The sequence below is a fragment of the Schistocerca nitens genome, chromosome 3, assembly GCF_023898315.1.
Source record: "Schistocerca nitens isolate TAMUIC-IGC-003100 chromosome 3, iqSchNite1.1, whole genome shotgun sequence".
NCBI lineage: Eukaryota > Metazoa > Arthropoda > Insecta > Orthoptera > Acrididae > Schistocerca > Schistocerca nitens.
The window spans coordinates 117,190,118-117,334,296 of NC_064616.1; positions in this window are offsets into that span (position 1 = coordinate 117,190,118).

Sequence of the window (144,179 nt, forward strand, 5' to 3'; positions counted from 1 at the left end):
GCGATACGCCACTAGTTGTGTATCTTAAGAGAGACATCGTTACTTTTGCCAGGGGTTTCTAGAAGTTGCTGATTTGATTCTGCTGGTGACGAGGCATTGGCTACCTCAAGAGAGTCATAGAGATTCCTGCCAGTTCTTCACCCAAATACTCATTTTATAGATACTCTTTCCAGTCTGCCTGATAGCTACGCCACTAGTTGTGTATCTTAAGAGTCATTGTAACTTTTGCCAGGGGTTTCTTGAAGTTGCTGATGTGATTATGCTGGTGACGAGGCATTGGCTACCCTATGAGTGTCATAGTGATTCCTGCTAGTTGCTCACCCAAATACACATATTTTTGATACTTTGGCCAGTCTGCCTCAAGTGACACCCCACTAGCTGTGTATCTTATGAGAAGCTTCGTTACCTTTGCAAGCGGTTTCTTGAAGTTGGTGATGGGATTATGTTGGTGACGAGGCATTGGCTATCTTAAGAAAGTCATAGTGCTTCCTGCCAGTTGCTCACCCAAATACACATTTTGAGATACTGTGGCCAGTCTGCCTGAAGCGATACGCCACTAGTTGTGTATCTTAAGAGAAACATCGTTACTCTTACCAGCGGTTTCTTGACTTTGAAGCTGTGATTATACTGGTGACGAGATATTGGCAACCCTAAGAGAGTCACAGTGTTTCCTGCCAGTTGCTCACCCAAATACACATTTTTTAGATACTGTTTCCAGTGTGCCTGAAGCGATACGCCACTAGTTGTGTATCTTAAGAGAAACATCGTTACTTTTGCCAGGGGTTTCTAGAAGTTGCTGATTTGATTCTGCTGGTGACGAGGCATTGGCTACCTCAAGAGAGTCATAGAGATTCCTGCCAGTTCTTCACGCAAATACACATTTTTTAGATACTCTTTCCAGTCTGCCTGATAGCTACGCCACTAGTTGTGTATCTTAAGAGTCATTGTAACTTTTGCCAGGGGTTTCTTGAAGTTGCTGATGTGATTATGCTGGTGACGAGGCATTGGCTACCCTATGAGTGTCATAGTGATTCCTGCTAGTTGCTCACGCAAATACACATTTTTTTGATACTTTGGCCAGTCTGCCTCAAGTGACACCCCACTAGCTGTGTATCTTATGATAAGCTTCGTTACCTTTGCAAGCGGTTTCTTGAAGTTGGTGATGGGATTATGTTAGTGACGAGGCATTGGCTACCTTAAGAGAGTCATAGTGCTTCCTGCCAGTTGCTCACCCAAATACACATTTTGAGATACTGTGGCCAGTCTGCCTGAAGCGATACGCCACTAGTTGTGTATCTTAAGAGAAACATCGTTACTCTTACCAGCGGATTCTTGACTTTGAAGCTGTGATTATACTGGTGACGAGATATTGGCTACCCTAAGAGAGTCACAGTGTTTCCTGCCAGTTGCTCACCCAAATACACATTTTTTAGATACTGTTTCCAGTGTGCCTGAAGCGATACGCCACTAGTTGTGTATCTTAAGAGAAACATCGTTACTTTTGCCAGGGGTTTCTAGAAGTTGCTGCTTTGATTCTGCTGGTGACGAGGCATTGGCTACCTCAAGAGACTCATAGAGATTCCTGCCAGCTCTTCACCCAAATACACATTTTTTAGATACTCTTTCCAGTCTGCCTGATAGCTACGCCACTAGTTGTGTATCTTAAGAGTCATTGTAACTTTTGCCAGGGGTTTCTTGAAGTTGCTGGTGTGATTATGCTGGTGACGAGGCATTGGCTACCCTATGAGTGTCATAGCGATTCCTGCTAGTTGCTCACCCAAATACACATTTTTTTGATACTTTCGCCAGTCTGCCTCAAGTGACACCCCACTAGCTGTGTATCTTATGAGAAGCTTCGTTACCTTTGCAAGCGGTTTCTTGAAGTTGGTGATGGGATTATGTTGGTGACGAGACATTGGCTACCTTAAGAGAGTCATAGTGCTTCCTGCCAGTTGCTCACCCAAATACACATTTTGAGATACTGTGGCCAGTCTGCCTGAAGCGATACGCCACTAGTTGTGTATCTTAAGAGAAACATCGTTACTCTTACCAGCGGTTTCTTGACTTTGAAGCTGTGATTATACCGGTGACGAGATATAGGCTACCCTAAGAGAGTCACAGTGTTTCGTGCCAGTTGCTCACCCAAATACACATTTTTTAGATACTGTTTCCAGTGTGCCTGAAGCGATACGCCACTAGTTGTGTATCTTAAGAGAAACATCGTTACTTTTGCCAGGGGTTTCTAGAAGTTGCTGATTTGATTCTGCTGGTGACGAGGCATTGGCTACCTCAAGAGAGTCATAGAGATTCCTGCCAGTTCTTCACCCAAATACTCATTTTATAGATACTCTTTCCAGTCTGCCTGATAGCTACGCCACTAGTTGTGTATCTTAAGAGTCATTGTAACTTTTGCCAGGGGTTTCTTGAAGTTGCTGATGTGATTATGCTGGTGACGAGGCATTGGCTACCCTATGAGTGTCATAGTGATTCCTGCTAGTTGCTCACCCAAATACACATATTTTTGATACTTTGGCCAGTCTGCCTCAAGTGACACCCCACTAGCTGTGTATCTTATGAGAAGCTTCGTTACCTTTGCAAGCGGTTTCTTGAAGTTGGTGATGGGATTATGTTGGTGACGAGGCATTGGCTACCTTAAGAGAGTCATAGTGCTTCCTGCCAGTTTCTCACCCAAATACACATTTTGAGATACTGTGGCCAGTCTGCCTGAAGCGATACGCCACTAGTTGTGTATCTTAAGAGAAACATCGTTACTCTTGCCAGCGGTTTCTTGACTTTGAAGCTGTGATTATACTGGTGACGAGATATTGGCTACCCTAAGAGAGTCACAGTGTTTCGTGCCAGTTGCTCACCCAAATACACATTTTTTAGATACTGTTTCCAGTGTGCCTGAAGCGATACGCCACTAGTTGTGTATCTTAAGAGAAACATCGTTACTTTTGCCAGGGGTTTCTAGAAGTTGCTGATTTGATTCTGCTGGTGACGAGGCATTGGCTACCTCAAGAGAGTCATAGAGATTCCTGCCAGTTCTTCACCCAAATACACATTTTTTAGATACTCTTTCCAGTCTGCCTGATAGCTACGCCACTAGTTGTGTATCTTAAGAGTCATTGTAACTTTTGCCAGGGGTTTCTTGAAGTTGCTGATGTGATTATGCTGGTGACGAGGCATTGGCTACCCTATGAGTGTCATAGAGATTCCTGCTAGTTGCTCACCCAAATACACATTTTTTTGATACTTTGGCCAGTCTGCCTCAAGTGACACCCCACTAGCTGTGTATCTTATGATAAGCTTCGTTACCTTTGCAAGCGGTTTCTTGAAGTTGGTGATGGGATTATATTGGTGACGAGGCATTGGCTACGTTAAGATAGTCATAGTGCTTCCTGCCAGTTGCTCACCCAAATACACATTTTGAGATACTGTGGCCAGTCTGCCTGAAGCGATACGCCACTAGTTGTGTATCTTAAGAGAAACATCGTTACTCTTGCCAGCGGTTTCTTGACTTTGAAGCTGTGATTATACTGGTGACGAGATATTGGCTACCCTAAGAGAGTCACAGTGTTTCCTGCCAGTTGCTCACCCAAATACACATTTTTTAGATACTGTTTCCAGTGTGCCTGAAGCGATACGCCACTAGTTGTGTATCTTAAGAGAAACATCGTTACTTTTGCCAGGGGTTTCTAGAAATTGCTGATTTGATTCTGCTGGTGACGAGGCATTGGCTACCTCAAGATAGTCATAGAGATTCCTGCCAGTTCTTCACCCAAATACACATTTTTTAGATACTCTTTCCAGTCTGCCTGATAGCTACGCCACTAGTTGTGTATCTTAAGAGTCATTGTAACTTTTGCCAGGGGTTTCTTGAAGTTGCTGATGTGATTATGCTGGTGACGAGGCATTGGCTACCCTATGAGTGTCATAGTGATTCCTGCTAGTTGCTCACCCAAATACACATTTTTTTGATACTTTGGCCAGTCTGCCTCAAGTGACACCCCACTAGCTGTGTATCTTATGAGAAGCTTCGTTACCTTTGCAAGCGGTTTCTTGAAATTGGTGATGGGATTATGTTGGTGACGAGGCATTGGCTACCTTAAGAGAGTCATAGTGCTTCCTGCCAGTTGCTCACGAAAATACACATTTTGAGATACTGTGGCCAGTCTGCCTGAAGCGATACGCCACTAGTTGTGTATCTTAAGAGAAACATATTTACTCTTACCAGCGGTTTCTTGACTTTGAAGCTGTGATTATACTGGTGACGAGATATTGGCTACCCTAAGAGAGTCACAGTGTTTCGTGCCAGTTGCTCACCCAAATACACATTTTTTAGATACTGTTTCCAGTGTGCCTGAAGCGATACGCCACTAGTTGTGTATCTTAAGAGAAACATCGTTACTTTTGCCAGGGGTTTCTAGAAGTTGCTGATTTGATTCTGCTGGTGACGAGGCATTGGCTACCTCAAGAGAGTCATAGAGATTCCTGCCAGTTCTTCACCCAAATACACATTTTTTAGATACTCTTTCCAGTCTGCCTGATAGCTACGCCACTAGTTGTGTATCTTAAGAGTCATTGTAACTTTTGCCAGGGGTTTCTTGAAGTTGCTGATGTGATTATGCTGGTGACGAGGCATTGGCTACCCTATGAGTGTCATAGTGATTCCTGCTAGTTGCTCACGCAAATACACATTTTTTTGATACTTTGGCCAGTCTGCCTCAAGTGACACCCCACTAGCTGTGTATCTTATGATAAGCTTCGTTACCTTTGCAAGCGGTTTCTTGAAGTTGGTGATGGGATTATGTTGGTGACGAGGCATTGGCTACCTTAAGAGAGTCATAGTGCTTCCTGCCAGTTGCTCACCCAAATACACATTTTGAGATACTGTGGCCAGTCTGCCTGAAGCGATACGCCACTAGTTGTGTATCTTAAGAGAAACATCGTTACTCTTACCAGCGGTTTCTTGACTTTGAAGCTGTGATTATACTGGTGACGAGATATAGGCTACCCTAAGAGAGTCACAGTGTTTCCTGCCAGTTGCTCACCCAAATACACATTTTTTAGATACTGTTTCCAGTGTGCCTGAAGCGATACGCCACTAGTTGTGTATCTTAAGAGAAACATCGTTACTTTTGCCAGGGGTTTCTAGAAGTTGCTGATTTGATTCTGCTGGTGACGAGGCATTGGCTACCTCAAGAGAGTCATAGAGATTCCTGCCAGTTCTTCACCCAAATACACATTTTTTAGATACTCTTTCCAGTCTGCCTGATAGCTACGCCACTAGTTGTGTATCTTAAGAGTCATTGTAACTTTTGCCAGGGGTTTCTTGAAGTTGCTGATGTGATTATGCTGGTGACGAGGCATTGGCTACCCTATGAGTGTCATAGTGATTCCAGCTAGTTGCTCACCCAAATACACATTTTTTTGATACTTTGGCCAGTCTGCCTCAAGTGACACCCCACTAGCTGTGTATCTTATGATAAGCTTCGTTACCTTTGCAAGCGGTTTCTTGAAGTTGGTGATGGGATTATGTTGGTGACGAGGCATTGGCTACCTTAAGAGAGTCATAGTGCTTCCTGCCAGTTGCTCACCCAAATACACATTTTGAGATACTGTGGCCAGTCTGCCTGAAGCGATACGCCACTAGTTGTGTATCTTAAGAGAAACATCGTTACTCTTGCCAGCGGTTTCTTGACTTTGAAGCTGTGATTATACTGGTGACGAGATATTGGCTACCCTAAGAGAGTCACAGTGTTTCCTGCCAGTTGCTCACTCAAATACACATTTTTTAGATACTGTTTCCAGTGTGCCTGAAGCGATACGCCACTAGTTGTGTATCTTAAGAGAAACATCGTTACTTTTGCCAGGGGTTTCTAGAAATTGCTGATTTGATTCTGCTGGTGACGAGGCATTGGCTACCTCAAGATAGTCATAGAGATTCCTGCCAGTTCTTCACCCAAATACACATTTTTTAGATACTCTTTCCAGTCTGCCTGATAGCTACGCCACTAGTTGTGTATCTTAAGAGTCATTGTAACTTTTGCCAGGGGTTTCTTGAAGTTGCTGATGTGATTATGCTGGTGATGAGGCATTGGCTACCCTATGAGTGTCATAGTGATTCCTGCTAGTTGCTCACCCAAATACACATATTTTTGATACTTTGGCCAGTCTGCCTCAAGTGACACCCCACTAGCTGTGTATCTTATGAGAAGCTTCGTTACCTTTGCAAGCGGTTTCTTGAAGTTGGTGATGGGATTATGTTGGTGACGAGGCATTGGCTACCTTAAGAGAGTCATAGTGCTTCCTGCCAGTTGCTCACCCAAATACACATTTTGAGATACTGTGGCGTCTGCCTGAAGCGATACGCCACTAGTTGTGTATCTTAAGAGAAACATCGTTACTCTTGCCAGCGGTTTCTTGACTTTGAAGCTGTGATTATACTGGTGACGAGATATTGGCTACCCTAAGAGAGTCACAGTGTTTCGTGCCAGTTGCTCACCCAAATACACATTTTTTAGATACTGTTTCCAGTGTGCCTGAAGCGATACGCCACTAGTTGTGTATCTTAAGAGAAACATCGTTACTTTTGCCAGGGGTTTCTAGAAGTTGCTGATTTGATTCTGCTGGTGACGAGGCATTGGCTACCTCAAGAGAGTCATAGAGATTCCTGCCTGTTCTTCACCCAAATACACATTTTTTAGATACTCTTTCCAGTCTGCCTGATAGCTACGCCACTAGTTGTGTATCTTAAGAGTCATTGTAACTTTTGCCAGGGGTTTCTTGAAGTTGCTGATGTGATTATGCTGGTGACGAGGCATTGGCTACCCTATGAGTGTCATAGTGATTCCTGCTAGTTGCTCACCCAAATACACATTTTTTTGATACTTTGGCCAGTCTGCCTCAAGTGACACCCCACTAGCTGTGTATCTTATGAGAAGCTTCGTTACCTTTGCAAGCGGTTTCTTGAAATTGGTGATGGGATTATGTTGGTGACGAGGCATTGGCTACCTTAAGAGAGTCATAGTGCTTCCTGCCAGTTGCTCACGAAAATACACATTTTGAGATACTGTGGCCAGTCTGCCTGAAGCGATACGCCACTAGTTGTGTATCTTAAGAGAAACATATTTACTCTTACCAGCGGTTTCTTGACTTTGAAGCTGTGATTATACTGGTGACGAGATATTGGCTACCCTAAGAGAGTCACAGTGTTTCCTGCCAGTTGCTCACCCAAATACACATTTTTTAGATACTGTTTCCAGTGTGCCTGAAGCGATACGCCACTAGTTGTGTATCTTAAGAGAAACATCGTTACTTTTGCCAGGGGTTTCTAGAAGTTGCTGATTTGATTCTGCTGGTGACGAGGCATTGGCTACCTCAAGAGAGTCATAGAGATTCCTGCCAGTTCTTCACCCAAATACACATTTTTTAGATACTCTTTCCAGTCTGCCTGATAGCTACGCCACTAGTTGTGTATCTTAAGAGTCATTGTAACTTTTGCCAGGGGTTTCTTGAAGTTGCTGATGTGATTATGCTGGTGACGAGGCATTGGCTACCCTATGAGTGTCATAGTGATTCCTGCTAGTTGCTCACGCAAATACACATTTTTTTGATACTTTGGCCAGTCTGCCTCAAGTGACACCCCACTAGCTGTGTATCTTATGAGAAGCTTCGTTACCTTTGCAAGCGGTTTCTTGAAGTTGGTGATGGGATTATGTTGGTGACGAGGCATTGGCTACCTTAAGAGAGTCATAGTGCTTCCTGCCAGTTGCTCACCCAAATACACATTTTGAGATACTGTGGCCAGTCTGCCTGAAGCGATACGCCACTAGTTGTGTATCTTAAGAGAAACATCGTTACTATTACCAGCGGTTTCTTGACTTTGAAGCTGTGATTATACTGGTGACGAGATATTGGCTACCCTAAGAGAGTCACAGTGTTTCGTGCCAGTTGCTCACCCAAATACACATTTTTTAGATACTGTTTCCAGTGTGCCTGAAGCGATACGCCACTAGTTGTGTATCTTAAGAGAAACATCGTTACTTTTGCCAGGGGTTTCTAGAAGTTGCTGATTTGATTCTGCTGGTGACGAGGCATTGGCTACCTCAAGAGAGTCATAGAGATTCCTGCCAGTTCTTCACCCAAATACACATTTTTTAGATACTCTTTCCAGTCTGCCTGATAGCTACGCCACTAGTTGTGTATCTTAAGAGACATTGTAACTTTTGCCAGGGGTTTCTTGAAGTTGCTGGTGTGATTATGCTGGTGACGAGGCATTGGCTACCCTATGAGTGTCATAGTGATTCCTGCTAGTTGCTCACCCAAATACACATTTTTTTGATACTTTCGCCAGTCTGCCTCAAGTGACACCCCACTAGCTGTGTATCTTATGAGAAGCTTCGTTACCTTTGCAAGCGGTTTCTTGAAGTTGGTGATGGGATTATGTTGGTGACGAGACATTGGCTACCTTAAGAGAGTCATAGTGCTTCCTGCCAGTTGCTCACCCAAATACACATTTTGAGATACTGTGGCCAGTCTGCCTGAAGCGATACGCCACTAGTTGTGTATCTTAAGAGAAACATCGTTACTCTTACCAGCGGTTTCTTGACTTTGAAGCTGTGATTATACCGGTGACGAGATATAGGCTACCCTAAGAGAGTCACAGTGTTTCGTGCCTGTTGCTCACCCAAATACACATTTTTTAGATACTGTTTCCAGTGTCCTGAAGCGATACGCCACTAGTTGTGTATCTTAAGAGAAACATCGTTACTTTTGCCAGGGGTTTCTAGAAGTTGCTGATTTGATTCTGCTGGTGACGAGGCATTGGCTACCTCAAGAGAGTCATAGAGATTCCTGCCAGTTCTTCACCCAAATACTAATTTTATAGATACTCTTTCCAGTCTGCCTGATAGCTACGCCACTAGTTGTGTATCTTAAGAGTCATTGTAACTTTTGCCAGGGGTTTCTTGAAGTTGCTGGTGTGATTATGCTGGTGACGAGGCATTGGCTACCCTATAAGTGTCATAGTGATTCCAGCTAGTTGCTCACCCAAATACACATTTTTTTGATACTTTGGCCAGTCTGCCTCAAGTGACACCCCACTAGCTGTGTATCTTATGATAAGCTTCGTTACCTTTGCAAGCGGTTTCTTGAAGTTGGTGATGGGATTATGTTGGTGACGAGGCATTGGCTACCTTAAGAGAGTCATAGTGCTTCCTGCCAGTTGCTCACCCAAATACACATTTTGAGATACTGTGGCCAGTCTGCCTGAAGCGATACGCCACTAGTTGTGTATCTTAAGAGAAACATCGTTACTTTTGCCAGGGGTTTCTAGAAATTGCTGATTTGATTCTGCTGGTGACCAGGCATTGGCTACCTCAAGATAGTCATAGAGATTCCTGCCAGTTCTTCACCCAAATACACATTTTTTAGATACTCTTTCCAGTCTGCCTGATAGCTACGCCACTAGTTGTGTATCTTAAGAGTCATTGTAACTTTTGCCAGGGGTTTCTTGAAGTTGCTGATGTGATTATGCTGGTGATGAGGCATTGGCTACCCTATGAGTGTCATAGTGATTCCTGCTAGTTGCTCACCCAAATACACATATTTTTGATACTTTGGCCAGTCTGCCTGAAGTGACACCCCACTAGCTGTGTATCTTATGAGAAGCTTCGTTACCTTTGCAAGCGGTTTCTTGAAGTTGGTGATGGGATTATGTTGGTGACGAGGCATTGGCTACCTTAAGAGAGTCATAGTGCTTCCTGCCAGTTGCTCACCCAAATACACATTTTGAGATACTGTGGCGTCTGCCTGAAGCGATACGCCACTAGTTGTGTATCTTAAGAGAAACATCGTTACTCTTGCCAGCGGTTTCTTGACTTTGAAGCTGTGATTATACTGGTGACGAGATATTGGCTACCCTAAGAGAGTCACAGTGTTTCGTGCCAGTTGCTCACCCAAATACACATTTTTTAGATACTGTTTCCAGTGTGCCTGAAGCGATACGCCACTAGTTGTGTATCTTAAGAGAAACATCGTTACTTTTGCCAGGGGTTTGTAGAAGTTGCTGATTTGATTCTGCTGGTGACGAGGCATTGGCTACCTCAAGAGAGTCATAGAGATTCCTGCCTGTTCTTCACCCAAATACACATTTTTTAGATACTCTTTCCAGTCTGCCTGATAGCTACGCCACTAGTTGTGTATCTTAAGAGTCATTGTAACTTTTGCCAGGGGTTTCTTGAAGTTGCTGATGTGATTATGCTGGTGACGAGGCATTGGCTACCCTATGAGTGTCATAGTGATTCCTGCTAGTTGCTCACCCAAATACACATTTTTTTGATACTTTGGCCAGTCTGCCTCAAGTGACACCCCACTAGCTGTGTATCTTATGAGAAGCTTCGTTACCTTTGCAAGCGGTTTCTTGAAATTGGTGATGGGATTATGTTGGTGACGAGGCATTGGCTACCTTAAGAGAGTCATAGTGCTTCCTGCCAGTTGCTCACGAAAATACACATTTTGAGATACTGTGGCCAGTCTGCCTGAAGCGATACGCCACTAGTTGTGTATCTTAAGAGAAACATATTTACTCTTACCAGCGGTTTCTTGACTTTGAAGCTGTGATTATACTGGTGACGAGATATTGGCTACCCTAAGAGAGTCACAGTGTTTCGTGCCAGTTGCTCACCCAAATACACATTTTTTAGATACTGTTTCCAGTGTGCCTGAAGCGATACGCCACTAGTTGTGTATCTTAAGAGAAACATCGTTACTTTTGCCAGGGGTTCTAGAAGTTGCTGATTTGATTCTGCTGGTGACGAGGCATTGGCTACCTCAAGAGAGTCATAGAGATTCCTGCCAGTTCTTCACCCAAATACACATTTTTTAGACACTCTTTCCAGTCTGCCTGATAGCTACGCCACTAGTTGTGTATCTTAAGAGTCATTGTAACTTTTGCCAGGGGTTTCTTGAAGTTGCTGATGTGATTATGCTGGTGACGAGGCATTGGCTACCCTATGAGTGTCATAGTGATTCCTGCTAGTTGCTCACGCAAATACACATTTTTTTGATACTTTGGCCAGTCTGCCTCAAGTGACACCCCACTAGCTGTGTATCTTATGAGAAGCTTCGTTACCTTTGCAAGCGGTTTCTTGAAGTTGGTGATGGGATTATGTTGGTGACGAGGCATTGGCTACCTTAAGAGAGTCATAGTGCTTCCTGCCAGTTGCTCACCCAAATACACATTTTGAGATACTGTGGCCAGTCTGCCTGAAGCGATACGCCACTAGTTGTGTATCTTAAGAGAAACATCGTTACTCTTACCAGCGGTTTCTTGACTTTGAAGCTGTGATTATACTGGTGACGAGATATTGGCTACCCTAAGAGAGTCACAGTGTTTCGTGCCAGTTGCTCACCCAAATACACATTTTTTAGATACTGTTTCCAGTGTGCCTGAAGCGATACGCCACTAGTTGTGTATCTTAAGAGAAACATCGTTACTTTTGCCAGGGGTTTCTAGAAGTTGCTGATTTGATTCTGCTGGTGACGAGGCATTGGCTACCTCAAGAGAGTCATAGAGATTCCTGCCAGTTCTTCACCCAAATACACATTTTTTAGATACTCTTTCCAGTCTGCCTGATAGCTACGCCACTAGTTGTGTATCTTAAGAGTCATTGTAACTTTTGCCAGGGGTTTCTTGAAGTTGCTGGTGTGATTATGCTGGTGACGAGGCATTGGCTACCCTATGAGTGTCATAGTGATTCCTGCTAGTTGCTCACCCAAATACACATTTTTTTGATACTTTGGCCAGTCTGCCTCAAGTGACACCCCACTAGCTGTGTATCTTATGAGAAGCTTCGTTACCTTTGCAAGCGGTTTCTTGAAGTTGGTGATGGGATTATGTTGGTGACGAGACATTGGCTACCTTAAGCGAGTCATAGTGCTTCCTGCCAGTTGCTCACCCAAATACACATTTTGAGATACTGTGGCCAGTCTGCCTGAAGCGATACGCCACTAGTTGTGTATCTTAAGAGAAACATCGTTACTCTTACCAGCGGTTTCTTGACTTTGAAGCTGTGATTATACCGGTGACGAGATATAGGCTACCCTAAGAGAGTCACAGTGTTTCGTGCCAGTTGCTCACCCAAATACACATTTTTTAGATACTGTTTCCAGTGTCCTGAAGCGATACGCCACTAGTTGTGTATCTTAAGAGAAACATCGTTACTTTTGCCAGGGGTTTCTAGAAGTTGCTGATTTGATTCTGCTGGTGACGAGGCATTGGCTACCTCAAGAGAGTCATAGAGATTCCTGCCAGTTCTTCACCCAAATACTAATTTTATAGATACTCTTTCCAGTCTGCCTGATAGCTACGCCACTAGTTGTGTATCTTAAGAGTCATTGTAACTTTTGCCAGGGGTTTCTTGAAGTTGCTGATGTGATTATGCTGGTGACGAGGCATTGGCTACCCTATGAGTGTCATAGTGATTCCTGCTAGTTGCTCACCCAAATACACATATTTTTGATACTTTGGCCAGTCTGCCTCAAGTGACACCCCACTAGCTGTGTATCTTATGAGAAGCTTCGTTACCTTTGCAAGCGGTTTCTTGAAGTTGGTGATGGGATTATGTTGGTGACGAGGCATTGGCTACCTCAAGAGAGTCATAGAGATTCCTGCCAGTTCTTCACCCAAATACTAATTTTATAGATACTCTTTCCAGTCTGCCTGATAGCTACGCCACTAGTTGTGTATCTTAAGAGTCATTGTAACTTTTGCCAGGGGTTTCTTGAAGTTGCTGGTGTGATTATGCTGGTGACGAGGCATTGGCTACCCTATAAGTGTCATAGTGATTCCAGCTAGTTGCTCACCCAAATACACATTTTTTTGATACTTTGGCCAGTCTGCCTCAAGTGACACCCCACTAGCTGTGTATCTTATGATAAGCTTCGTTACCTTTGCAAGCGGTTTCTTGAAGTTGGTGATGGGATTATGTTGGTGACGAGGCATTGGCTACCTTAAGAGAGTCATAGTGCTTCCTGCCAGTTGCTCACCCAAATACACATTTTGAGATACTGTGGCCAGTCTGCCTGAAGCGATACGCCACTAGTTGTGTATCTTAAGAGAAACATCGTTACTTTTGCCAGGGGTTTCTAGAAATTGCTGATTTGATTCTGCTGGTGACCAGGCATTGGCTACCTCAAGATAGTCATAGAGATTCCTGCCAGTTCTTCACCCAAATACACATTTTTTAGATACTCTTTCCAGTCTGCCTGATAGCTACGCCACTAGTTGTGTATCTTAAGAGTCATTGTAACTTTTGCCAGGGGTTTCTTGAAGTTGCTGATGTGATTATGCTGGTGATGAGGCATTGGCTACCCTATGAGTGTCATAGTGATTCCTGCTAGTTGCTCACCCAAATACACATATTTTTGATACTTTGGCCAGTCTGCCTCAAGTGACACCCCACTAGCTGTGTATCTTATGAGAAGCTTCGTTACCTTTGCAAGCGGTTTCTTGAAGTTGGTGATGGGATTATGTTGGTGACGAGGCATTGGCTACCTTAAGAGAGTCATAGTGCTTCCTGCCAGTTGCTCACCCAAATACACATTTTGAGATACTGTGGCGTCTGCCTGAAGCGATACGCCACTAGTTGTGTATCTTAAGAGAAACATCGTTACTCTTGCCAGCGGTTTCTTGACTTTGAAGCTGTGATTATACTGGTGACGAGATATTGGCTACCCTAAGAGAGTCACAGTGTTTCGTGCCAGTTGCTCACCCAAATACACATTTTTTAGATACTGTTTCCAGTGTGCCTGAAGCGATACGCCACTAGTTGTGTATCTTAAGAGAAACATAGTTACATTTGCCAGGGGTTTCTAGAAGTTGCTGATTTGATTCTGCTGGTGACGAGGCATTGGCTACCTCAAGAGAGTCATAGAGATTCCTGCCTGTTCTTCACCCAAATACACATTTTTTAGATACTCTTTCCAGTCTGCCTGATAGCTACGCCACTAGTTGTGTATCTTAAGAGTCATTGTAACTTTTGCCAGGGGTTTCTTGAAGTTGCTGATGTGATTATGCTGGTGACGAGGCATTGGCTACCCTATGAGTGTCATAGTGATTCCTGCTAGTTGCTCACCCAAATACACATTTTTTTGATACTTTGGCCAGTCTGCCTCAAGTGACACCCCACTAGCTGTGTATCTTATGAGAAGCTTCGTTACCTTTGCAAGCGGTTTCTTGAAATTGGTGATGGGATTATGTTGGTGACGAGGCATTGGCTACCTTAAGAGAGTCATAGTGCTTCCTGCCAGTTGCTCACGAAAATACACATTTTGAGATACTGTGGCCAGTCTGCCTGAAGCGATACGCCACTAGTTGTGTATCTTAAGAGAAACATATTTACTCTTACCAGCGGTTTCTTGACTTTGAAGCTGTGATTATACTGGTGACGAGATATTGGCTACCCTAAGAGAGTCACAGTGTTTCGTGCCAGTTGCTCACCCAAATACACATTTTTTAGATACTGTTTCCAGTGTGCCTGAAGCGATACGCCACTAGTTGTGTATCTTAAGAGAAACATCGTTACTTTTGCCAGGGGTTTCTAGAAGTTGCTGATTTGATTCTGCTGGTGACGAGGCATTGGCTACCTCAAGAGAGTCATAGAGATTCCTGCCAGTTCTTCACCCAAATACACATTTTTTAGATACTCTTTCCAGTCTGCCTGATAGCTACGCCACTAGTTGTGTATCTTAAGAGTCATTGTAACTTTTGCCAGGGGTTTCTTGAAGTTGCTGATGTGATTATGCTGGTGACGAGTCATTGGCTACCCTATGAGTGTCATAGTGATTCCTGCTAGTTGCTCACGCAAATACACATTTTTTTGATACTTTGGCCAGTCTGCCTCAAGTGACACCCCACTAGCTGTGTATCTTATGAGAAGCTTCGTTACCTTTGCAAGCGGTTTCTTGAAGTTGGTGATGGGATTATGTTGGTGACGAGGCATTGGCTACCTTAAGAGAGTCATAGTGCTTCCTGCCAGTTGCTCACCCAAATACACATTTTGAGATACTGTGGCCAGTCTGCCTGAAGCGATACGCCACTAGTTGTGTATCTTAAGAGAAACATCGTTACTCTTACCAGCGGTTTCTTGACTTTGAAGCTGTGATTATACTGGTGACGAGATATTGGCTACCCTAAGAGAGTCACAGTGTTTCGTGCCAGTTGCTCACCCAAATACACATTTTTTAGATACTGTTTCCAGTGTGCCTGAAGCGATACGCCACTAGTTGTGTATCTTAAGAGAAACATCGTTACTTTTGCCAGGGGTTTCTAGAAGTTGCTGATTTGATTCTGCTGGTGACGAGGCATTGGCTACCTCAAGAGAGTCATAGAGATTCCTGCCAGTTCTTCACCCAAATACACATTTTTTAGATACTCTTTCCAGTCTGCCTGATAGCTACGCCACTAGTTGTGTATCTTAAGAGTCATTGTAACTTTTGCCAGGGGTTTCTTGAAGTTGCTGGTGTGATTATGCTGGTGACGAGGCATTGGCTACCCTATGAGTGTCATAGTGATTCCTGCTAGTTGCTCACCCAAATACACATTTTTTTGATACTTTGGCCAGTCTGCCTCAAGTGACACCCCACTAGCTGTGTATCTTATGAGAAGCTTCGTTACCTTTGCAAGCGGTTTCTTGAAGTTGGTGATGGGATTATGTTGGTGACGAGACATTGGCTACCTTAAGAGAGTCATAGTGCTTCCTGCCAGTTGCTCACCCAAATACACATTTTGAGATACTGTGGCCAGTCTGCCTGAAGCGATACGCCACTAGTTGTGTATCTTAAGAGAAACATCGTTACTCTTACCAGCGGTTTCTTGACTTTGAAGCTGTGATTATACCGGTGACGAGATATAGGCTACCCTAAGAGAGTCACAGTGTTTCGTGCCAGTTGCTCACCCAAATACACATTTTTTAGATACTGTTTCCAGTGTCCTGAAGCGATACGCCACTAGTTGTGTATCTTAAGAGAAACATCGTTACTTTTGCCAGGGGTTTCTAGAAGTTGCTGATTTGATTCTGCTGGTGACGAGGCATTGGCTACCTCAAGAGAGTCATAGAGATTCCTGCCAGTTCTTCACCCAAATACTAATTTTATAGATACTCTTTCCAGTCTGCCTGATAGCTACGCCACTAGTTGTGTATCTTAAGAGTCATTGTAACTTTTGCCAGGGGTTTCTTGAAGTTGCTGATGTGATTATGCTGGTGACGAGGCATTGGCTACCCTATGAGTGTCATAGTGATTCCTGCTAGTTGCTCACCCAAATACACATATTTTTGATACTTTGGCCAGTCTGCCTCAAGTGACACCCCACTAGCTGTGTATCTTATGAGAAGCTTCGTTACCTTTGCAAGCGGTTTCTTGAAGTTGGTGATGGGATTATGTTGGTGACGAGGCATTGGCTACCTTAAGAGAGTCATAGTGCTTCCTGCCAGTTTCTCACCCAAATACACATTTTGAGATACTGTGGCCAGTCTGCCTGAAGCGATACGCCACTAGTTGTGTATCTTAAGAGAAACATCGTTACTCTTGCCAGCGGTTTCTTGACTTTGAAGCTGTGATTATACTGGTGACGAGATATTGGCTACCCTAAGAGAGTCACAGTGTTTCGTGCCAGTTGCTCACCCAAATACACATTTTTTAGATACTGTTTCCAGTGTGCCTGAAGCGATACGCCACTAGTTGTGTATCTTAAGAGAAACATCGTTACTTTTGCCAGGGGTTTCTAGAAGTTGCTGATTTGATTCTGCTGGTGACGAGGCATTGGCTACCTCAAGAGAGTCATAGAGATTCCTGCCAGTTCTTCACCCAAATACACATTTTTTAGATACTCTTTCCAGTCTGCCTGATAGCTACGCCACTAGTTGTGTATCTTAAGAGTCATTGTAACTTTTGCCAGGGGTTTCTTGAAGTTGCTGATGTGATTATGCTGGTGACGAGGCATTGGCTACCCTATGAGTGTCATAGTGATTCCTGCTAGTTGCTCACGCAAATACACATTTTTTTGATACTTTGGCCAGTCTGCCTCAAGTGACACCCCACTAGCTGTGTATCTTATGATAAGCTTCGTTACCTTTGCAAGCGGTTTCTTGAAGTTGGTGATGGGATTATGTTGGTGACGAGGCATTGGCTACCTTAAGAGAGTCATAGTGCTTCCTGCCAGTTTCTCACCCAAATACACATTTTGAGATACTGTGGCCAGTCTGCCTGAAGCGATACGCCACTAGTTGTGTATCTTAAGAGAAACATCGTTACTCTTGCCAGCGGTTTCTTGACTTTGAAGCTGTGATTATACTGGTGACGAGATATTGGCTACCCTAAGAGAGTCACAGTGTTTCGTGCCAGTTGCTCACCCAAATACACATTTTTTAGATACTGTTTCCAGTGTGCCTGAAGCGATACGCCACTAGTTGTGTATCTTAAGAGAAACATCGTTACTTTTGCCAGGGGTTTCTAGAAGTTGCTGATTTGATTCTGCTGGTGACGAGGCATTGGCTACCTCAAGAGAGTCATAGAGATTCCTGCCAGTTCTTCACCCAAATACACATTTTTTAGATACTCTTTCCAGTCTGCCTGATAGCTACGCCACTAGTTGTGTATCTTAAGAGTCATTGTAACTTTTGCCAGGGGTTTCTTGAAGTTGCTGATGTGATTATGCTGGTGACGAGGCATTGGCTACCCTATGAGTGTCATAGAGATTCCTGCTAGTTGCTCACCCAAATACACATTTTTTTGATACTTTGGCCAGTCTGCCTCAAGTGACACCCCACTAGCTGTGTATCTTATGATAAGCTTCGTTACCTTTGCAAGCGGTTTCTTGAAGTTGGTGATGGGATTATGTTGGTGACGAGGCATTGGCTACCTTAAGAGAGTCATAGTGCTTCCTGCCAGTTTCTCACCCAAATACACATTTTGAGATACTGTGGCCAGTCTGCCTGAAGCGATACGCCACTAGTTGTGTATCTTAAGAGAAATATCGTTACTCTTGCCAGCGGTTTCTTGACTTTGAAGCTGTGATTATACTGGTGACGAGATATTGGCTACCCTAAGAGAGTCACAGTGTTTCGTGCCAGTTGCTCACCCAAATACACATTTTTAGATACTGTTTCCAGTGTGCCTGAAGCGATACGCCACTAGTTGTGTATCTTAAGAGAAACATCGTTACTTTTGCCAGGGGTTTCTAGAAGTTGCTGATTTGATTCTGCTGGTGACGAGGCATTGGCTACCTCAAGAGAGTCATAGAGATTCCTGCCAGTTCTTCACCCAAATACACATTTTTTAGATACTCTTTCCAGTCTGCCTGATAGCTACGCCACTAGTTGTGTATCTTAAGAGTCATTGTAACTTTTGCCAGGGGTTTCTTGAAGTTGCTGATGTGATTATGCTGGTGACGAGGCATTGGCTACCCTATGAGTGTCATAGAGATTCCTGCTAGTTGCTCACCCAAATACACATTTTTTTGATACTTTGGCCAGTCTGCCTCAAGTGACACCCCACTAGCTGTGTATCTTATGATAAGCTTCGTTACCTTTGCAAGCGGTTTCTTGAAGTTGGTGATGGGATTATGTTGGTGACGAGGCATTGGCTACCTTAAGAGAGTCATAGTGCTTCCTGCCAGTTGCTCACCCAAATACACATTTTGAGATACTGTGGCCAGTCTGCCTGAAGCGATACGCCACTAGTTGTGTATCTTAAGAGAAACATCGTTACTCTTGCCAGCGGTTTCTTGACTTTGAAGCTGTGATTATACTGGTGACGAGATATTGGCTACCCTAAGAGAGTCACAGTGTTTCCTGCCAGTTGCTCACCCAAATACACATTTTTTAGATACTGTTTCCAGTGTGCCTGAAGCGATACGCCACTAGTTGTGTATCTTAAGAGAAACATCGTTACTTTTGCCAGGGGTTTCTAGAAATTGCTGATTTGATTCTGCTGGTGACGAGGCATTGGCTACCTCAACATAGTCATAGAGATTCCTGCCAGTTCTTCACCCAAATACACATTTTTTAGATACTCTTTCCAGTCTGCCTGATAGCTACGCCACTAGTTGTGTATCTTAAGAGTCATTGTAACTTTTGCCAGGGGTTTCTTGAAGTTGCTGATGTGATTATGCTGGTGACGAGGCATTGGCTACCCTATGAGTGTCATAGTGATTCCTGCTAGTTGCTCACCCAAATACACATATTTTTGATACTTTGGCCAGTCTGCCTCAAGTGACACCCCACTAGCTGTGTATCTTATGAGAAGCTTCGTTACCTTTGCAAGCGGTTTCTTGAAGTTGGTGATGGGATTATGTTGGTGACGAGGCATTGGCTACCTTAAGAGAGTCATAGTGCTTCCTGCCAGTTGCTCACCCAAATACACATTTTGAGATACTGTGGCGTCTGCCTGAAGCGATACGCCACTAGTTGTGTATCTTAAGAGAAACATCGTTACTCTTGCCAGCGGTTTCTTGACTTTGAAGCTGTGATTATACTGGTGACGAGATATTGGCTACCCTAAGAGAGTCACAGTGTTTCGTGCCAGTTGCTCACCCAAATACACATTTTTTAGATACTGTTTCCAGTGTGCCTGAAGCGATACGCCACTAGTTGTGTATCTTAAGAGAAACATCGTTACTTTTGCCAGGGGTTTCTAGAAGTTGCTGATTTGATTCTGCTGGTGACGAGGCATTGGCTACCTCAAGAGAGTCATAGAGATTCCTGCCTGTTCTTCACCCAAATACACATTTTTTAGATACTCTTTCCAGTCTGCCTGATAGCTACGCCACTAGTTGTGTATCTTAAGAGTCATTGTAACTTTTGCCAGGGGTTTCTTGAAGTTGCTGATGTGATTATGCTGGTGACGAGGCATTGGCTACCCTATGAGTGTCATAGTGATTCCTGCTAGTTGCTCACCCAAATACACATTTTTTTGATACTTTGGCCAGTCTGCCTCAAGTGACACCCCACTAGCTGTGTATCTTATGAGAAGCTTCGTTACCTTTGCAAGCGGTTTCTTGAAATTGGTGATGGGATTATGTTGGTGACGAGGCATTGGCTACCTTAAGAGAGTCATAGTGCTTCCTGCCAGTTGCTCACGAAAATACACATTTTGAGATACTGTGGCCAGTCTGCCTGAAGCGATACGCCACTAGTTGTGTATCTTAAGAGAAACATATTTACTCTTACCAGCGGTTTCTTGACTTTGAAGCTGTGATTATACTGGTGACGAGATATTGGCTACCCTAAGAGAGTCACAGTGTTTCGTGCCAGTTGCTCACCCAAATACACATTTTTTAGATACTGTTTCCAGTGTGCCTGAAGCGATACGCCACTAGTTGTGTATCTTAAGAGAAACATCGTTACTTTTGCCAGGGGTTTCTAGAAGTTGCTGATTTGATTCTGCTGGTGACGAGGCATTGGCTACCTCAAGAGAGTCATAGAGATTCCTGCCAGTTCTTCACCCAAATACACATTTTTTAGATACTCTTTCCAGTCTGCCTGATAGCTACGCCACTAGTTGTGTATCTTAAGAGTCATTGTAACTTTTGCCAGGGGTTTCTTGAAGTTGCTGATGTGATTATGCTGGTGACGAGGCATTGGCTACCCTATGAGTGTCATAGTGATTCCTGCTAGTTTTTCACGCAAATACACATTTTTTTGATACTTTGGCCAGTCTGCCTCAAGTGACACCCCACTAGCTGTGTATCTTATGATAAGCTTCGTTACCTTTGCAAGCGGTTTCTTGAAGTTGGTGATGGGATTATGTTGGTGACGAGGCATTGGCTACCTTAAGAGAGTCATAGTGCTTCCTGCCAGTTTCTCACCCAAATACACATTTTGAGATACTGTGGCCAGTCTGCCTGAAGCGATACGCCACTAGTTGTGTATCTTAAGAGAAATATCGTTACTCTTGCCAGCGGTTTCTTGACTTTGAAGCTGTGATTATACTGGTGACGAGATATTGGCTACCCTAAGAGAGTCACAGTGTTTCGTGCCAGTTGCTCACCCAAATACACATTTTTTAGATACTGTTTCCAGTGTGCCTGAAGCGATACGCCACTAGTTGTGTATCTTAAGAGAAACATCGTTACTTTTGCCAGGGGTTTCTAGAAGTTGCTGATTTGATTCTGCTGGTGACGAGGCATTGGCTACCTCAAGAGAGTCATAGAGATTCCTGCCAGTTCTTCACCCAAATACACATTTTTTAGATACTCTTTCCAGTCTGCCTGATAGCTACGCCACTAGTTGTGTATCTTAAGAGTCATTGTAACTTTTGCCAGGGGTTTCTTGAAGTTGCTGATGTGATTATGCTGGTGACGAGGCATTGGCTACCCTATGAGTGTCATAGAGATTCCTGTTAGTTGCTCACCCAAATACACATTTTTTTGATACTTTGGCCAGTCTGCCTCAAGTGACACCCCACTAGCTGTGTATCTTATGATAAGCTTCGTTACCTTTGCAAGCGGTTTCTTGAAGTTGGTGATGGGATTATGTTGGTGACGAGGCATTGGCTACCTTAAGAGAGTCATAGTGCTTCCTGCCAGTTGCTCACCCAAATACACATTTTGAGATACTGTGGCCAGTCTGCCTGAAGCGATACGCCACTAGTTGTGTATCTTAAGAGAAACATCGTTACTCTTGCCAGCGGTTTCTTGACTTTGAAGCTGTGATTATACTGGTGACGAGATATTGGCTACCCTAAGAGAGTCACAGTGTTTCCTGCCAGTTGCTCACCCAAATACACATTTTTTAGATACTGTTTCCAGTGTGCCTGAAGCGATACGCCACTAGTTGTGTATCTTAAGAGAAACATCGTTACTTTTGCCAGGGGTTTCTAGAAATTGCTGATTTGATTCTGCTGGTGACGAGGCATTGGCTACCTCAATATAGTCATAGAGATTCCTGCCAGTTCTTCACCCAAATACACATTTTTTAGATACTCTTTCCAGTCTGCCTGATAGCTACGCCACTAGTTGTGTATCTTAAGAGTCATTGTAACTTTTGCCAGGGGTTTCTTGAAGTTGCTGATGTGATTATGCTGGTGACGAGGCATTGGCTACCCTATGAGTGTCATAGTGATTCCTGCTAGTTGCTCACCCAAATACACATATTTTTGATACTTTGGCCAGTCTGCCTCAAGTGACACCCCACTAGCTGTGTATCTTATGAGAAGCTTCGTTACCTTTGCAAGCGGTTTCTTGAAGTTGGTGATGGGATTATGTTGGTGACGAGGCATTGGCTACCTTAAGAGAGTCATAGTGCTTCCTGCCAGTTGCTCACCCAAATACACATTTTGAGATACTGTGGCGTCTGCCTGAAGCGATACGCCACTAGTTGTGTATCTTAAGAGAAACATCGTTACTCTTGCCAGCGGTTTCTTGACTTTGAAGCTGTGATTATACTGGTGACGAGATATTGGCTACCCTAAGAGAGTCACAGTGTTTCGTGCCAGTTGCTCACCCAAATACACATTTTTTAGATACTGTTTCCAGTGTGCCTGAAGCGATACGCCACTAGTTGTGTATCTTAAGAGAAACATCGTCACTTTTGCCAGGGGTTTCTAGAAGTTGCTGATTTGATTCTGCTGGTGACGAGGCATTGGCTACCTCAAGAGAGTCATAGAGATTCCTGCCTGTTCTTCACCCAAATACACATTTTTTAGATACTCTTTCCAGTCTGCCTGATAGCTACGCCACTAGTTGTGTATCTTAAGAGTCATTGTAACTTTTGCCAGGGGTTTCTTGAAGTTGCTGATGTGATTATGCTGGTGACGAGGCATTGGCTACCCTATGAGTGTCATAGTGATTCCTGCTAGTTGCTCACCCAAATACACATTTTTTTGATACTTTGGCCAGTCTGCCTCAAGTGACACCCCACTAGCTGTGTATCTTATGAGAAGCTTCGTTACCTTTGCAAGCGGTTTCTTGAAATTGGTGATGGGATTATGTTGGTGACGAGGCATTGGCTACCTTAAGAGAGTCATAGTGCTTCCTGCCAGTTGCTCACGAAAATACACATTTTGAGATACTGTGGCCAGTCTGCCTGAAGCGATACGCCACTAGTTGTGTATCTTAAGAGAAACATATTTACTCTTACCAGCGGTTTCTTGACTTTGAAGCTGTGATTATACTGGTGACGAGATATTGGCTACCCTAAGAGAGTCACAGTGTTTCGTGCCAGTTGCTCACCCAAATACACATTTTTTAGATACTGTTTCCAGTGTGCCTGAAGCGATACGCCACTAGTTGTGTATCTTAAGAGAAACATCGTTGCTTTTGCCAGGGGTTTCTAGAAGTTGCTGATTTGATTCTGCTGGTGACGAGGCATTGGCTACCTCAAGAGAGTCATAGAGATTCCTGCCAGTTCTTCACCCAAATACACATTTTTTAGATACTCTTTCCAGTCTGCCTGATAGCTACGCCACTAGTTGTGTATCTTAAGAGTCATTGTAACTTTTGCCAGGGGTTTCTTGAAGTTGCTGATGTGATTATGCTGGTGACGAGGCATTGGCTACCCTATGAGTGTCATAGTGATTCCTGCTAGTTGCTCGTCCAAATACACATTTTTTTGATACTTTGGCCAGTCTGCCTCAAGTGACACCCCACTAGCTGTGTATCTTATGATAAGCTTCGTTACCTTTGCAAGCGGTTTCTTGAAGTTGGTGATGGGATTATGTTGGTGACGAGGCATTGGCTACCTTAAGAGAGTCATAGTGCTTCCTGCCAGTTGCTCACCCAAATACACATTTTGAGATACTGTGGCCAGTCTGCCTGAAGCGATACGCCACTAGTTGTGTATCTTAAGAAAAACATCGTTACTCTTACCAGCGGTTTCTTGACTTTGAAGCTGTGATTATACTGGTGACGAGATATAGGCTACCCTAAGAGAGTCACAGTGTTTCCTGCCAGTTGCTCACCCAAATACACATTTTTTAGATACTGTTTCCAGTGTGCCTGAAGCGATACGCCACTAGTTGTGTATCTTAAGAGAAACATCGTTACTTTTGCCAGGGGTTTCTAGAAGTTGCTGATTTGATTCTGCTGGTGACGAGGCATTGGCTACCTCAAGAGAGTAATAGAGATTCCTGCCAGTTCTTCACCCAAATACTCATTTTATAGATACTCTTTCCAGTCTGCGTGATAGCTACGCCACTAGTTGTGTATCTTAAGAGTCATTGTAACTTTTGCCAGGGGTTTCTTGAAGTTGCTGATGTGATTATGCTGGTGACGAGGCATTGGCTACCCTATGAGTGTCATAGTGATTCCTGCTAGTTGCTCACCCAAATACACATATTTTTGATACTTTGGCCAGTCTGCCTCAAGTGACACCCCACTAGCTGTGTATCTTATGAGAAGCTTCGTTACCTTTGCAAGCGGTTTCTTGAAGTTGGTGATGGGATTATGTTGGTGACGAGGCATTGGCTACCTTAAGAGAGTCATAGTGCTTCCTGCCAGTTTCTCACCCAAATACACATTTTGAGATACTGTGGCCAGTCTGCCTGAAGCGATACGCCACTAGTTGTGTATCTTAAGAGAAACATCGTTACTCTTGCCAGCGGTTTCTTGACTTTGAAGCTGTGATTATACTGGTGACGAGATATTGGCTACCCTAAGAGAGTCACAGTGTTTCGTGCCAGTTGCTCACCCAAATACACATTTTTTAGATACTGTTTCCAGTGTGCCTGAAGCGATACGCCACTAGTTGTGTATCTTAAGAGAAACATCGTTACTTTTGCCAGGGGTTTCTAGAAGTTGCTGATTTGATTCTGCTGGTGACGAGGCATTGGCTACCTCAAGAGAGTCATAGAGATTCCTGCCAGTTCTTCACCCAAATACACATTTTTTAGATACTCTTTCCAGTCTGCCTGATAGCTACGCCACTAGTTGTGTATCTTAAGAGTCATTGTAACTTTTGCCAGGGGTTTCTTGAAGTTGCTGGTGTGATTATTTGGTGACGAGGCATTGGCTACCCTATGAGTGTCATAGTGATTCCAGCTAGTTGCTCACCCAAATACACATTTTTTTGATACTTTGGCCAGTCTGCCTCAAGTGACACCCCACTAGCTGTGTATCTTATGATAAGCTTCGTTACCTTTGCAAGCGGTTTCTTGAAGTTGGTGATGGGATTATGTTGGTGACGAGGCATTGGCAACCTTAAGAGAGTCATAGTGCTTCCTGCCAGTTGCTCACCCAAATACACATTTTGAGATACTGTGGCCAGTCTGCCTGAAGCGATACGCCACTAGTTGTGTATCTTAAGAGAAACATCGTTACTCTTGCCAGCGGTTTCTTGACTTTGAAGCTGTGATTATACTGGTGACGAGATATTGGCTACCCTAAGAGAGTCACAGTGTTTCCTGCCAGTTGCTCACCCAAATACACATTTTTTAGATACTGTTTCCAGTGTGCCTGAAGCGATACGCCACTAGTTGTGTATCTTAAGAGAAACATCGTTACTTTTGCCAGGGGTTTCTAGAAATTGCTGATTTGATTCTGCTGGTGACGAGGCATTGGCTACCTCAAGAGAGTCATAGAGATTCCTGCCAGTTCTTCACCCAAATACACATTTTTTAGATACTCTTTCCAGTCTGCCTGATAGCTACGCCACTAGTTGTGTATCTTAAGAGTCATTGTAACTTTTGCCAGGGGTTTCTTGAAGTTGCTGATGTGATTATGCTGGTGATGAGGCATTGGCTACCCTATGAGTGTCATAGTGATTCCTGCTAGTTGCTCACCCAAATACACATATTTTTGATACTTTGGCCAGTCTGCCTCAAGTGACACCCCACTAGCTGTGTATCTTATGAGAAGCTTCGTTACCTTTGCAAGCGGTTTCTTGAAGTTGGTGATGGGATTATGTTGGTGACGAGGCATTGGCTACCTTAAGAGAGTCATAGTGCTTCCTGCCAGTTGCTCACCCAAATACACATTTTGAGATACTGTGGCGTCTGCCTGAAGCGATACGCCACTAGTTGTGTATCTTAAGAGAAACATCGTTACTCTTGCCAGCGGTTTCTTGACTTTGAAGCTGTGATTATACTGGTGACGAGATATTGGCTACCCTAAGAGAGTCACAGTGTTTCGTGCCAGTTGCTCACCCAAATACACATTTTTTAGATACTGTTTCCAGTGTGCCTGAAGCGATACGCCACTAGTTGTGTATCTTAAGAGAAACATCGTTACTTTTGCCAGGGGTTTCTAGAAGTTGCTGATTTGATTCTGCTGGTGACGAGGCATTGGCTACCTCAAGAGAGTCATAGAGATTCCTGCCTGTTCTTCACCCAAATACACATTTTTTAGATACTCTTTCCAGTCTGCCTGATAGCTACGCCACTAGTTGTGTATCTTAAGAGTCATTGTAACTTTTGCCAGGGGTTTCTTGAAGTTGCTGATGTGATTATGCTGGTGACGAGGCATTGGCTACCCTATGAGTGTCATAGTGATTCCTGCTAGTTGCTCACCCAAATACACATTTTTTTGATACTTTGGCCAGTCTGCCTCAAGTGACACCCCACTAGCTGTGTATCTTATGAGAAGCTTCGTTACCTTTGCAAGCGGTTTCTTGAAATTGGTGATGGGATTATGTTGGTGACGAGGCATTGGCTACCTTAAGAGAGTCATAGTGCTTCCTGCCAGTTGCTCACCCAAATACACATTTTGAGATACTGTGGCCAGTCTGCCTGAAGCGATACGCCACTAGTTGTGTATCTTAAGAGAAACATATTTACTCTTACCAGCGGTTTCTTGACTTTGAAGCTGTGATTATACTGGTGACGAGATATTGGCTACCCTAAGAGAGTCACAGTGTTTCGTGCCAGTTGCTCACCCAAATATACATTTTTTAGATACTGTTTCCAGTGTGCCTGAAGCGATACGCCACTAGTTGTGTATCTTAAGAGAAACATCGTTACTTTTGCCAGGGGTTTCTAGAAGTTGCTGATTTGATTCTGCTGGTGACGAGGCATTGGCTACCTCAAGAGAGTCATAGAGATTCCTGCCAGTTCTTCACCCAAATACACATTTTTTAGATACTCTTTCCAGTCTGCCTGATAGCTACGCCACTAGTTGTGTATCTTAAGAGTTATTGTAACTTTTGCCAGGGGTTTCTTGAAGTTGCTGATGTGATTATGCTGGTGACGAGGCATTGGCTACCCTATGAGTGTCATAGTGATTCCTGCTAGTTGCTCACGCAAATACACATTTTTTTGATACTTTGGCCAGTCTGCCTCAAGTGACACCCCACTAGCTGTGTATCTTATGAGAAGCTTCGTTACCTTTGCAAGCGGTTTCTTGAAGTTGGTGATGGGATTATGTTGGTGACGAGGCATTGGCTACCTTAAGAGAGTCATAGTGCTTCCTGCCAGTTGCTCACCCAAATACACATTTTGAGATACTGTGGCCAGTCTGCCTGAAGCGATACGCCACTAGTTGTGTATCTTAAGAGAAACATCGTTACTCTTACCAGCGGTTTCTTGACTTTGAAGCTGTGATTATACTGGTGACGAGATATTGGCTACCCTAAGAGAGTCACAGTGTTTCGTGCCAGTTGCTCACCCAAATACACATTTTTTAGATACTGTTTCCAGTGTGCCTGAAGCGATACGCCACTAGTTGTGTATCTTAAGAGAAACATCGTTACTTTTGCCAGGGGTTTCTAGAAGTTGCTGATTTGATTCTGCTGGTGACGAGGCATTGGCTACCTCAAGAGAGTCATAGAGATTCCTGCCAGTTCTTCACCCAAATACACATTTTTTAGATACTCTTTCCAGTCTGCCTGATAGCTACGCCACTAGTTGTGTATCTTAAGAGTCATTGTAACTTTTGCCAGGGGTTTCTTGAAGTTGCTGGTGTGATTATGCTGGTGACGAGGCATTGGCTACCCTATGAGTGTCATAGTGATTCCTGCTAGTTGCTCACCCAAATACACATTTTTTTGATACTTTCGCCAGTCTGCCTCAAGTGACACCCCACTAGCTGTGTATCTTATGAGAAGCTTCGTTACCTTTGCAAGCGGTTTCTTGAAGTTGGTGATGGGATTATGTTGGTGACGAGACATTGGCTACCTTAAGAGAGTCATAGTGCTTCCTGCCAGTTGCTCACCCAAATGCACATTTTGAGATACTGTGGCCAGTCTGCCTGAAGCGATACGCCACTAGTTGTGTATCTTAAGAGAAACATCGTTACTCTTACCAGCGGTTTCTTGACTTTGAAGCTGTGATTATACCGGTGACGAGATATAGGCTACCCTAAGAGAGTCACAGTGTTTCGTGCCAGTTGCTCACCCAAATACACATTTTTTAGATACTGTTTCCAGTGTGCCTGAAGCGATACGCCACTAGTTGTGTATCTTAAGAGAAACATCGTTACTTTTGCCAGGGGTTTCTAGAAGTTGCTGATTTGATTCTGCTGGTGACGAGGCATTGGCTACCTCAAGAGAGTCATAGAGATTCCTGCCAGTTCTTCACCCAAATACTCATTTTATAGATACTCTTTCCAGTCTGCCTGATAGCTACGCCACTAGTTGTGTATCTTAAGAGTCATTGTAACTTTTGCCAGGGGTTTCTTGAAGTTGCTGATGTGATTATGCTGGTGACGAGGCATTGGCTACCCTATGAGTGTCATAGTGATTCCTGCTAGTTGCTCACCCAAATACACATATTTTTGATACTTTGGCCAGTCTGCCTCAAGTGACACCCCACTAGCTGTGTATCTTATGAGAAGCTTCGTTACCTTTGCAAGCGGTTTCTTGAAGTTGGTGATGGGATTATGTTGGTGACGAGGCATTGGCTACCTTAAGAGAGTCATAGTGCTTCCTGCCAGTTTCTCACCCAAATACACATTTTGAGATACTGTGGCCAGTCTGCCTGTAGCGATACGCCACTAGTTGTGTATCTTAAGAGAAACATCGTTACTCTTGCCAGCGGTTTCTTGACTTTGAAGCTGTGATTATACTGGTGACGAGATATTGGCTACCCTAAGAGAGTCACAGTGTTTCGTGCCAGTTGCTCACCCAAATACACATTTTTTAGATACTCTTTCCAGTGTGCCTGAAGCGATACGCCACTAGTTGTGTATCTTAAGAGAAACATCGTTACTTTTGCCAGGGGTTTCTAGAAGTTGCTGATTTGATTCTGCTGGTGACGAGGCATTGGCTACCTCAAGAGAGTCATAGAGATTCCTGCCAGTTCTTCACCCAAATACACATTTTTTAGATACTCTTTCCAGTCTGCCTGATAGCTACGCCACTAGTTGTGTATCTTAAGAGTCATTGTAACTTTTGCCAGGGGTTTCTTGAAGTTGCTGATGTGATTATGCTGGTGACGAGGCATTGGCTACCCTATGAGTGTCATAGTGATTCCTGCTAGTTGCTCACCCAAATACACATTTTTTTGATACTTTGGCCAGTCTGCCTCAAGTGACACCCCACTAGCTGTGTATCTTATGATAAGCTTCGTTACCTTTGCAAGCGGTTTCTTGAAGTTGGTGATGGGATTATGTTGGTGACGAGGCATTGGCTACCTTAAGAGAGTCATAGTGCTTCCTGCCAGTTGCTCACCCAAATACACATTTTGAGATACTGTGGCCAGTCTGCCTGAAGCGATACGCCACTAGTTGTGTATCTTAAGAGAAACATCGTTACTCTTGCCAGCGGTTTCTTGACTTTGAAGCTGTGATTATACTGGTGACGAGATATTGGCTACCCTAAGAGAGTCACAGTGTTTCCTGCTAGTTGCTCACCCAAATACACATTTTTTAGATACTGTTTCCAGTGTGCCTGAAGCGATACGCCACTAACTGTGTATCTTAAGAGAAACATCGTTACTTTTGCCAGGGGTTTCTAGAAATTGCTGATTTGATTCTGCTGGTGACGAGGCATTGGCTACCTCAAGATAGTCATAGAGATTCCTGCCAGTTCTTCACCCAAATACACATTTTTTAGATACTCTTTCCAGTCTGCCTGATAGCTACGCCACTAGTTGTGTATCTTAAGAGTCATTGTAACTTTTGCCAGGGGTTTCTTGAAGTTGCTGATGTGATTATGCTGGTGACGAGGCATTGGCTACCCTATGAGTGTCATAGTGATTCCTGCTAGTTGCTCACCCAAATACACATATTTTTGATACTTTGGCCAGTCTGCCTCAAGTGACACCCCACTAGCTGTGTATCTTATGAGAAGCTTCGTTACCTTTGCAAGCGGTTTCTTGAAGTTGGTGATGGGATTATGTTGGTGACGAGGCATTGGCTACCTTAAGAGAGTCATAGTGCTTCCTGCCAGTTGCTCACCCAAATACACATTTTGAGATACTGTGGCCAGTCTGCCTGAAGTGATACGCCACTAGTTGTGTATCTTAAGAGAAACATCGTTACTCTTACCAGCGGTTTCTTGACTTTGAAGCTGTGATTATACTGGTGACGAGATATTGGCTACCCTAAGAGAGTCACAGTGTTTCCTGCCAGTTGCTCACCCAAATACACATTTTTTAGATACTGTTTCCAGTGTGCCTGAAGCGATACGCCACTAGTTGTGTATCTTAAGAGAAACATCGTTACTTTTGCCAGGGGTTTCTAGAAGTTGCTGATTTGATTCTGCTGGTGACGAGGCATTGGCTACCTCAAGAGAGTCATAGAGATTCCTGCCAGTTCTTTACCCAAATACACATTTTTTAGATACTCTTTCCAGTCTGCCTGATAGCTACGCCACTAGTTGTGTATCTTAAGAGTCATTGTAACTTTTGCCAGGGGTTTCTTGAGGTTGCTGGTGTGATTATGCTGGTGACGAGGCATTGGCTACCCTATGAGTGTCATAGTGATTCCAGCTAGTTGCTCACCCAAATACACATTTTTTTGATACTTTGGCCAGTCTGCCTCAAGTGACACCCCACTAGCTGTGTATCTTATGAGAAGCTTCGTTACCTTTGCAAGCGGTTTCTTGACGTTGGTGATGGGATTATGTTGGTGACGAGGCATTGGCTACCTTAAGAGAGTCATAGTGCTTCCTGCCAGTTGCTCACCCAAATACACATTTTGAGATACTGTGGCCAGTCTGCCTGAAGTGATACGCCACTAGTTGTGTATCTTAAGAGAAACATCGTTACTCTTACCAGCGGTTTCTTGACTTTGAAGCTGTGATTATACTGGTGACGAGATATTGGCTACGCTAAGAGAGTCACAGTGTTTCCTGCCAGTTGCTCACCCAAATACACATTTTTTAGATACTGTTTCCAGTGTGCCTGAAGCGATACGCCACTAGTTGTGTATCTTAAGAGAAACATCGTTACTTTTGCCACGGGTTTCTAGAAGTTGCTGATTTGATTCTGCTGGTGACGAGGCATTGGCTACCTCAAGAGAGTCATAGAGATTCCTGCCAGTTCTTTACCCAAATACACATTTTTTAGATACTCTTTCCAGTCTGCCTGATAGCTACGCCACTAGTTGTGTATCTTAAGAGTCATTGTAACTTTTGCCAGGGGTTTCTTGAAGTTGCTGGTGTGATTATGCTGGTGACGAGGCATTGGCTACCCTATGAGTGTCATAGTGATTCCAGCTAGTTGCTCACCCAAATACACATTTTTTGATACTTTGGCCAGTCTGCCTCAAGTGACACCCCACTAGCTGTGTATCTTATGAGAAGCTTCGTTACCTTTGCAAGCGGTTTCTTGACTTTGAAGCTGTGATTATACTGGTGACGAGATATTGGCTACCCTAAGAGAGTCACAGTGTTTCGTGCCAGTTGCTCACCCAAATACACATTTTTTAGATACCGTTTGCAGTGTGCCTGAAGCGATACGCCACTAGTTGTGTATCTTAAGAGAAACATCGTTACTTTTGCCAGGGGTTTCTAGAAGTTGCTGATTTGATTCTGCTGGTGACGAGGCATTGGCTACCTCAAGAGAGTCATAGAGATTCCTGCCAGTTCTTCACCCAAATACACATTTTTTAGATACTCTTTCCAGTCTGCCTGATAGCTACGCCACTAGTTGTGTATCTTAAGAGTCATTGTAACTTTTGCCAGGGGTTTCTTGAAGTTGCTGATGTGATTATGCTGGTGACGAGGCATTGGCTACCCTATGAGTGTCATAGTGATTCCTGCTAGTTGCTCACCCAAATACACATTTTTTTGATACTTTGGCCAGTCTGCCTCAAGTGACACCCCACTAGCTGTGTATCTTATGAGAAGCTTCGTTACCTTTGCAAGCGGTTTCTTGAAGTTGGTGATGGGATTACGTTGGTGACGAGGCATTGGCTACCTTAAGAGAGTCATAGTGCTTCCTGCCAGTTGCTCACCCAAATACACATTTTGAGATACTTTGGCCAGTCTGCCTGAAGCGATACGCCACTAGTTGTGTATCTTAAGAGAAACATCGTTACTTTTGCCAGGGGTTTCTAGAAGTTGCTGATTTGATTCTGCTGGTGACGAGGCATTGGCTACCTCAAGAGAGTCATAGAGATTCCTGCCAGTTCATCACCCAAATACACATTTTTTAGATACTCTTTCCAGTCTGCCTGATAGCTACGCCACTAGTTGTGTATCTTAAGAGTCATTGTAACTTTTGCCAGGGGTTTCTTGAAGTTGCTGATGTGATTATGCTGGTGACGAGGCATTGGCTACCCTATGAGTGTCATAGTGATTCCTGCTAGTTGCTCACCCAAATACACATATTTTTGATACTTTGGCCAGTCTGCCTCAAGTGACACCCCACTAGCTGTGTATCTTATGAGAAGCTTCGTTACCTTTGCAAGCGGTTTCTTGAAGTTGGTGATGGGATTATGTTGGTGACGAGGCATTGACTACCTTAAGAGAGTCATAGTGCTTCCTGCCAGTTGCTCTACCAAATACACATTTTGAGATACTGTGGCCAGTCTGCCTGAAGCGATACGCCACTAGTTGTGTATCTTAAGAGAAACATCGTTACTCTTGCCAGCGGTTTCTTGACTTTGAAGCTGTGATTATACTGGTGACGAGATATTGGCTACCCTAAGAGAGTCACAGTGTTTCGTGCCAGTTGCTCACCCAAATACACATTTTTTAGATACTGTTTCCAGTGTGCCTGAAGCGATACGCCACTAGTTGTGTATCTTAAGAGAAACATCGTTACTTTTGCCAGGGGTTTCTAGAAGTTGCTGATTTGATTCTGCTGGTGACGAGGCATTGGCTACCTCAAGAGAGTCATAGAGATTCCTGCCAGTTCTTCACCCAAATACACATTTTTTAGATACTCTTTCCAGTCTGCCTGATAGCTACGCCACTAGTTGTGTATCTTAAGAGTCATTGTAACTTTTGCCAGGGGTTTCTTGAAGTTGCTGATGTGATTATGCTGGTGACGAGGCATTGGCTACCCTATGAGTGTCATAGTGATTCCTGCTAGTTGCTCACCCAAATACACATTCTTTTGATACTTTGGCCAGTCTGCCTCAAGTGACACCCCACTAGCTGTGTATCTTATGAGAAGCTTCGTTACCTTTGCAAGCGGTTTCTTGAAGTTGGTGATGGGATTATGTTGGTGACGAGGCATTGGCTACCTTAAGAGAGTCATAGTGCTTCCTGCCAGTTGCTCACCCAAATACACATTTTGAGATACTGTGGCCAGTCTGCCTGAAGCGATACGCCACTAGTTGTGTATCTTAAGAGAAACATCGTTACTCTTGCCAGCGGTTTCTTGACTTTGAAGCTGTGATTATACTGGTGACGAGATATTGGCTACCCTAAGAGAGTCACAGTGTTTCGTGCCAGTTGCTCACCCAAATACACATTTTTTAGATACTGTTTGCAGTGTGCCTGAAGCGATACGCCACTAGTTGTGTATCTTAAGAGAAACATCGTTACTTTTGCCAGGGGTTTCTAGAAGTTGCTGATTTGATTCTGCTGGTGACGAGGCATTGGCTACCTCAAGAGAGTCATAGAGATTCCTGCCAGTTCTTCACCCAAATACACATTTTTTAGATACTCTTTCCAGTCTGCCTGATAGCTACGCCACTAGTTGTGTATCTTAAGAGTAATTGTAACTTTTGCCAGGATTTTCTTGAAGTTGCTGATGTGATTATGCTGGTGACGAGGCATTGGCTACCCTATGAGTGTCATAGTGATTCCTGCTAGTTGCTCGTCCAAATACACATTTTTTTGATACTTTGGCCAGTCTGCCTCAAGTGACACCCCACTAGCTGTGTATCTTATGAGAAGCTTCGTTACCTTTGCAAGCGGTTTCTTGAAGTTGGTGATGGGATTATGTTGGTGACGAGGCATTGGCTACCTTAAGAGAGTCATAGTGCTTCTTGCCAGTTGCTCACCCAAATACACATTTTGAGATACTGTGGCCAGTCTGCCTGAAGCGATACGCCACTAGTTGTGTATCTTAAGAGAAACATCGTTACTCTTGCCAGCGGTTTCTTGACTTTGAAGCTGTGATTATACTGGTGACGAGATATTGGCTACCCTAAGAGAGTCACAGTGTTTCGTGCCAGTTGCTCACCCAAATACACATTTTTTAGATACTGTTTCCAGTGTGCCTGAAGCGATACGCCACTAGTTGTGTATCTTAAGAGAAACATCGTTACTTTTGCCAGGGGTTTCTAGAAGTTGCTGATTTGATTCTGCTGGTGACGAGGCATTGGCTACCTCAAGAGAGTCATAGAGATTCCTGCCAGTTCTTCACCCAAATACACATTTTTTAGATACTCTTTCCAGTCTGCCTGATAGCTACGCCACTAGTTGTGTATCTTAAGAGTCATTGTAACTTTTGCCAGGGGTTTCTTGAAGTTGCTGATGTGATTATGCTGGTGACGAGGCATTGGCTACCCTATGAGTGTCATAGTGATTCCTGCTAGTTGCTCACCCAAATACACATTTTTTTGATACTTTGGCCAGTCTGCCTCAAGTGACACCCCACTAGCTGTGTATCTTATGAGAAGCTTCGTTACCTTTGCAAGCGGTTTCTTGAAGTTGGTGATGGGATTATGTTGGTGACGAGGCATTGGCTACCTTAAGAGAGTCATAGTGCTTCCTGCCAGTTGCTCACCCAAATACACATTTTGAGATACTGTGGCCAGTCTGCCTGAAGCGATACGCCACTAGTTGTGTATCTTAAGAGAAACATCGTTACTCTTGCCAGCGGTTTCTTGACTTTGAAGCTGTGATTATACTGGTGACGAGATATTGGCTACCCTAAGAGAGTCACAGTGTTTCGTGCCAGTTGCTCACCCAAATACACATTTTTTAGATACTGTTTCCAGTGTGCCTGAAGCGATACGCCACTAGTTGTGTATCTTAAGAGAAACATCGTTACTTTTGCCAGGGGTTTCTAGAAGTTGCTGATTTGATTCTGCTGGTGACGAGGCATTGGCTACCTCAAGAGAGTCATAGAGATTCCTGCCAGTTCTTCACCCAAATACACATTTTTTAGATACTCTTTCCAGTCTGCCTGATAGCTACGCCACTAGTTGTGTATCTTAAGAGTCATTGTAACTTTTGCCAGGGGTTTCTTGAAGTTGCTGATGTGATTATGCTGGTGACGAGGCATTGGCTACCCTATGAGTGTCATAGTGATTCCTGCTAGTTGCTCGTCCAAATACACATTTTTTTGATACTTTGGCCAGTCTGCCTCAAGTGACACCCCACTAGCTGTGTATCTTATGAGAAGCTTCGTTACCTTTGCAAGCGGTTTCTTGAAGTTGGTGATGGGATTATGTTGGTGACGAGGCATTGGCTACCTTAAGAGAGTCATAGTGCTTCCTGCCAGTTGCTCACCCAAATACACATTTTGAGATACTGTGGCCAGTCTGCCTGAAGCGATACGCCACTAGTTGTGTATCTTAAGAGAAACATCGTTACTCTTGCCAGCGGTTTCTTGACTTTGAAGCTGTGATTATACTGGTGACGAGATATTGGCTACCCTAAGAAAGTCACAGTGTTTCGTGCCAGTTGCTCACCCAAATACACATTTTTTAGATACTGTTTCCAGTGTGCCTGAAGCGATACGCCACTAGTTGTGTATCTTAAGAGAAACATCGTTACTTTTGCAAGGGGTTTCTAGAAGTTGCTGATTTGATTCTGCTGGTGACGAGGCATTGGCTACCTCAAGAGAGTCATAGAGATTCCTGCCAGTTCTTCACCCAAATACACATTTTTTAGATACTCTTTCCAGTCTGCCTGATAGCTACGCCACTAGTTGTGTATCTTAAGAGTCATTGTAACTTTTGCCAGGGGTTTCTTGAAGTTGCTGATGTGATTATGCTGGTGACGAGGCATTGGCTACCCTATGAGTGTCATAGTGATTCCTGCTAGTTGCTCACCCAAATACACATATTTTTGATACTTTGGCCAGTCTGCCTCAAGTGACACCCCACTAGCTGTGTATCTTATGAGAAGCTTCGTTACCTTTGCAAGCGGTTTCTTGAAGTTGGTGATGGGATTATGTTGGTGACGAGGCATTGGCTACCTTAAGAGAGTCATAGTGCTTCCTGCCAGTTGCTCACCCAAATACACATTTTGAGATACTGTGGCCAGTCTGCCTGAAGCGATACGCCACTAGTTGTGTATCTTAAGAGAAACATCGTTACTTTTGCCAGGGGTTTCTAGAAGTTGCTGATTTGATTCTGCTGGTGACGAGGCATTGGCTACCTCAAGAGAGTCATAGAGATTCCTGCCAGTTCTTCACCCAAATACACATTTTTTAGATACTCTTTCCAGTCTGCCTGATAGCTACGCCACTAGTTGTGTATCTTAAGAGTCATTGTAACTTTTGCCAGGGGTTTCTTGAAGTTGCTGATGTGATTATGCTGGTGACGAGGCATTGGCTACCCTATGAGTGTCATAGTGATTCCTGCTAGTTGCTCACCCAAATACACATTTTTTTCATACTTTGGCCAGTCTGCCTCAAGTGACACCCCACTAGCTGTGTATCTTATGAGAAGCTTCGTTACCTTTGCAAGCGGTTTCTTGAAGTTGGTGATGGGATTATGTTGGTGACGAGGCATTGGCTACCTTAAGAGAGTCATAGTGCTTCCTGCCAGTTGCTCACCCAAATACACATTTTGAGATACTGTGGCCAGTCTGCCTGAAGCGATACGCCACTAGTTGTGTATCTTAAGAGAAACATCGTTACTCTTGCCAGCGGTTTCTTGACTTTGAAGCTGTGATTATACTGGTGACGAGATATTGGCTACCCTAAGAGAGTCACAGTGTTTCGTGCCAGTTGCTCACCCAAATACACATTTTTTAGATACTGTTTCCAGTGTGCCTGAAGCGATACGCCACTAGTTGTGTATCTTAAGAGAAACATCGTTACTTTTGAGAGGGGTTTCTAGAAGTTGCTGATTTGATTCTGCTGGTGACGAGGCATTGGCTACCTCAAGAGAGTCATAGAGATTCCTGCCAGTTCTTCACCCAAATACACATTTTTTAGATATTCTTTCCAGTCTGCCTGATAGCTACGCCACTAGTTGTGTATCTTAAGAGTCATTGTAACTTTTCCCACGGGTTTCTTGAAGTTGCTGATGTGATTATGCTGGTGACGAGGCATTGGCTACCCTATGAGTGTCATAGTGATTCCTGCTAGTTGCTCACCCAAATACACATATTTTTGATACTTTGGCCAGTCTGCCTCAAGTGACACCCCACTAGCTGTGTATCTTATGAGAAGCTTCGTTACCTTTGCAAGCGATTTCTTGAAGTTGGTGATGGGATTATGTTGGTGACGAGGCATTGGCTACCTTAAGAGAGTCATAGTGCTTCCTGCCAGTTGCTCACCCAAATACACATTTTGAGATACTGTGGCGTCTGCCTGAGGCGATACGCCACTAGTTGTGTATCTTAAGAGAAACATCGTTACTTTTGCCAGGGGTTTCTAGAAGTTGCTGATTTGATTCTGCTGGTGACGAGGCATTGGCTACCTCAAGAGAGTCATAGAGATTCCTGCCAGTTCTTCACCCAAATACACATTTTTTAGATACTCTTTCCAGTCTGCCTGATAGCTACGCCACTAGTTGTGTATCTTAAGAGTCATTGTAACTTTTGCCAGGGGTTTCTTGAAGTTGCTGATGTGATTATCCTGGTGACGAGGCATTGGCTACCCTATGAGTGTCATAGTGATTCCTGCTAGTTGCTCACCCAAATACACATTTTTTTGATACTTTGGCCAGTCTGCCTCAAGTGACACCCCACTAGCTGTGTATCTTATGAGAAGCTTCGTTACCTTTGCAAGCGGTTTCTTGAAGTTGGTGATGGGATTATGTTGGTGACGAGGCATTGGCTACCTTAAGAGAGTCATAGTGCTTCCTGCCAGTTGCTCACCCAAATACACATTTTGAGATACTGTGGCCAGTCTGCCTGAAGCGATACGCCACTAGTTGTGTATCTTAAGAGAAACATCGTTATTCTTGCCAGCGGTTTCTTGACTTTGAAGCTGTGATTATACTGGTGACGAGATATTGGCTACCCTAAGAGAGTCACAGTGTTTCCTGCCAGTTGCTCACCCAATTACACATTTTTTAGATACTGTTTCCAGTGTGCCTGAAGCGATACGCCACTAGTTGTGTATCTTAAGAGAAACATCGTTACTTTTGCCAGGGGTTTCTAGAAGTTGCTGATTTGATTCTGCTGGTGACGAGGCATTGGCTACCTCAAGAGAGTCATAGAGATTCCTGCCAGTTCTTCACCCAAATACACATTTTTTAGATACTCTTTCCAGTCTGCCTGATAACTACGCCACTAGTTGTGTATCTTAAGAGTCATTGTAACTTTTGCCAGGGGTTTCTTGAAGTTGCTGATGTGATTATGCTGGTGACGAGGCATTGGCTACCCTATGAGTGTCATAGTGATTCCTGCTAGTTGCTCGTCCAAATACACATTTTTTTGATACTTTGGCCAGTCTGCCTCAAGTGACACCCCACTAGCTGTGTATCTTATGAGAAGCTTCGTTACCTTTGCAAGCGGTTTCTTGAAGTTGGTGATGGGATTATGTTGGTGACGAGGCATTGCTACCTTAAGAGAGTCATAGTGCTTCCTGCCAGTTGCTCACCCAAATACACATTTTGAGATACTGTGGCCAGTCTGCCTGAAGCGATACGCCACTAGTTGTGTATCTTAAGAGAAACATCGTTACTCTTGCCAGCGGTTTCTTGACTTTGAAGCTGTGATTATACTGGTGACGAGATATTGGCTACCCTAAGAAAGTCACAGTGTTTCGTGCCAGTTGCTCACCCAAATACACATTTTTTAGATACTGTTTCCAGTGTGCCTGAAGCGATACGCCACTAGTTGTGTATCTTAAGAGAAACATCGTTACTTTTGCAAGGGGTTTCTAGAAGTTGCTGATTTGATTCTGCTGGTGACGAGGCATTGGCTACCTCAAGAGAGTCATAGAGATTCCTGCCAGTTCTTCACCCAAATACACATTTTTTAGATACTCTTTCCAGTCTGCCTGATAGCTACGCCACTAGTTGTGTATCTTAAGAGTCATTGTAACTTTTGCCAGGGGTTTCTTGAAGTTGCTGATGTGATTATGCTGGTGACGAGGCATTGGCTACCCTATGAGTGTCATAGTGATTCCTGCTAGTTGCTCACCCAAATACACATATTTTTGATACTTTGGCCAGTCTGCCTCAAGTGACACCCCACTAGCTGTGTATCTTATGAGAAGCTTCGTTACCTTTGCAAGCGGTTTCTTGAAGTTGGTGATGGGATTATGTTGGTGACGAGGCATTGGCTACCTTAAGAGAGTCATAGTGCTTCCTGCCAGTTGCTCACCCAAATACACATTTTGAGATACTGTGGCCAGTCTGCCTGAAGCGATACGCCACTAGTTGTGTATCTTAAGAGAAACATCGTTACTCTTGCCAGCGGTTTCTTGACTTTGAAGCTGTGATTATACTGGTGACGAGATATTGGCTACCCTAAGAGAGTCACAGTGTTTCGTGCCAGTTGCTCACCCAAATACACATTTTTTAGATACTGTTTCCAGTGTGCCTGAAGCGATACGCCACTATTTGTGTATCTTAAGAGAAACATCGTTACTTTTGAGAGGGGTTTCTAGAAGTTGCTGATTTGATTCTGCTGGTGACGAGGCATTGGCTACCTCAAGAGAGTCATAGAGATTCCTGCCAGTTCTTCACCCAAATACACATTTTTTAGATATTCTTTCCAGTCTGCCTGATAGCTACGCCACTAGTTGTGTATCTTAAGAGTCATTGTAACTTTTCCCACGGGTTTCTTGAAGTTGCTGATGTGATTATGCTGGTGACGAGGCATTGGCTACCCTATGAGTGTCATAGTGATTCCTGCTAGTTGCTCACCCAAATACACATATTTTTGATACTTTGGCCAGTCTGCCTCAAGTGACACCCCACTAGCTGTGTATCTTATGAGAAGCTTCGTTACCTTTGCAAGCGATTTCTTGAAGTTGGTGATGGGATTATGTTGGTGACGAGGCATTGGCTACCTTAAGAGAGTCATAGTGCTTCCTGCCAGTTGCTCACCCAAATACACATTTTGAGATACTGTGGCGTCTGCCTGAGGCGATACGCCACTAGTTGTGTATCTTAAGAGAAACATCGTTACTTTTGCCAGGGGTTTCTAGAAGTTGCTGATTTGATTCTGCTGGTGACGAGGCATTGGCTACCTCAAGAGAGTCATAGAGATTCCTGCCAGTTCTTCACCCAAATACACATTTTTTAGATACTCTTTCCAGTCTGCCTGATAGCTACGCCACTAGTTGTGTATCTTAAGAGTCATTGTAACTTTTGCCAGGGGTTTCTTGAAGTTGCTGATGTGATTATGCTGGTGACGAGGCATTGGCTACCCTATGAGTGTCATAGTGATTCCTGCTAGTTGCTCACCCAAATACACATTTTTTTGATACTTTGGCCAGTCTGCCTCAAGTGACACCCCACTAGCTGTGTATCTTATGAGAAGCTTCGTTACCTTTGCAAGCGGTTTCTTGAAGTTGGTGATGGGATTATGTTGGTGACGAGGCATTGGCTACCTTAAGAGAGTCATAGTGCTTCCTGCCAGTTGCTCACCCAAATACACATTTTGAGATACTGTGGCCAGTCTGCCTGAAGCGATACGCCACTAGTTGTGTATCTTAAGAGAAACATCGTTATTCTTGCCAGCGGTTTCTTGACTTTGAAGCTGTGATTATACTGGTGACGAGATATTGGCTACCCTAAGAGAGTCACAGTGTTTCCTGCCAGTTGCTCACCCAATTACACATTTTTTAGATACTGTTTCCAGTGTGCCTGAAGCGATACGCCACTAGTTGTGTATCTTAAGAGAAACATCGTTACTTTTGAAAGGGGTTTCTAGAAGTTGCTGATTTGATTCTGCTGGTGACGAGGCATTGGCTTCCTCAAGAGAGTCATAGAGATTCCTGCCAGTTCTTCACCCAAATACACATTTTTTAGATACTCTTTCCAGTCTGCCTGATAGCTACGCCACTAGTTGTGTATCTTAAGAGTCATTGTAACTTTTGCCAGGGGTTTCTTGAAGTTGCTGATGTGATTATGCTGGTGACGAGTCATTGGCTACCCTATGAGTGTCATAGTGATTCCTGCTAGTTGCTCACCCAAATACACATTTTTTTGATACTTTGGCCAGTCTGCCTCAAGTGACACCCCACTAGCTGTGTATCTTATGAGAAGCTTCGTTACCTTTGCAAGCGGTTTCTTGAAGTTGGTGATGGGATTATGTTGGTGACGAGGCATTGGCTACCTTAAGAGAGTCATAGTGCTTCCTGCCAGTTGCTCACCCAAATACACATTTTGAGATACTGTGGCCAGTCTGCCTGAAGCGATACGCCACTAGTTGTGTATCTTAAGAGAAACATCGTTACTTTTGCCAGGGGTTTCTAGAAGTTGCTGATTTGATTCTGCTGGTGACGAGGCATTGGCTACCTCAAGAGAGTCATAGAGATTCCTGCCAGTTCTTCACCCAAATACACATTTTTAGATACTCTTTCCAGTCTGCCTGATAGCTACGCCACTAGTTGTGTATCTTAAGAGTCATTGTAACTTTTGCCAGGGGTTTCTTGAAGTTGCTGATGTGATTATGCTGGTGACGAGGCATTGGCTACCCTATGAGTGTCATAGTGATTCCTGCTAGTTGCTCACCCAAATACACATTTTTTTGATACTTTGGCCAGTCTGCCTCAAGTGACACCCCACTAGCTGTGTATCTTATGAGAAGCTTCGTTACCTTTGCAAGCGGTTTCTTGAAGTTGGTGATGGGATTATGTTGGTGACGAGGCATTGGCTACCTTAAGAGAGTCATAGTGCTTCCTGCCAGTTGCTCACCCAAATACACATTTTGAGATACTGTGGCCAGTCTGCCTGAAGCGATACGCCACTAGTTGTGTATCTTAAGAGAAACATCGTTACTCTTGCCAGCGGTTTCTTGACTTTGAAGCTGTGATTATACTGGTGACGAGATATTGGCTACCCTATGAGAGTCACAGTGTTTCCTGCCAGTTGCTCACCGAATTACACATTTTTTAGATACTGTTTCCAGTGTGCCTGAAGCGATACGCCACTAGTTGTGTATCTTAAGAGAAACATCGTTACTTTTGAAAGGGGTTTCTAGAAGTTGCTGATTTGATTCTGCTGGTGACGAGGCATTGGCTACCTCAAGAGAGTCATAGAGATTCCTGCCAGTTCTTCACCCAAATACACATTTTTTAGATACTCTTTCCAGTCTGCCTGATAGCTACGCCACTAGTTGTGTATCTTAAGAGTCATTGTAACTTTTGCCAGGGGTTTCTTGAAGTTGCTGATGTGATTATGCTGGTGACGAGTCATTGGCTACCCTATGAGTGTCATAGTGATTCCTGCTAGTTGCTCACCCAAATACACATTTTTTTGATACTTTGGCCAGTCTGCCTCAAGTGACACCCCACTAACTGTGTATCTTATGAGAAGCTTCGTTACCTTTGCAAGCGGTTTCTTGAAGTTGGTGATGGGATTATGTTGGTGACGAGGCATTGGCTACCTTAAGAGAGTCATAGTGCTTCCTGCCAGTTGCTCACCCAAATACACATTTTGAGATACTGTGGCCAGTCTGCCTGAAGCGATACGCCACTAGTTGTGTATCTTAAGAGAAACATCGTTACTTTTGCCAGGGGTTTCTAGAAGTTGCTGATTTGATTCTGCTGGTGACGAGGCATTGGCTACCTCAAGAGAGTCATAGAGATTCCTGCCAGTTCTTCACCCAAATACACATTTTTAGATACTCTTTCCAGTCTGCCTGATAGCTACGCCACTAGTTGTGTATCTTAAGAGTCATTGTAACTTTTGCCAGGGGTTTCTTGAAGTTGCTGATGTGATTATGCTGGTGACGAGGCATTGGCTACCCTATGAGTGTCATAGTGATTCCTGCTAGTTGCTCACCCAAATACACATTTTTTTGATACTTTGGCCAGTCTGCCTCAAGTGACACCCCACTAGCTGTGTATCTTATGAGAAGCTTCGTTACCTTTGCAAGCGGTTTCTTGAAGTTGGTGATGGGATTATGTTGGTGACGAGGCATTGGCTACCTTAAGAGAGTCATAGTGCTTCCTGCCAGTTGCTCACCCAAATACACATTTTGAGATACTGTGGCCAGTCTGCCTGAAGCGATACGCCACTAGTTGTGTATCTTAAGAGAAACATCGTTACTCTTGCCAGCGGTTTCTTGACTTTGAAGCTGTGATTATACTGGTGACGAGATATTGGCTACCCTAAGAGAGTCACAGTGTTTCGTGCCAGTTGCTCACCCAAATACACATTTTTTAGATACTGTTTCCAGTGTGCCTGATGCGATACGCCACAAGTTGTGTATCTTAAGAGAAACATCGTTACTTTTGCCAGGGGTTTCTAGAAGTTGCTGATTTGATTCTGCTGGTGACGAGGCATTGGCTACCTCAAGAGAGTCATAGAGATTCCTGCCAGTTCTTCACCCAAATACACATTTTTTAGATACTCTTTCCAGTCTGCCTGATAGCTACGCCACTAATTGTGTATCTTAAGAGTCATTGTAACTTTTGCCAGGGGTTTCTTGAAGTTGCTGATGTGATTATGCTGGTGACGAGGCATTGGCTACCCTATGAGTGTCATAGTGATTCCTGCTAGTTGCTCACCCAAATACACATTTTTTTTGATACTTTGGCCAGTCTGCCTCAAGTGACACCCCACTAGCTGTGTATCTTATGAGAAGCTTCGTTACCTTTGCAAGCGGTTTCTTGAAGTTGGTGATGGGATTATGTTGGTGACGAGGCATTGGCTACCTTAAGAGAGTCATAGTGCTTCCTGCCAGTTGCTCACCCAAATACACATTTTGAGATACTGTGGCCAGTCTGCCTGAAGCGATACGCCACTAGTTGTGTATCTTAAGAGAAACATCGTTACTCTTGCCAGCGGTTTCTTGACTTTGAAGCTGTGATTATACTGGTGACGAGATATTGGCTACCCTAAGAGAGTCACAGTGTTTCGTGCCAGTTGCTCACCCAAATACACATTTTTTAGATACTGTTTCCAGTGTGCCTGATGCGATACGCCACTAGTTGTGTATCTTAAGAGAAACATCGTTACTTTTGCCAGGGGTTTCTAGAAGTTATGATTTGATTCTGCTGGTGACGAGGCATTGGCTACCTCAAGAGAGTCATAGAGATTCCTGCCAGTTCTTCACCCAAATACACATTTTTTAGATACTCTTTCCAGTCTGCCTGATAGCTACGCCACTAGTTGTGTATCTTAAGAGTCATTGTAACTTTTACCAGGGGTTTCTTGAAGTTGCTGATGTGATTATGCTGGTGACGAGGCATTGGCTACCCTATGAGTGTCATAGTGATTCCTGCTAGTTGCTCACCCAAATACACATTTTTTTGATACTTTGGCCAGTCTGCCTCAAGTGACACCCCACTAGCTGTGTATCTTATGAGAAGCTTCGTTACCTTTGCAAGCGGTTTCTTGAAGTTGGTGATGGGATTATGTTGGTGACGAGGCATTGGCTACCTTAAGAGAGTCATAGTGCTTCCTGCCAGTTGCTCACCCAAATACACATTTTGAGATACTGTGGCCAGTCTGCCTGAAGCGATAAGCCACTAGTTGTGTATCTTAAGAGAAACATCGTTACTCTTGCCAGCGGTTTCTTGACTTTGAAGCTGTGATTATACTGGTGACGAGATATTGGCTACCCTAAGAGAGTCACAGTGTTTCGTGCCAGTTGCTCACCCAAATACACATTTTTTAGATACTGTTTCCCGTGTGCCTGAAGCGATACGCCACTAGTTGTGTATCTTAAGAGAAACGTCGTTACTTTTGCCAGGGGTTTCTAGAAGTTGCTGATTTGATTCTGCTGGTGACGAGGCATTGGCTACCTCAAGAGAGTCATAGAGATTCCTGCCAGTTCTTCACCCAAATACACATTTTTTAGATACTCTTTCCAGTCTGCCTGATAGCTATGCCACTAGTTGTGTATCTTAAGAGTCATTGTAACTTTTGCCAGGGGTTTCTTGAAGTTGCTGATGTGATTATGCTGGTGACGGGGCATTGGCTACCCTATGAGTGTCATAGTGATTCCTGCTAGTTGCTCACCCAAATACACATATTTTTGATACTTTGGCCAGTCTGCCTCAAGTGACACCCCACTAGCTGTGTATCTTATGAGAAGCTTCGTTACCTTTGCAAGCGGTTTCTTGAAGTTGGTGATGGGATTATGTTGGTGACGAGGCATTGGCTACCTTAAGAGAGTCATAGTGCTTCCTGCCAGTTTCTCACCCAAATACACATTTTGAGATACTGTGGCCAGTCTGCCTGAAGCGATACGCCACTAGTTGTGTATCTTAAGAGAAACATCGTTACTCTTGCCAGCGGTTTCTTGACTTTGAAGCTGTGATTATACTGGTGACGAGATATTGGCTACCCTAAGAGAGTCACAGTGTTTCGTGCCAGTTGCTCACCCAAATACACATTTTTTAGATACTGTTTCCAGTGTGACTGAAGCGATACGCCACTAGTTGTGTATCTTAAGAGAAACATCGTTACTTTTGCCAGGGGTTTCTAGAAGTTGCTGATTTGATTCTGCTGGTGACGAGGCATTGGCTACCTCAAGAGAGTCATAGAGATTCCTGCCAGTTCTTCACCCAAATACACATTTTTTAGATACTCTTTCCAGTCTGCCTGATAGCTACGCCACTAGTTGTGTATCTTAAGAGTCATTGTAACTTTTGCCAGGGGTTTCTTGAAGTTGCTGATGTGATTATGCTGGTGACGAGGCATTGGCTACCCTATGAGTGTCATAGTGATTCCTGCTAGTTGCTCACCCAAATACACATTTTTTTGATACTTTGGCCAGTCTGCCTCAAGTGACACCCCACTAGCTGTGTATCTTATGAGAAGCTTCGTTACCTTTGCAAGCGGTTTCTTGAAGTTGGTGATGGGATTATGTTGGTGACGAGGCATTGGCTACTTTAAGAGAGTCATAGTGCTTCCTGCCAGTTGCTCACCCAAATACACATTTTGAGATACTGTGGCGTCTGCCTGAAGCGATACGCCACTAGTTGTGTATCTTAAGAGAAACATCGTTACTCTTGCAAGCGGTTTCTTGACTTTGAAGCTGTGATTATACTGGTGACGAGATATTGGCTACCCTAAGAGAGTCACAGTGTTTCGTGCCAGTTGCTCACCCAAATACACATTTTTTAGATACTGTTTCCAGTGTGCCTGAAGGGATACGCCACTAGTTGTGTATCTTAAGAGAAACATCGTTACTTTTGCCAGGGGTTTCTAGAAGTTGCTGATTTGATTCTGCTGGTGACGAGGCATTGGCTACCTCAAGAGAGTCATAGAGATTCCTGCCAGTTCTTCACCCAAATACACATTTTTTAGATACTCTTTCCAGTCTGCCTGATAGCTACGCCACTAGTTGTGTATCTTAAGAGTCATTGTAACTTTTGCCAGGGGTTTCTTGAAGTTGCTGATGTGATTATGCTGGTGACGAGGCATTGGCTACCCTATGAGTGTCATAGTGATCCTGCTAGTTGCTCACCCAAATACACATTTTTTTGATACTTTGGCCAGTCTGCCTCAAGTGACACCCCACTAGCTGTGTATCTTATGAGAAGCTTCGTTACCTTTGCAAGCGGTTTCTTGAAGTTGGTGATGCGATTTTGTTGGTGACGAGGCATTGGCTACCTTAAGAGAGTCATAGTGCTTCCTGCCAGTTGCTCACCCAAATACACATTTTGAGATACTGTGGCCAGTCTGCCTGAAGCGATACGCCACTAGTTGTGTATCTTAAGAGAAACATCGTTACTCTTGCCAGCGGTTTCTTTACTTTGAAGCTGTGATTATACTGGTGACGAGATATTGGCTACCCTAAGAGAGTCACAGTGTTTCGTGCCAGTTGCTCACCCAAATACACATTTTTTAGATACTGTTTCCAGTGTGCCTGAAGCGATACGCCACTAGTTGTGTATCTTAAGAGAAACATCGTTACTTTTGCCAGGTGTTTCTAGAAGTTGCTGATTTGATTCTGCTGGTGACGAGGCATTGGCTACCTCAAGAGAGTCATAGAGATTCCTGCCAGTTCTTCACCCAAATACACATCTTTTAGATACTCTTTCCAGTCTGCCTGATAGCTACGCCACTAGTTGTGTATCTTAAGAGTCATTGTAATTTTGGCCAGGGGTTTCTTGAAGTTGCTGATGTGATTATGCTGGTGACGAGGCATTGGCTACCCTATGAGTGTCATAGTGATTCCTGCTAGTTGCTCACCCAAATACACATATTTTTGATACTTTGGCCAGTCTGCCTCAAGTGACACCCCACTAGCTGTGTATCTTATGAGAAGCTTCGTTACCTTTGCAAGCGGTTTCTTGAAGTTGGTGATGGGATTATGTTGGTGACGAGGAATTGACTACCTTAAGAGAGTCATAGTGCTTCCTGCCAGTTTCTCACCCAAATACACATTTTGAGATACTGTGGCCAGTCTGCCTGAAGCGATACGCCACTAGTTGTGTATCTTAAGAGAAACATCGTAACTCTTGCCAGCGGTTTCTTGACTTTGAAGCTGTGATTATACTGGTGACGAGATATTGGCTACCCTAAGAGAGTCACAGTGTTTCGTGCCAGTTGCTCACCCAAATACACATTTTTTAGATACTGTTTCCAGTGTGCCTGAAGCGATACGCCACTAGTTGTGTATCTTAAGAGAAACATCGTTACTTTTGCCAGGGGTTTCTAGAAGTTGCTGATTTGATTCTGCTGGTGACGAGGCATTGGCTACCTCAAGATAGTCATAGAGATTCCTGCCAGTTCTTCACCCAAATACACATTTTTTAGATACTCTTTCCAGTCTGCCTGATAGCTACGCCACTAGTTGTGTATCTTAAGAGTCATTGTAACTTTTGCCAGGGGTTTCTTGAAGTTGCTGATGTGATTATGCTGGTGACGAGGCATTGGCTACCCTATGAGTGTCATAGTGATCCTGCTAGTTGCTCACCCAAATACACATTTTTTTGATACTTTGGCCAGTCTGCCTCAAGTGACACCCCACTAGCTGTGTATCTTATGAGAAGCTTCGTTACCTTTGCAAGCGGTTTCTTGAAGTTGGTGATGGGATTATGTTGGTGACGAGGCATTGGCTACCTTAAGAGAGTCATAGTGCTTCCTGCCAGTTGCTCACCCAAATACACATTTTGAGATACTGTGGCCAGTCTGCCTGAAGCGATAAGCCACTAGTTGTGTATCTTAAGAGAAACATCGTTACTCTTGCCAGCGGTTTCTTGACTTTGAAGCTGTGATTATACTGGTGACGAGATATTGGCTACCCTAAGAGAGTCACAGTGTTTCGTGCCAGTTGCTCACCCAAATACACATTTTTTAGATACTGTTTCCCGTGTGCCTGAAGCGATACGCCACTAGTTGTGTATCTTAAGAGAAACGTCGTTACTTTTGCCAGGGGTTTCTAGAAGTTGCTGATTTGATTCTGCTGGTGACGAGGCATTGGCTACCTCAAGAGAGTCATAGAGATTCCTGCCAGTTCTTCACCCAAATACACATTTTTTAGATACTCTTTCCAGTCTGCCTGATAGCTATGCCACTAGTTGTGTATCTTAAGAGTCATTGTAACTTTTGCCAGGGGTTTCTTGAAGTTGCTGATGTGATTATGCTGGTGACGGGGCATTGGCTACCCTATGAGTGTCATAGTGATTCCTGCTAGTTGCTCACCCAAATACACATATTTTTGATACTTTGGCCAGTCTGCCTCAAGTGACACCCCACTAGCTGTGTATCTTATGAGAAGCTTCGTTACCTTTGCAAGCGGTTTCTTGAAGTTGGTGATGGGATTATGTTGGTGACGAGGCATTGGCTACCTTAAGAGAGTCATAGTGCTTCCTGCCAGTTTCTCACCCAAATACACATTTTGAGATACTGTGGCCAGTCTGCCTGAAGCGATACGCCACTAGTTGTGTATCTTAAGAGAAACATCGTTACTCTTGCCAGCGGTTTCTTGACTTTGAAGCTGTGATTATACTGGTGACGAGATATTGGCTACCCTAAGAGAGTCACAGTGTTTCGTGCCAGTTGCTCACCCAAATACACATTTTTTAGATACTGTTTCCAGTGTGACTGAAGCGATACGCCACTAGTTGTGTATCTTAAGAGAAACATCGTTACTTTTGCCAGGGGTTTCTAGAAGTTGCTGATTTGATTCTGCTGGTGACGAGGCATTGGCTACCTCAAGAGAGTCATAGAGATTCCTGCCAGTTCTTCACCCAAATACACATTTTTTAGATACTCTTTCCAGTCTGCCTGATAGCTACGCCACTAGTTGTGTATCTTAAGAGTCATTGTAACTTTTGCCAGGGGTTTCTTGAAGTTGCTGATGTGATTATGCTGGTGACGAGGCATTGGCTACCCTATGAGTGTCATAGTGATTCCTGCTAGTTGCTCACCCAAATACACATTTTTTTGATACTTTGGCCAGTCTGCCTCAAGTGACACCCCACTAGCTGTGTATCTTATGAGAAGCTTCGTTACCTTTGCAAGCGGTTTCTTGAAGTTGGTGATGGGATTATGTTGGTGACGAGGCATTGGCTACTTTAAGAGAGTCATAGTGCTTCCTGCCAGTTGCTCACCCAAATACACATTTTGAGATACTGTGGCGTCTGCCTGAAGCGATACGCCACTAGTTGTGTATCTTAAGAGAAACATCGTTACTCTTGCAAGCGGTTTCTTGACTTTGAAGCTGTGATTATACTGGTGACGAGATATTGGCTACCCTAAGAGAGTCACAGTGTTTCGTGCCAGTTGCTCACCCAAATACACATTTTTTAGATACTGTTTCCAGTGTGCCTGAAGGGATACGCCACTAGTTGTGTATCTTAAGAGAAACATCGTTACTTTTGCCAGGGGTTTCTAGAAGTTGCTGATTTGATTCTGCTGGTGACGAGGCATTGGCTACCTCAAGAGAGTCATAGAGATTCCTGCCAGTTCTTCACCCAAATACACATTTTTTAGATACTCTTTCCAGTCTGCCTGATAGCTACGCCACTAGTTGTGTATCTTAAGAGTCATTGTAACTTTTGCCAGGGGTTTCTTGAAGTTGCTGATGTGATTATGCTGGTGACGAGGCATTGGCTACCCTATGAGTGTCATAGTGATCCTGCTAGTTGCTCACCCAAATACACATTTTTTTGATACTTTGGCCAGTCTGCCTCAAGTGACACCCCACTAGCTGTGTATCTTATGAGAAGCTTCGTTACCTTTGCAAGCGGTTTCTTGAAGTTGGTGATGCGATTTTGTTGGTGACGAGGCATTGGCTACCTTAAGAGAGTCATAGTGCTTCCTGCCAGTTGCTCACCCAAATACACATTTTGAGATACTGTGGCCAGTCTGCCTGAAGCGATACGCCACTAGTTGTGTATCTTAAGAGAAACATCGTTACTCTTGCCAGCGGTTTCTTTACTTTGAAGCTGTGATTATACTGGTGACGAGATATTGGCTACCCTAAGAGAGTCACAGTGTTTCGTGCCAGTTGCTCACCCAAATACACATTTTTTAGATACTGTTTCCAGTGTGCCTGAAGCGATACGCCACTAGTTGTGTATCTTAAGAGAAACATCGTTACTTTTGCCAGGTGTTTCTAGAAGTTGCTGATTTGATTCTGCTGGTGACGAGGCATTGGCTACCTCAAGAGAGTCATAGAGATTCCTGCCAGTTCTTCACCCAAATACACATCTTTTAGATACTCTTTCCAGTCTGCCTGATAGCTACGCCACTAGTTGTGTATCTTAAGAGTCATTGTAATTTTGGCCAGGGGTTTCTTGAAGTTGCTGATGTGATTATGCTGGTGACGAGGCATTGGCTACCCTATGAGTGTCATAGTGATTCCTGCTAGTTGCTCACCCAAATACACATATTTTTGATACTTTGGCCAGTCTGCCTCAAGTGACACCCCACTAGCTGTGTATCTTATGAGAAGCTTCGTTACCTTTGCAAGCGGTTTCTTGAAGTTGGTGATGGGATTATGTTGGTGACGAGGAATTGACTACCTTAAGAGAGTCATAGTGCTTCCTGCCAGTTTCTCACCCAAATACACATTTTGAGATACTGTGGCCAGTCTGCCTGAAGCGATACGCCACTAGTTGTGTATCTTAAGAGAAACATCGTAACTCTTGCCAGCGGTTTCTTGACTTTGAAGCTGTGATTATACTGGTGACGAGATATTGGCTACCCTAAGAGAGTCACAGTGTTTCGTGCCAGTTGCTCACCCAAATACACATTTTTTAGATACTGTTTCCAGTGTGCCTGAAGCGATACGCCACTAGTTGTGTATCTTAAGAGAAACATCGTTACTTTTGCCAGGGGTTTCTAGAAGTTGCTGATTTGATTCTGCTGGTGACGAGGCATTGGCTACCTCAAGATAGTCATAGAGATTCCTGCCAGTTCTTCACCCAAATACACATTTTTTAGATACTCTTTCCAGTCTGCCTGATAGCTACGCCACTAGTTGTGTATCTTAAGAGTCATTGTAACTTTTGCCAGGGGTTTCTTGAAGTTGCTGATGTGATTATGCTGGTGACGAGGCATTGGCTACCCTATGAGTGTCATAGTGATCCTGCTAGTTGCTCACCCAAATACACATTTTTTTGATACTTTGGCCAGTCTGCCTCAAGTGACACCCCACTAGCTGTGTATCTTACGAGAAGCTTCGTTACCTTTGCAAGCGGTTTCTTGAAGTTGGTGATGGGATTATGTTGGTGACGAGGCATTGGCTACCTTAAGAGAGTCATAGTGCTTCCTGCCAGTTGCTCACCCAAATACACATTTTGAGATACTGTGGCCAGTCTGCCTGAAGCGATACGCCACTAGTTGTGTATCTTAAGAGAAACATCGTTACTCTTGCCAGCGGTTTCTTGACTTTGAAGCTGTGATTATACTGGTGACGAGATATTGGCTACCCTAAGAGAGTCACAGTGTTTCGTGCCAGTTGCTCACCCAAATACACATTTTTTAGATACTGTTTCCAGTGTGCCTGAAGCGATACGCCACTAGTTGTGTATCTTAAGAGAAACATCGTTACTTTTGCCAGGTGTTTCTAGAAGTTGCTGATTTGATTCTGCTGGTGACGAGGCATTGGCTACCTCAAGAGAGTCATAGAGATTCCTGCCAGTTCTTCACCCAAATACACATCTTTTAGATACTCTTTCCAGTCTGCCTGATAGCTACGCCACTAGTTGTGTATCTTAAGAGTCATTGTAATTTTTGCCAGGGGTTTCTTGAAGTTGCTGATGTGATTATGCTGGTGACGAGGCATTGGCTACCCTATGAGTGTCATAGTGATTCCTGCTAGTTGCTCACCCAAATACACATATTTTTGATACTTTGGCCAGTCTGCCTCAAGTGACACCCCACTAGCTGTGTATCTTATGAGAAGCTTCGTTACCTTTGCAAGCGGTTTCTTGAAGTTGGTGATGGGATTATGTTGGTGACGAGGCATTGGCTACCTTAAGAGAGTCATAGTGCTTCCTGCCAGTTGCTCACCCAAATACACATTTTGAGATACTGTGGCCAGTCTGCCTGAAGCGATACGCCACTAGTTGTGTATCTTAAGAGAAACATCGTTACTCTTGCCAGCGGTTTCTTGACTTTGAAGCTGTGATTATACTGGTGACGAGATATTGGCTACCCTAAGAGAGTCACAGTGTTTCGTGCCAGTTGCTCACCCAAATACACACTTTTTAGATACTGTTTCCAGTGTGCCTGAAGCGATACGCCACTAGTTGTGTATCTTAAGAGAAACATCGTTACTTTTGACAGGGGTTTCTAGAAGTTGCTGATTTGATTCTGCTGGTGACGAGGCATTGGCTACCTCAAGAGAGTCATAGTGATTCCTGCCAGTTCTTCACCCAAATACACATTTTTTAGATACTCTTTCCAGTCTGCCTGATAGCTACGCCACTAGTTGTGTATCTTAAGAGTCATTGTAACTTTTGCCAGGGGTTTCTTGAAGTTGCTGATGTGATTATGCTGGTGACGAGGCATTGGCTACCCTATGAGTGTCATAGTGATTCCTGCTAGTTGCTCACCCAAATACACATTTTTTTGATACTTTGGCCAGTCTGCCTCAAGTGACACCCCACTAGCTGTGTATCTTATGAGAAGCTTCGTTACCTTTGCAAGCGGTTTCTTGAAGTTGGTGATGGGATTATGTTGGTGACGAGGCATTGGCTACCTTAAGAGAGTCATAGTGCTTCCTGCCAGTTGCTCACCCAAATACACATTTTGAGATACTGTGGCCAGTCTGCCTGAAGCGATACGCCACTAGTTGTGTATCTTAAGAGAAACATCGTTACTCTTGCCAACGGTTTCTTCACTTTGAAGCTGTGATTATACTGGTGACGAGATATTGGCTACCCTAAGAGAGTCACAGTGTTTCGTGCCAGTTGCTCACCCAAATACACACTTTTTAGATACTGTTTCCAGTGTGCCTGAAGCGATACGCCACTAGTTGTGTATCTTAAGAGAAACATCGTTACTTTTGCCAGGGGTTTCTAGAAGTTGCTGATTTGATTCTGCTGGTGACGAGGCATTGGCTACCTCAAGAGAGTCATAGAGATTCCTGCCAGTTCTTCACCCAAATACACATTTTTTAGATACTCTTTCCAGTCTGCCTGATAGCTACGCCACTAGTTGTGTATCTTAAGAGTCATTGTAACTTTTGCCAGGGGTTTCTTGAAGTTGCTGATGTGATTATGCTGGTGACGAGGCATTGGCTACCCTATGAGTGTCATAGTGATTCCTGCTAGTTGCTCACCCAAATACACATATTTTTGATACTTTGGCCAGTCTGCCTCAAGTGACACCCCACTAGCTGTGTATCTTATGAGAAGCTTCGTTACCTTTGCAAGCGGTTTCTTGAAGTTGGTGATGGGATTATGTTGGTGACGAGGCATTGGCTACCTTAAGAGAGTCATAGTGCTTCCTGCCAGTTGCTCACCCAAATACACATTTTGAGATACTGTGGCCAGTCTGCCTGAAGCGATACGCCACTAGTTGTGTATCTTAAGAGAAACATCGTTACTCTTGCCAGCGGTTTCTTGACTTTGAAGCTGTGATTATACTGGTGACGAGATATTGGCTACCCTAAGAGAGTCACAGTGTTTCGTGCCAGTTGCTCACCCAAATACACACTTTTTAGATACTGTTTCCAGTGTGCCTGAAGCGATACGCCACTAGTTGTGTATCTTAAGAGAAACATCGTTACTTTTGACAGGGGTTTCTAGAAGTTGCTGATTTGATTCTGCTGGTGACGAGGCATTGGCTACCTCAAGAGAGTCATAGTGATTCCTGCCAGTTCTTCACCCAAATACACATTTTTTAGATACTCTTTCCAGTCTGCCTGATAGCTACGCCACTAGTTGTGTATCTTAAGAGTCATTGTAACTTTTGCCAGGGGTTTCTTGAAGTTGCTGATGTGATTATGCTGGTGACGAGGCATTGGCTACCCTATGAGTGTCATAGTGATTCCTGCTAGTTGCTCACCCAAATACACATTTTTTTGATACTTTGGCCAGTCTGCCTCAAGTGACACCCCACTAGCTGTGTATCTTATGAGAAGCTTCGTTACCTTTGCAAGCGGTTTCTTGAAGTTGGTGATGGGATTATGTTGGTGACGAGGCATTGGCTACCTTAAGAGAGTCATAGTGCTTCCTGCCAGTTGCTCACCCAAATACACATTTTGAGATACTGTGGCCAGTCTGCCTGAAGCGATACGCCACTAGTTGTGTATCTTAAGAGAAACATCGTTACTCTTGCCAACGGTTTCTTCACTTTGAAGCTGTGATTATACTGGTGACGAGATATTGGCTACCCTAAGAGAGTCACAGTGTTTCGTGCCAGTTGCTCACCCAAATACACACTTTTTAGATACTGTTTCCAGTGTGCCTGAAGCGATACGCCACTAGTTGTGTATCTTAAGAGAAACATCGTTACTTTTGCCAGGGGTTTCTAGAAGTTGCTGATTTGATTCTGCTGGTGACGAGGCATTGGCTACCTCAAGAGAGTCATAGAGATTCCTGCCAGTTCTTCACCCAAATACACATTTTTTAGATACTCTTTCCAGTCTGCCTGATAGCTACGCCACTAGTTGTGTATCTTAAGAGTCATTGTAACTTTTGCCAGGGGTTTCTTGAAGTTGCTGATGTGATTATGCTGGTGACGAGGCATTGGCTACCCTATGAGTGTCATAGTGATTCCTGCTAGTTGCTCACCCAAATACACATTTTTTTGATACTTTGGCCAGTCTGCCTCAAGTGACACCCCACTAGCTGTGTATCTTATGAGAAGCTTCGTTACCTTTGCAAGCGGTTTCTTGAAGTTGGTGATGGGATTATGTTGGTGACGAGGCATTGGCTACCTTAAGAGAGTCATAGTGCTTCCTGCCAGTTGCTCACCCAAATACACATTTTGAGATACTGTGGCCAGTCTGCCTGAAGCGATACGCCACTAGTTGTGTATCTTAAGAGAAACATCGTTACTTTTGCCAGGGGTTTCTAGAAGTTGCTGATTTGATTCTGCTGGTGACGAGGCATTGGCTACCTCAAAAGAGTCATAGAGATTCCTGCCAGTTCTTCACTTAAATACACATTTTTTAGATACTCTTTCCAGTCTGCCTGATAGCTACGCCACTTGTTGTGTATCTTAAGAGTCATTGTAACTTTTGCCAGGGGTTTCTTGAAGTTGCTGATCTGATTATGCTGGTGACGAGTCATTGGCTACCCTATGAGTGTCATAGTGATTCCTGCTAGTTGCTCACCCAAATACACATTTTTTTGATACTTTGGCCAGTCTGCCTCAAGTGACACCCCACTAGCTGTGTATCTTATGAGAAGCTTCGTTACCTTTGCAAGCAGTTTCTTGAAGTTGGTGATGGGATTATGTTGGTGACGAGGCATTGGCTACCTTAAGAGAGTCATAGTGCTTCCTGCCAGTTGCTCACCCAAATACACATTTTGAGATACTGTGGCCAGTCTGCCTGAAGCGATACGCCACTAGTTGTGTATCTTAAGAGAAACATCGTTACTCTTGCCAGCGGTTTCTTGACTTTGAAGCTGTGATTATACTGGTGACGAGATATTGGCTACCCTAAGAGAGTCACAGTGTTTCGTGCCAGTTGCTCACCCAAATACACATTTTTTAGATACTGTTTCCAGTGTGCCTGATGCGATACGCCACTAGTTGTGTATCTTAAGAGAAACATCGTTACTTTTGCCAGGGGTTTCTAGAAGTTGCTGATTTGATTCTGCTGGTGACGAGGCATTGGCTACCTCAAGAGAGTCATAGAGATTCCTGCCAGTTCTTCACCCAAATACACATTTTTTAGATACTCTTTCCAGTCTGCCTGATAGCTACGCCACTAGTTGTGTATCTTAAGAGTCATTGTAACTTTTGCCAGGGGTTTCTTGAAGTTGCTGATGTGATTATGCTGGTGACGAGGCATTGGCTACCCTATGAGTGTCATAGTGATTCCTGCAAGTTGCTCGTCCAAATACACATTTTTTTGATACTTTGGCCAGTCTGCCTCAAGTGACACCCCACTAGCTGTGTATCTTATGAGAAGCTTCGTTACCTTTGCAAGCGGTTTCTTGAAGTTGGTGATGGGATTATGTTGGTGACGAGGCATTGGCTACCTTGAGAGAGTCATAGTGCTTCCTGCCAGTTTCTCACCCAAATACACATTTTGAGATACTGTGGCCAGTCTGCCTGAAGCGATACGCCACTAGTTGTGTATCTTAAGAGAAACATCGTAACTCTTGCCAGCGGTTTCTTGACTTTGAAGCTGTGATTATACTGGTGGCGAGATATTGGCTACCCTAAGACAGTCACAGTGTTTCGTGCCAGTTGCTCACCCAAATACACATTTTTTAGATACTGTTTCCAGGTTGCCTGAAGCGATACGCCACTAGTTGTGTATCTTAAGAGAAACATCGTTACTTTTGCCAGGGGTTTCTAGAAGTTGCTGATTTGATTCTGCTGGTGACGAGGCATTGGCTACCTCAAGAGAGTCATAGAGATTCCTGCCAGTTCTTCACCCAAATACACATTTTTTAGATACTCTTTCCAGTCTGCCTGATAGCTACGCCACTAGTTGTGTATCTTAAGAGTCATTGTAACTTTTGCCAGGGGTTTCATGAAGTTGCTGATGTGATTATGCTGGTGACGAGGCATTGGCTACCCTATGAGTGTCATAGTGATTCCTGCTAGTTGCTCACCCAAATACACATTTTTTTGATACTTTGGCCAGTCTGCCTCAAGTGACACCCCACTAGCTGTGTATCTTATGAGAAGCTTCGTTAGCTTTGCAAGCGGTTTCTTGAAGTTGGTGATGGGATTATGTTGGTGACGAGGCATTGGCTACCTTAAGAGAGTCATAGTGCTTCCTGCCAGTTGCTCACCCAAATACACATTTTGAGATACTGTGGCCAGTCTGCCTGAAGCGATACGCCACTAGTTGTGTATCTTAAGAGAAACATCGTTACTCTTGCCAGCGGTTTCTTGACTTTGAAGCTGTGATTATACTGGTGACGAGATATTGGCTACCCTAAGAGAGTCACAGTGTTTCGTGCCAGTTGCTCACCCAAATACACATTTTTTAGATACTGTTTCCAGTGTGCCTGAAGCGATACGCCACTAGTTGTGTATCTTAAGAGAAACATCGTTACTTTTGCCAGGGGTTTCTAGAAGTTGCTGATTTGATTGTGCTGGTGACGAGGCATTGGCTACCTCAAGAGAGTCATAGAGATTCCTGCCAGTTCTTCACCCAAATAAACATTTTTTAGATACTCTTTCCAGTCTGCCTGATAGCTACGCCACTAGTGGTGTATCTTAAGAGTCATTGTAACTTTTGCCAGGGGTTTCTTGAAGTTGCTGATGTGATTATGCTGGTGACGAGGCATTGGCTACCCTATGAGTGTCATAGTGATTCCTGCTAGTTGCTCACCCAAATACACATTTTTTTGATACTTTGGCCAGTCTGCCTCAAGTGACACCCCACTAGCTGTGTATCTTATGAGAAGCTTCGTTACCTTTGCAAGCGGTTTCTTGAAGTTGGTGATGGGATTATGTTGGTGACGAGGCATTGGCTACCTTAAGAGACTCATAGTGCTTCCTGCCAGTTGCTCACCCAAATACACATTTTGAGATACTGTGGCCAGTCTGCCTGAAGCGATACGCCACTAGTTGTGTATCTTAAGAGAAACATCGTTACTTTTGCCAGGGGTTTCTAGAAGTTGCTGATTTGATTCTGCTGGTGACGAGGCATTGGCTACCTCAAAAGAGTCATAGAGATTCCTGCCAGTTCTTCACTTAAATACACATTTTTAGATACTCTTTCCAGTCTGCCTGATAGCTACGCCACTAGTTGTGTATCTTAAGAGTCATTGTAACTTTTGCCAGGGGTTTCTTGAAGTTGCTGATCTGATTATGCTGGTGACGAGTCATTGGCTACCCTATGAGTGTCATAGTGATTCCTGCTAGTTGCTCACCCAAATACACATTTTTTTGATACTTTGGCCAGTCTGCCTCAAGTGACACCCCACTAGCTGTGTATCTTATGAGAAGCTTCGTTACCTTTGCAAGCAGTTTCTTGAAGTTGGTGATGGGATTATGTTGGTGACGAGGCATTGGCTACCTTAAGAGAGTCATAGTGCTTCCTGCCAGTTGCTCACACAAATACACATTTTGAGATACTGTGGCCAGTCTGCCTGAAGCGATACGCCACTAGTTGTGTATCTTAAGAGAAACATCGTTACTTTTGCCAGGGGTTTCTAGAAGTTGCTGATTTGATTCTGCTGGTGACGAGGCATTGGCTACCTCAAGAGAGTCATAGAGATTCCTGCCAGTTCTTCACCCAAATACACATTTTTTAGATACTCTTTCCAGTCTGCCTGATAGCTACGCCACTAGTTGTGTATCTTAAGAGTCATTGTAACTTTTGCCAGAGGTTTCTTGAAGTTGCTGATGTGATTATGCTGGTGACGAGGCATTGGCTACCCTATGAGTGTCATAGTGATTCCTGCTAGTTGCTCGTCCAAATACACATTTTTTTGATACTTTGGCCAGTCTGCCTCAAGTGACTCCCCACTAGCTGTGTATCTTATGAGAAGCTTCGTTACCTTTGCATGCGGTTTCTTGAAGTTGGTTATGGGATTATGTTGGTGACGAGGCATTGGCTACCTTAAGAGAGTCATAGTGCTTCCTGCCAGTTGCTCACCCAAATACACATTTTGAGATACTGTGGCCAGTCTGCCTGAAGCGATACGCCACTAGTTGTGTATCTTAAGAGAAACATCGTTACTCTTGCCAGCGGTTTCTTGACTTTGAAGCTGTGATTATACTGGTGACGAGATATTGGCTACCCTAAGAGAGTCACAGTGTTTCGTGCCAGTTGCTCACCCAAATACACATTTTTTAGATACTGTTTCCAGTGTGCCTGATGCGATACGCCACTAGATGTGTATCTTAAGAGAAACATCGTTACTTTTGCCAGGGGTTTCTAGAAGTTGCTGATTTGATTCTGCTGGTGACGAGGCATTGGCTACCTCAAGAGAGTCATAGAGATTCCTGCCAGTTCTTCACCCAAATACACATTTTTTAGATACTCTTTCCAGTCTGCCTGATAGCTACGCCACTAGTTGTGTATCTTAAGAGTCATTGTAACTTTTGCCAGGGGTTTCTTGAAGTTGCTGATGTGATTATGCTGGTGACGAGGCATTGGCTACCCTATGAGTGTCATAGTGATTCCTGCTAGTTGCTCGTCCACATACACATTTTTTTGATACTTTGGCCAGTCTGCCTCAAGTGACACCCCACTAGCTGTGTATCTTATGTGAAGCTTCGTTACCTTTGCAAGCGGTTTCTTGAAGTTGGTGATGGGATAATGTTGGTGACGAGGCATTGGATACCTTAAGAGAGTCATAGTGCTTCCTGCCAGTTTCTCACCCAAATACACATTTTGAGATACTTTGGCCAGTCTGCCTGAAGCGATACGCCACTAGTTGTGTATCTTAAGAGAAACATCGTTACTCTTGCCAGCGGTTTCTTGACTTTGAAGCTGTGATTATACTGGTGACGAGATATTGGCTACCCTAAGAGAGTCACAGTGTTTCGTGCCAGTTGCTCACCCAAATACACATTTTTTAGATACTGTTTCCAGTGTGCCTGAAGCGATACGCCACTAGTTGTGTATCTTAAGAGAAACATCGTTACTTTTGCCAGGGGTTTCTAGAAGTTGCTGATTTGATTCTGCTGGTGACGAGGCATTGGCTACCTCAAGAGAGTCATAGAGATTCCTGCCAGTTCTTCACCCAAATACACATTTTTTAGATACTCTTTCCAGTCTGCCTGATAGCTACGCCACTAGTTGTGTATCTTAAGAGTCATTGTAACTTTTGCCAGGGGTTTCTTGAAGTTGCTGATGTGATTATGCTGGTGACGAGGCATTGGCTACCCTATGAGTGTCATAGTGATTCCTGCTAGTTGCTCACCCAAATACACATTTTTTTGATACTTTGGCCAGTCTGCCTCAAGTGACACCCCACTAGCTGTGTATCTTATGAGAAGCTTCGTTACCTTTGCAAGCGGTTTCTTGAAGTTGGTGATGGGATTTTGTTGGTGACGAGGCATTGGCTACCTTAAGAGAGTCATAGTGCTTCCTGCCAGTTGCTCACCCAAATACACATTTTGAGATACTGTGGCGTCTGCCTGAAGCGATACGCCACTAGTTGTGTATCTTAAGAGAAACATCGTTACTCTTGCCAGCGGTTTCTTGACTTTGAAGCTGTGATTATACTGGTGACGAGATATTGGCTACCCTAAGAGAGTCACAGTGTTTCGTGCCAGTTACTCACCCAAATACACATTTTTTAGATACTGTTTCCAGTGTGCCTGAAGCGATACGCCACTAGTTGTGTATCTTAAGAGAAACATCGTTACTTTTGCCAGGGGTTTCTAGAAGTTGCTGATTTGATTCTGCTGGTGACGAGGCATTGGCTACCTCAAGTGAGTCATAGAGATTCCTGCCAGTTCTTCACCCAAATACACATTTTTTAGATACTCTTTCCAGTCTGCCTGATAGCTACGCCACTAGTTGTGTATCTTAAGAGTCATTGTAACTTTTGCCAGGGGTTTCTTGAAGTTGCTGATGTGATTATGCTGGTGACGAGGCATTGGCTACCCTATGAGTGTCATAGTGATTCCTGCTAGTTGCTCACCCAAATACACATTTTTTTGATACTTTGGCCAGTCTGCCTCAAGTGACACCCCACTAGCTGTGTATCTTATGAGAAGCTTCGTTACCTTTGCAAGCGGTTTCTTGAAGTTGGTGATGGGATTATGTTGGTGACGAGGCATTGGCTACCTTAAGAGAGTCATAGTGCTTCCTGCCAGTTGCTCACCCAAATACACATTTTGAGATACTGTGGCCAGTCTGCCTGAGGCGATACGCCACTAGTTGTGTATCTTAAGAGAAACATCGTTACTCTTGCCAGCGATTTCTTGACTTTGAAGATGTGATTATACTGGTGACGAGATATTGGTTACCCTAAGAGAGTCACAGTGTTTCGTGCCAGTTGCTCACCCAAATACACATTTTTTAGATACTGTTTCCAGTGTGCCTGAAGCGATACGCCACTAGTTGTGTATATTAAGAGAAACATCGTTACTTTTGCCAGGGGTTTCTAGAAGTTGCTGATTTGATTCTGCTGGTGTCGAGGCATTGGCTACCTCAAGAGAGTCATAGAGATTCCTGCCAGTTCTTCACCCTAATACACAATTTTTAGATACTCTTTCCAGTCTGCCTGATAGCTACGCCACTAGTTGTGTATCTTAAGAGTCATTGTAACTTTTGCCAGGGGTTTCTTGAAGTTGCTGATGTGATTATGCTGGTGACGAGGCATTGGCTACCCTATGAGTGTCATAGTGATTCCTGCTAGTTGCTCACCCAAATACACATTTTTTTGATACTTTGGCCAGTCTGCCTCAAGTGACACCCCACTAGCTGTGTATCTTATGAGAAGCTTCGTTACCTTTGCAAGCGGTTTCTTGAAGTTGGTGATGGGATTTTGTTGGTGACGAGGCATTGGCTACCTTAAGAGAGTCATAGTGCTTCCTGCCAGTTGCTCACCCAAATACACATTTTGAGATACTGTGGCGTCTGCCTGAAGCGATACGCCACTAGTTGTGTATCTTAAGAGAAACATCGTTACTCTTGCCAGCGGTTTCTTGACTTTGAAGCTGTGATTATACTGGTGACGAGATATTGGCTACCCTAAGAGAGTCACAGTGTTTCGTGCCAGTTGCTCACCCAAAGACACATTTTTTAGATACTCTTTCCAGTCTGCCTGATAGCTACGCCACTAGTTGTGTATCTTAAGAGTCATTGTAACTTTTGCCAGGGGTTTCTTGAAGTTGCTGATGTGATTATGCTGGTGACGAGGCATTGGCTACCCTATGAGTGTCATAGTGATTCCTGCTAGTTGCTCACCCAAATACACATATTTTTGATACTTTGCCCAGTCTGCCTCAAGTGACACCCCACTAGCTGTGTATCTTATGAGAAGCTTCGTTACCTTTGCAAGCGGTTTCTTGAAGTTGGTGATGGGATTATGTTGGTGACGAGGCATTGGCTACCTTAAGAGAGTCATAGTGCTTCCTGCCAGTTGCTCACCCAAATACACATTTTGAGATACTGTGGCCAGTCTGCCTGAAGCGATACGCCACTAGTTGTGTATCTTAAGAGAAACATCGTTACTCTTGCCAGCGGTTTCTTGACTTTGAAGCTGTGATTATACTGGTGACGAGATATTGGCTACCCTAAGAGAGTCACAGTGTTTCGTGCCAGTTGCTCACCCAAATACACATTTTTTAGATACTGTTTCCAGTGTGCCTGAAGCGATACGCCACTAGTTGTGTATCTTAAGAGAAACATCGTTACTTTTGCCAGGGGTTTCTAGAAGTTGCTGATTTGATTCTGCTGGTGACGAGGCATTGGCTACCTCAAGAGAGTCATAGAGATTCCTGCCAGTTCTTCACCCAAATACACATTTTTTAGATACTCTTTCCAGTCTGCCTGATAGCTACGCCACTAGTTGTGTATCTTAAGAGTCATTGTAACTTTTGCCAGGGGTTTCTTGAAGTTGCTGATGTGATTATGCTGGTGACGAGACATTGGCTACCCTATGTGTGTCATAGTGATTCCTGCTAGTTGCTCACCCAAATACACATTTTTTTGATACTTTGGCCAGTCTGCCTCAAGTGACATCCCACTAGCTGTGTATCTTATGAGAAGCTTCGTTACCTTTGCAAGCGGTTTCTTGAAGTTGGTGATGGGATAATGTTGGTGACGAGGCATTGGCTACCTTAAGAGAGTCATAGTGCTTCCTGCCAGTTGCTCACCCAAATACACATTTTCAGATACTGTGGCCAGTCTGCCTGAAGCGATACGCCACTAGTTGTGTATCTTAAGAGAAACATCGTTACTTTTGCCAGGGGTTTCTAGAAGTTGCTGATTTGATTCTGCTGGTGACGAGGCATTGGCTACCTCAAAAGAGTCATAGAGATTCCTGCCAGTTCTTCACTTACATACACATTTTTTAGATACTCTTTCCAGTCTGCCTGATAGCTACGCCACTAGTTGTGTATCTTAAGAGTCATTGTAACTTTTGCCAGGGGTTTCTTGAAGTTGCTGATCTGATTATGCTGGTGACGAGTCATTGGCTACCCTATGAGTGTCATAGTGATTCCTGCTAGTTGCTCACCCAAATACACATTTTTTTGATACTTTGGCCAGTCTGCCTGAAGCGATACGCCACTAGTTGTGTATCTTAAGAGAAACATCGTTACTCTTGCCAGCGGTTTCTTGACTTTGAAGCTGTGATTATACTGGTGACGAGATATTGGCTACCCTAAGAGAGTCACAGTGTTTCGTGCCAGTTGCTCACCCAAATACACATTTTTTAGATACTGTTTCCAGTGTGCCTGAAGCGATACGCCACTAGTTGTGTATCTTAAGAGAAACATCGTTACTTTTGCCAGGGGTTTCTAGAAGTTGCTGATTTGATTCTGCTGGTGACGAGGCATTGGCTACCTCAAGAGAGTCATAGAGATTCCTGCCAGTTCTTCACCCAAATACACATTTTTTAGATACTCTTTCCAGTCTGCCTGATAGCTACGCCACTAGTTGTGTATCTTAAGAGTCATTGTAACTTTTGCCAGGGGTTTCTTGAAGTTGCTGATGTGATTATGCTGGTGACGAGGCATTGGCTACCCTATGAGTGTCATAGTGATTCCTGCTAGTTGCTCACCCAAATACACATTTTTTTGATACTTTGGCCAGTCTGCCTCAAGTGACACCCCACTAGCTGTGTATCTTATGATAAGCTTCGTTACCTTTGCAAGCGGTTTCTTGAAGTTGGTGATGGTATTATGTTGGTGACGAGGCATTGGCTACCTTAAGAGTGTCATAGTGCTTCCTGCCAGTTGCTCACCCAAATACACATTTTGAGATACTGTGGCCAGTCTGCCTGAAGCGATACGCCATTAGTTGTGTATCTTAAGAGAAACATCGTTACTCTTGCCAGCGGTTTCTTGACTTTGAAGCTGTGATTATACTGGTGACGAGATATTGGCTACCCTAAGAGAGTCACAGTGTTTCGTGCCAGTTGCTCACCCAAATACACATTTCTTAGATACTGTTTCCAGTGTGCCTGAAGCGATACGCCACTAGTTGTGTATCTTAAGAGAAACATCGTTACTTTTGCCAGGGGTTTCTAGAAGTTGCTGATTTGATTCTGCTGGTGACGAGGCATTGGCTACCTCAAGAGAGTCATAGAGATTCCTGCCAGTTCTTCACCCAAATACACATTTTTTAGATACTCTTTCCAGTCTGCCTGATAGCTACGCCACTAGTTGTGTATCTTAAGAGTCATTGTAACTTTTGCCAGGGGTTTCTTGAAGTTGCTGATGTGATTATGCTGGTGACGAGGCATTGGCTACCCTATGAGTGTCATAGTGATTCCTGCTAGTTGCTCACCCAAATACACATTTTTTTGATACTTTGGCCAGTCTGCCTCAAGTGACTCCCCACTAGCTGTGTATCTTATGAGAAGCTTCGTTACCTTTGCAAGCGGTTTCTTGAAGTTGGTGATGGGATTATGTTGGTGACGAGGCATTGGCTACCTTAAGAGAGTCACAGTGTTTCCTGCCAGTTGCTCACCCAAATACACATTTTGAGATACTGTGGCCAGTCTGCCTGAAGCGATACGCCACTAGTTGTGTATCTTAAGAGAAACATCGTTACTTTTGCCAGGGTTTCTGGAAGTTGCTGATTTGATTCTGCTGGTGACGAGGCATTGGCTACCAGAAGAGAGTCATAGAGATTCCTGCCAGTTCTTCACCCAAATACACATTTTTTAGATACTCTTTCCAGTCTGCCTGATAGCTACGCCACTAGTTGTGTATCTTAAGAGTCATTGTAACTTTTCCCAGGGGTTTCTTGAAGTTGCTGATGTGATTCTGCTGGTGACGAGGCATTGGCTACCCTATGAGTGTCATAGTGATTCCTGCTAGTTGCTCACCCAAATACACATTTTTTTGATACTTTGGCCAGTCTGCCTCACGTGACACCCCACTAGCTGTGTATCTTATGAGAAGCTTCGTTACCTTTGCAAGCGGTTTCTTGAAGTTAGTGATGGGATTATGTTGGTGACAAGGCATTGGCTACCTGAAGAGAGTCATAGTGCTTCCTGCCAGTTGCTCACCCAAATACACATTTTGAGATACTGTGGCCAGTCTGCCTGAAGCGATACGCCACTAGTTGTGTATCTTAAGAGAAACATCGTTACTTTTGCCAGGGGTTTCTAGAAGTTGCTGATTTGATTCTGCTGGTGACGAGGCATTGGCTACCTCAAGAGAGTCATAGAGATTCCTGCCAGTTCTTCACCCAAATACACATTTTTTAGATACTCTTTCCAGTCTGCCTGATAGCTACGCCACTAGTTGTGTATCTTAAGAGTCATTGTAACTTTTGCCAGGGGTTTCTTGAAGTTGCTGATGTGATTATGCTGGTGACGAGGCATTGGCTACCCTATGAGTGTCATAGTGATTCCTGCTAGTTGCTCACCCAAATACACATTTTTTTGATACTTTGGCCAGTCTGCCTCACGTGACACCCCACTAGCTGTGTATCTTATGAGAAGCTTCGTTACCTTTGCAAGCGGTTTCTTGAAGTTGGTGATGGGATTATGTTGGTGACGAGGCATTGGCTACCTTAAGAGAGTCATAGTGCTTCCTGCCAGTTGCTCACCCAAATACACATTTTGAGATACTGTGGCCAGTCTGCCTGAAGCGATACGCCACTAGTTGTGTATCTTAAGAGAAACATCGTTACTTTTGCCAGGGGTTTCTAGAAGTTGCTGATTTGATTCTGCTGGTGACGAGGCATTGGCTACCTCAAGAGAGTCATAGAGATTCCTGCCAGTTCTTCACCCAAATACACATTTTTTAGATACTCTTTCCAGTCTGCCTGATAGTTACGCCACTAGTTGTGTATCTTAAGAGTCATTGTAACTTTTGCCAGGGGTTTCTTGAAGTTGCTGATGTGATTATGCTGGTGACGAGGCATTGGCTACCCTATGAGTGTCATAGTGATTCCTGCTAGTTGCTCACCCAAATACACATTTTTTTGATACTTTGGCCAGTCTGCCTCAAGTGACACCCCACTAGCTGTGTATCTTATGAGAAGCTTCGTTACCTTTGCAAGCGGTTTCTTGAAGTTGGTGATGGGATTTTGTTGGTGACGAGGCATTGGCTACCTTAAGAGAGTCATAGTGCTTCCTGCCAGTTGCTCACCCAAATACACATTTTGAGATACTGTGGCGTCTGCCTGAAGCGATACGCCACTAGTTGTGTATCTTAAGAGAAACATCGTTACTCTTGCCAGCGGTTTCTTGACTTTGAAGCTGTGATTATACTGGTGACGAGATATTGGCTACCCTAAGAGAGTCACAGTGTTTCGTGCCAGTTGCTCACCCAAAGACACATTTTTTAGATACTCTTTCCAGTCTGCCTGATAGCTACGCCACTAGTTGTGTATCTTAAGAGTCATTGTAACTTTTGCCAGGGGTTTCTTGAAGTTGCTGATGTGATTATGCTGGTGACGAGGCATTGGCTACCCTATGAGTGTCATAGTGATTCCTGCTAGTTGCTCACCCAAATACACATATTTTTGATACTTTGGCCAGTCTGCCTCAAGTGACACCCCACTAGCTGTGTATCTTATGAGAAGCTTCGTTACCTTTGCAAGCGGTTTCTTGAAGTTGGTGATGGGATTATGTTGGTGACGAGGCATTGGCTACCTTAAGAGAGTCATAGTGCTTCCTGCCAGTTGCTCACCCAAATACACATTTTGAGATACTGTGGCCAGTCTGCCTGAAGCGATACGCCACTAGTTGTGTATCTTAAGAGAAACATCGTTACTCTTGCCAGCGGTTTCTTGACTTTGAAGCTGTGATTATACTGGTGACGAGATATTGGCTACCCTAAGAGAGTCACAGTGTTTCGTGCCAGTTGCTCACCCAAATACACATTTTTTAGATACTGTTTCCAGTGTGCCTGAAGCGATACGCCACTAGTTGTGTATCTTAAGAGAAACATCGTTACTTTTGCCAGGGGTTTCTAGAAGTTGCTGATTTGATTCTGCTGGTGACGAGGCATTGGCTACCTCAAGAGAGTCATAGAGATTCCTGCCAGTTCTTCACCCAAATACACATTTTTTAGATACTCTTTCCAGTCTGCCTGATAGCTACGCCACTAGTTGTGTATCTTAAGAGTCATTGTAACTTTTGCCAGGGGTTTCTTGAAGTTGCTGATGTGATTATGCTGGTGACGAGACATTGGCTACCCTATGTGTGTCATAGTGATTCCTGCTAGTTGCTCACCCAAATACACATTTTTTTGATACTTTGGCCAGTCTGCCTCAAGTGACATCCCACTAGCTGTGTATCTTATGAGAAGCTTCGTTACCTTTGCAAGCGGTTTCTTGAAGTTGGTGATGGGATAATGTTGGTGACGAGGCATTGGCTACCTTAAGAGAGTCATAGTGCTTCCTGCCAGTTGCTCACCCAAATACACATTTTCAGATACTGTGGCCAGTCTGCCTGAAGCGATACGCCACTAGTTGTGTATCTTAAGAGAAACATCGTTACTTTTGCCAGGGGTTTCTAGAAGTTGCTGATTTGATTCTGCTGGTGACGAGGCATTGGCTACCTCAAAAGAGTCATAGAGATTCCTGCCAGTTCTTCACTTACATACACATTTTTTAGATACTCTTTCCAGTCTGCCTGATAGCTACGCCACTAGTTGTGTATCTTAAGAGTCATTGTAACTTTTGCCAGGGGTTTCTTGAAGTTGCTGATCTGATTATGCTGGTGACGAGTCATTGGCTACCCTATGAGTGTCATAGTGATTCCTGCTAGTTGCTCACCCAAATACACATTTTTTTGATACTTTGGCCAGTCTGCCTGAAGCGATACGCCACTAGTTGTGTATCTTAAGAGAAACATCGTTACTCTTGCCAGCGGTTTCTTGACTTTGAAGCTGTGATTATACTGGTGACGAGATATTGGCTACCCTAAGAGAGTCACAGTGTTTCGTGCCAGTTGCTCACCCAAATACACATTTTTTAGATACTGTTTCCAGTGTGCCTGAAGCGATACGCCACTAGTTGTGTATCTTAAGAGAAACATCGTTACTTTTGCCAGGGGTTTCTAGAAGTTGCTGATTTGATTCTGCTGGTGACGAGGCATTGGCTACCTCAAGAGAGTCATAGAGATTCCTGCCAGTTCTTCACCCAAATACACATTTTTTAGATACTCTTTCCAGTCTGCCTGATAGCTACGCCACTAGTTGTGTATCTTAAGAGTCATTGTAACTTTTGCCAGGGGTTTCTTGAAGTTGCTGATGTGATTATGCTGGTGACGAGGCATTGGCTACCCTATGAGTGTCATAGTGATTCCTGCTAGTTGCTCACCCAAATACACATTTTTTTGATACTTTGGCCAGTCTGCCTCAAGTGACACCCCACTAGCTGTGTATCTTATGATAAGCTTCGTTACCTTTGCAAGCGGTTTCTTGAAGTTGGTGATGGTATTATGTTGGTGACGAGGCATTGGCTACCTTAAGAGTGTCATAGTGCTTCCTGCCAGTTGCTCACCCAAATACACATTTTGAGATACTGTGGCCAGTCTGCCTGAAGCGATACGCCATTAGTTGTGTATCTTAAGAGAAACATCGTTACTCTTGCCAGCGGTTTCTTGACTTTGAAGCTGTGATTATACTGGTGACGAGATATTGGCTACCCTAAGAGAGTCACAGTGTTTCGTGCCAGTTGCTCACCCAAATACACATTTCTTAGATACTGTTTCCAGTGTGCCTGAAGCGATACGCCACTAGTTGTGTATCTTAAGAGAAACATCGTTACTTTTGCCAGGGGTTTCTAGAAGTTGCTGATTTGATTCTGCTGGTGACGAGGCATTGGCTACCTCAAGAGAGTCATAGAGATTCCTGCCAGTTCTTCACCCAAATACACATTTTTTAGATACTCTTTCCAGTCTGCCTGATAGCTACGCCACTAGTTGTGTATCTTAAGAGTCATTGTAACTTTTGCCAGGGGTTTCTTGAAGTTGCTGATGTGATTATGCTGGTGACGAGGCATTGGCTACCCTATGAGTGTCATAGTGATTCCTGCTAGTTGCTCACCCAAATACACATTTTTTTGATACTTTGGCCAGTCTGCCTCAAGTGACTCCCCACTAGCTGTGTATCTTATGAGAAGCTTCGTTACCTTTGCAAGCGGTTTCTTGAAGTTGGTGATGGGATTATGTTGGTGACGAGGCATTGGCTACCTTAAGAGAGTCACAGTGTTTCCTGCCAGTTGCTCACCCAAATACACATTTTGAGATACTGTGGCCAGTCTGCCTGAAGCGATACGCCACTAGTTGTGTATCTTAAGAGAAACATCGTTACTTTTGCCAGGGTTTCTGGAAGTTGCTGATTTGATTCTGCTGGTGACGAGGCATTGGCTACCAGAAGAGAGTCATAGAGATTCCTGCCAGTTCTTCACCCAAATACACATTTTTTAGATACTCTTTCCAGTCTGCCTGATAGCTACGCCACTAGTTGTGTATCTTAAGAGTCATTGTAACTTTTCCCAGGGGTTTCTTGAAGTTGCTGATGTGATTCTGCTGGTGACGAGGCATTGGCTACCCTATGAGTGTCATAGTGATTCCTGCTAGTTGCTCACCCAAATACACATTTTTTTGATACTTTGGCCAGTCTGCCTCACGTGACACCCCACTAGCTGTGTATCTTATGAGAAGCTTCGTTACCTTTGCAAGCGGTTTCTTGAAGTTAGTGATGGGATTATGTTGGTGACAAGGCATTGGCTACCTGAAGAGAGTCATAGTGCTTCCTGCCAGTTGCTCACCCAAATACACATTTTGAGATACTGTGGCCAGTCTGCCTGAAGCGATACGCCACTAGTTGTGTATCTTAAGAGAAACATCGTTACTTTTGCCAGGGGTTTCTAGAAGTTGCTGATTTGATTCTGCTGGTGACGAGGCATTGGCTACCTCAAGAGAGTCATAGAGATTCCTGCCAGTTCTTCACCCAAATACACATTTTTTAGATACTCTTTCCAGTCTGCCTGATAGCTACGCCACTAGTTGTGTATCTTAAGAGTCATTGTAACTTTTGCCAGGGGTTTCTTGAAGTTGCTGATGTGATTATGCTGGTGACGAGGCATTGGCTACCCTATGAGTGTCATAGTGATTCCTGCTAGTTGCTCACCCAAATACACATTTTTTTGATACTTTGGCCAGTCTGCCTCACGTGACACCCCACTAGCTGTGTATCTTATGAGAAGCTTCGTTACCTTTGCAAGCGGTTTCTTGAAGTTGGTGATGGGATTATGTTGGTGACGAGGCATTGGCTACCTTAAGAGAGTCATAGTGCTTCCTGCCAGTTGCTCACCCAAATACACATTTTGAGATACTGTGGCCAGTCTGCCTGAAGCGATACGCCACTAGTTGTGTATCTTAAGAGAAACATCGTTACTTTTGCCAGGGGTTTCTAGAAGTTGCTGATTTGATTCTGCTGGTGACGAGGCATTGGCTACCTCAAGAGAGTCATAGAGATTCCTGTCAGTTCTTCACCCAAATACACATTTTTTAGATACTCTTTCCAGTCTGCCTGATAGTTACGCCACTAGTTGTGTATCTTAAGAGTCATTGTAACTTTTGCCAGGGGTTTCTTGAAGTTGCTGATGTGATTATGCTGGTGACGAGGCATTGGCTACCCTATGAGTGTCATAGTGATCCCTGCTAGTTGCTCACCAAAATACACATTGTTTTGATACTTTGGCCAGTCTGCCTCAAGTGACTCCCCACTAGCTGTGTATCTTATGAGAAGCTTCGTTACCTTTGCAAGCGGTTTCTTGAAGTTGGTGATGGGATTATGTTGGTGACGAGGCATTGGCTACCTTAAGAGAGTCACAGTGTTTCCTGCCAGTTGCTCTGCCAAATACACATTTTGAGATACTGTGGCCAGTCTGCCTGAAGCGATACGCCACTAGTTGTGTATCTTAAGAGAAACATCGTTACTCTTGCCAGCGGTTTCTTGACTTTGAAACTGTGATTATACTGGTGACGAGATATTGGCTACCCTAAGAGAGTCACAGTGTTTCGTGCCAGTTGCTCACCCAAATACACATTTTTTAGATACTGTTTCCAGTGTGCCTGATGCGATACGCCACTAGTTGTGTATCTTAAGAGAAACATCGTTACTTTTGCCAGGGTTTCTAGAAGTTGCTGATTTGATTCTGCTGGTGACGAGGCATTGGCTACCAGAAGAGAGTCATAGAGATTCCTGCCAGTTCTTCACCCAAATACACATTTTTTAGATACTCTTTCCAGTCTGCCTGATAGTTACGCCACTAGTTGTGTATCTTAAGAGTCATTGTAACTTTTGCCAGGGGTTTCTTGAAGTTGCTGATGTGATTATGCTGGTGACGAGGCATTGGCTACCCTATGAGTGTCATAGTGATCCCTGCTAGTTGCTCACCAAAATACACATTGTTTTGATACTTTGGCCAGTCTGCCTCAAGTGACACCCCACTAGCTGTGTATCTTGTGATAAGTTTCGTTACCTTTGCAAGCGGTTTCTTGAAGTTGGTGATGGGAGTATGTTGGTGACGAGGCATTGGCTACCTTAAGAGAGTCATAGGGCTTCCTGAAAGTTGCTCACCCAAATACACATTTTGAGATACTGTGGCCAGTCTGCCTGAAGCGATACGCCACTAGTTGTGTATCTTAAGAGAAACATCGTTACTCTTGCCAGCGGTTTCTTGACTTTGAAGCTGTGATTATACTGGTGACGAGATATTGGCTACCCTAAGAGAGTCACAGTGTTTCGTGCCAGTTGCTCACCCAAATACACATTTTTTAGATACTGTTTCCAGTGTGCCTGAAGCGATACGCCACTAGTTGTGTATCTTAAGAGAAACATCGTTACTTTTGCCAGGGGTTTCTAGAAGTTGCTGATTTGATTCTGCTGGTGACGAGGCATTGGCTACCTCAAGAGAGTCATAGAGATTCCTGCCAGTTCTTCACCCAAATACACATTTTTTAGATACTCTTTCCAGTCTGCCTGATAGCTACGCCACTAGTTGTGTATCTTAAGAGTCATTGTAACTTTTGCCAGGGGTTTCTTGAAGTTGCTGATGTGATTATGCTGGTGACGAGGCATTGGCTACCCTATGAGTGTCATAGTGATTCCTGCTAGTTGCTCACCCAAATACACATATTTTTGATACTTTGGCCAGTCTGCCTCAAGTGACACCCCACTAGCTGTGTATCTTATGAGAAGCTTCGTTACCTTTGCAAGCGGTTTCTTGAAGTTGGTGATGGGATTATGTTGGTGACGAGGCATTGGCTACCTTAAGAGAGTCATAGTGCTTCCTGCCAGTTTCTCACCCAAATACACATTTTGAGATACTGTGGCCAGTCTGCCTGAAGCGATACGCCACTAGTTGTGTATCTTAAGAGAAACATCGTTACTCTTGCCAGCGGTTTCTTGACTTTGAAGCTGTGATTATACTGGTGACGAGATATTGGCTACCCTAAGAGAGTCACAGTGTTTCGTGCCAGTTGCTCACCCAAATACACATTTTTTAGATACTGTTTCCAGTGTGCCTGAAGCGATACGCCACTAGTTGTGTATCTTAAGAGAAACATCGTTACTTTTGCCAGGGGTTTCTAGAAGTTGCTGATTTGATTCTGCTGGTGACGAGGCATTGGCTACCTCAAGAGAGTCATAGAGATTCCAGCCAGTTCTTCACCCAAATACACATTTTTTAGATACTCTTTCCAGTCTGCCTGATAGCTACGCCACTAGTTGTGTATCTTAAGAGTCATTGTAACTTTTGCCAGGGGTTTCTTGAAGTTGCTGATGTGATTATGCTGGTGACGAGACATTGGCTACCCTATGTGTGTCATAGTGATTCCTGCTAGTTGCTCACCCAAATACACATTTTTTTGATACTTTGGCCAGTCTGCCTCAAGTGACATCCCACTAGCTGTGTATCTTATGAGAAGCTTCGTTACCTTTGCAAGCGGTTTCTTGAAGTTGGTGATGGGATTATGTTGGTGACGAGGCATTGGCTACCTTAAGAGAGTCATAGTGCTTCCTGCCAGTTGCTCACCCAAATACACATTTTGAGATACTGTGGCCAGTCTGCCTGAAGCGATACGCCACTAGTTGTGTATCTTAAGAGAAACATCGTTACTTTTGCCAGGGGTTTCTAGAAGTTGCTGATTTGATTCTGCTGGTGACGAGGCATTGGCTACCTCAAAAGAGTCATAGAGATTCCTGCAAGTTCTTCACTTACATACACATTTTTTAGATACTCTTTCCAGTCTGCCTGATAGCTACGCCACTAGTTGTGTATCTTAAGAGTCATTGTAACTTTTGCCAGGGGTTTCTTGAAGTTGCTGATCTGATTATGCTGGTGACGAGTCATTGGCTACCCTATGAGTGTCATAGTGATTCCTGCTAGTTGCTCACCCAAATACACATTTTTTTGATACTTTGGCCAGTCTGCCTCAAGTGACACCCCACTAGCTGTGTATCTTATGAGAAGCTTCGTTACCTTTGCAAGCGGTTTCTTGAAGTTGGTGATGGGATTATGTTGGTGACGAGGCATTGGCTACCTTAAGAGAGTCATAGTGCTTCCTGCCAGTTTCTCACCCAAATACACATTTTGAGATACTGTGGCCAGTCTGCCTGAAGCGATACGCCACTAGTTGTGTATCTTAAGAGAAACATCGTTACTCTTGCCAGCGGTTTCTTGACTTTGAAGCTGTGATTATACTGGTGACGAGATATTGGCTACCCTAAGAGAGTCACAGTGTTTCGTGCCAGTTGCTCACCCAAATACACATTTTTTAGATACTGTTTCCAGTGTGCCTGAAGCGATACGCCACTAGTTGTGTATCTTAAGAGAAACATCGTTACTTTTGCCAGGGGTTTCTAGAAGTTGCTGATTTGATTCTGCTGGTGACGAGGCATTGGCTACCTCAAGAGAGTCATAGAGATTCCTGCCAGTTCTTCACCCAAATACACATTTTTTAGATACTCTTTCCAGTCTGCCTGATAGCTACGCCACTAGTTGTGTATCTTAAGAGTCATTGTAACTTTTGCCAGGGGTTTCTTGAAGTTGCTGATGTGATTATGCTGGTGACGAGACATTGGCTACCCTATGTGTGTCATAGTGATTCCTGCTAGTTGCTCACCCAAATACACATTTTTTTGATACTTTGGCCAGTCTGCCTCAAGTGACATCCCACTAGCTGTGTATCTTATGAGAAGCTTCGTTACCTTTGCAAGCGGTTTCGTGAAGTTGGTGATGGGATTATGTTGGTGACGAGGCATTGGCTACCTTAAGAGAGTCATAGTGCTTCCTGCCAGTTGCTCACCCAAATACACATTTTGAGATACTGTGGCCAGTCTGCCTGAAGCGATACGCCACTAGTTGTGTATCTTAAGAGAAACATCGTTACTTTTGCCAGGGGTTTCTAGAAGTTGCTGATTTGATTCTGCTGGTGACGAGGCATTATCTACCTCAAAAGAGTCATAGAGATTCCTGCCAGTTCTTCACTTACATACACATTTTTTAGATACTCTTTCCAGTCTGCCTGATAGCTACGCCACTAGTTGTGTATCTTAAGAGTCATTGTAACTTTTGCCAGGGGTTTCTTGAAGTTGCTGATCTGATTATGCTGGTGACGAGTCATTGGCTACCCTATGAGTGTCATAGTGATTCCTGCTAGTTGCTCACCCAAATACACATTTTTTTGATACTTTGGCCAGTCTGCCTGAAGCGATACGCCACTAGTTGTGTATCTTAAGAGAAACATCGTTACTCTTGCCAGCGGTTTCTTGACTTTGAAGCTGTGATTATACTGGTGACGAGATATTGGCTACCCTAAGAGAGTCACAGTGTTTCGTGCCAGTTGCTCACCCAAATACACATTTTTTAGATACTGTTTCCAGTGTGCCTGAAGCGATACGCCACTAGTTGTGTATCTTAAGAGAAACATCGTTACTTTTGCCAGGGGTTTCTAGAAGTTGCTGATTTGATTCTGCTGGTGACGAGGCATTGGCTACCTCAAGAGAGTCATAGAGATTCCTGCCAGTTCTTCACCCAAATACACATTTTTAGATACTCTTTCCAGTCTGCCTGATAGCTACGCCACTAGTTGTGTATCTTAAGAGTCATTGTAACTTTTGCCAGGGGTTTCTTGAAGTTGCTGATGTGATTATGCTGGTGACGAGGCATTGGCTACCCTATGAGTGTCATAGTGATTCCTGCTAGTTGCTCACCCAAATACACATTTTTTTGATACTTTGGCCAGTCTGCCTCAAGTGACACCCCACTAGCTGTGTATCTTATGAGAAGCTTCGTTACCTTTGCAAGCGGTTTCTTGAAGTTGGTGATGGGATTTTGTTGGTGACGAGGCATTGGCTACCTTAAGAGAGTCATAGTGCTTCCTGCCAGTTGCTCACCCAAATACACATTTTGAGATACTGTGGCGTCTGCCTGAAGCGATACGCCACTAGTTGTGTATCTTAAGAGAAACATCGTTACTCTTGCCAGCGGTTTCTTGACTTTGAAGCTGTGATTATACTGGTGACGAGATATTGGCTACCCTAAGAGAGTCACAGTGTTTCGTGCCAGTTGCTCACCCAAATACACATTTTTTAGATACTGTTTCCAGTGTGCCTGAAGCGATACGCCACTAGTTGTGTATCTTAAGAGAAACATCGTTACTTTTGCCAGGGGTTTCTAGAAGTTGCTGATTTGATTCTGCTGGTGACGAGGCATTGGCTACCTCAAGAGAGTCATAGAGATTCCTGCCAGTTCTTCACCCAAATACACATTTTTTAGATACTCTTTCCAGTCTGCCTGATAGCTACGCCACTAGTTGTGTATCTTAAGAGTCATTGTAACTTTTGCCAGGGGTTTCTTGAAGTTGCTGATGTGATTATGCTGGTGACGAGGCATTGGCTACCCTATGAGTGTCATAGTGATTCCTGCTAGTTGCTCACCCAAATACACATTTTTTTGATACTTTGGCCAGTCTGCCTCAAGTGACACCCCACTAGCTGTGTATCTTATGAGAAGCTTCGTTACCTTTGCAAGCGGTTTCTTGAAGTTGGTGATGGGATTATGTTGGTGACGAGGCATTGGCTACCTTAAGAGAGTCATAGTGCTTCCTGCCAGTTGCTCACCCAAATACACATTTTGAGATACTGTGGCCAGTCTGCCTGAAGCGATACGCCACTAGTTGTGTATCTTAAGAGAAACATCGTTACTTTTGCCAGGGGTTTCTAGAAGTTGCTGATTTGATTCTGCTGGTGACGAGGCAATGGCTACCTCAAGAGAGTCATAGAGATTCCTGCCAGTTCTTCACCCAAATACACATTTTTTAGATACTCTTTCCAGTCTGCCTGATAGCTACGCCACTAGTTGTGTATCTTAAGAGTCATTGTAACTTTTGCCAGGGGTTTCTTGAAGTTGCTGATGTGATTATGCTGGTGACGAGGCATTGGCTACCCTATGAGTGTCATAGTGATTCCTGCTAGTTGCTCACCCAAATACACATATTTTTGATACTTTGGCCAGTCTGCCTCAAGTGACACCCCACTAGCTGTGTATCTTATGAGAAGCTTCGTTACCTTTGCAAGCGGTTTCTTGAAGTTGGTGATGGGATTATGTTGGTGACGAGGCATTGGCTACCTTAAGAGAGTCATAGTGCTTCCTGCCAGTTGCTCACCCAAATACACATTTTGAGATACTGTGGCCAGTCTGCCTGAAGCGATACGCCACTAGTTGTGTATCTTAAGAGAAACATCGTTACTCTTGCCAGCGGTTTCTTGACTTTGAAGCTGTGATTATACTGGTGACGAGATATTGGCTACCCTAAGAGAGTCACAGTGTTTCGTGCCAGTTGCTCACCCAAATACACATTTTTTAGATACTGTTTCCAGTGTGCCTGAAGCGATACGCCACTAGTTGTGTATCTTAAGAGAAACATCGTTACTTTTGCCAGGGGTTTCTAGAAGTTGCTGATTTGATTCTGCTGGTGACGAGGCATTGGCTACCTCAAGAGAGTCATAGAGATTCCTGCCAGTTCTTCACCCAAATACACATTTTTTAGATACTCTTTCCAGTCTGCCTGATAGCTACGCCACTAGTTGTGTATCTTAAGAGTCATTGTAACTTTTGCCAGGGGTTTCTTGAAGTTGCTGATGTGATTATGCTGGTGACGAGGCATTGGCTACCCTATGAGTGTCATAGTGATTCCTGCTAGTTGCTCACCCAAATACACATTTTTTTGGTACTTTGGCCAGTCTGCCTCAAGTGACACCCCACTAGCTGTGTATCTTATGAGAAGCTTCGTTACCTTTGCAAGCGGTTTCTTGAAGTTGGTGATGGGATTATGTTGGTGACGAGGCATTGGCTACCTTAAGAGAGTCATAGTGCTTCCTGCCAGTTTCTCACCCAAATACACATTTTGAGATACTGTGGCCAGTCTGCCTGAAGCGATACGCCACTAGTTGTGTATCTTAAGAGAAACATCGTTACTCTTGCCAGCGGTTTCTTGACTTTGAAGCTGTGATTATACTGGTGACGAGATATTGGCTACCCTAAGAGAGTCACAGTGTTTCGTGCCAGTTGCTCACCCAAATACACATTTTTTAGATACTGTTTCCAGTGTGCCTGAAGCGATACGCCACTAGTTGTGTATCTTAAGAGAAACATCGTTACTTTTGCCAGGGGTTTCTAGAAGTTGCTGATTTGATTCTGCTGGTGACGAGGCATTGGCTACCTCAAGAGAGTCATAGAGATTCCTGCCAGTTCTTCACCCAAATACACATTTTTTAGATACTCTTTCCAGTCTGCCTGATAGCTACGCCACTAGTTGTGTATCTTAAGAGTCATTGTAACTTTTGCCAGGGGTTTCTTGAAGTTGCTGATGTGATTATGCTGGTGACGAGACATTGACTACCCTATGTGTGTCATAGTGATTCCTGCTAGTTGCTCACCCAAATACACATTTTTTTGATACTTTGGCCAGTCTGCCTCAAGTGACATCCCACTAGCTGTGTATCTTATGAGAAGCTTCGTTACCTTTGCAAGCGGTTTCTTGAAGTTGGTGATGGGATTATGTTGGTGACGAGGCATTGGCTACCTTAAGAGAGTCATAGTGCTTCCTGCCAGTTGCTCACCCAAATACACATTTTGAGATACTGTGGCCAGTCTGCCTGAAGCGATACGCCACTAGTTGTGTATCTTAAGAGAAACATCGTTACTCTTGCCAGCGGTTTCTTGACTTTGAAGCTGTGATTATACTGGTGACGAGATATTGGCTACCCTAAGAGAGTCACAGTGTTTCCTGCCAGTTGCTCACCCAAATACACATTTTTTAGATACTGTTTCCAGTGTGCCTGAAGCGATACGCCACTAGTTGTGTATCTTAAGAGAAACATCGTTACTTTTGCCAGGGGTTTCTAGAAATTGCTGATTTGATTCTGCTGGTGACGAGGCATTGGCTACCTCAAGATAGTCATAGAGATTCCTGCCAGTTCTTCACCCAAATACACATTTTTTAGATACTCTTTCCAGTCTGCCTGATAGCTACGCCACTAGTTGTGTATCTTAAGAGTCATTGTAACTTTTGCCAGGGGTTTCTTGAAGTTGCTGATGTGATTATGCTGGTGACGAGGCATTGGCTACCCTATGAGTGTCATAGTGATTCCTGCTAGTTGCTCACCCAAATACACATATTTTTGATACTTTGGCCAGTCTGCCTCAAGTGACACCCCACTAGCTGTGTATCTTATGAGAAGCTTCGTTACCTTTGCAAGCGGTTTCTTGAAGTTGGTGATGGGATTATGTTGGTGACGAGGCATTGGCTACCTTAAGAGAGTCATAGTGCTTCCTGCCAGTTGCTCACCCAAATACACATTTTGAGATACTGTGGCCAGTCTGCCTGAAGCGATACGCCACTAGTTGTGTATCTTAAGAGAAACATCGTTACTTTTGCCAGGGGTTTCTAGAAGTTGCTGATTTGATTCTGCTGGTGACGAGGCATTGGCTACCTCAAGAGAGTCATAGAGATTCCTGCCAGTTCTTCACCCAAATACACATTTTTTAGATACTCTTTCCAGTCTGCCTGATAGCTACGCCACTAGTTGTGTATCTTAAGAGTCATTGTAACTTTTGCCAGGGGTTTCTTGAAGTTGCTGATGTGATTATGCTGGTGACGAGGCATTGGCTACCCTATGAGTGTCATAGTGATTCCTGCTAGTTGCTCACCCAAATACACATATTTTTGATACTTTGGCCAGTCTGCCTCAAGTGACACCCCACTAGCTGTGTATCTTATGAGAAGCTTCGTTACCTTTGCAAGCGGTTTCTTGAAGTTGGTGATGGGATTATGTTGGTGACGAGGCATTGGCTACCTTAAGAGAGTCATAGTGCTTCCTGCCAGTTTCTCACCCAAATACACATTTTGAGATACTGTGGCCAGTCTGCCTGAAGCGATACGCCACTAGTTGTGTATCTTAAGAGAAACATCGTTACTCTTGCCAGCGGTTTCTTGACTTTGAAGCTGTGATTATACTGGTGACGAGATATTGGCTACCCTAAGAGAGTCACAGTGTTTCGTGCCAGTTGCTCACCCAAATACACATTTTTTAGATACTGTTTCCAGTGTGCCTGAAGCGATACGCCACTAGTTGTGTATCTTAAGAGAAACATCGTTACTTTTGCCAGGGGTTTCTAGAAGTTGCTGATTTGATTCTGCTGGTGACGAGGCATTGGCTACCTCAAGAGAGTCATAGAGATTCCTGCCAGTTCTTCACCCAAATACACATTTTTTAGATACTCTTTCCAGTCTGCCTGATAGCTACGCCACTAGTTGTGTATCTTAAGAGTCATTGTAACTTTTGCCAGGGGTTTCTTGAAGTTGCTGATGTGATTATGCTGGTGACGAGACATTGGCTACCCTATGTGTGTCATAGTGATTCCTGCTAGTTGCTCACCCAAATACACATTTTTTTGATACTTTGGCCAGTCTGCCTCAAGTGACATCCCACTAGCTGTGTATCTTATGAGAAGCTTCGTTACCTTTGCAAGCGGTTTCTTGAAGTTGGTGATGGGATTATGTTGGTGACGAGGCATTGGCTACCTTAAGAGAGTCATAGTGCTTCCTGCCAGTTGCTCACCCAAATACACATTTTCAGATACTGTGGCCAGTCTGCCTGAAGCGATACGCCACTAGTTGTGTATCTTAAGAGAAACATCGTTACTTTTGCCAGGGGTTTCTAGAAGTTGCTGATTTGATTCTGCTGGTGACGAGGCATTGGCTACCTCAAGAGAGTCATAGAGATTCCTGCCAGTTCTTCACCCAAATACACATTTTTTAGATACTCTTTCCAGTCTGCCTGATAGCTACGCCACTAGTTGTGTATCTTAAGAGTCATTGTAACTTTTGCCAGGGGTTTCTTGAAGTTGCTGATGTGATTATGCTGGTGACGAGACATTGGCTACCCTATGTGTGTCATAGTGATTCCTGCTAGTTGCTCACCCAAATACACATATTTTTGATACTTTGGCCAGTCTGCCTCAAGTGACACCCCACTAGCTGTGTATCTTATGAGAAGCTTCGTTACCTTTGCAAGCGGTTTCTTGAAGTTGGTGATGGGATTATGTTGGTGACGAGGCATTGGCTACCTTAAGAGAGTCATAGTGCTTCCTGCCAGTTTCTCACCCAAATACACATTTTGAGATACTGTGGCCAGTCTGCCTGAAGCGATACGCCACTAGTTGTGTATCTTAAGAGAAACATCGTTACTCTTGCCAGCGGTTTCTTGACTTTGAAGCTGTGATTATACTGGTGACGAGATATTGGCTACCCTAAGAGAGTCACAGTGTTTCGTGCCAGTTGCTCACCCAAATACACATTTTTTAGATACTGTTTCCAGTGTGCCTGAAGCGATACGTCACTAGTTGTGTATCTTAAGAGAAACATCGTTACTTTTGCCAGGGGTTTCTTGAAGTTGCTGATTTGATTCTGCTGGTGACGAGGCATTGGCTACCTCAAGAGAGTCATAGAGATTCCTGCCAGTTCTTCACCCAAATACACATTTTTTAGATACTCTTTCCAGTCTGCCTGATAGCTACGCCACTAGTTGTGTATCTTAAGAGTCATTGTAACTTTTGCCAGGGGTTTCTTGAAGTTGCTGATGTGATTATGCTGGTGACGAGACATTGGCTACCCTATGTGTGTCATAGTGATTCCTGCTAGTTGCTCACCCAAATACACATTTTTTTGATACTTTGGCCAGTCTGCCTCAAGTGACATCCCACTAGCTGTGTATCTTATGAGAAGCTTCGTTACCTTTGCAAGCGGTTTCTTGAAGTTGGTGATGGGATTATGTTGGTGACGAGGCATTGGCTACCTTAAGAGAGTCATAGTGCTTCCTGCCAGTTGCTCACCCAAATACACATTTTGAGATACTTTGGCCAGTCTGCCTGAAGCGATACGCCACTAGTTGTGTATCTTAAGAGAAACATCGTTACTCTTGCCAGCGGTTTCTTGACTTTGAAGCTGTGATTATACTGGTGACGAGATATTGGCTACCCTAAGAGAGTCACAGTGTTTCGTGCCAGTTGCTCACCCAAATACACATTTTTTAGATACTCTTTCCAGTGTGCCTGAAGCGATACGCCACTAGTTGTGTATCTTAAGAGAAACATCGTTACTTTTGCCAGGGGTTTCTAGAAGTTGCTGATTTGATTCTGCTGGTGACGAGGCATTGGCTACCTCAAGAGAGTCATAGAGATTCCTGCCAGTTCTTCACCCAAATACACATTTTTTAGATACTCTTTCCAGTCTGCCTGATAGCTACGCCACTAGTTGTGTATCTTAAGAGTCATTGTAACTTTTGCCAGGGGTTTCTTGAAGTTGCTGATGTGATTATGCTGGTGACGAGGCATTGGCTACCCTATGAGTGTCATAGTGATTCCTGCTAGTTGCTCACCCAAATACACATTTTTTTGATACTTTGGCCAGTCTGCCTCAAGTGACACCCCACTAGCTGTGTATCTTATGAGAAGCTTCGTTACCTTTGCAAGCGGTTTCTTGAAGTTGGTGATGGGATTATGATGGTGACGAGGCATTGGCTACCTTAAGAGAGTCATAGTGCTTCCTGCCAGTTGCTCACCCAAATACACATTTTGAGATACTGTGGCCAGTCTGCCTGAAGCGATACGCCACTAGTTGTGTATCTTAAGAGAAAGATCGTTACTCTTGCCAGCGGTTTCTTGACTTTGAAGCTGTGATTATACAGGTGACGAGATATTGGCTACCCTAAGAGAGTCACAGTGTTTCCTGCCAGTTGCTCACCCAATTACACATTTTTTAGATACTGTTTCCAGTGTGCCTGAAGCGATACGCCACTAGTTGTGTATCTTAAGAGAAACATCGTTACTTTTGCAAGGGGTTTCTAAAAGTGGCTGATTTGATTCTGCTGGTGACGAGGCATTGGCTACCTCAAGAGAGTCATAGAGATTCCTGCCAGTTCTTCACCCAAATACACATTTTTTAGATACTCTTTCCAGTCTGCCTGATAGCTACGCCACTAGTTGTGTATCTTAAGAGTCATAGTAACTTTTGCCAGGGGTTTCTTGAAGTTGCTGATGTGATTATGCTGGTGACGAGGCATTGGCTACCCTATGAGTGTCATAGTGATTCCTGCTAGTTGCTCACTCAAATACACATTTTTTTGATACTTTGGCCAGTCTGCCTCAAGTGACACCCCACTAGCTGTGTATCTTATGAGAAGCTTCGTTACCTTTGCAAGCGGTTTCTTGAAGTTGGTGATGGGATTATGTTGGTGACGAGGCATTGGCTACCTTAAGAGTGTCATAGTGCTTCCTGCCAGTTGCTCACCCAAATACACATTTTGAGATACTGTGGCCAGTCTGCCTGAAGCGATACGCCACTAGTTGTGTATCTTAAGAGAAACATCGTTACTCTTGCCAGCGGTTTCTTGACTTTGAAGCTGTGATTATACTGGTGACGAGATATTGGCTACCCTAAGAGAGTCACAGTGTTTCGTGCCAGTTGCTCACCCAAATACACATTTTTTAGATACTGTTTCCAGTGTGCCTGATGCGATACGCCACTAGTTGTGTATCTTAAGAGAAACATCGTTACTTTTGCCAGGGTTTCTAGAAGTTGCTGATTTGATTCTGCTGGTGACGAGGCATTGGCTACCAGAAGAGAGTCATAGAGATTCCTGCCAGTTCTTCACCCAAATACACATTTTTTAGATACTCTTTCCAGTCTGCCTGATAGCTACGCCACTAGTTGTGTATCTTAAGAGTCATTGTAACTTTTCCCAGGGGTTTCTTGAAGTTGCTGATGTGATTCTGCTGGTGACGAGGCATTGGCTACCCTATGAGTGTCATAGTGATTCCTGCTAGTTGCTCACCAAAATACACATTTTTTTGATACTTTGGCCAGTCTGCCTCAAGTGACACCCCACTAGCTGTGTATCTTATGATAAGCTTCGTTACCTTTGCAAGCGGTTTCTTGAAGTTGGTGATGGTATTATGTTGGTGACGAGGCATTGGCTACCTTAAGAGAGTCATAGTGCTTCCTGCCAGTTGCTCACCCAAATGCACATTTTGAGATACTGTGGCCAGTCTGCCTGAGGGATACGCCACTAGTTGTGTATCTTAAGAGAAACATCGTTACTCTTGCCAGCGGTTTCTTGACTTTGAAGCTGTGATTATACTGGTGACGAGATATTGGCTACCAGAAGAGAGTCATAGAGATTCCTGCCAGTTCTTCACCTAAATACACATTTTTTAGATACTCTTTCCAGTCTGCCTGATAGCTACGCCACTAGTTGTGTATCTTAAGAGTCATTGTAACTTTTCCCAGGGGTTTCTTGAAGTTGCTGATGTGATTCTGCTGGTGACGAGGCATTGGCTACCCTATGAGTGTCATAGTGATTCCTGCTAGTTGCTCACCCAAATACACATTTTTTTGATACTTTGGCCAGTCTGCCTCACGTGACACCCCACTAGCTGTGTATCTTATGAGAAGCTTCGTTACCTTTGCAAGCGGTTTCTTGAAGTTGGTGATGGGATTATGTTGGTGACAAGGCATTGGCTACCTGAAGAGAGTCATAGTGCTTCCTGCCAGTTGCTCACCCAAATACACATTTTGAGATACTGTGGCCAGTCTGCCTGAAGCGATACGCCACTAGTTGTGTATCTTAAGAGAAACATCGTTACTTTTGCCAGGGGTTTCTAGAAGTTGCTGATTTGATTCTGCTGGTGACGAGGCATTGGCTACCTCAAGAGAGTCATAGAGATTCCTGCCAGTTCTTCACCCAAATACACATTTTTTAGATACTCTTTCCAGTCTGCCTGATAGCTACGCCACTAGTTGTGTATCTTAAGAGTCATTGTAACTTTTCCCAGGGGTTTCTTGAAGTTGCTGATGTGATTATGCTGGTGACGAGGCATTGGCTACCCTATGAGTGTCATAGTGATTCCTGCTAGTTGCTCACCCAAATACACATTTTTTTGATACTTTGGCCAGTCTGCCTCACGTGACACCCCACTAGCTGTGTATCTTATGAGAAGCTTCGTTACCTTTGCAAGCGGTTTCTTGAAGTTGGTGATGGGATTATGTTGGTGACGAGGCATTGGCTACCTTAAGAGAGTCATAGTGCTTCCTGCCAGTTGCTCACCCAAATACACATTTTAAGATACTGTGGCCAGTCTGCCTGAAGCGATACGCCACTAGTTGTGTATCTTAAGAGAAACATCGTTACTTTTGCCAGGGGTTTCTAGAAGTTGCTGATTTGATTCTGCTGGTGACGAGGCATTGGCTACCTCAAGAGAGTCATAGAGATTCCTGCCAGTTCTTCACCCAAATACACATTTTTTAGATACTCTTTCCAGTCTGCCTGATAGTTACGCCACTAGTTGTGTATCTTAAGAGTCATTGTAACTTTTGCCAGGGGTTTCTTGAAGTTGCTGATGTGATTATGCTGGTGACGAGGCATTGGCTACCCTATGAGTGTCATAGTGATCCCTGCTAGTTGCTCACCAAAATACACATTGTTTTGATACTTTGGCCAGTCTGCCTCAAGTGACACCCCACTAGCTGTGTATCTTGTGATAAGCTTCGTTACCTTTGCAAGCGGTTTCTTGAAGTTGGTGATGGGAGTATGTTGGTGACGAGGCATTGGCTACCTTAAGAGAGTCATAGGGCTTCCTGAAAGTTGCTCACCCAAATACACATTTTGAGATACTGTGGCCAGTCTGCCTGAAGCGATACGCCACTAGTTGTGTATCTTAAGAGAAACATCGTTACTCTTGCCAGCGGTTTCTTGACTTTGAAACTGTGATTATACTGGTGACGACATATTGGTTACCCTAAGAGAGTCACAGTGTTTCGTGCCAGTTGCTCACCCAAAAACACATTTTTTAGATACTGTTTCCAGTGTGCCTGAAGCGATACGCCACTAGTTGTGTATCTTAAGAGAAACATCGTTACTTTTGAAAGGGGTTTCTAGAAGTTGCTGATTTGATTCTGCTGGTGACTAGGCATTGGCTACCTCAAGAGAGTCATAGAGATTCCTGCCAGTTCTTCACCCAAATACACATTTTTAGATACTCTTTCGAGTCTGCCTGATAGCTACGCCACTAGTTGTGTATCTTAAGAGTCATTGTAACTTTTGCCAGGGGTTTCTTGAAGTTGCTGATGTGATTATGCTGGTGACGAGGCATTGGCTACCCTATGAGTGTCATAGTGATTCCTGCTAGTTGGTCACCCAAATACACATTTTCTTGATACTTTGGCCAGTCTGCCTCACGTGACACCCCACTAGCTGTGTATCTTATGAGAAGCTTCGTTACCTTTGCATGCGGTTTCTTGAAGTTGGTGATGGGATAATGTTGGTGACGAGTCATTGGCTACCTTAAGAGAGTCATAGTGCTTCCTGCCAGTTGCTCACCCAAATACACATTTTGAGATACTGTGGCCAGTCTGCCTGAAGCGATACGCCACTAGTTGTGTATCTTAAGAGAAACATCGTTACTCTTGCCAGCGGTTTCTTGACTTTGAAGCTGTGATTATACTGGTGACGAGATATTGGCTACCCTAAGAGAGTCACAGTGTTTCGTGCCAGTTGCTCACCCAAATACACATTTTTTAGATACTGTTTCCAGTGTGCCTGATGCGATACGCCACTAGTTGTGTATCTTAAGAGAAACATCGTTACTTTTGCCAGGGTTTCTAGAAGTTGCTGATTTGATTCTGCTGGTGACGAGGCATTGGCTACCAGAAGAGAGTCATAGAGATTCCTGCCAGTTCTTCACCCAAATACACATTTTTTAGATACTCTTTCCAGTCTGCCTGATAGCTACGCCACTAGTTGTGTATCTTAAGAGTCATTGTAACTTTTCCCAGGGGTTTCTTGAAGTTGCTGATGTGATTCTGCTGGTGACGAGGCATTGGCTACCCTATGAGTGTCATAGTGATTCCTGCTAGTTGCTCACCAAAATACACATTTTTTTGATACTTTGGCCAGTCTGCCTCAAGTGACACCCCACTAGCTGTGTATCTTATGATAAGCTTCGTTACCTTTGCAAGCGGTTTCTTGAAGTTGGTGATGGTATTATGTTGGTGACGAGGCATTGGCTACCTTAAGAGAGTCATAGTGCTTCCTGCCAGTTGCTCACCCAAATGCACATTTTGAGATACTGTGGCCAGTCTGCCTGAGGGATACGCCACTAGTTGTGTATCTTAAGAGAAACATCGTTACTCTTGCCAGCGGTTTCTTGACTTTGAAGCTGTGATTATACTGGTGACGAGATATTGGCTACCAGAAGAGAGTCATAGAGATTCCTGCCAGTTCTTCACCTAAATACACATTTTTTAGATACTCTTTCCAGTCTGCCTGATAGCTACGCCACTAGTTGTGTATCTTAAGAGTCATTGTAACTTTTCCCAGGGGTTTCTTGAAGTTGCTGATGTGATTCTGCTGGTGACGAGGCATTGGCTACCCTATGAGTGTCATAGTGATTCCTGCTAGTTGCTCACCCAAATACACATTTTTTTGATACTTTGGCCAGTCTGCCTCACGTGACACCCCACTAGCTGTGTATCTTATGAGAAGCTTCGTTACCTTTGCAAGCGGTTTCTTGAAGTTGGTGATGGGATTATGTTGGTGACAAGGCATTGGCTACCTGAAGAGAGTCATAGTGCTTCCTGCCAGTTGCTCACCCAAATACACATTTTGAGATACTGCGGCCAGTCTGCCTGAAGCGATACGCCACTAGTTGTGTATCTTAAGAGAAACATCGTTACTTTTGCCAGGGGTTTCTAGAAGTTGCTGATTTGATTCTGCTGGTGACGAGGCATTGGCTACCTCAAGAGAGTCATAGAGATTCCTGCCAGTTCTTCACCCAAATACACATTTTTTAGATACTCTTTCCAGTCTGCCTGATAGCTACGCCACTAGTTGTGTATCTTAAGAGTCATTGTAACTTTTCCCAGGGGTTTCTTGAAGTTGCTGATGTGATTATGCTGGTGACGAGGCATTGGCTACCCTATGAGTGTCATAGTGATTCCTGCTAGTTGCTCACCCAAATACACATTTTTTTGATACTTTGGCCAGTCTGCCTCACGTGACACCCCACTAGCTGTGTATCTTATGAGAAGCTTCGTTACCTTTGCAAGCGGTTTCTTGAAGTTGGTGATGGGATTATGTTGGTGACGAGGCATTGGCTACCTTAAGAGAGTCATAGTGCTTCCTGCCAGTTGCTCACCCAAATACACATTTTGAGATACTGTGGCCAGTCTGCCTGAAGCGATACGCCACTAGTTGTGTATCTTAAGAGAAACATCGTTACTTTTGCCAGGGGTTTCTAGAAGTTGCTGATTTGATTCTGCTGGTGACGAGGCATTGGCTACCTCAAGAGAGTCATAGAGATTCCTGCCAGTTCTTCACCCAAATACACATTTTTTAGATACTCTTTCCAGTCTGCCTGATAGTTACGCCACTAGTTGTGTATCTTAAGAGTCATTGTAACTTTTGCCAGGGGTTTCTTGAAGTTGCTGATGTGATTATGCTGGTGACGAGGCATTGGCTACCCTATGAGTGTCATAGTGATCCCTGCTAGTTGCTCACCAAAATACACATTGTTTTGATACTTTGGCCAGTCTGCCTCAAGTGACACCCCACTAGCTGTGTATCTTGTGATAAGCTTCGTTACCTTTGCAAGCGGTTTCTTGAAGTTGGTGATGGGAGTATGTTGGTGACGAGGCATTGGCTACCTTAAGAGAGTCATAGGGCTTCCTGAAAGTTGCTCACCCAAATACACATTTTGAGATACTGTGGCCAGTCTGCCTGAAGCGATACGCCACTAGTTGTGTATCTTAAGAGAAACATCGTTACTCTTGCCAGCGGTTTCTTGACTTTGAAACTGTGATTATACTGGTGACGACATATTGGTTACCCTAAGAGAGTCACAGTGTTTCGTGCCAGTTGCTCACCCAAAAACACATTTTTTAGATACTGTTTCCAGTGTGCCTGAAGCGATACGCCACTAGTTGTGTATCTTAAGAGAAACATCGTTACTTTTGAAAGGGGTTTCTAGAAGTTGCTGATTTGATTCTGCTGGTGACGAGGCATTGGCTACCTCAAGAGAGTCATAGAGATTCCTGCCAGTTCTTCACCCAAATACACATTTTTAGATACTCTTTCGAGTCTGCCTGATAGCTACGCCACTAGTTGTGTATCTTAAGAGTCATTGTAACTTTTGCCAGGGGTTTCTTGAAGTTGCTGATGTGATTATGCTGGTGACGAGGCATTGGCTACCCTATGAGTGTCATAGTGATTCCTGCTAGTTGGTCACCCAAATACACATTTTCTTGATACTTTGGCCAGTCTGCCTCACGTGACACCCCACTAGCTGTGTATCTTATGAGAAGCTTCGTTACCTTTGCAAGCGGTTTCTTGAAGTTGGTGATGGGATTATGTTGGTGACGAGGCATTGGCTACCTTAAGAGAGTCACAGTGTTTCCTGCCAGTTGCTCACCCAAATACACATTTTGAGATACTGTGGCCAGTCTGCCTGAAGCGATACGCCACTAGTTGTGTATCTTAAGAGAAACATCGTTACTTTTGCCAGGGTTTCTAGAAGTTGCTGATTTGATTCTGCTGGTGACGAGGCATTGGCTACCTCAAGAGAGTCATAGAGATTCCTGCCAGTTCTTCACCCAAATACACATTTTTTAGATACTCTTTCCAGTCTGCCTGATAGCTACGCCACTAGTTGTGTATCTTAAGAGTCATTGTAACTTTTCCCAGGGGTTTCTTGAAGTTGCTGATGTGATTATGCTGGTGACGAGGCATTGGCTACCCTATGAGTGTCATAGTGATTCCTGCTAGTTGCTCACCCAAATACACATTTTTTTGATACTTTGGCCAGTCTGCCTCACGTGACACCCCGCTAGCTGTGTATCTTATGAGAAGCTTCGTTACCTTTGCAAGCGGTTTCTTGAAGTTGGTGATGGGATTATGTTGGTGACAAGGCATTGGCTACCTGAAGAGAGTCATAGTGCTTCCTGCCAGTTGCTCACCCAAATACACATTTTGAGATACTGTGGCCAGTCTGCCTGAAGCGATACGCCACTAGTTGTGTATCTTAAGAGAAACATCGTTACTTTTGCCAGGGGTTTCTAGAAGTTGCTGATTTGATTCTGCTGGTGACGAGGCATTGGCTACCTCAAGAGAGTCATAGAGATTCCTGCCAGTTCTTCACCCAAATACACATTTTTTAGATACTCTTTCCAGTCTGCCTGATAGCTACGCCACTAGTTGTGTATCTTAAGAGTCATTGTAACTTTTGCCAGAGGTTTCTTGAAGTTGCTGATGTGATTATGCTGGTGACGAGGCATTGGCTACCCTATGAGTGTCATAGTGATTCCTGCTAGTTGCTCACCAAAATACACATTGTTTTGATACTTTGGCCAGTCTGCCTCAAGTGACACCCCACTAGCTGTGTATCTTGTGATAAGCTTCGTTACCTTTGCAAGCGGTTTCTTGAAGTTGGTGATGGGATTATGTTGGTGACGAGGCATTGGCTACCTTAAGAGAGTCATAGTGCTTCCTGAAAGTTGCTCACCCAAATACACATTTTGAGATACTGTGGCCAGTCTGCCTGAAGCGATACGCCACTAGTTGTGTATCTTAAGAGAAACATCGTTACTTTTGCCAGGGGTTTCTAGAAGTTGCTGATTTGATTCTGCTGGTGACGAGGCATTGGCTACCTCAAGAGAGTCATAGAGATTCCTGCCAGTTCTTCACCCAAATACACATTTTTTAGATACTCTTTCCAGTCTGCCTGATAGCTACGCCACTAGTTGTGTATCTTAAGAGTCATTGTAACTTTTGCCAGGGGTTTCTTGAAGTTGCTGATGTGATTATGCTGGTGACGAGGCATTGGCTACCCTATGAGTGTCATAGTGATTCCTGCTAGTTGCTCACCCAAATACACATTTTCTTGATACTTTGGCCAGTCTGCCTCACGTGACACCCCACTAGCTGTGTATCTTATGAGAAGCTTCGTTACCTTTGCAAGCGGTTTCTTGAAGTTGGTGATGGGATTATGTTGGTGACGAGGCATTGGCTATCTTAAGAGAGTCATAGTGCTTCCTGCCAGTTGCTCACCCAAATACACATTTTGAGATACTGTGGCCAGTCTGCCTGAAGCGATACGCCACTAGTTGTGTATCTTAAGAGAAACATCGTTACTTTTGCCAGGGGTTTCTAGAAGTTGCTGATTTGATTCTGCTGGTGACGAGGCATTGGCTACCTCAAGAGAGTCATAGAGATTCCTGCCAGTTCTTCACCCAAATACACATTTTTTAGATACTCTTTCCAGTCTGCCTGATAGTTACGCCACTAGTTGTGTATCTTAAGAGTCATTGTAACTTTTGCCAGGGGTTTCTTGAAGTTGCTGATGTGATTATGCTGGTGACGAGGCATTGGCTACCCTATGAGTGTCATAGTGATCCCTGCTAGTTGCTCACCAAAATACACATTGTTTTGATACTTTGGCCAGTCTGCCTCAAGTGACACCCCACTAGCTGTGTATCTTGTGATAAGCTTCGTTACCTTTGCAAGCGGTTTCTTGAAGTTGGTGATGGGATTATGTTGGTGACGAGGCATTGGCTACCTTAAGAGAGTCATAGTGCTTCCTGAAAGTTGCTCACCCAAATACACATTTTGAGATACTGTGGCCAGTCTGCCTGAAGCGATACGCCACTAGTTGTGTATCTTAAGAGAAACATCGTTACTCTTGCCAGCGGTTTCTTGACTTTGAAACTGTGATTATACTGGTGACGAGATATTGGTTACCCTAAGAGAGTCACAGTGTTTCGTGCCAGTTGCTCACCCAAAAACACATTTTTTAGATACTGTTTCCAGTGTGCCTGAAGCGATACGCCACTAGTTGTGTATCTTAAGAGAAACATCGTTACTTTTGAAAGGGGTTTCTAGAAGTTGCTGATTTGATTCTGCTGGTGACGAGGCATTGGCTACCTCAAGAGAGTCATAGAGATTCCTGCCAGTTCTTCACCCAAATACACATTTTTTAGATACTCTTTCCAGTCTGCCTGATAGCTACGCCACTAGTTGTGTATCTTAAGAGTCATTGTAACTTTTGCCAGGGGTTTCTTGAAGTTGCTGATGTGATTATGCTGGTGACGAGGCATTGGCTACCCTATGAGTGTCATAGTGATTCCTGCTAGTTGGTCACCCAAATACACATTTTTTTGATACTTTGGCCAGTCTGCCTCACGTGACACCCCACTAGCTGTGTATCTTATGAGAAGCTTCGTTACCTTTGCAAGCGGTTTCTTGAAGTTGGTGATGGGATTATGTTGGTGACGAGGCATTGGCTACCTTAAGAGAGTCACAGTGTTTCCTGCCAGTTGCTCACCCAAATACACATTTTGAGATACTGTGGCCAGTCTGCCTGAAGCGATACGCCACTAGTTGTGTATCTTAAGAGAAACATCGTTACTTTTGCCAGGGGTTTCTAGAAGTTGCTGATTTGATTCTGCTGGTGACGAGGCATTGGCTACCTCAAGAGAGTCATAGAGATTCCTGCCAGTTCTTCACCCAAATACACATTTTTTAGATACTCTTTCCAGTCTGCCTGATAGCTACGCCACTAGTTGTGTATCTTAAGAGTCATTGTAACTTTTGCCAGGGGTTTCTTGAAGTTGCTGATGTGATTATGCTGGTGACGAGGCATTGGCTACCCTATGAGTGTCATAGTGATTCCTGCTAGTTGCTCACCAAAATACACATTGTTTTGATACTTTGGCCAGTCTGCCTCAGGTGACACCCCACTAGCTGTGTATCTTGTGATAACCTTCGTTACCTTTGCAAGCGGTTTCTTGAAGTTGGTGATGGGATTATGTTGGTGACGAGGCATTGGCTACCTTAAGAGAGTCATAGTGCTTCCTGAAAGTTGCTCACCCAAATACACATTTTGAGATACTGTGGCCCAGTCTGCCTGAAGCGATACGCCACTAGTTGTGTATCTTAAGAGAAACATCGTTACTCTTGCCAGCGGTTTCTTGACTTTGAAACTGTGATTATACTGGTGACGAGATATTGGTTACCCTAAGAGAGTCACAGTGTTTCGTGCCAGTTGCTCACCCAAAAACACATTTTTTAGATACTGTTTCCAGTGTGCCTGAAGCGATACGCCACTAGTTGTGTATCTTAAGAGAAACATCGTTACTTTTGCCAGGTGTTTCTAGAAGTTGTTGATTTGATTGGGCTGGTGACGAGGCATTGGCTACCTCAAGAGAGTCATAGAGATTCCTGCCAGTTCTTCACCCAAATACACATTTTTTAGATACTCTTTCCAGTCTGCCTGATAGCTACGCCACTAGTTGTGTATCTTAAGAGTCATTGTAACTTTTGCCAGGGGTTTCTTGAAGTTGCTGATGTGATTATGCTGGTGACGAGGCATTGGCTACCCTATGAGTGTCATAGTGATCCCTGCTAGTTGCTCACCAAAATACACATTGTTTTGATACTTTGGCCAGTCTGCCTCAAGTGACACCCCACTAGCTGTGTATCTTGTGATAAGCTTCGTTACCTTTGCAAGCGGTTTCTTGAAGTTGGTGATGGGATTATGTTGGTGACGAGGCATTGGCTACCTTAAGAGAGTCATAGTGCTTCCTGAAAGTTGCTCACCCAAATACACATTTTGAGATACTGTGGCCAGTCTGCCTGAAGCGATACGCCACTAGTTGTGTATCTTAAGAGAAACATCGTTACTCTTGCCAGCGGTTTCTTGACTTTGAAACTGTGATTATACTGGTGACGAGATATTGGTTACCCTAAGAGAGTCACAGTGTTTCGTGCCAGTTGCTCACCCAAAAACACATTTTTTAGATACTGTTTCCAGTGTGCCTGAAGCGATACGCCACTAGTTGTGTATCTTAAGAGAAACATCGTTACTTTTGAAAGGGGTTTCTAGAAGTTGCTGATTTGATTCTGCTGGTGACGAGGCATTGGCTACCTCAAGAGAGTCATAGAGATTCCTGCCAGTTCTTCACCCAAATACACATTTTTTAGATACTCTTTCCAGTCTGCCTGATAGCTACGCCACTAGTTGTGTATCTTAAGAGTCATTGTAACTTTTGCCAGGGGTTTCTTGAAGTTGCTGATGTGATTATGCTGGTGACGAGGCATTGGCTACCCTATGAGTGTCATAGTGATTCCTGCTAGTTGGTCACCCAAATACACATTTTTTTGATACTTTGGCCAGTCTGCCTCACGTGACACCCCACTAGCTGTGTATCTTATGAGAAGCTTCGTTACCTTTGCAAGCGGTTTCTTGAAGTTGGTGATGGGATTATGTTGGTGACGAGGCATTGGCTACCTTAAGAGAGTCACAGTGTTTCCTGCCAGTTGCTCACCCAAATACACATTTTGAGATACTGTGGCCAGTCTGCCTGAAGCGATACGCCACTAGTTGTGTATCTTAAGAGAAACATCGTTACTTTTGCCAGGGGTTTCTAGAAGTTGCTGATTTGATTCTGCTGGTGACGAGGCATTGGCTACCTCAAGAGAGTCATAGAGATTCCTGCCAGTTCTTCACCCAAATACACATTTTTTAGATACTCTTTCCAGTCTGCCTGATAGCTACGCCACTAGTTGTGTATCTTAAGAGTCATTGTAACTTTTGCCAGGGGTTTCTTGAAGTTGCTGATGTGATTATGCTGGTGACGAGGCATTGGCTACCCTATGAGTGTCATAGTGATTCCTGCTAGTTGCTCACCAAAATACACATTGTTTTGATACTTTGGCCAGTCTGCCTCAGGTGACACCCCACTAGCTGTGTACCTTGTGATAACCTTCGTTACCTTTGCAAGCGGTTTCTTGAAGTTGGTGATGGGATTATGTTGGTGACGAGGCATTGGCTACCTTAAGAGAGTCATAGTGCTTCCTGAAAGTTGCTCACCCAAATACACATTTTGAGATACTGTGGCCCAGTCTGCCTGAAGCGATACGCCACTAGTTGTGTATCTTAAGAGAAACATCGTTACTCTTGCCAGCGGTTTCTTGACTTTGAAACTGTGATTATACTGGTGACGAGATATTGGTTACCCTAAGAGAGTCACAGTGTTTCGTGCCAGTTGCTCACCCAAAAACACATTTTTTAGATACTGTTTCCAGTGTGCCTGAAGCGATACGCCACTAGTTGTGTATCTTAAGAGAAACATCGTTACTTTTGCCAGGTGTTTCTAGAAGTTGTTGATTTGATTGTGCTGGTGACGAGGCATTGGCTACCTCAAGAGAGTCATAGAGATTCCTGCCAGTTCTTCACCCAAATACACATTTTTTAGATACTCTTTCCAGTCTGCCTGATAGCTACGCCACTAGTTGTGTATCTTAAGAGTCATTGTAACTTTTGCCAGGGGTTTCTTGAAGTTGCTGATGTGATTATGTTGGTGACGAGGCATTGGCTACCCTATGAGTGTCATAGTGATTCCTGCTAGTTGCTCACCCAAATACACATTTTTTTGATACTTTGGCCAGTCTGCCGCACGTGACACCCCACTAGCTGTGTATCTTATGAGAAGCTTCGTTACCTTTGCAAGCGGTTTCTTGAAGTTGGTGATGGGATTATGTTGGTGACGAGGCATTGGTTACCTTAAGAGAGTCACAGTGTTTCCTGCCAGTTGCTCACCCAAATACACATTTTGAGATACTGTGGACAGTCTGCCTGAAGCGATACGCCACTAGTTGTGTATCTTAAGAGAAACATCGTTACTTTTGCCAGGGGTTTCTAGAAGTTGCTGATTTGATTCTGCTGGTGACGAGGCATTGGCTACCTCAAGAGAGTCATAGAGATTCCTGCCAGTTCTTCACCCAAATACACATTTTTTAGATACTCTTTCCAGTCTGCCTGATAGCTACGCCACTAGTTGTGTATCTTAAGAGTCATTGTAACTTTTGCCAGGGGTTTCTTGAAGTTGCTGATGTGATTATGCTGGTGACGAGGCATTGGCTACCCTATGAGTGTCATAGTGATTCCTGCTAGTTGCTCACCCAAATACACATTTTTTTGATACTTTGGCCAGTCTGCCTCACGTGACACCCCACTAGCTGTGTATCTTATGAGAAGCTTCGTTACCTTTGCAAGCGGTTTCTTGAAGTTGGTGATGGGATTATGTTGGTGACGAGGCATTGGCTACCTTAAGAGAGTCATAGTGCTTCCTGCCAGTTGCTCACCCAAATACACATTTTGAGATACTGTGGCCAGTCTGCCTGAAGCGATACGCCACTAGTTGTGTATCTTAAGAGAAACATCGTTACTTTTGCCAGGGGTTTCTAGAAGTTGCTGATTTGATTCTGCTGGTGACGAGGCATTGGCTACCTCAAGAGAGTCATAGAGATTCCTGCCAGTTCTTCACCCAAATACACATTTTTTAGATACACTTTCCAGTCTGCCTGATAGCTACGCCACTAGTTGTGTATCTTAAGAGTCATTGTAACTTTTGCCAGGGGTTTCTTGAAGTTGCTGATGTGATTATGCTGGTGACGAGGCATTGGCTACCCTATGAGTGTCATAGTGATTCTTGCTAGTTGCTCACCCATATACACATTTTTTTGATACTTTGGCCAGTCTGCCTCAAGTGACACCCCACTAGCTGTGTATCTTATGAGAAGCTTCGTTACCTTTGCAAGCGGTTTCTTGAAGTTGGTGATGGGATTATGTTGGTGACGAGGCATTGGCTACCTTAAGAGAGTCATAGTGCTTCCTGCCAGTTGCTCACCCAAATACACATTTTGAGATACTGTGGCCAGTCTGCCTGAAGCGATACGCCACTAGTTGTGTATCTTAAGAGAAACATCGTTACTCTTGCCAGCGGTTTCTTGACTTTGAAGCTGTGATTATACTGGTGACGAGATATTGGCTACCCTAAGAGAGTCACAGTGTTTCCTGCCAGTTGCTCACCCAAATACACATTTTTTAGATACTGTTTCTAGTGTGCCTGAAGAGATACGCCACTAGTTGTGTATCTTAAGAGAAACATCGTTACTTTTGCCAGGGGTTTCTAGAAGTTGCTGATTTGATTCTGCTGGTGACGAGGCATTGGCTACCCCAAGAGAGTCATAGAGATCCCGCCAGTTCTTCACCCAAATACACATTTTTTAGATACTCTTTCCAGTCTGCCTGATAGCTACGCCACTAGTTGTGTATCTTAAGAGTCATTGTAACTTTTGCCAGGGGTTTCTTGAAGTTGCTGATGTGATTATGCTGGTGACGAGGCATTGGCTACCCTATGAGTGTCATAGTGATTCCTGCTAGTTGCTCACCCAAATACACATTTTTTTGATACTTTGGCCAGTCTGCCTCAAGTGACTCCCCACTAGCTGTGTATCTTATGAGAAGCTTCGTTACCTTTGCAAGCGGTTTCTTGAAGTTGGTGATGGGATTATGTTGGTGACGAGGCATTGGCTACCTTAAGAGAGTCACAGTGTTTCCTGCCAGTTGCTCACCCAAATACACATTTTGAGATACTGTGGCCAGTCTGCCTGAAGCGATACGCCACTAGTTGTGTATCTTAAGAGAAACATCGTTACTTTTGCCAGGGGTTTCTAGAAGTTGCTGATTTGATTCTGCTGGTGACGAGGCATTGGCTACCTCAAGAGAGTCATAGAGATTCCTGCCAGTTCTTCACCCAAATACACATTTTTTAGATACTCTTTCCAGTCTGCCTGATAGCTACGCCACTAGTTGTGTATCTTAAGAGTCATTGTAACTTTTGCCAGGGGTTTCTTGAAGTTGCTGATGTGATTATGCTGGTGACGAGGCATTGGCTACCCTATGAGTGTCATAGTGATTCCTGCTAGTTGCTCACCCAAATACACATTTTTTTGATACTTTGGCCAGTCTGCCTCACGTGACACCCCACTAGCTGTGTATCTTATGAGAAGCTTCGTTACCTTTGCAAGCGGTTTCTTGAAGTTGGTGATGGGATTATGTTGGTGACGAGGCATTGGCTACCTGAAGAGAGTCATAGTGCTCCCTGCCAGTTGCTCACCCAAATACACATTTTGAGATACTGTGGCCAGTCTGCCTGAAGCGATACGCCACTAGTTGTGTATCTTAAGAGAAACATCGTTACTTTTGCCAGGGGTTTCTAGAAGTTGCTGATTTGATTCTGCTGGTGACGAGGCATTGGCTACCTCAAGAGAGTCATAGAGATTCCTGCCAGTTCTTCACCCAAATACACATTTTTTAGATACTCTTTCCAGTCTGCCTGATAGCTACGCCACTAGTTGTGTATCTTAAGAGTCATTGTAACTTTTGCCAGGGGTTTCTTGAAGTTGCTGATGTGATTATGCTGGTGACGAGGCATTGGCTACCCTATGAGTGTCATAGTGATTCCTGCTAGTTGCTCACCAAAATACACATTGTTTTGATACTTTGGCCAGTCTGCCTCAAGTGACACCCCACTAGCTGTGTATCTTGTGATAAGCTTCGTTACCTTTGCAAGCGGTTTCTTGAAGTTGGTGATGGGATTATGTTGGTGACGAGGCATTGGCTACCTTAAGAGAGTCATAGTGCTTCCTGAAAGTTGCTCACCCAAATACACATTTTGAGATACTGTGGCCAGTCTGCCTGAAGCGATACGCCACTAGTTGTGTATCTTAAGAGAAACATCGTTACTTTTGCCAGGGGTTTCTAGAAGTTGCTGATTTGATTCTGCTGGTGACGAGGCATTGGCTACCTCAAGAGAGTCATAGAGATTCCTGCCAGTTCTTCACCCAAATACACATTTTTTAGATACCCTTTCCAGTCTGCCTGATAGCTACGCCACTAGTTGTGTATCTTAAGAGTCATTGTAAGTTTTGCCAGGGGTTTCTTGAAGTTGCTGATGTGATTATGCTGGTTACGAGGCATTGGCTACCCTATGAGTGTCATAGTGATACCTGCTAGTTGCTCACCCAAATACACATTTTTTTGATACTTTGGCCAGTCTGCCTCACGTGACACCCCACTAGCTGTGTATCTTATGAGAAGCTTCGTTACCTTTGCAAGCGGTTTCTTGAAGTTGGTGATGGGATTATGTTGGTGACGAGGCATTGGATACCTTAAGAGAGTCATAGTGCTTCCTGCCAGTTGCTCACCCAAATACACATTTTGAGATACTGTGGCCAGTCTGCCTGAAGCGATACGCCACTAGTTGTGTATCTGAAGAGAAACATCGTTACTCTTGCCAGCGGTTTCTTGACTTTGAAGCTGTGATTATACTGGTGACGCGATATTGGCTACCCTAAGAGAGTCACAGTGTTTCGTGCCAGTTGCTCACCCAAATACACATTTCTTAGATACTGTTTCCAGTGTGCCTGAAGCGATACGCCACTAGTTGTGTATCTTAAGAGAAACATCGTTACTTTTGCCAGGGGTTTCTAGAAGTTGCTGATTTGATTGTGCTGGTGACGAGGCATTGGCTACCTCAAGAGAGTCATAGAGATTCCTGCCAGTTCTTCACCCAAATACACATTTTTTAGATACTCTTTCCAGTCTGCCTGATAGCTACGCCACTAGTTGTGTATCTTAAGAGTCATTGTAACTTTTGCCAGGGGTTTCTTGAAGTTGCTGATGTGATTATGCTGGTGACGAGGCATTGGCTACCCTATGAGTGTCATAGTGATTCCTGCTAGTTGCTCACCCAAATACACATTTTTTTGATACTTTGGCCAGTCTGCCTCAAGTGACACCCCTCTAGCTGTGTATCTTATGAGAAGCTTCGTTACCTTTGCAAGCGGTTTCTTGAAGTTGGTGATGGGATTATGTTGGTGACGAGGCATTGGCTACCTTAAGAGAGTCATAGTGCTTCCTGCCAGTTGCTCACCCAAATACACATTTTGAGATACTGTGGCCAGTCTGCCTGAAGCGATACGCCACTAGTTGTGTATCTTAAGAGAAACATCGTTACTCTTGCCAGCGGTTTCTTGACTTTGAAGCTGTGATTATACTGGTGACGTGATATTGGCTACCCTAAGAGAGTCACAGTGTTTCCTGCCAGTTGCTCACCCAAATACACATTTTTTAGATACTGTTTCCAGTGTGCCTGAAGCGATACGCCACTAGTTGTGTATCTTAAGAGAAACATCGTTACTTTTGCCAGGGGTTTCTAGAAGTTGCTGATTTGATTCTGCTGGTGACGAGGCATTGGCTACCTCAAGAGAGTCATAGAGATTCCTGCCAGTTCTTCAGCCAAATACACATTTTTTAGATACTCTTTCCAGTCTGCCTGATAGCTACGCCACTAGTTGTGTATCTTAAGAGTCATTGTAACTTTTGCCAGGAGTTTCTTGAAGTTGCTGATGTGATTATGCTGGTGACGAGGCATTGGCTACCCTATGAGTGTCATAGTGATTCCTGCTAGTTGCTCACCCAAATACACATTTTTTTGATACTTTGGCCAGTCTGCCTCACGTGACACCCCACTAGCTGTGTATCTTATGAGAAGCTTCGTTACCTTTGCAAGCGGTTTCTTGAAGTTGGTGATGGGATTATGTTGGTGACGAGGCATTGGCTACCTTAAGAGAGTCATAGTGCTTCCTGCCAGTTGCTCACCCAAATACACATTTTGAGATACTGTGGCCAGTCTGCCTGAAGCGATACGCCACTAGTTGTGTATCTTAAGAGAAACATCGTTACTTTTGCCAGGGGTTTCTAGAAGTTGCTGATTTGATTCTGCTGGTGACGAGGCATTGGCTACCTCAAGAGAGTCATAGAGATTCCTGCCAGTTCTTCACCCAAATACACATTTTTTAGATACACTTTCCAGTCTGCCTGATAGCTACGCCACTAGTTGTGTATCTTAAGAGTCATTGTAACTTTTGCCAGGGGTTTCTTGAAGTTGCTGATGTGATTATGCTGGTGACGAGGCATTGGCTACCCTATGAGTGTCATAGTGATTCTTGCTAGTTGCTCACCCATATACACATTTTTTTGATACTTTGGCCAGTCTGCCTCAAGTGACACCCCACTAGCTGTGTATCTTATGAGAAGCTTCGTTACCTTTGCAAGCGGTTTCTTGAAGTTGGTGATGGGATTATGTTGGTGACGAGGCATTGGCTACCTTAAGAGAGTCATAGTGCTTCCTGCCAGTTGCTCACCCAAATACACATTTTGAGATACTGTGGCCAGTCTGCCTGAAGCGATACGCCACTAGTTGTGTATCTTAAGAGAAACATCGTTACTCTTGCCAGCGGTTTCTTGACTTTGAAGCTGTGATTATACTGGTGACGAGATATTGGCTACCCTAAGAGAGTCACAGTGTTTCCTGCCAGTTGCTCACCCAAATACACATTTTTTAGATACTGTATCTAGTGTGCCTGAAGAGATACGCCACTAGTTGTGTATCTTAAGAGAAACATCGTTACTTTTGCCAGGGGTTTCTAGAAGTTGCTGATTTGATTCTGCTGGTGACGAGGCATTGGCTACCCCAAGAGAGTCATAGAGATCCCGCCAGTTCTTCACCCAAATACACATTTTTTAGATACTCTTTCCAGTCTGCCTGATAGCTACGCCACTAGTTGTGTATCTTAAGAGTCATTGTAACTTTTGCCAGGGGTTTCTTGAAGTTGCTGATGTGATTATGCTGGTGACGAGGCATTGGCTACCCTATGAGTGTCATAGTGATTCCTGCTAGTTGCTCACCCAAATACACATTTTTTTGATACTTTGGCCAGTCTGCCTCAAGTGACTCCCCACTAGCAGTGTATCTTATGAGAAGCTTCGTTACCTTTGCAAGCGGTTTCTTGAAGTTGGTGATGGGATTATGTTGGTGACGAGGCATTGGCTACCTTAAGAGAGTCACAGTGTTTCCTGCCAGTTGCTCACCCAAATACACATTTTGAGATACTGTGGCCAGTCTGCCTGAAGCGATACGCCACTAGTTGTGTATCTTAAGAGAAACATCGTTACTTTTGCCAGGGGTTTCTAGAAGTTGCTGATTTGATTCTGCTGGTGACGAGGCATTGGCTACCTCAAGAGAGTCATAGAGATTCCTGCCAGTTCTTCACCCAAATACACATTTTTTAGATACTCTTTCCAGTCTGCCTGATAGCTACGCCACTAGTTGTGTATCTTAAGAGTCATTGTAACTTTTGCCAGGGGTTTCTTGAAGTTGCTGATGTGATTATGCTGGTGACGAGGCATTGGCTACCCTATGAGTGTCATAGTGATTCCTGCTAGTTGCTCACCCAAATACACATTTTTTTGATACTTTGGCCAGTCTGCCTCACGTGACACCCCACTAGCTGTGTATCTTATGAGAAGCTTCGTTACCTTTGCAAGCGGTTTCTTGAAGTTGGTGATGGGATTATGTTGGTGACGAGGCATTGGCTACCTGAAGAGAGTTATAGTGCTCCCTGCCAGTTGCTCACCCAAATACACATTTTGAGATACTGTGGCCAGTCTGCCTGAAGCGATACGCCACTAGTTGTGTATCTTAAGAGAAACATCGTTACTTTTGCCAGGGGTTTCTAGAAGTTGCTGATTTGATTCTGCTGGTGACGAGGCATTGGCTACCTCAAGAGAGTCATAGAGATTCCTGCCAGTTCTTCACCCAAATACACATTTTTTAGATACTCTTTCCAGTCTGCCTGATAGCTACGCCACTAGTTGTGTATCTTAAGAGTCATTGTAACTTTTGCCAGGGGTTTCTTGAAGTTGCTGATGTGATTATGCTGGTGACGAGGCATTGGCTACCCTATGATTGTCATAGTGATTCCTGCTAGTTGCTCACCAAAATACACATTGTTTTGATACTTTGGCCAGTCTGCCTCAAGTGACACCCCACTAGCTGTGTATCTTGTGATAAGCTTCGTTACCTTTGCAAGCGGTTTCTTGAAGTTGGTGATGGGATTATGTTGGTGACGAGGCATTGGCTACCTTAAGAGAGTCATAGTGCTTCCTGAAAGTTGCTCACCCAAATACACATTTTGAGATACTGTGGCCAGTCTGCCTGAAGCGATACGCCACTAGTTGTGTATCTTAAGAGAAACATCGTTACTTTTGCCAGGGGTTTCTAGAAGTTGCTGATTTGATTCTGCTGGTGACGAGGCATTGGCTACCTCAAGAGAGTCATAGAGATTCCTGCCAGTTCTTCACCCAAATACACATTTTTTAGATACCCTTTCCAGTCTGCCTGATAGCTACGCCACTAGTTGTGTATCTTAAGAGTCATTGTAAGTTTTGCCAGGGGTTTCTTGAAGTTGCTGATGTGATTATGCTGGTTACGAGGCATTGGCTACCCTATGAGTGTCATAGTGATACCTGCTAGTTGCTCACCCAAATACACATTTTTTTGATACTTTGGCCAGTCTGCCTCACGTGACACCCCACTAGCTGTGTATCTTATGAGAAGCTTCGTTACCTTTGCAAGCGGTTTCTTGAAGTTGGTGATGGGATTATGTTGGTGACGAGGCATTGGATACCTTAAGAGAGTCATAGTGCTTCCTGCCAGTTGCTCACCCAAATACACATTTTGAGATACTGTGGCCAGTCTGCCTGAAGCGATACGCCACTAGTTGTGTATCTGAAGAGAAACATCGTTACTCTTGCCAGCGGTTTCTTGACTTTGAAGCTGTGATTATACTGGTGACGCGATATTGGCTACCCTAAGAGAGTCACAGTGTTTCGTGCCAGTTGCTCACCCAAATACACATTTCTTAGATACTGTTTCCAGTGTGCCTGAAGCGATACGCCACTAGTTGTGTATCTTAAGAGAAACATCGTTACTTTTGCCAGGGGTTTCTAGAAGTTGCTGATTTGATTGTGCTGGTGACGAGGCATTGGCTACCTCAAGAGAGTCATAGAGATTCCTGCCAGTTCTTCACCCAAATACACATTTTTTAGATACTCTTTCCAGTCTGCCTGATAGCTACGCCACTAGTTGTGTATCTTAAGAGTCATTGTAACTCTTCCAAGGGTTTCTTGAAGTTGCTGATGTGATTATGCTGGTGACGAGGCATTGGCTACCCTATGAGTGTCATAGTGATTCCTGCTAGTTGCTCAACCAAATACACATTTTTTTGATACTTTGGCCAGTCTGCCTCAAGTGACACCCCACTAGCTGTGTATCTTATGAGAAGCTTCGTTACCTTTGCAAGCGGTTTCTTGAAGTTGGTGATGGGATTATGTTGGTGACGAGGCATTGGCTACCTTAAGAGAGTCATAGTGCTTCCTGCCAGTTGCTCACCCAAATACACATTTTGAGATACTGTGGCCAGTCTGCCTGAAGCGATACGCCACTAGTTGTGTATCTTAAGAGAAACATCGTTACTCTTGCCAGCGGTTTCTTGACTTTGAAGCTGTGATTATACTGGTGACGAGATATTGGCTACCCTAAGAGAGTCACAGTGTTTCCTGCCAGTTGCTCACCCAAATACACATTTTTTAGATACTTTTTCCAGTGTGCCTGAAGCGATACGCCACTAGTTGTGTATCTTAAGAGAAACATCGTTACTTTTGCCAGGGGTTTCTAGAAGTTGCTGATTTGATTCTGCTGGTGACGAGGCATTGGCTACCTCAAGAGAGTCATAGAGATTCCTGCCAGTTCTTCACCCAAATACACATTTTTTAGATACTCTTTCCAGTCTGCCTGATAGCTACGCCACTAGTTGTGTATCTTAAGACTCATTGTAACTTTTGCCAGGGGTTTCTTGAAGTTGCTGATGTGATTATGCTGGTGACGAGGCATTGGCTACCCTATGAGTGTCATAGTGATTCCTGCTAGTTGCTCACCCAAATACACATTTTTTGATACTTTGGCCAGTCTGCCTCAAGTGACACCCCTCTAGCTGTGTATCTTATGAGAAGCTTCGTTACCTTTGCAAGCGGTTTCTTGAAGTTGGTGATGGGATTATGTTGGTGACGAGGCATTGGCTACCTTAAGAGAGTCATAGTGCTTCCTGCCAGTTGCTCACCCAAATACACATTTTGAGATACTGTGGCCAGTCTGCCTGAAGCGATACGCCACTAGTTGTGTATCTTAAGAGAAACATCGTTACTCTTGCCAGCGGTTTCTTGACTTTGAAGCTGTGATTATACTGGTGACGTGATATTGGCTACCCTAAGAGAGTCACAGTGTTTCCTGCCAGTTGCTCACCCAAATACACATTTTTTAGATACTGTTTCCAGTGTGCCTGAAGCGATACGCCACTAGTTGTGTATCTTAAGAGAAACATCGTTACTTTTGCCAGGGGTTTCTAGAAGTTGCTGATTTGATTCTGCTGGTGACGAGGCATTGGCTACCTCAAGAGAGTCATAGAGATTCCTGCCAGTTCTTCAGCCAAATACACATTTTTTAGATACTCTTTCCAGTCTGCCTGATAGCTACGCCACTAGTTGTGTATCTTAAGAGTCATTGTAACTTTTGCCAGGAGTTTCTTGAAGTTGCTGATGTGATTATGCTGGTGACGAGGCATTGGCTACCCTATGAGTGTCATAGTGATTCCTGCTAGTTGCTCACCCAAATACACATTTTTTTGATACTTTGGCCAGTCTGCCTCAAGTGACACCCCACTAGCTGTGTATCTTATGAGAAGCTTCGTTACCTTTGCAAGCGGTTTCTTGAAGTTGGTGATGGGATTTTATTGGTGACGAGGCATTGGCTACCTTAAGAGAGTCATAGTGCTTCCTGCCAGTTGCTCACCCGAATACACATTTTGAGATACTGTGGCCAGTCTGCCTGAAGCGATACGCCACTAGTTGTGTATCTTAAGAGAAACATCGTTACTCTTGCCAGCGGTTTCTTGACTTTGAAGCTGTGATTATACTGGTGACGAGATATTGGCTACCCTAAGAGAGTCACAGTGTTTCGTGCCAGTTGCTCACCCAAATACACATTTTTTAGATACTGTTTCCAGTGTGCCTGAAGCGATACGCCACTAGTTGTGTATCTTAAGAGAAACATCGTTACTTTTGCCAGGGGTTTCTAGAAGTTGCTGATTTGATTCTGCTGGTGACGAGGCATTGGCTACCTCAAGAGAGTCATAGAGATTCCTGCCAGTTCTTCACCCAAATACACATTTTTTTAGATACTCTTTCCAGTCTGCCTGATAGCTACGCCACTAGTTGTGTATCTTAAGAGTCATTGTAACTTTTGCCAGGGGTTTCTTGAAGTTGCTGATGTGATTATGCTGGTGACGAGGCATTGGCTACCTTATGAGTGTCATAGTGATTCCTGCTAGTTGCTCACCAAAATACACATTTTTTTGATACTTTGGCCAGTGTGCCTCAAGTGACACACCACTAGCTGTGTATCTTGTGATAAGCTTCGTTACCTTTGCAAGCGGTTTCTTGAAATTGGTGATGGGATTATGTTGGTGACGAGGCATTGGCTACCTTAAGAGAGTCATAGTGCATCCTGAAAGTTGCTCACCCAAATACACATTTTGAGATACTGTGGCCAGTCTGCCTGAAGCGATACGCCACTAGTTGTGTATCTTAAGAGAAACATCGTTACTTTTGCCAGGGGTTTCTAGAAGTTGCTGATTTGATTCTGCTGGTGACGAGGCATTGGCTACCTCAAGAGAGTCATAGAGATTCCTGCCAGTTCTTCACCCAAATACACATTTTTTTAGATACTCTTTCCAGTCTGCCTGATAGCTACGCCACTAGTTGTGTATCTTAAGAGTCATTGTAACTTTGCCAGGGGTTTCTTGAAATTGCTGATGTGATTATGCTGGTGACGACGCATTGGCTACCCTATGAGTGTCATAGTGATTCCTGCTAGTTGCTCACCCAAATACACATTTTTTTGATACTTTGGCCAGTCTGCCTCAAGTGACACCCCACTAGCTGTGTATCTTATGAGAAGCTTCGTTACCTTTGCAAGCGGTTTCTTGAAGTTGGTGATGGGATTATGTTGGTGACGAGGCATTGGCTACCTTAAGAGAGTCATAGTGCTTCCTGCCAGTTGCTCACCCAAATACACATTTTGAGATACTGTGGCCAGTCTGCCTGAAGCGATACGCCACTAGTTGTGTATCTTAAGAGAAACATCGTTACTCTTGCCAGCGGTTTCTTGACTTTGAAGCTGTGATTATACTGGTGACGAGATATTGGCTACCCTAAGAGAGTCACAGTGTTTCGTGCCAGTTGCTCACCCAAATACACATTTTTTAGATACTGTTTCCAGTGTGCCTGAAGCGATACGCCACTAGTTGTGTATCTTAAGAGAAACATCGTTACTTTTGCCAGGGGTTTCTAGAAGTTGCTGATTTGATTCTGCTGGTGACGAGGCATTGGCTACCTCAAGAGAGTCATAAAGATTCCTGCCAGTTCTTCAGCCAAATACACATTTTTTAGATACTCTTTCCAGTCTGCCTGATAGCTACGCCACTAGTTGTGTATCTTAAGAGAAACATCGTTACTCTTGCCAGCGGTTTCTTGACATTGAAGCTGTGATTATACTGGTGACGAGATATTGGCTACCCTAAGAGAGTCACAGTGTTTCGTGCTAGTTGCTCACCCAAATACTCATTTTTTAGATACTGTTTCCAGTGTGCCTGAAGCGATACGCCACTAGTTGTGTATCTTAAGAGAAACATCGTTACTTTTGCCAGGGGTTTCTAGAAGTTGCTGATTTGATTCTGCTGGTGACGAGGCATTGGCTACCACAAGAGAGTCATAGAGATTCCTGCCAGTTCTTCACCCAAATACACATTTTTTTAGATACTCTTTCCAGTCTGCCTGATAGCTACGCCACTAGTTGTGTATCTTAAGAGTCATTGTAACTTTGCCAGGGGTTTCTTGAAGTTGCTGATGTGATTATGCTGGTGACGAGGCATTGGCTACCCTATGAGTGTCATAGTGATTCCTGCTAGTTGCTCACCAAAATACACATTTTTTTGATACTTTGGCCAGTCTGCCTCAAGTGACACCCCACTAGCTGTGTATCTTATGAGAAGCTTCGTTACCTTTGCAAGCGGTTTCTTGAAGTTGGTGATGGGATTATGTTGGTGACGAGGCATTGGCTACCTTAAGAGAGTCATAGTGCTTCCTGCCAGTTGCTCACCCAAATACACATTTTGAGATACTGTGGCCAGTCTGCCTGAAGCGATACGCCACTAGTTGTGTATCTTAAGAGAAACATCGTTACTCTTGCCAGCGGTTTCTTGACTTTGAAGCTGTGATTATACTGGTGACGAGATATTGGCTACCCTAAGAGAGTCACAGTGTTTCGTGCCAGTTGCTCACCCAAATACACATTTTTTAGATACGGTTTCCAGTGTGCCTGAAGCGATACGCCACTAGTTGTGTATCTTAAGAGAAACATCGTTACTTTTGCCAGGGGTTTCTAGAAGTTGCTGATTTGATTCTGCTGGTGACGAGGCATTGGCTACCTCAAGAGAGTCATAGAGATTCCTGCCAGTTCTTCACCCAAATACACATTTTTTAGATACTCTTTCCAGTCTGCCTGATAGCTACGCCACTAGTTGTGTATCTTAAGAGTCATTGTAACTTTTGCCAGGGGTTTCTTGAAGTTGCTGATGTGATTATGCTGGTGACGAGGCATTGGCTACCCTATGATTGTCATAGTGATTCCTGCTAGTTGCTCACCAAAATACACATTGTTTTGATACTTTGGCCAGTCTGCCTCAAGTGACACCCCACTAGCTGTGTATCTTGTGATAAGCTTCGTTACCTTTGCAAGCGGTTTCTTGAAGTTGGTGATGGGATTATGTTGGTGACGAGGCATTGGCTACCTTAAGAGAGTCATAGTGCTTCCTGAAAGTTGCTCACCCAAATACACATTTTGAGATACTGTGGCCAGTCTGCCTGAAGCGATACGCCACTAGTTGTGTATCTTAAGAGAAACATCGTTACTTTTGCCAGGGGTTTCTAGAAGTTGCTGATTTGATTCTGCTGGTGACGAGGCATTGGCTACCTCAAGAGAGTCATAGAGATTCCTGCCAGTTCTTCACCCAAATACAGATTTTTTAGATACCCTTTCCAGTCTGCCTGATAGCTACGCCACTAGTTGTGTATCTTAAGAGTCATTGTAAGTTTTGCCAGGGGTTTCTTGAAGTTGCTGATGTGATTATGCTGGTTACGAGGCATTGGCTACCCTATGAGTGTCATAGTGATACCTGCTAGTTGCTCACCCAAATACACATTTTTTTGATACTTTGGCCAGTCTGCCTCACGTGACACCCCACTAGCTGTGTATCTTATGAGAAGCTTCGTTACCTTTGCAAGCGGTTTCTTGAAGTTGGTGATGGGATTATGTTGGTGACGAGGCATTGGATACCTTAAGAGAGTCATAGTGCTTCCTGCCAGTTGCTCACCCAAATACACATTTTGAGATACTGTGGCCAGTCTGCCTGAAGCGATACGCCACTAGTTGTGTATCTGAAGAGAAACATCGTTACTCTTGCCAGCGGTTTCTTGACTTTGAAGCTGTGATTATACTGGTGACGCGATATTGGCTACCCTAAGAGAGTCACAGTGTTTCGTGCCAGTTGCTCACCCAAATACACATTTCTTAGATACTGTTTCCAGTGTGCCTGAAGCGATACGCCACTAGTTGTGTATCTTAAGAGAAACATCGTTACTTTTGCCAGGGGTTTCTAGAAGTTGCTGATTTGATTGTGCTGGTGACGAGGCATTGGCTACCTCAAGAGAGTCATAGAGATTCCTGCCAGTTCTTCACCCAAATACACATTTTTTAGATACTCTTTCCAGTCTGCCTGATAGCTACGCCACTAGTTGTGTATCTTAAGAGTCATTGTAACTCTTCCAAGGGTTTCTTGAAGTTGCTGATGTGATTATGCTGGTGACGAGGCATTGGCTACCCTATGAGTGTCATAGTGATTCCTGCTAGTTGCTCAACCAAATACACATTTTTTTGATACTTTGGCCAGTCTGCCTCAAGTGACACCCCACTAGCTGTGTATCTTATGAGAAGCTTCGTTACCTTTGCAAGCGGTTTCTTGAAGTTGGTGATGGGATTATGTTGGTGACGAGGCATTGGCTACCTTAAGAGAGTCATAGTGCTTCCTGCCAGTTGCTCACCCAAATACACATTTTGAGATACTGTGGCCAGTCTGCCTGAAGCGATACGCCACTAGTTGTGTATCTTAAGAGAAACATCGTTACTCTTGCCAGCGGTTTCTTGACTTTGAAGCTGTGATTATACTGGTGACGTGATATTGGCTACCCTAAGAGAGTCACAGTGTTTCCTGCCAGTTGCTCACCCAAATACACATTTTTTAGATACTTTTTCCAGTGTGCCTGAAGCGATACGCCACTAGTTGTGTATCTTAAGAGAAACATCGTTACTTTTGCCAGGGGTTTCTAGAAGTTGCTGATTTGATTCTGCTGGTGACGAGGCATTGGCTACCTCAAGAGAGTCATAGAGATTCCTGCCAGTTCTTCACCCAAATACACATTTTTTAGATACTCTTTCCAGTCTGCCTGATAGCTACGCCACTAGTTGTGTATCTTAAGACTCATTGTAACTTTTGCCAGGGGTTTCTTGAAGTTGCTGATGTGATTATGCTGGTGACGAGGCATTGGCTACCCTATGAGTGTCATAGTGATTCCTGCTAGTTGCTCACCCAAATACACATTTTTTGATACTTTGGCCAGTCTGCCTCAAGTGACACCCCTCTAGCTGTGTATCTTATGAGAAGCTTCGTTACCTTTGCAAGCGGTTTCTTGAAGTTGGTGATGGGATTATGTTGGTGACGAGGCATTGGCTACCTTAAGAGAGTCATAGTGCTTCCTGCCAGTTGCTCACCCAAATACACATTTTGAGATACTGTGGCCAGTCTGCCTGAAGCGATACGCCACTAGTTGTGTATCTTAAGAGAAACATCGTTACTCTTGCCAGCGGTTTCTTGACTTTGAAGCTGTGATTATACTGGTGACGTGATATTGGCTACCCTAAGAGAGTCACAGTGTTTCCTGCCAGTTGCTCACCCAAATACACATTTTTTAGATACTGTTTCCAGTGTGCCTGAAGCGATACGCCACTAGTTGTGTATCTTAAGAGAAACATCGTTACTTTTGCCAGGGGTTTCTAGAAGTTGCTGATTTGATTCTGCTGGTGACGAGGCATTGGCTACCTCAAGAGAGTCATAGAGATTCCTGCCAGTTCTTCAGCCAAATACACATTTTTTAGATACTCTTTCCAGTCTGCCTGATAGCTACGCCACTAGTTGTGTATCTTAAGAGAAACATCGTTACTCTTGCCAGCGGTTTCTTGACTTTGAAGCTGTGATTATACTGGTGACGAGATATTGGCTACCCTAAGAGAGTCACAGTGTTTCGTGCCAGTTGCTCACCCAAATACACATTTTTTAGATACTGTTTCCAGTGTGCCTGAAGCGATACGCCACTAGTTGTGTATCTTAAGAGAAACATCGTTACTTTTGCCAGGGGTTTCTAGAAGTTGCTGATTTGATTCTGCTGGTGACGAGGCATTGGCTACCTCAAGAGAGTCATAGAGATTCCTGCCAGTTCTTCACCCAAATACACATTTTTTTAGATACTCTTTCCAGTCTGCCTGATAGCTACGGCACTAGTTGTGTATCTTAAGAGTCATTGTAACTTTTGCCAGGGGTTTCTTGAAGTTGCTGATGTGATTATGCTGGTGACGAGGCATTGGCTACCCTATGAGTGTCATAGTGATTCCTGCTAGTTGCTCACCCAAATACACATTTTTTTGATACTTTGGGCAGTCTGCCTCAAGTGACACCCCACTAGCTGTGTATCTTATGAGAAGCTTCGTTACCTTTGCAAGCGGTTTCTTGAAGTTGGTGATGGGATTATGTTGGTGACGAGGCATTGGCTACCTTAAGAGAGTCATAGTGCTTCCTGCCAGTTGCTCACCCAAATACACATTTTGAGATACTGTGGCCAGTCTGCCTGAAGCGATACGCCACTAGTTGTGTATCTTAAGAGAAACATCGTTACTCTTGCCAGCGGTTTCTTGACTTTGAAGCTGTGATTATACTGGTGACGAGATATTGGCTACCCTAAGAGAGTCACAGTGTTTCGTGCCAGTTGCTCACCCAAATACACATTTTTTAGATACTGTTTCCAGTGTGCCTGAAGCGATACGCCACTAGTTGTGTATCTTAAGAGAAACATCGTTACTTTTAAAAGGGGTTTCTAGAAGTTGCTGATTTGATTCTGATGGTGACGAGGCATTGGCTACCTCAAGAGAGTCATAGAGATTCCTGCCAGTTCTTCACCCAAATACACAATTTTTAGATACTCTTTCCAGTCTGCCTGATAGCTACGCCACTAGTTGTGTATCTTAAGAGTCATTGTAACTTTAGAAGAGGGGTTTCTTGAAGTTGCTGATGTGATTATGCTGGTGACGAGGAATTGGCTACCCTATGAGTGTCATAGTGATTCCTGCTAGTTGCTCACCCAAATACACATTTTTTTGATACTTTGGCCAGTCTGCCTCAAGTGACACCCCACTAGCTGTGTATCTTATGAGAAGCTTCGTTACCTTTGCAAGCGGTTTCTTGAAGTTGGTGATGGGATTATGTTGGTGACGAGGCATTGGCTACCTTAAGAGAGTCATAGTGCTTCCTGCCAGTTGCTCACCCAAATACACATTTTGAGAAACTGTGGCCAATCTGCCTGAAGCGATACGCCACTAGTTGTGTATCTTAAGAGAAACATCGTTACTCTTGCCAGCGGTTTCTTGACTTTGAAGCTGTGATTATACTGGTGACGAGATATTGGCTACCCTAAGAGAGTCACAGTGTTTCGTGCCAGTTGCTCACCCAAATACACATTTTTAGATACTGTTTCCAGTGTGCCTGAAGCGATACGCCACTAGTTGTGTATCTTAAGAGAAACATCGTTACTTTTGCCAGGGGTTTCTAGAAGTTGCTGATTTGATTCTGCTGGTGACGAGGCATTGGCTACCTCAAGAGAGTCATAGAGATTCCTGCCAGTTCTTCAGCCAAATACACATTTTTTAGATACTCTTTCCAGTCTGCCTGATAGCTACGCCACTAGTTGTGTATCTTAAGAGAAACATCGTTACTCTTGCCAGCGGTTTCTTGACTTTGAAGCTGTGATTATACTGGTGACGAGATATTGGCTACCCTAAGAGAGTCACAGTGTTTCGTGCCAGTTGCTCACCCAAATACACATTTTTTAGATACTGTTTCCAGTGTGCCTGAAGCGATACGCCATTAGTTGTGTATCTTAAGAGAAATATCGTTACTTTTGCCAGGGGTTTCTAGAAGTTGCTGATTTGATTGTGCTGGTGACGAGGCATTGGCTACCTCAAGAGAGTCATAGAGATTCCTGCCAGTTCTTCACCCAAATACACATTTTTTAGATACTCTTTCCAGTCTGCCTGATAGCTACGCCACTAGTTGTGTATCTTAAGAGAAACATCGTTACTCTTGCCAGCGGTTTCTTGACTTTGAAGCTGTGATTATACTGGTGACGAGGTATTGGCTACCCTAAGAGAGTCACAGTGTTTCGTGCCAGTTGCTCACCCAAATACACATTTTTTAGATACTGTTTCCAGTGTGCCTGAAGCGATACGCCACTAGTTGTGTATCTTAAGAGAAACATCGTTACTTTTAAAAGGGGTTTCTAGAAGTTGCTGATTTGATTCTGCTGGTGACGAGGCATTGGCTACCTCAAGAGAGTCATAGAGATTCCTGCCAGTTCTTCACCCAAATACACATTTTTTAGATACTCTTTCCAGTCTGCCTGATAGCTACGCCACTAGTTGTGTATCTTAAGAGTCATTGTAACTTTAGAAGAGGGGTTTCTTGAAGTTGCTGATGTGATTATGCTGGTGACGAGGAATTGGCTACCCTATGAGTGTCATAGTGATTCCTGCTAGTTGCTCACCCAAATACACATTTTTTTGATACTTTGGCCAGTCTGCCTCAAGTGACACCCCACTAGCTGTGTATCTTATGAGAAGCTTCGTTACCTTTGCAAGCGGTTTCTTGAAGTTGGTGATGGGATTATGTTGGTGACGAGGCATTGGCTACCTTAAGAGAGTCATAGTGCTTCCTGCCAGTTGCTCACCCAAATACACATTTTGAGAAACTGTGGCCAGTCTGCCTGAAGCGATACGCCACTAGTTGTGTATCTTAAGAGAAACATCGTTACTCTAGCCAGCGGTTTCTTGACTTTGAAGCTGTGATTATATTGGTGACGAGATATTGGCTACCCTAAGAGAGTCACAGTGTTTCGTGCCAGTTGCTCACCCAAATACACATTTTTTAGATACTGTTTCCAGTGTGCCTGAAGCTATACGCCACTAGTTGTGTATCTTAAGAGAAATATCGTTACTTTTGCCAGGGGTTTCTAGAAGTTACTGATTTGATTGTGCTGGTGACGAGGCATTGGCTACCTCAAGAGAGTCATAGAGATTCCTACCAGTTCTTCACCCAAATACACATTTTTTAGATACTCTTTCCAGTCTGCCTGATAGCTACGCCACTAGTTGTGTATCTTAAGAGTCATTGTAACTTTGCCAGGGGTTTCTTGAAGTTGCTGATGTGATTATGCTGGTGAAGAGGCATTGGCTACCCTATGAGTGTCATAGTGATTCCTGCTAGTTGCTCACCCAAATACACATATTTTTGATACTTTGGCCAGTCTGCATCAAGTGACACCCCACTAGCTGTGTATCTTATGAGAAGCTTCGTTACCTTTGCAAGCGGTTTCTTGAAGTTGGTGATGGGATTATGTTGGTGACGAGGCATTGGCTACCTTAAGAGAGTCATAGTGCTTCCTGCCAGTTGCTCACCCAAATACACATTTAGAGATACTGTGGCCAGTCTGCCTGAAGCGATACGCCACTAGTTGTGTATCTTAAGAGAAACATCGTTACTCTTGCCAGCGGTTTCTTGACTTTGAAGCTGTGATTATACTGGTGACGAGATATTGGCTACCCTAAGAGAGTCACAGTGTTTCGTGCCAGTTGCTCACCCAAATACACATTTTTTAAGATACTGTTTCCAGTGTGCCTGAAGCGATACGCCACTAGTTGTGTATCTTAAGAGAAACATCGTTACTTTTGCCAGGGGTTTCTAGAAGTTGCTGAATTGATTCTGCTGGTGACGAGGCATTGGCTACCTCAAGAGAGTCATAGAGATTCCTGCCAGTTCTTCAGCCAAATACACATTTTTTAGATACTCTTTCCAGTCTGCCTGATAGCTACGCCACTAGTTGTGTATCTTAAGAGAAACATCGTTACTCTTGCCAGCGGTTTCTTGACTTTGAAGCTGTGATTATACTGGTGACGAGATATTGGCTACCCTAAGAGAGTCACAGTGTTTCGTGCCAGTTGCTCACCCAAATACACATTTTTTAGATACTGTTTCCAGTGTGCCTGAAGCGATACGCCACTAGTTGTGTATCTTAAGAGAAACATCGTTACTTTTAAAAGGGGTTTCTAGAAGTTGCTGATTTGATTCTGCTGGTGACGAGGCATTGGCTACCTCAAGAGAGTCATAGAGATTCCTGCCAGTTCTTCACCCAAATACACATTTTTTAGATACTCTTTCCAGTCTGCCTGATAGCTACGGCACTAGTTGTGTATCTTAAGAGTCATTGTAACTTTTGCCAGGGGTTTCTTGAAGTTGCTGATGTGATTATGCTGGTAACGTGGCATTGGCTACCCTAGGAGTGTCATAGTGATTCCTGCTAGTTGCTCACCCAAATACACATTTTTTTGATACTTTGGCCAGTCTGCCTCAAGTGACACCCCACTAGCTGTGTATCTTATGAGAAGCTTCGTTACCTTTGCAAGCGGTTTCTTGAAGTTGGTGATGGGATTATGTTGGTGACGAGGCATTGGCTACCTTAAGAGAGTCATAGTGCTTCCTGCCAGTTGCTCACCCAAATACACATTTTGAGATACTGTGGCCAGTCTGCCTGAAGCGATACGCCACTAGTTGTGTATGTTAAGAGAAACATCGTTACTCTTGCCAGCGGTTTCTTGACTTTGAAGCTGTGATTATACTGGTGACGAGATATTGGCTACCCTAAGAGAGTCACAGTGTTTCATGCCAGTTGCTCACCCAAATACACATTTTTTAGATACTGTTTCCAGTGTGCCTGAAGCGATACGAAACTAGTTGTGTATCTTAAGAGAAACATCGTTACTTTTCCCAGGGGTTTCTAGAAGTTGCTGATTTGATTATGCTGGTGACGAGTCATTGGCTACCCTATGAGTGTCATAGTGATTCCTGCTAGTTGCTCACCCAAATACACATTTTTTTGATACTTTGGCCAGTCTGCCTGAAGCGATACGCCACTAGTTGTGTATCTTAAGAGAAACATCGTTACTCTTGCCAGCGGTTTCTTGACTTTGAAGCTGTGATTATACTGGTGACGAGATATTGGCTACCCTAAGAGAGTCACAGTGTTTCGTGCCAGTTGCTCACCCAAATACACATTTTTTAGATACTGTTTCCAGTGTGCCTGAAGCGATACGCCACTAGTTGTGTATCTTAAGAGAAACATCGTTACTTTTGCCAGGGGTTTCTAGAAGTTGCTGATTTGATTCTGCTGGTGACGAGGCATTGGCTACCTCAAGAGAGTCATAGAGATTCCTGCCAGTTCTTCACCCAAATACACATTTTTTTAGATACTCTTTCCAGTCTGCCTGATAGCTACGCCACTAGTTGTGTATCTTAAGAGTCATTGTAACTTTGCCAGGGGTTTCTTGAAGTTGCTGATGTGATTATGCTGGTGACGAGGCATTGGCTACCCTATGAGTGTCATAGTGATTCCTGCTAGTTGCTCACCCAAATACACATTTTTTTGATACTTTGGCCAGTCTGCCTCAAGTGACACCCCACTAGCTGTGTATCTTATGAGAAGCTTCGTTACCTTTGCAAGCGGTTTCTTGAAGTTGGTGATGGGATTATGTTGGTGACGAGGCATTGGCTACCTTAAGAGAGTCATAGTGCTTCCTGCCAGTTGCTCACCCAAATACACATTTTGAGATACTGTGGCCAGTCTGCCTGAAGCGATACGCCACTAGTTGTGTATCTTAAGAGAAACATCGTTACTCTTGCCAGCGGTTTCTTGACTTTGAAGCTGTGATTATACTGGTGACGAGATATTGGCTACCCTAAGAGAGTCACAGTGTTTCGTGCCAGTTGCTCACCCAAATACACATTTTTTAGATACTGTTTCCAGTGTGCCTGAAGCGATACGCCACTAGTTGTGTATCTTAAGAGAAACATCGTTACTTTTAAAAGGGGTTTCTAGAAGTTGCTGATTTGATTCTGCTGGTGACGAGGCATTGGCTACCTCAAGAGAGTCGTAGAGATTCCTGCCAGTTCTTCACCCAAATACACATTTTTTAGATACTCTTTCCAGTCTGCCTGATAGCTACGCCACTAGTTGTGTATCTTAAGAGTCATTGTAACTTTAGAAGAGGGGTTTCTTGAAGTTGCTGATGTGATTATGCTGGTGACGAGGAATTGGCTACCCTATGAGTGTCATAGTGATTCCTGCTAGTTGCTCACCCAAATACACATTTTTTTGATACTTTGGCCAGTCTGCCTCAAGTGACACCCCACTAGCTGTGTATCTTATGAGAAGCTTCGTTACCTTTGCAAGCGGTTTCTTGAAGTTGGTGATGGGATTATGTTGGTGACGAGGCATTGGCTACCTTAAGAGAGTCATAGTGCTTCCTGCCAGTTGCTCACCCAAATACACATTTTGAGATACTGTGGCCAGTCTGCCTGAAGCGATACGCCACTAGTTGTGTATCTTAAGAGAAACATCGTTACTCTTGCCAGCGGTTTCTTGACTTTGAACTGTGATTATACTAGTGACGAGATATTGGCTACCCTAAGAGAGTCACAGTGTTTCGTGCCAGTTGCTCACCCAAATACAAATTTTTTAGATACTGTTTCCAGTGTGCCTGAAGCGATACGCCACTAGTTGTGTATCTTAAGAGAAATATCGTTACTTTTGCCAGGGGTTTCTAGAAGTTACTGATTTGATTGTGCTGGTGACGAGGCATTGGCTACCTCAAGAGAGTCATAGAGATTCCTACCAGTTCTTCACCCAAATACACATTTTTTAGATACTCTTTCCAGTCTGCCTGATAGCTACGCCACTAGTTGTGTATCTTAAGAGTCATTGTAACTTTGCCAGGGGTTTCTTGAAGTTGCTGATGTGATTATGCTGGTGACGAGGCATTGGCTACCCAATGAGTGTCATAGTGATTCCTGCTAGTTGCTCACCCAAATACACATATTTTTGATACTTTGGCCAGTCTGCCTCAAGTGACACCCCACTAGCTGTGTATCTTATGAGAAGCTTCGTTACCTTTGCAAGCGGTTTCTTGAAGTTGGTGATGGCTATGTTGGTGACGAGGCATTGGCTACCTTAAGAGAGTCATAGTGCTTCCTGCCAGTTGCTCACCCAAATACACATTTTGAGATACCGTGGCCAGTCTGCCTGAAGCGATACGCCACTAGTTGTGTATCTTAGGAGAAACATCGTTACTCTTGCCAGCGGTTTCTTGACTTTGAAGCTGTGATTATACTGGTGACGAGATATTGGCTACCCTAAGAGAGTCACAGTGTTTCGTGCCAGTTGCTCACCCAAATACACATTTTTTAGATACTGTTTCCAGTGTGCCTGAAGCGATACGCCACTAGTTGTGTATCTTAAGAGAAACATCGTTACTTTTGCCAGGGGTTTCTAGAAGTTGCTGATTTGATTCTGCTGGTGACGAGGCATTGGCTACCTCAAGAGAGTCATAGAGATTCCTGCCAGTTCTTCAGCCAAATACACATTTTTTAGATACTCTTTCCAGTCTGCCTGATAGCTACGCCACTAGTTGTGTATCGTAAGAGAAACATCGTTACTCTTGCCAGCGGTTTCTTGACTTTAAAGCTGTGATTATACTGGTGACGAGATATTGGCTACCCTAAGAGAGTCACAGTGTTTCGTGCCAGTTGCTCACCCAAATACACATTTTTTAGATACTGTTTCCAGTGTGCCTGAAGCGATACGCCACTAGTTGTGTATCTTAAGAGAAACATCGTTACTTTTGCCAGGGGTTTCTAGAAGTTGCTGATTTGATTCTGCTGGTGACGAGGCATTGGCTACCTCAAGAGAGTCATAGAGATTCCTGCCAGTTCTTCACCCAAATACACATTTTTTTAGATACTCTTTCCAGTCTGCCTGATAGCTACGGCACTAGTTGTGTATCTTAAGAGTCATTGTAACTTTTGCCAGGGGTTTCTTGAAGTTGCTGATGTGATTATGCTGGTGACGAGGCATTGGCTACCCTATGAGTGTCATAGTGATTCCTGCTAGTTGCTCACCCAAATACACATTTTTTTGATACTTTGGCCAGTCTGCCTCAAGTGACACCCCACTAGCTGTGTATCTTATGAGAAGCTTCGTTACCTTTGCAAGCGGTTTCTTGAAGTTGGTGATGGGATTATGTTGGTGACGAGGCATTGGCTACCTTAAGAGAGTCATAGTGCTTCCTGCCAGTTGCTCACCCAAATACACATTTTGAGATACTGTGGCCAGTCTGCCTGAAGCGATACGCCACTAGTTGTGTATCTTAAGAGAAACATCGTTACTCTTGCCAGCGGTTTCTTGACTTTGAAGCTGTGATTATACTGGTGACGAGATATTGGCTACCCTAAGAGAGTGACAGTGTTTCGTGCCAGTTGCTCACCCAAATACACATTTTTTAGATACTGTTTCCAGTGTGCCTGAAGCGATACGCCACTAGTTGTGTATCTTAAGAGAAACATCGTTACTTTTGCCAGGGGTTTCTAGAAGTTGCTGATTTGATTCTGCTGGTGACGAGGCATTGGCTACCTCAAGAGAGTCTTAGAGATTCCTGCCAGTTCTTCAGCCAAATACACATTTTTTAGATACTCTTTCCAGTCTGCCTGATAGCTACGCCACTAGTTGTGTATCTTAAGAGAAACATCGTTACTCTTGCCAGCGGTTTCTTGACTTTGAAGCTGTGATTATACTGGTGACGAGATATTGGCTACCCTAAGAGAGTCACAGTGTTTCGTGCCAGTTGCTCACCCAAATACACATTTTTTAGATACTGTTTCCAGTGTGCCTGAAGCGATACGCCACTAGTTGTGTATCTTAAGAGAAACATCGTTACTTTTACCAGGGGTTTCTAGAAGTTGCTGATTTGATTCTGCTGGTGACGAGGCATTGGCTACCTCAAGAGAGTCATAGAGATTCCTGCCAGTTCTTCACCCAAATACACATTTTTTTAGATACTCTTTCCAGTCTGCCTGATAGCTACGGCACTAGTTGTGTATCTTAAGAGTCATTGTAACTTTTGCCAGGGGTTTCTTGAAGTTGCTGATGTGATTATGCTGGTGACGAGGCATTGGCTACCCTATGAGTGTCATAGTGATTCCTGCTAGTTGCTCACCCAAATACACATTTTTTTGATACTTTGGCCAGTCTGCCTCAAGTGACACCCCACTAGCTGTGTATCTTATGAGAAGCTTCGTTACCTTTGCAAGCGGTTTCTTGAAGTTGGTGATGGGATTATGTTGGTGACGAGGCATTGGCTACCTTAAGAGAGTCATAGTGCTTCCTGCCAGTTGCTCACCCAAATACACATTTTGAGATACTGTGGCCAGTCTGCCTGAAGCGATACGCCACTAGTTGTGTATCTTAAGAGAAACATCGTTACTCTTGCCAGCGGTTTATTGACTTTGAAGCTGTGATTATACTGGTGACGAGATATTGGCTACCCTAAGAGAGTCACAGTGTTTCGTGCCAGTTGCTCACCCAAATACACATTTTTTAGATACTGTTTCCAGTGTGCCTGAAGCGATACGCCACTAGTTGTGTATCTTAAGAGAAACATCGTTACTTTTGCCAGGGGTTTCTAGAAGTTGCTGATTTGATTCTGCTGGTGACGAGGCATTGGCTACCTCAAGAGAGTCATAGAGATTCCTGCCAGTTCTTCAGCCAAATACACATTTTTTAGATACTCTTTCCAGTATGCCTGATAGCTACGCCACTAGTTGTGTATCGTAAGAGAAACATCGTTACTCTTGCCAGCGGTTTCTTGACTTTGAAGCTGTGATTATACTGGTGACGAGATATTGGCTACCCTAAGAGAGTCACAGTGTTTCGTGCCAGTTGCTCACCCAAATACACATTTTTTAGATACTGTTTCCAGTGTGCCTGAAGCGATAAGCCACTAGTTGTGTATCTTAAGAGAAACATCGTTACTTTTGCCAGGGGTTTCTAGAAGTTGCTGATTTGATTCTGCTGGTGACGAGGCATTGGCTACCTCAAGAGAGTCATAGAGATTCCTGCCAGTTCTTCACCCAAATACACATTTTTTTAGATACTCTTTCCAGTCTGCCTGATAGCTACGGCACTAGTTGTGTATCTTAAGAGTCATTGTAACTTTTGCCAGGGGTTTCTTGAAGTTGCTGATGTGATTATGCTGGTGACGAGGCATTGGCTACCCTATGAGTGTCATAGTGATTCCTGCTAGTTGCTCACCCAAATACACATTTTTTTGATACTTTGGCCAGTCTGCCTCAAGTGACACCCCACTAGCTGTGTATCTTATGAGAAGCTTCGTTACCTTTGCAAGCGGTTTCTTGAAGTTGGTGATGGGATTATGTTGGTGACGAGGCATTGGCTACCTTAAGAGAGTCATAGTGCTTCCTGCCAGTTGCTCACCCAAATACACATTTTGAGATACTGTGGCCAGTCTGCCTGAAGCGATACGCCACTAGTTGTGTATCTTAAGAGAAACATCGTTACTCTTGCCAGCGGTTTCTTGACTTTGAAGCTGTGATTATACTGGTGACGAGATATTGGCTACCCTAAGAGAGTCACAGTGTTTCGTGCCAGTTGCTCACCCAAATACACATTTTTTAGATACTGTTTCCAGTGTGCCTGAAGCGATACGCCACTAGTTGTGTATCTTAAGAGAAACATCGTTACTTTTGCCAGGGGTTTCTAGAAGTTGCTGATTTGATTCTGCTGGTGACGAGGCATTGGCTACCTCAAGAGAGTCTTAGAGATTCCTGCCAGTTCTTCAGCCAAATACACATTTTTTAGATACTCTTTCCAGTCTGCCTGATAGCTACGCCACTAGTTGTGTATCTTATGAGAAACATCGTTACTCTTGCCAGCGGTTTCTTGACTTTGAAGCTGTGATTATACTGGTGACGAGATATTGGCTACCCTAAGAGAGTCACAGTGTTTCGTGCCAGTTGCTCACCCAAATACACATTTTTTAGATACTGTTTCCAGTGTGCCTGAAGCGATACGCCACTAGTTGTGTATCTTAAGAGAAACATCGTTACTTTTACCAGGGGTTTCTAGAAGTTGCTGATTTGATTCTGCTGGTGACGAGGCATTGGCTACCTCAAGAGAGTCATAGAGATTCCTGCCAGTTCTTCACCCAAATACACATTTTTTTAGATACTCTTTCCAGTCTGCCTGATAGCTACGGCACTAGTTGTGTATCTTAAGAGTCATTGTAACTTTTGCCAGGGGTTTCTTGAAGTTGCTGATGTGATTATGCTGGTGACGAGGCATTGGCTACCCTATGAGTGTCATAGTGATTCCTGCTAGTTGCTCACCCAAATACACATTTTTTTGATACCTTGGCCAGTCTGCCTCAAGTGACACCCCACTAGCTGTGTATCTTATGAGAAGCTTCGTTACCTTTGCAAGCGGTTTCTTGAAGTTGGTGATGGGATTATGTTGGTGACGAGGCATTGGCTACCTTAAGAGAGTCATAGTGCTTCCTGCCAGTTGCTCACCCAAATACACATTTTGAGATACTGTGGCCAGTCTGCCTGAAGCGATACGCCACTAGTTGTGTATCTTAAGAGAAACATCGTTACTCTTGCCAGCGGTTTATTGACTTTGAAGCTGTGATTATACTGGTGACGAGATATTGGCTACCCTAAGAGAGTCACAGTGTTTCGTGCCAGTTGCTCACCCAAATACACATTTTTTAGATACTGTTTCCAGTGTGCCTGAAGCGATACGCCACTAGTTGTGTATCTTAAGAGAAACATCGTTACTTTTGCCAGGGGTTTCTAGAAGTTGCTGATTTGATTCTGCTGGTGACGAGGCATTGGCTACCTCAAGAGAGTCATAGAGATTCCTGCCAGTTCTTCAGCCAAATACACATTTTTTAGATACTCTTTCCAGTCTGCCTGATAGCTACGCCACTAGTTGTGTATCGTAAGAGAAACATCGTTACTCTTGCCAGCGGTTTCTTGACTTTGAAGCTGTGATTATACTGGTGACGAGATATTGGCTACCCTAAGAGTGTCACAGTGTTTCGTGCCAGTTGCTCACCCAAATACACATTTTTTAGATACTGTTTCCAGTGTGCCTGAAGCGATAAGCCACTAGTTGTGTATCTTAAGAGAAACATCGTTACTTTTGCCAGGGGTTTCTAGAAGTTGCTGATTTGATTCTGCTGGTGACGAGGCATTGGCTACCTCAAGAGAGTCATAGAGATTCCTGCCAGTTCTTCACCCAAATACACATTTTTTTAGATACTCTTTCCAGTCTGCCTGATAGCTACGCCACTAGTTGTGTATCTTAAGAGTCATTGTAACTTTTGCCAGGGGTTTCTTGAAGTTGCTGATGTGATTATGCTGGTGACGAGGCATTGGCTACCCTATGAGTGTCATAGTGATTCCTGCTAGTTGCTCACCCAAATACACATTTTTTTGATACTTTGGCCAGTCTGCCTCAAGTGACACCCCACTAGCTGTGTATCTTATGAGAAGCTTCGTTACCTTTGCAAGCGGTTTCTTGAAGTTGGTGATGGGATTATGTTGGTGACGAGGCATTGGCTACCTTAAGAGAGTCATAGTGCTTCCTGCCAGTTGCTCACCCAAATACACATTTTGAGATACTGTGGCCAGTCTGCCTGAAGCGATACGCCACTAGTTGTGTATCTTAAGAGAAACATCGTTACTCTTGCCAGCGGTTTCTTGACTTTGAAGCTGTGATTATACTGGTGACGAGATATTGGCTACCCTAAGAGAGTCACAGTGTTTCGTGCCAGTTGCTCACCCAAATACACATTTTTTAGATACTGTTTCCAGTGTGCCTGAAGCGATACGCCACTAGTTGTGTATCTTAAGAGAAACATCGTTACTTTTGCCAGGGGTTTCTAGAAGTTGCTGATTTGATTCTGCTGGTGACGAGGCATTGGCTACCTCAAGAGAGTCATAGAGATTCCTGCCAGTTCTTCAGCCAAATACACATTTTTTAGATACTCTTTCCAGTCTGCCTGATAGCTACGCCACTAGTTGTGTATCTTAAGAGAAACATCGTTACTCTTGCCAGCGGTTTCTTGACTTTGAAGCTGTGATTATACTGGTGACGAGATATTGGCTACCCTAAGAGAGTCACAGTGTTTCGTGCCAGTTGCTCACCCAAATACACATTTTTTAGATACTGTTTCCAGGGTGCCTGAAGCGATACGCCACTAGTTGTGTATCTTAAGAGAAACATCGTTACTTTTGCCAGGGGTTTCTAGAAGTTGCTGATTTGATTCTGCTGGTGACGAGGCATTGGCTACCTCAAGAGAGTCATAGAGATTCCTGCCAGTTCTTCACCCAAATACACATTTTTTTAGATACTCTTTCCAGTCTGCCTGATAGCTACGGCACTAGTTGTGTATCTTAAGAGTCATTGTAACTTTTGCCAGGGGTTTCTTGAAGTTGCTGATGTGATTATGCTGGTGACGAGGCATTGGCTACCCTATGAGTGTCATAGTGATTCCTGCTAGTTGCTCACCCAAATACACATTTTTTTGATACTTTGGCCAGTCTGCCTCAAGTGACACCCCACTAGCTGTGTATCTTATGAGAAGCTTCGTTACCTTTGCAAGCGGTTTCTTGAAGTTGGTGATGGGATTATGTTGGAGACGAGGCATTGGCTACCTTAAGAGAGTCATAGTGCTTCCTGCCAGTTGCTCACCCAAATACACATTTTGAGATACTGTGGCCAGTCTGCCTGAAGCGATACGCCACTAGTTGTGTATCTTAAGAGAAACATCGTTACTCTTGCCAGCGGTTTCTTGACTTTGAAGCTGTGATTATACTGGTGACGAGATATTGGCTACCCTAAGAGAGTCACAGTGTTTCGTGCCAGTTGCTCACCCAAATACACATTTTTTAGATACTGTTTCCAGTGTGCCTGAAGCGATACGCCACTAGTTGTGTATCTTAAGAGAAACATCGTTACTTTTAAAAGGGGTTTCTAGAAGTTGCTGATTTGATTCTGCTGGTGACGAGGCATTGGCTACCTCAAGAGAGTCATAGAGATTCCTGCCAGTTCTTCACCCAAATACACAATTTTTAGATACTCTTTCCAGTCTGCCTGATAGCTACGCCACTAGTTGTGTATCTTAAGAGTCATTGTAACTTTAGAAGAGGGGTTTCTTGTAGTTGCTGATGTGATTATGCTGGTGACGAGGCATTGGCTACCCTATGAGTGTCATAGTGATTCCTGCTAGTTGCTCACCCAAATACACATTTTTTTGATACTTTGGCCAGTCTGCCTCAAGTGACACCCCACTAGCTGTGTATCTTATGAGAAGCTTCGTTACCTTTGCAAGCGGTTTCTTGAAGTTGGTGATGGGATTATGTTGGTGACGAGGCATTGGCTACCTTAAGAGAGTCATAGTGCTTCCTGCCAGTTGCTCACCCAAATACACATTTTGAGATACTGTGGCCAGTCTGCCTGAAGCGATACGCCCCTAGTTGTGTATCTTAAGAGAGACATCGTTACTCTTGCCAGCGGTCTCTTGACTTTGAAGCTGTGATTATACTGGTGACGAGATAATGGCTACCCTAAGAGAGTCACAGTGTTTCCTGCCAGTTGCTCACCCAAATACACATTTTTTAGATACTGTTTCCAGTGTGCCTGAAGCGATACGCCACTAGTTGTGTATCTTAAGAGAAACATCGTTACTTTTGCCAGGGGTTTCTAGAAGTTGCTGATTTGATTGTGCTGGTGACGAGGCATTGGCTACCTCAAGAGAGTCATAGAGATTCCTGCCAGTTCTTCACCCAAATACACATTTTTTAGATACTCTTTCCAGTCTGCCTGATAGCTACGCCACTAGTTGTGTATCTTAAGAGTCATTGTAACTTTTGCCAGGGGTTTCTTGAAGTTGCTGATGTGATTATGCTGGTGACGAGGCATTGGATACCCTATGAGTGTCATAGTGATTCCTGCTAGTTGCTCACCCAAATACACATTTTTTTGATACTTTGGCCAGTCTGCCTCAAGTGACACCCCACTAGCTGTGTATCTTATGAGAAGCTTCGTTACCTTTGCAAGCGGTTTCTTGAAGTTGGTGATGGGATTATGTTGGTGACGAGGCATTGGCTACCTTAAGAGAGTCATAGTGCTTCCTGCCAGTTGCTCACCCAAATACACATTTTGAGATACTGTGGCCAGTCTGCCTGAAGCGATACGCCACTAGTTGTGTATCTTAAGAGAAACATCGTTACTCTTGCCAGCGGTTTCTTGACTTTGAAGCTGTGATTATACTGGTGACGAGATATTGGCTACCCTAAGAGAGTCACAGTGTTTCGTGCCAGTTGCTCACCCAAATACACATTTTTTAGATACTGTTTCCAGTGTGCCTGAAGCGATACGCCACTAGTTGTGTATCTTAAGAGAAACATCGTTACTTTTGCCAGGGGTTTCTAGAAGTTGCTGATTTGATTCTGCTGGTGACGAGGCATTGGCTACCTCAAGAGAGTCATAGAGATTCCTGCCAGTTCTTCAGCCAAATACACATTTTTTAGATACTCTTTCCAGTCTGCCTGATAGCTACGCCACTAGTTGTGTATCTTAAGAGAAACATCGTTACTCTTGCCAGCGGTTTCTTGACTTTGAAGCTGTGATTATACTGGTGACGAGATATTGGCTACCCTAAGAGAGTCACAGTGTTTCGTGCCAGTTGCTCACCCAAATACACATTTTTTAGATACTGTTTCCAGGGTGCCTGAAGCGATACGCCACTAGTTGTGTATCTTAAGAGAAACATCGTTACTTTTGCCAGGGGTTTCTAGAAGTTGCTGATTTGATTCTGCTGGTGACGAGGCATTGGCTACCTCAAGAGAGTCATAGAGATTCCTGCCAGTTCTTCACCCAAATACACATTTTTTTAGATACTCTTTCCTGTCTGCCTGATAGCTACGGCACTAGTTGTGTATCTTAAGAGTCATTGTAACTTTTGCCAGGGGTTTCTTGAAGTTGCTGATGTGATTATGCTGGTGACGAGGCATTGGCTACCCTATGAGTGTCATAGTGATTCCTGCTAGTTGCTCACCCAAATACACATTTTTTTGATACTTTGGCCAGTCTGCCTCAAGTGACACCCCACTAGCTGTGTATCTTATGAGAAGCTTCGTTACCTTTGCAAGCGGTTTCTTGAAGTTGGTGATGGGATTATGTTGGTGACGAGGCATTGGCTACCTTAAGAGAGTCATAGTGCTTCCTGCCAGTTGCTCACCCAAATACACATTTTGAGATACTGTGGCCAGTCTGCCTGAAGCGATACGCCACTAGTTGTGTATCTTAAGAGAAACATCGTTACTCTTGCCAGCGGTTTCTTGACTTTGAAGCTGTGATTATACTGGTGACGAGATATTGGCTACCCTAAGAGAGTCACAGTGTTTCGTGCCAGTTGCTCACCCAAATACACATTTTTTAGATACTGTTTCCAGTGTGCCTGAAGCGATACGCCACTAGTTGTGTATCTTAAGAGAAACATCGTTACTTTTAAAAGGGGTTTCTAGAAGTTGCTGATTTGATTCTGCTGGTGACGAGGCATTGGCTACCTCAAGAGAGTCATAGAGATTCCTGCCAGTTCTTCACCCAAATACACAATTTTAAGATACTCTTTCCAGTCTGCCTGATAGCTACGCCACTAGTTGTGTATCTTAAGAGTCATTGTAACTTTAGAAGAGGGGTTTCTTGTAGTTGCTGATGTGATTATGCTGGTGACGAGGCATTGGCTACCCTATGAGTGTCATAGTGATTCCTGCTAGTTGCTCACCCAAATACACATTTTTTTGATACTTTGGCCAGTCTGCCTCAAGTGACACCCCACTAGCTGTGTATCTTATGAGAAGCTTCGTTACCTTTGCAAGCGGTTTCTTGAAGTTGGTGATGGGATTATGTTGGTGACGAGGCATTGGCTACCTTAAGAGAGTCATAGTGCTTCCTGCCAGTTGCTCACCCAAATACACATTTTGAGATACTGTGGCCAGTCTGCCTGAAGCGATACGCCCCTAGTTGTGTATCTTAAGAGAGACATCGTTACTCTTGCCAGCGGTCTCTTGACTTTGAAGCTGTGATTATACTGGTGACGAGATAATGGCTACCCTAAGAGAGTCACAGTGTTTCCTGCCAGTTGCTCACCCAAATACACATTTTTTAGATACTGTTTCCAGTGTGCCTGAAGCGATACGCCACTAGTTGTGTATCTTAAGAGAAACATCGTTACTTTTGCCAGGGGTTTCTAGAAGTTGCTGATTTGATTGTGCTGGTGACGAGGCATTGGCTACCTCAAGAGAGTCATAGAGATTCCTGCCAGTTCTTCACCCAAATACACATTTTTTAGATACTCTTTCCAGTCTGCCTGATAGCTACGCCACTAGTTGTGTATCTTAAGAGTCATTGTAACTTTTGCCAGGGGTTTCTTGAAGTTGCTGATGTGATTATGCTGGTGACGAGGCATTGGCTACCCTATGAGTGTCATAGTGATTCCTGCTAGTTGCTCACCCAAATACACATTTTTTTGATACTTTGGCCAGTCTGCCTCAAGTGACACCCCACTAGCTGTGTATCTTATGAGAAGTTTCGTTACCTTTGCAAGCGGTTTCTTGAAGTTGGTGATGGGATTATGTTGGTGACGAGGCATTGGCTACCTTAAGAGAGTCATAGTGCTTCCTGCCAGTTGCTCACCCAAATACACATTTTGAGATACTGTGGCCAGTCTGCCTGAAGCGATACGCCCCTAGTTGTGTATCTTAAGAGAGACATCGTTACTCTTGCCAGCGGTCTCTTGACTTTGAAGCTGTGATTATACTGGTGACGAGATATTGGCTACCCTAAGAGAGTCACAGTGTTTCCTGCCAGTTGCTCACCCAAATACACATTTTTTAGATACTGTTTCCAGTGTGCCTGAAGCGATACGCCACTAGTTGTGTATCTTAAGAGAAACATCGTTACTTTTGCCAGGGGTTTCTAGAAGTTGCTGATTTGATTCTGCTGGTGACGAGGCATTGGCTACCTCAAGAGAGTCATAGAGATTCCTGCCAGTTCTTCACCCAAATACACATGTTTTAGATACTCTTTCCAGTCTGCCTGATAGCTACGCCACTAGTTGTGTATCTTAAGAGTCATTGTAACTTTTGCCAGGGGTTTCTTGAAGTTGCTGATGTGATTATGCTGGTGACGAGGCATTGGATACCCTATGAGTGTCATAGTGATTCCTGCTAGTTGCTCACCCAAATACACATTTTTTTGATACTTTGGCCAGTCTGCCTCAAGTGACACCCCACTAGCTGTGTATCTTATGAGAAGCTTCGTTACCTTTGCAAGCGGTTTCTTGAAGTTGGTGATGGGATTATGTTGGTGACGAGGCATTGGCTACCTTAAGAGAGTCATAATGCTTCCTGCCAGTTGCTCACCCAAATACACATTTTGAGATACTGTGGCCAGTCTGCCTGAAGCGATACGCCACTAGTTGTGTATCTTAAGAGAAACATCGTTACTTTTGCCAGAGGTCCAAGAAGTTGCTGATTTGATTCTGCTGGTGACGAGGCATTGGCTACCTCAAGAGAGTCATAGAGATTCCTGCCAGTTCTTCACACAAATACACATTTTTTAGATACTCTTTCCAGTCTGCCTGATAGCTACGCCACTAGTTGTGTATCTTAAGAGTCATTGTAACTTTTGCCAGGGGTTACTTGAAGTTGCTGATGTGATTATGCTGGTGACGAGGCATTGGCTACCCTATGAGTGTCATAGTGATTCCTGCTAGTTGCTCACCCAAATACACATTTTTTTGATACTTTGGCCAGTCTGCCTCAAGTGACACCCCACTAGCTGTGTATCTTATGAGAAGCTTCGTTACCTTTGCAAGAGGTTTCTTGAAGTTGGTGATGGGATTATGTTGGTGACGAGGCATTGGCTACCTTAAGAGAGTCATAGTGCTTCCTGCCAGTTGCTCACCCAAATACACATTTTGAGATACTGTGGCCGGTCTGCCTGAAGCGATACGCCCCTAGTTGTGTATCTTAAGAGAGACGTCGTTACTCTTGCCAGCGGTCTCTTGACTTTGAAGCTGTGATTATACTGGTGACGAGATATTGGCTACCCTAAGAGAGTCACAGTGTTTCGTGCCAGTTGCTCACCCAAATACACATTTTTTAGATACTGTTTCCAGTGTGCCTGAAGCGATACGCCACTAGTTGTGTATCTTAAGAGAAACATCGTTACTTTTGCCAGGGGTTTCTAGAAGTTGCTGATTTGATTCTGCTGGTGATGAGTCATTGGCTACCTCAAGAGAGTCATAGAGATTCCTGCCAGTTCTTCACCCAAATACACATTTTTTAGATACTCTTTCCAGTCTGACTGATAGCTACGCCACTAGTTGTGTATCTTAAGAGTCATTGTAACTTTTGCCAGGGGTTTCTTGAAGTTGCTGATGTGATTATGCTGGTGACGAGGCATTGGATACCCTATGAGTGTCATAGTGATTCCTGCTAGTTGCTCACCCAAATACACATTTTTTTGATACTTTGGCCAGTCTGCCTCAAGTGACACCCCACTAGTTGTGTATCTTATGAGAAGCTTCGTTACCTTTGCAAGCGGTTTCTTGAAGTTGGTGATGGGATTATGTTGGTGACGAGGCATTGGCTACCTTAAGAGAGTCATAATGCTTCCTGCCAGTTGCTCACCCAAATACACATTTTGAGATACTGTGGCCAGTCTGCCTGAAGCGATACGCCACTAGTTGTGTATCTTAAGAGAAACATCGTTACTCTTGCCATCGGTTTCTTGACTTTGAAGCTGTGATTATACTGGTGACGAGATATTGGCTACCCTAAGAGAGTCACAGTGTTTCGTGCCAGTTGCTCACCCAAATACACATTTTTTAGATACTGTTTCCAGTGTGCCTGAAGCGATACGCCACTAGTTGTGTATCTTAAGAGAAATATCGTTACTTTTGCCAGGGGTTTCTAGAAGTTGCTGATTTGATTCTGCTGGTGACGAGGCATTGGCTACCTCAAGAGAGTCATAGAGATTCCTGCCAGTTCTTCACCCAAATACACATTTTTTAGATACTCTTTCCAGTCTGCCTGATAGCTACGCCACTAGTTGTGTATCTTAAGAGAAACATCGTTACTCTTGCCAGCGGTTTCTTGACTTTGAAGCTGTGATTATACTGGTGACGAGATATTGGCTACCCTAAGAGAGTCACAGTGTTTCGTGCCAGTTGCTCACCCAAATACACATTTTTTAGATACTGTTTCCAGTGTGCCTGAAGCGATACGCCACTAGTTGTGTATCTCAAGAGAAACATCGTTACTTTTGCCAGGGGTTTCTAGAAGTTGCTGATTTGATTCTGCTGGTGACGAGGCATTGGCTACCTCAAGAGAGTCATAGAGATTCCTGCCAGTTCTTCACCCAAATACACATTTTTTAGATACTCTTTCCAGTCTGCCTGATAGCTACGCCACTAGTTGTGTATCTTAAGAGTCATTGTAACTTTAGAAGAGGGGTTTCTTGTAGTTGCTGATGTGATTATGCTGGTGACGAGGCATTGGCTACCCTATGAGTGTCATAGTGATTCCTGCTAGTTGCTCACCCAAATACACATTTTTTTGATACTTTGGCCAGTCTGCCTCAAGTGACACCCCACTAGCTGTGTATCTTATGAGAAGCTTCGTTACCTTTGCAAGCGGTTTCTTGAAGTTGGTGATGGGATTATGTTGGTGACGAGGCATTGGCTACCTTAAGAGAGTCATAGTGCTTCCTGCCAGTTGCTCACCCAAATACACATTTTGAGATACTGTGGCCGGTCTGCCTGAAGCGATACGCCCCTAGTTGTGTATCTTAAGAGAGACATCGTTACTCTTGCCAGCGGTCTCTTGACTTTGAAGCTGTGATTATACTGGTGACGAGATATTGGCTACCCTAAGAGAGTCACAGTGTTTCGTGCCAGTTGCTCACCCAAATACACATTTTTTAGATACTGTTTCCAGTGTGCCTGAAGCGATACGCCACTAGTTGTGTATCTTAAGAGAAACATCGTTACTTTTGCCAGGGGTTTCTAGAAGTTGCTGATTTGATTCTGCTGGTGATGAGTCATTGGCTACCTCAAGAGAGTCATAGAGATTCCTGCCAGTTCTTCACCCAAATACACATTTTTTAGATACTCTTTCCAGTCTGCCTGATAGCTACGCCACTAGTTGTGTATCTTAAGAGTCATTGTAACTTTTGCCAGGGGTTTCTTGAAGTTGCTGATGTCATTATGCTGGTGACGAGGCATTGGCTACCCTATGAGTGTCATAGTGATTCCTGCTGGTTGCTCACTCAAATACACATTTTTTTGATACTTTGGCCAGTCTGCCTCAAGTGACACCCCACTAGCTGTGTATCTTATGAGAAGCTTCGTTACCTTTGCAAGCGGTTTCTTGAAGTTGGTGATGGGATTATGTTGGTGACGAGGCATTGGCTATCTTAAGAGAGTCATAGTGCTTCCTGCCAGTTGCTCACCCAAATACACATTTTGAGATACTGTGGCCAGTCTGCCTGAAGCGATACGCCACTAGTTGTGTATCTTAAGAGAAACATCGTTACTCTTGCCAGCGGTTTCTTGACTTTGAAGATGTGATTATACAGGTGACGAGATATTGGCTACCCTAAGAGAGTCACAGTGTTTCCTGCCAGTTGCTCACCCAAATACACATTTTTTAGATACTGTTTCCAGTGTGCCTGAAGCGATACGCCACGAGTTGTGTATCTTAAGAGAAACATCGTTACTTTTGCCAGGGGTTTCTAGAAGTTGCTGATTTGATTCTGCTGGTGACGAGGCATTGGCTACCTCAAGAGAGTCATAGAGATTCCTGCCAGTTCTTCACCCAAATACACATTTTTTAGATACTCTTTCCAGTCTGACTGATAGCTACGCCACTAGTTGTGTATCTTAAGAGTCATTGTAACTTTTGCCAGGGGTTTCTTGAAGTTGCTGATGTGATTATGCTGGTGACGAGGCATTGGATACCCTATGAGTGTCATAGTGATTCCTGCTAGTTGCTCACCCAAATACACATTTTTTTGATACTTTGGCCAGTCTGCCTCAAGTGACACCCCACTAGTTGTGTATCTTATGAGAAGCTTCGTTACCTTTGCAAGCGGTTTCTTGAAGTTGGTGATGGGATTATGTTGGTGACGAGGCATTGGCTACCTTAAGAGAGTCATAATGCTTCCTGCCAGTTGCTCACCCAAATACACATTTTGAGATACTGTGGCCAGTCTGCCTGAAGCGATACGCCACTAGTTGTGTATCTTAAGAGAAACATCGTTACTCTTGCCATCGGTTTCTTGACTTTGAAGCTGTGATTATACTGGTGACGAGATATTGGCTACCCTAAGAGAGTCACAGTGTTTCGTGCCAGTTGCTCACCCAAATACACATTTTTTAGATACTGTTTCCAGTGTGCCTGAAGCGATACGCCACTAGTTGTGTATCTTAAGAGAAATATCGTTACTTTTGCCAGGGGTTTCTAGAAGTTGCTGATTTGATTCTGCTGGTGACGAGGCATTGGCTACCTCAAGAGAGTCATAGAGATTCCTGCCAGTTCTTCACCCAAATACACATTTTTTAGATACTCTTTCCAGTCTGCCTGATAGCTACGCCACTAGTTGTGTATCTTAAGAGAAACATCGTTACTCTTGCCAGCGGTTTCTTGACTTTGAAGCTGTGATTATACTGGTGACGAGATATTGGCTACCCTAAGAGAGTCACAGTGTTTCGTGCCAGTTGCTCACCCAAATACACATTTTTTAGATACTGTTTCCAGTGTGCCTGAAGCGATACGCCACTAGTTGTGTATCTCAAGAGAAACATCGTTACTTTTGCCAGGGGTTTCTAGAAGTTGCTGATTTGATTCTGCTGGTGACGAGGCATTGGCTACCTCAAGAGAGTCATAGAGATTCCTGCCAGTTCTTCACCCAAATACACATTTTTTAGATACTCTTTCCAGTCTGCCTGATAGCTACGCCACTAGTTGTGTATCTTAAGAGTCATTGTAACTTTAGAAGAGGGGTTTCTTGTAGTTGCTGATGTGATTATGCTGGTGACGAGGAATTGGCTACCCTATGAGTGTCATACTGATTCCTGCTAGTTGCTCACCCAAATACACATTTTTTTGATACTTTGGCCAGTCTGCCTCAAGTGACACCCCACTAGCTGTGTATCTTATGAGAAGTTTCGTTACCTTTGCAAGCGGTTTCTTGAAGTTGGTGATGGGATTATGTTGGTGACGAGGCATTGGCTATCTTAAGAGAGTCATAGTGCTTCCTGCCAGTTGCTCACCCAAATACACATTTTGAGATACTGTGGCCAGTCTGCCTGAAGCGATACGCCACTAGTTGTGTATCTTAAGAGAAACATCGTTACTCTTGCCAGCGGTTTCTTGACTTTGAAGCTGTGATTATACTGGTGACGAGATATTGGCTACCCTAAGAGAGTCACAGTGTTTCGTGCCAGTTGCTCACCCAAATACACATTTTTTAGATACTGTTTCCAGTGTGCCTGAAGCGATACGCCACTAGTTGTGTATCTTAAGAGAAACATCGTTACTCTTGCCAGCGGTTTCTTGACTTTGAAGATGTGATTATACAGGTGACGAGATATTGGCTACCCTAAGAGAGTCACCGTGTTTCCTGCCAGTTGCTCACCCAAATACACATTTTTTAGATACTGTTTCCAGTGTGCCTGAAGCGATACGCCACGAGTTGTGTATCTTAAGAGAAACATCGTTACTTTTGCCAGGGGTTTCTAGAAGTTGCTGATTTGATTCTGCTGGTGACGAGGCATTGGCTACCTCAAGAGAGTCATAGAGATTCCTGCCAGTTCTTCACCCAAATACACATTTTTTAGATACTCTTTCCAATCTGACTGATAGCTACGCCACTAGTTGTGTATCTTAAGAGTCATTGTAACTTTTGCCAGGGGTTTCTTGAAGTTGCTGATGTGATTATGCTGGTGACGAGGCATTGGATACCCTATGAGTGTCATAGTGATTCCTGCTAGTTGCTCACCCAAATACACATTTTTTTGATACTTTGGCCAGTCTGCCTCAAGTGACACCCCACTAGCTGTGTATCTTATGAGAAGCTTCGTTACCTTTGCAAGCGGTTTCTTGAAGTTGGTGATGGGATTATGTTGGTGACGAGGCATTGGCTATCTTAAGAGAGTCATAGTGCTTCCTGCCAGTTGCTCACCCAAATACACATTTTGAGATACTGTGGCCAGTCTGCCTGAAGCGATACGCCACTAGTTGTGTATCTTAAGAGAAACATCGTTACTCTTGCCAGCGGTTTCTTGACTTTGAAGCTGTGATTATACTGGTGACGAGATATTGGCTACCCTAAGAGAGTCACAGTGTTTCGTGCCAGTTGCTCACCCAAATACACATTTTTTAGATACTGTTTCCAGTGTGCCTGAAGCGATACGCCACTAGTTGTGTATCTTAAGAGAAACATCGTTACTTTTGCCAGGGGTTTCTAGAAGTTGCTGATTTGATTCTGCTGGTGACGAGGCATTGGCTACCTCAAGAGAGTCATAGAGATTCCTGCCAGTTCTTCACCCAAATACACATTTTTTAGATACTCTTTCCAGTCTGCCTGATAGCTACGCCACTAGTTGTGTATCTTAAGAGTCATTGTAACTTTAGAAGAGGGGTTTCTTGTAGTTGCTGATGTGATTATGCTGGTGACGAGGCATTGGCTACCCTATGAGTGTCATAGTGATTCCTGCTAGTTGCTCACCCAAATACACATTTTTTTGATACTTTGGCCAGTCTGCCTCAAGTGACACCCCACTACCTGTGTATCTTATGAGAAGCTTCGTTACCTTTGCAAGCGGTTTCTTGAAGTTGGTGATGGGATTTTGTTGGTTACGAGGCATATGCTACCTTAAGAGAGTCATAGTGCTTCCTGCCAGTTGCTCACCCAAATACACATTTTGAGATACTGTGGCCAGTCTGCCTGAAGCGATACGCCACTAGTTGTGTATCTTAAGAGAAACATCGTTACTCTTGCCAGCGGTTTCTTGACTTTGAAGCTGTGATTATACTGGTGACGAGATATTGGTTACCCTAAGAGAGTCACAGTGTTTCGTGCCAGTTGCTCACCCAAATACACATTTTTTAGATACTTTTTCCAGTGTGCCTGAAGCGATACGCCACTAGTTGTGTATCTTAAGAGAAATATCGTTACTTTTGCCAGGGGTTTCTAGAAGTTGCTGATTTGATTGTGCTGGTGACGAGGCATTGGCTACCTCAAGAGAGTCATAGAGATTCCTGCCAGTTCTTCACCCAAATACACATTTTTTAGATACTCTTTCCAGTCTGCCTGATAGCTACGCCACTAGTTGTGTATCTTAAGAGAAACATCGTTACTCTTGCCAGCGGTTTCTTGACTTTGAAGCTGTGATTATAATGGTGACGAGATATTGGCTACCCTAAGAGAGTCACAGTGTTTCGTGCCAGTTGCTCACCCAAATACACATTTTTTAGATACTGTTTCCAGTGTGCCTGAAGCGATACGCCACTAGTTGTGTATCTTAAGAGAAACATCGTTACTTTTGCCAGGGGTTTCTAGAAGTTGCTGATTTGATTCTGCTGGTGACGAGGCATTGGCTACCTCAAGAGAGTCATAGAGATTCCTGCCAGTTCTTCACCCAAATACACATTTTTTAGATACTCTTTCCAGTCAGCCTGATAGCTACGCCACTAGTTGTGTATCTTAAGAGTCATTGTAACTTTAGAAGAGGGGTTTCTTGTAGTTGCTGATGTGATTATGCTGGTGACGAGGAATTGGCTACCCTATGAGTGTCATACTGATTCCTGCTAGTTGCTCACCCAAATACACATTTTTTTGATACTTTGGCCAGTCTGCCTCAAGTGACACCCCACTAGCTGTGTATCTTATGAGAAGTTTCGTTACCTTTGCAAGCGGTTTCTTGAAGTTGGTGATGGGATTATGTTGGTGACGAGGCATTGGCTATCTTAAGAGAGTCATAGTGCTTCCTGCCAGTTGCTCACCCAAATACACATTTTGAGATACTGTGGCCAGTCTGCCTGAAGCGATACGCCACTAGTTGTGTATCTTAAGAGAAACATCGTTACTCTTGCCAGCGGTTTCTTGACTTTGAAGCTGTGATTATACTGGTGACGAGATATTGGCTACCCTAAGAGAGTCACAGTGTTTCGTGCCAGTTGCTCACCCAAATACACATTTTTTAGATACTGTTTCCAGTGTGCCTGAAGCGATACGCCACTAGTTGTGTATCTTAAGAGAAACATCGTTACTTTTGCCAGGGGTTTCTAGAAGTTGCTGATTTGATTCTGCTGGTGACGAGGCATTGGCTACCTCAAGAGAGTCATAGAGATTCCTGCCAGTTCTTCACCCAAATACACATTTTTTAGATACTCTTTCCAGTCTGCCTGATAGCTACGCCACTAGTTGTGTATCTTAAGAGTCATTGTAACTTTAGAAGAGGGGTTTCTTGTAGTTGCTGATGTGATTATGCTGGTGACGAGGCATTGGCTACCCTATGAGTGTCATAGTGATTCCTGCTAGTTGCTCACCCAAATACACATTTTTTTGATACTTTGGCCAGTCTGCCTCAAGTGACACCCCACTAGCTGTGTATCTTATGAGAAGCTTCGTTACCTTTGCAAGCGGTTTCTTGAAGTTGGTGATGGGATTATGTTGGTGACGAGGCATTGGCTACCTTAAGAGAGTCATAATGCTTCCTGCCAGTTGCTCACCCAAATACACATTTTGAGATACTGTGGCCAGTCTGCCTGAAGCGATACGCCACTAGTTGTGTATCTTAAGAGAAACATCGTTACTTTTGCCAGGGGTCCTAGAAGTTGCTGATTTGATTCTGCTGGTGACGAGGCATTGGCTACCTCAAGAGAGTCATAGAGATTCCTGCCAGTTCTTCACCCAAATACACATTTTTTAGATACTCTTTCCAGTCTGCCTGATAGCTACGCCACTAGTTGTGTATCTTAAGAGTCATTGTAACTTTTGCCAGGGGTTTCTTGAAGTTGCTGATGTGATTATGCTGGTGACGAGGCATTGGCTACCCTATGAGTGTCATAGTGATTCCTGCTAGTTGCTCACCCAAATACACATTTTTTTGATACTTTGGCCAGTCTGCCTCAAGTGACACCCCACTAGCTGTGTATCTTATGAGAAGCTTCGTTACCTTTGCAAGCGGTTTCTTGAAGTTGGTGATGGGATTATGTTGGTGACGAGGCATTGGCTACCTTAAGAGAGTCATAGTGCTTCCTGCCAGTTGCTCACCCAAATACACATTTTGAGATACTGTGGCCGGTCTGCCTGAAGCGATACGCCCCTAGTTGTGTATCTTAAGAGAGACATCGTTACTCTTGCCAGCGGTCTCTTGACTTTGAAGCTGTGATTATACTGGTGACGAGATATTGGCTACCCTAAGAGAGTCACAGTGTTTCGTGCCAGTTGCTCACCCAAATACACATTTTTTAGATACTGTTTCCAGTGTGCCTGAAGCGATACGCCACTAGTTGTGTATCTTAAGAGAAACATCGTTACTTTTGCCAGGGGTTTCTAGAAGTTGCTGATTTGATTCTGCTGGTGATGAGTCATTGGCTACCTCAAGAGAGTCATAGAGATTCCTGCCAGTTCTTCACCCAAATACACATTTTTTAGATACTCTTTCCAGTCTGCCTGATAGCTACGCCACTAGTTGTGTATCTTAAGAGTCATTGTAACTTTTGCCAGGGGTTTCTTGAAGTTGCTGATGTCATTATGCTGGTGACGAGGCATTGGCTACCCTATGAGTGTCATAGTGATTCCTGCTGGTTGCTCACTCAAATACACATTTTTTTGATACTTTGGCCAGTCTGCCTCAAGTGACACCCCACTAGCTGTGTATCTTATGAGAAGCTTCGTTACCTTTGCAAGCGGTTTCTTGAAGTTGGTGATGGGATTATGTTGGAGACGAGGCATTGGCTATCTAAAGAGAGTCATAGTGCTTCCTGCCAGTTGCTCACCCAAATACACATTTTGAGATACTGTGGCCAGTCTGCCTGAAGCGATACGCCACTAGTTGTGTATCTTAAGAGAAACATCGTTACTCTTGCCAGCGGTTTCTTGACTTTGAAGATGTGATTATACAGGTGACGAGATATTGGCTACCCTAAGAGAGTCACCGTGTTTCCTGCCAGTTGCTCACCCAAATACACATTTTTTAGATACTGTTTCCAGTGTGCCTGAAGCGATACGCCACGAGTTGTGTATCTTAAGAGAAACATCGTTACTTTTGCCAGGGGTTTCTAGAAGTTGCTGATTTGATTCTGCTGGTGACGAGGCATTGGCTACCTCAAGAGAGTCATAGAGATTCCTGCCAGTTCTTCACCCAAATACACATTTTTTAGATACTCTTTCCAATCTGACTGATAGCTACGCCACTAGTTGTGTATCTTAAGAGTCATTGTAACTTTTGCCAGGGGTTTCTTGAAGTTGCTGATGTGATTATGCTGGTGACGAGGCATTGGATACCCTATGAGTGTCATAGTGATTCCTGCTAGTTGCTCACCCAAATACACATTTTTTTGATACTTTGGCCAGTCTGCCTCAAGTGACACCCCACTAGCTGTGTATCTTATGAGAAGCTTCGTTACCTTTGCAAGCGGTTTCTTGAAGTTGGTGATGGGATTATGTTGGTGACGAGGCATTGGCTATCTTAAGAGAGTCATAGTGCTTCCTGCCAGTTGCTCACCCAAATACACATTTTGAGATACTGTGGCCAGTCTGCCTGAAGCGATACGCCACTAGTTGTGTATCTTAAGAGAAACATCGTTACTCTTGCCAGCGGTTTCTTGACTTTGAAGCTGTGATTATACTGGTGACGAGATATTGGCTACCCTAAGAGAGTCACAGTGTTTCGTGCCAGTTGCTCACCCAAATACACATTTTTTAGATACTGTTTCCAGTGTGCCTGAAGCGATACGCCACTAGTTGTGTATCTTAAGAGAAACATCGTTACTTTTGCCAGGGGTTTCTAGAAGTTGCTGATTTGATTCTGCTGGTGACGAGGCATTGGCTACCTCAAGAGAGTCATAGAGATTCCTGCCAGTTCTTCACCCAAATACACATTTTTTAGATACTCTTTCCAGTCTGCCTGATAGCTACGCCACTAGTTGTGTATCTTAAGAGTCATTGTAACTTTAGAAGAGGGGTTTCTTGTAGTTGCTGATGTGATTATGCTGGTGACGAGGCATTGGCTACCCTATGAGTGTCATAGTGATTCCTGCTAGTTGCTCACCCAAATACACATTTTTTTGATACTTTGGCCAGTCTGCCTCAAGTGACACCCCACTAGCTGTGTATCTTATGAGAAGCTTCGTTACCTTTGCAAGCGGTTTCTTGAAGTTGGTGATGGGATTTTGTTGGTTACGAGGCATATGCTACCTTAAGAGAGTCATAGTGCTTCCTGCCAGTTGCTCACCCAAATACACATTTTGAGATACTGTGGCCAGTCTGCCTGAAGCGATACGCCACTAGTTGTGTATCTTAAGAGAAACATCGTTACTCTTGCCAGCGGTTTCTTGACTTTGAAGCTGTGATTATACTGGTGACGAGATATTGGTTACCCTAAGAGAGTCACAGTGTTTCGTGCCAGTTGCTCACCCAAATACACATTTTTTAGATACTTTTTCCAGTGTGCCTGAAGCGATACGCCACTAGTTGTGTATCTTAAGAGAAATATCGTTACTTTTGCCAGGGGTTTCTAGAAGTTGCTGATTTGATTGTGCTGGTGACGAGGCATTGGCTACCTCAAGAGAGTCATAGAGATTCCTGCCAGTTCTTCACCCAAATACACATTTTTTAGATACTCTTTCCAGTCTGCCTGATAGCTACGCCACTAGTTGTGTATCTTAAGAGAAACATCGTTACTCTTGCCAGCGGTTTCTTGACTTTGAAGCTGTGATTATAATGGTGACGAGATATTGGCTACCCTAAGAGAGTCACAGTGTTTCGTGCCAGTTGCTCACCCAAATACACATTTTTTAGATACTGTTTCCAGTGTGCCTGAAGCGATACGCCACTAGTTGTGTATCTTAAGAGAAACATCGTTACTTTTGCCAGGGGTTTCTAGAAGTTGCTGATTTGATTCTGCTGGTGACGAGGCATTGGCTACCTCAAGAGAGTCATAGAGATTCCTGCCAGTTCTTCACCCAAATACACATTTTTTAGATACTCTTTCCAGTCAGCCTGATAGCTACGCCACTAGTTGTGTATCTTAAGAGTCATTGTAACTTTAGAAGAGGGGTTTCTTGTAGTTGCTGATGTGATTATGCTGGTGTCGAGGCATTGGCTACCCTATGAGTGTCATAGTGATTCCTGCTAGTTGCTCACCCAAATACACATTTTTTTGATACTTTGGCCAGTCTGCCTCAAGTGACACCCCACTAGCTGTGTATCTTATGAGAAGCTTCGTTACCTTTGCAAGCGGTTTCTTGAAGTTGGTGATGGGATTATGTTGGTGACGAGGCATTGGCTATCTTAAGAGAGTCATAGTGCTTCCTGCCAGTTGCTCACCCAAATACACATTTTGAGATACTGTGGCCAGTCTGCCTGAAGCGATACGCCACTAGTTGTGTATCTTAAGAGAAACATCGTTACTCTTGCCAGCGGTTTCTTGACTTTGAAGCTGTGATTATACTGGTGACGAGATATTGGCTACCCTAAGAGAGTCACAGTGTTTCGTGCCAGTTGCTCACCCAAATACACATTTTTTTGATACTGTTTCCAGTGTGCCTGAAGCGATACGCCACTAGTTGTGTATCTTAAGAGAAATATCGTTACTTTTGCCAGGGGTTTCTAGAAGTTGCTGATTTGATTGTGCTGGTGACGAGGCATTGGCTACCTCAAGAGAGTCATAGAGATTCCTGCCAGTTCTTCACCCAAATACACATTTTTTAGATACTCTTTCCAGTCTGCCTGATAGCTACGCCACTAGTTGTGTATCTTAAGAGACATTGTAATTTTGCCAGGGGTTTCTTGAAGTTGCTGATGTGATTATGCTGGTGACGAGGCATTGGCTACCCTATGAGTGTCATAGTGATTCCTGCTAGTTGCTCACCCAAATACACATATTTTTGATACTTTGGCCAGTCTGCCTCAAGTGACACCCCACTAGCTGTGTATCTTATGAGAAGCTTCGTTACCTTTGCAAGCGGTTTCTTGAAGTTGGTGATGGGATTATGTTGGTGACGAGGCATTGGCTACCTTAAGAGAGTCATAGTGCTTCCTGCCAGTTGCTCACCCAAATACACATTTTGAGATACTGTGGCCAGTCTGCCTGAAGCGATACGCCACTAGTTGTGTATCTTAAGAGAAACATCGTTACTCTTGCCAGCGGTTTCTTGACTTTGAAGCTGTGATTATACTGGTGACGAGATATTGGCTACCCTAAGAGAGTCACAGTGTTTCGTGCCAGTTGCTCACCCAAATACACATTTTTTAGATACTGTGTCCAGTGTGCCTGAAGCGATACGACACTAGTTGTGTATCTTAAGAGAAACATCGTTACTTTTGCCAGGGGTTTCTAGAAGTTGCTGATTTGATTCTGCTGGTGACGAGGCATGGGCTACCTCAAGAGAGTCATAGAGATTCCTGCCAAATCTTCACCCAAATACACATTTTTTAGATACTCTTTCCAGTCTGCCTCATAGCTACGCCACTAGTTGTGTATCTTAAGAGAAACATCGTTACTCTTGCCAGCGGTTTCTTGACTTTGAAGCTGTGATTATACTGGTGACGAGATATTGGCTACCCTAAGAGAGTCACAGTGTTTCGTGCCAGTTGCTCACCCAAATACACATTTTTTAGATACTGTTTCCAGTGTGCCTGAAGCGATACGCCACTAGTTGTGTATCTTAAGAGTCATTGTAACTTTTGCCAGGGGTTTCTTGAAGTTGCTGATGTGATTATGCTGGTGACGAGGCATTGGCTACCCTATGAGTG